This window comes from Rhinolophus hipposideros, assembly GCF_964194185.1.
Source record: "Rhinolophus hipposideros genome assembly, chromosome: 21".
NCBI lineage: Eukaryota > Metazoa > Chordata > Mammalia > Chiroptera > Rhinolophidae > Rhinolophus > Rhinolophus hipposideros.
In genome coordinates, this window is record NC_138067.1 from 6525099 (window position 1) to 6669277 (window position 144179).

Consider the following 144179-nt stretch of genomic DNA (forward strand, 5'->3'; position numbering starts at 1 on the left):
AAACATTTTAAACTCGCTCAGCTTTCCCCCTGTTGCCTCTGACCTGGTGCTCATACCAGTTAAATATGACTCACATGATCTTTCAATGGCAGGAACGTAAGAAACAAGAAAACAACCTGACAAAGAACAAGCAGCTGGAAAGCAGGAGCCATGCCTCGTTCATGCAGCACAACATCTTATTTGAGAGGGGATCCTGTAAGCAACATGGAATGTCAGAAGTGCATGTCCAAAACCACCATTCATTCACTCAGTCAGTAAATGTTTAACGACCATGTACTCTAGCTTACACTCCAGGTTGCCTTCCAACAGGTATTGTGATCCCCTTATCCATTCCCATGACAGATGCTACAAATGACCGATCCCTATTCGCCCAGGTTCCCTGGCAACGGGGCACGGTCATGTGATCTGGATCTGATGTGAAAGACATTAATTTTCCCCTCCTTTCCTTCTTTAAATATTCTCACGTGAGGTCTTGATGCTGAGGGTACAAAAGTCATATCAGGAATTTCAGGTGACAAGTCTGAGTGTGAAAGTCAAGAAACTGTAGACGGTGGGATGGATGAAGAGAAAGAGCTAGGGTTCTATAGGCACTGTTAAACAACATGGCCAACCGCGGAACCACTGACCTCCAAACCTCTTATTATGTGAGAGAAGTCAACGTCTTCATTTTTTAATCCAGTAGGAGTGGAATTTTCTCTACGTTTCAGATGCAATCATTTAGACACCATAGAGACTGCCAAGATGTCAAGTCAGACACTCCCACGAGCACCTTACAACAGGAAGCTAAGAAATGTATACAAATAGCAAAAAAAAAATTTAAATAAAGATTTTAAAAATGAATCACAGGTAAGAAATAAAATGTCTAGCTGGGTAAGTCTTGGAAATCTTAGCAAAATAAATAGACTTTAAGCTAGCGTTCTGGTTGAACCTCTAACATGATTCATGCAAAGCAGAACCTAATAAGTGAAGTGTCTTAGAGAAGTATAACTTACTCAGTTTAAAGTTGGAAAAGGGAAAATAATATCCTTGGCACTCTGGGACACAGGGAAAAAAATAAGATATGTCTCCGCCCTCAGGCAACTTCAAACCTTTTTCTGGTGGTTATCAATGTGAGTACATCTGAAAGATGAAAGCATGTTAGTTTTCAAAATAAGACTATAAAAGGCACTTTGCCTTGGACTTGAGATCTGAGAAGAAAGGACAAGAGGACCTTCTGGGCAGTTTCCAAGAAAGTTTTGCCGGCATCTGGGGGTCAGGGGGTTTCCTGACTTGGCCTGTGGTACCTCAAGGGACTTCTCTGCCATCCGGTGGGATAAGCCCCACCCTCTGTAGTGAGCTGTGAATCTCAAACTTGGGAGAGCTTTCTCCCAAACTTATTCCTTCAGTATTTTTTTTACTATATAATCCCATGTTCAGAAACAATGCTGAAGGATACCGGGGTAGTGGTTATTAACAGTGGGGAGATAGGTAGATTTCTGGGCTTATGGAAATAGTCCATTTCTTCGTCAGGATTTTAGTTACACCGGTGTGTTTGCTTTTCTAAAAAAAGTCATTGAGCTGAATAAACGTGGTTTGGGCAACTTTTCAATATGTACATTATACTTCAAATAAAAAGTTTTCTTAAAAAACAATGGTGTAAACTACGTAGGTAAACATAGACCCTCTAGAATAAGATTCCCTATCTTCTAGTCACTGAAAGGCTGAATGGTTTAAATGCCCTTCAATATTCTTTAGAAATCTCTTTATCCCTTGGTAGCCAGTCCCCCAAAAGTAGTTAATAATTATTTTACATTAAACCTTCCTAGTTCAAATTATTGGACAGCTTCTTTCTCCTGACTGGGCCCTGATACCCACACCAATATCCTGACTGGAGTATCGCATTGTTCACTAGGGTAATAAAAACGCTAAGAAATACCAATCCAGTTTTGTTTCATTAAGAGTTTCCTAGGTTCATTCAACCACAAGACCTTTGTATAGCTGCGTATCTATTACTCAAGTTCCTTACGGTACACCAGTATTCCACAGATCAGTGTGGGAAATGCTGCTTTGGGGACTCATCACTAATCTAATTAATGCCTCCTAAGAAGGTGAAAGTGCTCACAGCCTCCAAAGACACTAATTCAATTCAATACGTTATTGAGTATCTAAAGTGTTCAGGGCACAGCACCACTAGAAAGTTTACAACAAATGGAAATGTGAATGTGAAAAAGGCCATAGGGAATTTTAGGATGCTGTGGAAAAAGAGACAGGGGAGCAACTCATTTTGACAAGGGGAAGTATCTAGAAAACATTTTTGGAAGCAGGAGCATATGAATTCAATCTTAGAGGATAAGCAGATTTGAAAGAGATGCATGTAATGAAATGGGAAAGGGGAAGAAAAAAGCAGACAGAGGAATAAAAGAGGAGTATTAGTCAGGACTCACAGGCTACGAGTGACAAAAACCCAACTCAATGACTTCAGTAGAAAAGGGAATTTATTAGCATGAATACCTGACAAGTCCAAATTATGCTGCTGGCACAGCTGCCTCCAGAGGCCTAAGTCACGTCACCAGACTTAGATTTCCTCTTGAATCTGTTGGCTTCAAAAGTTAGTCTTGTTTACAAGTTCATAAGTGAAATCATTTTACACACGATAAGTAGCAAAGGTTTAATTAACTCTAAGGTACACGTCAAGACTAGCAACAGCACTGGGGTGGAGAAATCCATAAGCATGGATCTAAAGGTACAATCTCAACAGTAGAGGAGACTTCAAGGATTGAAGCGTTTCAGAATTCCTGGGGTTAATTCCACTCTGGGATTTTGTGAGCAACATTAATTGATGGCACTGCTATGGGGAGAAGCATAGAGGTGACTGGAGGACAAGATGGCCCTGCTTCCTAGAAGTGGGTTCATACAGCGGATATTAGACATCTGAGGTCTCATGCAAAGAGAGGGACATGTAACACTGCCCCACGCGAAAGGTCTTTCTCAATTTCTCTTTACCCAGGAGAGTTCATATGAGATCAACACACGAAAGCTGCCACAATGCCAATGGCCCCTGGTGAGGGACTGCTTACAAGACGCGCACATGCTTAATAACATGGCCGATTCTTGCTGATCTACAGCCAACTGATTACCTGCCAAATATCCAGGCTGTGTTCTCCCGGCTGGACCTGCTAGCAGGCTGTCAGTGTCAGAGGGGACACCAAGGCCGTCCAGGGTTGAGGAATAAGAAGAAAGGATTGATATACGTATTATAGTGGATACTGTTACTCTATAACACATTATCTTGGGTCACCTAGAGTCACACTATCAGGCAAGTGCAAGCTGGTATTTTTAAGGAGATGTAGAGTGGCTTAGAATCCCATCCACTACCAGATATTGGGGAGGGGTTGGTAAAAGCTATTTGTAAGGTTTGGCTCTCAGGAACAGAGAAGAAAGTACACCAGTGCTGTAGAACTCGATTCAAGAAACTGATGTCTTTTTGCAGCTATCCCTTATGCTGGGACTCTAAAACATGCATGCATACATCCCTCTTATAAAGAGATTCCTTCTTACAAAGAATGTCCATTTTGGAAACCTGTGCTTGTCTCATTGCTATTAATTTGGAGAGCACTGGGTTGTAAATCTCCCCATGCTGATGACTGACGTTTCGCTGGGGATTTCTGGTTAAGTAAAAAAACTAGCCAAGTAACATGACCATTACAGTTTGACCCTTTGGTAAGAATATCCATGGGCACTTAGCAGACTCGCCTCACTCAAGTAGGTAGAAGCTACCTACCAATGCCTGGGAATTAAGAGACTTTGAACAAAAACAGACCCGGCTCTCAAACAGAGGATCATAGTGCTTTTCCAATTCAGCCACATGTTTATCTCATATATCAATGTTACATGCAAAGATGAACATTTATTCTCACACAAAAGAGATATTGACAAAGAAAGCCTGGGTCAGCGACCACTTTCTGAAAGTAAAATGATAGAAAGCAAACTAAGACATCAGACATATAACAGGACACATGGGTCTGCAAAAGCAAAAGCTACAGTTTGTTCATTTGCTTAAGGTGTCAGAGTCCCTCATTTATTATGTTTTTCTCCTTTCTAGGGCAAATGAATGTAGGGCATACCATAGTATGGAATCTTATTCAACCAACTAATGGGCTTATTCCATTAGCTCAACTACTTCCATATCCATTGGTAGCTCCTCCCCTCGGCTGATTTCAACATGTAATACCCTTTGGCTGATTACTCAAGACATGGTATATTTCCAAATTAGTAACCTTTCATTGTAAATGATAAAAAACTAACTGGTCAATTTAAACACAAAAGAGCATGTATTGGGCTTATTTATGGAATGACAAGTTGCACACTCACAAGAACTTGGGAAGGAAAAACCAAGCTGACCATGGAGATCCCATAGTGAAATGCCTAGAACTTCTCTAACAAGTGTTTCCCAAATCAACCTGGTGTCAGGAATAATCTAACAGTGCTTGTTAAAACTCTGATGGCTGGGTCTAATCCAGACCTGCTAAATCTGAATTTTTCAGGGCATAGCCTGGATTCTACATACTTAACAGAAAAGACCAAGAAACATTGTAATGTGCTAACATTAATTACACTCCATGGGCCCTCAGGTTTGGCTCCAGTTGGCAAGTTCCAGGGAGGGATAATTTGATTGGTTCCCCCAGAGACAGGTGTCCGTGGGCCATCAGCTATGGCCAGAAGGGCTGCATCAGAGAACCCTGTCCAATGTATCAGCAGGCAGTGCCCAAGAAGGAGAAATCGTGGGGAGCAGGGCAACTACTGCTAAGCCATGCCTATTACCAATAAAATGAGCTGTGCACAATTCATTATCAGGTCGTTATGATTCATTTAGAATCCTGAAAGACTATATCAACATATTTTTTAATTGTGAAATATAACAGTGCTGGAAAATTGGAGGAAATATCCCACTGGCAAATTTGACCTGGATCAGGAGTTTGCACAGAACAAGTAGAAAGAAGTCAAAACCCTGCTGTACAGTGACCAGTGCAACATCTGGGACATCACTTATACGATGGAGGGCCAACCCTTCTCCCCAACCCTCAGTCCCCAAATTGGAGCCCATCCCTTGTGTGTTCTACATAAAGCATCGAGTCAGTGCACAAGCTTGGGAAAGCCCCAGCACCTCATTCTCAGCTGGCTTTGAAGTGTTACCTTCCACGTCTCCCGCTCTTCCCCCAGGAGGCTCCATCGGGACTGATTTTGCCCAATGATGGCATCTTTATAGACAGTCTTCTCTGTCCACAAGGTCTTAGTTACAGCAAACACTCAATAGGTGGTTTGCTGCAGGCACACTTTCAAATGCCGGAGAAGCATCTGACAGTGTTGGATGTTTGAAGGGCTATTGTTAGGAAGATTAAGTGTTGCCCCACATTCAATCACTTATTCAATAGCTATTCAATCATTTATTCATTAGCCACTCAGGGAACTAGTGGTTAGTTCCCTGAGGTCCAGGTATTTTGGTGGGTTTTGCAGAGAAGAAGTTCTCTCCTTATTTTATACATAAAACCAAGGACAGAGAATCTGAACAACAGGCAGGTTATGGCCTCCTTTTGAGGGACAGGCGTTGGAGTTGACGCTACGCAATGTCCTCACTTAAAAGGCAGGCCGAGAGCAAGAGTACACATTCCCAAAGCCACAAAACTGACTATGTTGGCACACACAAAAGGCAAGTTGCCTCTTTTCCCAGACTCATGGTGGATGCTTTATACCAGCCAACTCTGAGAATTTCCTTTGCAGAAAGTATTTTACATGTACTCTTAGTGCCACCCATCATGCGCTCACTGTTCTTCTGGCAACAGTACGCAGGTTTCCCGCAGGGAATCATCTCTCCCTGTTCTCAGTCCATGTACTTCTAATGGAGCTGAATCCATCCTCTCCAGGGATGAACAGATGACCTGAGCCTAGCCAATCAGAACAGGGCATTACGCTAGTCCACAGTGATTGGCTTATGCTTGGGCGCAAGACTCAGTCAGAACCAACTTAACACAAGGAGACTTCACTGGGATGGTGAGAGAGGAGTACGTTCTCTTTTCTGCTGGTAACGCCAGCAGTAGGATATAGTGAGCTGGTGCTTCCAAGAGTCAATGAGTAGAACCTGAAGATGCGCATGACACAGTAGACGGCGGAGCAAAGGCAGGGGAAAGGGGCCCTGATGACTTACTTGTTGGTGCTCTTGCAGCAGCTGGGCTGAGGCCAGTCCTGTCTCTAGACTTTTCAGTTCTATGAGCAAATAAATTCCCTTATTTTCCCTAAGCCAATTTGACTTGGGTTTTTATCTCCTGCAATTGAGAGTTCTAATTAAAACAGAAATGAACAGAATAATGTATTTTATTAATTTTATTTCTTTAAAAACTACATTTTGAACACCCGCTGTGCGCTTCGAAAGAAGCAGAAGACACTGTCCTTTCACCAAAAGTTGTTTGGTCACTAAAGGAAGAGACAATGTGCAGACATACACGAGGTAGTCGCTTCTACTTAAAGCAATAAAAAAAGTTAAGTTTTGGCAATCAAATGATATACAAAAGGGTTGAGGTGACGCAAAGAGAAAGATCAGTGTGGAAGGCAGAGGTTGGGTTTTTCTGGAGGTGAGATAAGCTGGGTCAGTGTTAAGTTTGGCATTTCTTTCCCCTTAGCCAGCTGGGCCTGGGCCAAAGGGTTTAAGCTTAAGACAACACTAAGGATACTAGTCAACTTTGCGATCTTTTTAGGGGCCCCTGGGAAACCCAACCAATTCAGCTTCCCCTTCTCATGTGCTGTTTGGTGAGTTGAGTTTGGGGAACTATCCCAATGCTCCCGAGGTCAGATCAGCTGGAGTCATTGCCATCCCCTGTGATAACTGTTAAAAACTGTACTACTCTTAAACCAAATGTCTTACCGACTTCACACGAAGATTATCTAGAAATGAGTCAATCAACTTCTTTAAGCGTCAGCTGTGGATCCAGCGCTTTCCTTGGTGGTGAGGGAATTCAAATGTTCATGTACAAGACATGGGCCCTAGATTTCATGAGCTTTCAAGTCAGTAGAGACCTATACAACAAATCAGATAATCGTTATGGGCTTATTTGTGTATTAACTGAAGAGCAGTGGTCCATTCAAGACCAGGGTGGCCAGAATGTCAAGTGATTCCAAAGGCAAGGTTTGCACTTTGGGCTATTAAAGTCCAATAGAGGGCCTTACAGAGGAACACTCAGTTTATAGTTGTGGATTAAGCAGGGTTTACTGAAGAAGGGGTCTGAAAGTAATATTTGGAAGATACAGGCCAGAAGGATGGCGGATGCTCTGCTTCTACTTGTAGGATCCCATCAGATGGGAAAACATGCCTGAAGTGTCATTGAAAGGGTTTGATTAGTTTGGCTGGCCTTCTCAAGTCTCATGGAAGATGGTTAATGAGATGTGAAGTCCCTGCATGTTGGACCCTGAACACATTTCTTCTTTCTAACCTTCCTAGCCTTGCCCTGCTCATTCAAAACCAGAAATCAGGGCAATGGTGGGACAAGCAACTGCAATGCAATTGCTTCAGGCACAGGAAGTCAAAAGTCTTAAAGGGCACGTGACTTTCCCCTTCTGTGGCAATTTCCCTGAGTCATCTTACTCGCTCACATCCGAATGTCCATCCAAGACTGGAAATGCCATTACCTCTTCATAGTGTCTCATCCTAGCAGATTGTGGAATGTCCTTCTTTGCCCAGGAGGAGTGGATGGAGTGAGGAAATGTATGTTCAGCCTACCTTTCAATGTGACCAACAGCCTACTACAACTGTCACCAAACTGTTTTGTCATTACTTTTGTCTATAATTTCCTAGATCTCCTTGCTTCTGCCCTTGCTGCTCTATAGCATATTTTCAACCCAGCAGCCAGAATGATTTGTTTCAATAGAAGGCAGATGGTGTCATTCTGTCTGCTGTTCAAAATTCTCACTCCCTTCCTCCAAGTAAAAACCCCAATCCTAATAATGGCCTAGAAGAGCCTAGACCAGTGGTTCTCACCTGGACAGGAAATTAACAAACTCTAGGGTGGCTTAAAACAAAAACAATGTCTGTGCCACACCCCAAACCAACTAAACCAATCACTGGAGCTGTTATTTATTTTTAATAGTTCCCCAAGTGACTCTTTTTTATGTTATTATTATTAGGGCAAATTTTGTACATAAAACTACACAAAATAGCACACTGACCTCCTTGTATCCGTAACCCAGCCCCCATATCTCTCAGCCCAGGGCCAACGCTACTCCCTCCACATCCCATCCTCTTCCCCCATCAGGCACTATTATGGAGCAAATCCCAGACATCACCGCATTCTATCCATAAATATTTCAGTATGTAGCTCAAAAGTGGACTCTTTTTTCTCCCAACATAACCACAATACTATCATCACACCTAATGAATGAACAGCTGCTGGGATCCACTGTGACTACCGAGAACCGCCACCCTGTACAGCCTGCCTCCCCCTTTCCCACTTGGATCTCCTCTGCCTTCTCTCACGTTCATCCCCCTCCCAGATGGACACACGGTTCCTCCCCTCAGCCACTGCCACTCTCTCAGGGAGGCTTTCCTTGACAACTCTCTTCAGACTTGTAGTCCAGCCTCTCCCTACCCGTCCAGACCCTTTCTACCCCCTTTCCTACTCCTTTTTACCCATTTCACTTTAGTAGATGCCCACATACTTGCTGAATTAATAAAACTATATCCCCCATCAGAACAGAACTCCATGACAGAAGGTACCACATAAATATTTGCTGAATAAATGCATAAGTGAATAACTCAGCATTATTATTAATATTATACTTACATGTGCGCCAATGAGAGGCTAGGCTAAAGCATACGAAGTCAAATAAATACTCTGTCTCATAAAGCTTAGAGAAAAACCATAAAACTTGCAAATGAAAAGGTGAGAGTGATTAAGAAGTAATGTATTCACAGTGAGCTATTAAGGGGAGCTAGGGTGTAAGAAATAAAATTCTAAGCTCTCCACATCAGAAAGGACAACTGTTCTCTTTTATGAAATGTGCCTTGGGCTGCTTGTACCATCGAATAAACCAGGTTGGTAAACAGTGGTACCATACAGTCATAAAGAAACAGTTGCAATATGTTGGTCAAGTTGAGCAGTACATATATTCATCTGCAGAGATTTCTATGTTCTACATAGAAGAAAAATAGTGTGACCGTCCAAGCCCAAGTAGGCAAGACCCTGTGTGTCCCTGCTCACTACGCATCATATTCTTTTGCAGAACCTGATCCTGGAGTTCACTGTACATACTGCTGCCATCATGGAGTCAGATGCATTCTCGGCCATGCCCCAGGCATAGGAAACAGCAGGAGAGTGGGGAGTCTCTGAAAGTCTGGGGCCGCACACTCAGGAGGAAGACGGGAAGGCACTAAAGCCGTACTTCACTGCCTTCGTCCTCCAGGGCCCGTGAGAGCCACTGGAAACAACCCCTCTGGAAACCATACCTAAAACACGCTTCAAACAGTAAGGATTGGCCTCTGACCTAACAAGGGAGTGAACTCCTCACTCTTCCTGGCTGCTGAGGTCCAGACACCACGCTTGTTACCTGGCAGATAAATATTCAAGGGCACCGTCATTCTAGCAACAGGGGCTGGGCTTGCACGAGTCATAGTCTCCAGCCTGGCACCCACTCCTCCGCATTAGGAATCATGGGAATTAGAGGTGTCCAGGCCGACAAGACGCTTCTCATTTCTCGGTGACACACAGTGCACATTGGACCCCCACCACCACTGTAACAGAGGCTCAGTCATCGAAGCGTAGCAATTACCTTTGAGAGCCACAGGTAACAGTGCCACCCACGAATGGAAGGAAGGGGGCCACAGGAGAGCTGCATTCATTCTAGGCCCATTATGTGTGTTTTAGAAAACAAGACTTCTGCTAAAGTCATTTGTTCTGAAATTTACATCCCATCCTCTGTTCCCTGCAAGAAGAGGTGCCAAGCCCATGAGCGCAGGCCTACTTTCTAAATGCAATTAAAAGGAAATGCAGTTTTGCTTAAAACTCTCAGAATTTTCTTGTGGGTTGCTTTGCGGCTCAGGGGGTGATGGGGACACAGGCCCATCTTTTCTTCCTGTTAGACGACATAAGCGTTTAGGTACATAACGATCAGAGGTCTACAGATTCACTAATTGCATGCAGAAACACTAAAATAAGCATTGTGTCCATGTGCCCATTGCCACAATTTGGCCCAACAGAACTCCTCTTTGCTGGCTTGCAGGAAGCTGAAAAATAATATGGGTCCCTTCCACAGAAGAGACACATTTTCTTCTCGTTAATTGCTAAAATATTGCTCTCCACACCCACCCCCTCACTTGGGTAGCCTAATGTAGCTGGCTCCTGAAGTGCCATGGGCACCTAGGAAGTAAGGGCAATTGGTTCTCCGAAGGATGCAAGAATTGGTGTTTTATCTTTGCAACGTTGCCAAACCTTGTATACGTTTGCAAACACTACAAAATATGTCCCGATGTTTACAGCATATGTCTCTTATTGTTAAGAACTATTGTGAAAGTATGAGCAGAGTCTATTTCTTAAAATATTTTTATATAATAGTTATGGCATCCAATTATACAATAGTAATTGTGAATAATTATACCAAACCCCAGTCTGTTTTATGACTACTTCTCACGCTGAGCTCATATACTCTATATAAACACCATCTGTATCAAACATAAAACTCTTAGTTGTTCTCAGAACACAGGCACACAGAATGCAGCTTATTAGTTCTGGGGCCAAGCAGTTTTGTGGCTGTTGCCCAATCCCCCACCTCATCCTCCCCAAACCACATGAACCCAGCGATTTCCTCCTTCTCTGGCTTCATTCTGTTTCTTTGACTTAAGGCCTGGTTACCTGGATGTGCAGGCTCATTGCAGGAATCACGGCCCACGTGCCCAGACCACTGCCTCACTTCTGCAGAGGTTTTGTGTAGTACTGAGTACATTTAATCACTCCGCAGAGTTCCATTCATTTCCTATATGTGCAGTTATGGTTTCAGCGCTTGAAGTCGGCCAACAGTGGTGCTTCTTGAATTTCTTTTGGGGAAGCACTGTCAAGGTGTTTGGGTACTAGGCTTTTCCTCTAGAAATCCCAAAATGAAGCTCTCCCCCTGAAGTGGCCCCTCCCTCTGTAGATGGTTTTAACAATGAAAGAGAAGAACAATTTAAAATGAGTCTGATGTCTGATCGATTTGGGGTTAAAAAATGTAAACCTCTATAGACAGTCACCTAACCTATTCAAGAGTCTGACCATCCATTGTGTTCAAAACGGGAACACAGTCCGTATTTTGTCCCTAACTGGCTAATGAATTGTTCTTTGGCAATAAACAAACTTCAGGCATACCCTACAAATAAACAAAAATTTCTTCACAGGAATGAAGCCCAACTCAAGAAAGATAATTTGTGCCCATTCTAAAAAGTTATTTGGCTTTGACCGATTGCTTATGTCCAGCAGCTGACTGAGCCCAAGAAAAGCACATTTCTGGGCTCTTGATGATGTATCTAGAAGCAAATACCATTGACACCTTTTTCGCATATTTAAATCTTGAAGAATTTCCCTGATAATAGTCCCGATTATGTTGCTCACAAAGATTTTAGGATTTAAGTGGTGAAAAGACACACTTTTTTGGGGGGTAAGAAATTTCTACCTCCAAATAGTATAAGCAACCATGATTATATTTTCTACGTGTGGAAGGACAGAGCATTTCCCTTATGGAAATAGGTTCTGCTCTGCAAAGAACTTGGACTGTCCTTGCATTTGTTGGCCAAAATATTCTGAACATTACATTAAAAAGCTGCATGCCAGGTATGCCAGCATTTGGACACAATTTATAAAAATGTTATTATGGAGAAAATGGGGTAAGTCCTTCCAGGTAACTGTCCATACATGCAAAGATGGATGTCTTAATTTGGCATCCAAAAAAGCACACAAAAGGTCAGACTATATGTAGGTAATTTCCTCAGATGCTATTATTTGTCCCCTGGGACTCCACATACTCAATACCAATTATAGAGGAAAGGCTTAAGAATGAGCAGAAAGGGTGAGGGTGGAACAGCAGGCCTGAATCATTTGGACCAAGATCCTGTATCAACTTTGTAAATTACCAATTAAGGCTGGTTTAGAACATGGCATCATTTTCGCTCATTGTGACAAACTGAAAATTAAGGCTCTCTCTGCATGTCACAGGGATGACATAGAACAAGGAATGTTACCAAAAGAATCTTACTTGGTAATAACCTATCCTTAGACACAAGACAAGCTGGCCAGAAAGAAAACATAGGCCAAAAATATGAAAATAAACTGAAGACCTGGAACTCCAAATAACCACAACTCTGTTGACTCTGGGTAAGTCACTCAAACACCCTGCAAATGACAGCCCCCAAATATTCATTCACCACAATGCTCGTGCCTGGTATTCTAGAGGAATATGGGAGAATTGTCATTCAGTTCTATTCAATCTTAGCAAGTGACTGTTTGCCAGGGAGCTTTAGAGCTTGGTTCATTTCACGTGAAGACAATAATCAAGTCTCAGGAAAAGATTAGAGGCCCTCACCTCTGTATTTCCTTTGCCAAGTGGAGGCCTGTGGTAGGACACACCCCACTTAGCAAGGAGTGGGGTCTAGGAAATGGAGCAGTGACTCGGGAAGCTGTACCAGGGTCACAACTGTGAGATCCCCAAGGAGATATGTTCCCTCTATTGTCACTGACTCCCCATGCTCAATATTGATTCACCGGATTCCTTAAATAATGCAAACAAGACACACCTACCTGATGTTCACCCACCTGAATCTTCCTTAAAACCTTTTCTTTTTTTTTTCCTTTTTAAACATGTAGAGCAATATTATGCTTTGGCACTTTTGTGGCACCTCCAGCCCTAGCAGTGAAACACCACAAGTCAAAGCTGTTTGCCTGAATACAAAATAATTAGAGAGACCTTGTTAGAGAAAACAACCAGACTGGTATGTATTCACACCGAAAAATGTGCCATGTGGCATTACGCCCCATTGAGGACATGGGCTAGGTGGCATTCTCTCTGGTTTACTGCCTGACTAGCCATGAAGAAAACGTGGATTATTCTCTTTGGTATTACGGTGGATTTCTGTCAGCTATATCACGTACTTAACCACACATATTTATTTACACATCCTATATACAAATATGATAAATATAAATATGTCAAGTATATATGCCATACGTATACAAATTTCAGAAGGTAAATGAAATAACAGGAGACCTAGAGTGAGAAAATTTCCATTCCACTTCTGACTGTGCCTCCTATAAGCAAAGAGATAGTAGTAGAATAAGTCACAAGTCTGTGCCTCAGTTTCCTAATTTGTTACACAAGGTTAACTCCTGCCCTATCTAGAGAAGTCACGGAATGAGGTAATCTACAGAAAACTGCTTTGAAAAGTACACAGCATCACACAGATGCTAGGGATAATGAGGCGCTCTACAAAAGAGCATTATTCCTTTGCTAAGAAGTGTACACCCACATTCACGTTTTCTATCTGTGAAGGTCCTTCTTTGAAATTAAATTGAGACCATAACCAACACCCCTCCCAATGCTGCCTGAGGTTTATACTCAGCAACAAAGCAAGGGCTTCTTTTCATCATTCATCACATTTGAGTTCAAGCACCGAGAGGTACTTTTTACCAGTGGTGAAAATAGCTTTCTTTTCACAGCAGAAACCCAGAAAATGATCTCCCTCTTGATGTTAATGTACGGATAAGGCTTATTCTACAGTTGGCACCAAAATGGCCTTGATTTGGCTTTGTCGACAGTGTGTTCTTGCACCAGGAAGATGGGAGCGATGAGAGCGAAGCATGCAGCTTCATTTATGCGTGAGAATAATTCAAATAGAGATACATTTTAAAACGGGAATCTTGTTCCACTTTTCTTTCAGCTTTTAGTGCCAGCTGGATCCTCCGTGCTCAAAAGTAAGTTAAAATCCTTCATGCATTCAGTCAACCCTGATCATACCTTCCTTCCTCAGATAGCTTCAGGGTTTTCTGAGTTAAGCACAAGTCCCCAGCCAGGCATATAAGACTCCAAACTTCCTTTCTAGCACTTTCTTCTGCTCACCTCCCCCGAAGCGCCGTCCATTTGCTGTTCTCTGCTGCTGTGGATGGTGTGTGTGCTTTCAGTATGGATGGGTTTTGTCCTGCTACCTTGTATGAAGATAGTCTCTACTTCTACGAGCATATGACTTGCATCTCAGCCTACTGCAATCCTACCCAAACTTCAAGGCACATCTTCAATGCTATTAATTCCACGCAGCTTTCCCTAACACCCCTATCCAATTCCAACCCCTTCCCTTTCCAAATAGATTTTAATTTCCTCAGATTATTTAAAAAAAAGAAAACCCACAACCACCACCCACATTTGTTTTGTATCTTTTGTTGGCACACTAATCATTCTGTCTGGTGGGTACATCTCCCCACTGCAATAAAAAAATGAAGACTCCTTAAGGGTGGCTTATTTTTTTGAGTATCCGTTATGGAAAATTTCAAAGATAAACAAAGTAAACAGAAGGCCTTGTTTATTTTTGCATCTCCTTTGGGACCTATCACAGTGTTTTGCATGTAGCAGAAGTAAATTTAAGTAATTAGGGCCTGAGGCAAATGGAGCTGTCTGTCTGCATATGTAACTCCATGTTTCCTGGATGGTTAAGCTTTTCCTTGGTTACACATTGGCACACACTTCCCACACACCTGTAGGATCAGTCAACATGGGTTAAATAAATCCTGTCACCAACTTTAAAATTCAGGGAACGTGTTTACCCTTAAGGTTACTTCAGACCGTCAGCAAGGCTAACTATATTTGAGGGGACGAGGTGAAAAAAAAAATGTATACAATTAAAAATATTTTCTAAGAGAATTCTAATCTGGTTGTATATCTCTGCAGGGTTCCTAGCTAGACACATTTCTTTCAAGTGTGCAAATTTTGATAGATAACCTACAAATCTGAGGGCTCTTTACACATATCAGAATTAGTTTCTCTTTATCTTATATTATTAACTGATACAAATATCATTGAGATGCCCTCCCCTTCCTGAAACCTCAACCTCAGACTCTTAAGTCTACTATTTTAGACACTTTTCAAATTTGAGATTAGTTAGACCATTTTTCACTCTGTGTGTGCATATGTGTGTGTGTGTGTGTGTGTGTGTGTGTGTGTGTGTGTATGTGTCTACTTTGGGGAGAAATGAAATCCTTAAAGCAAACCAGAATTCGAGAGTGAAAGATTACATGCCCAAGCTGTGTCATATCCAATTAACTCAAATTGACTGTACACTGCATTATTCGGTTAGTGCATGGAAGATCAATAAATATGGGGAAAATCCACCCAGCTCCCCACTTTCCCATCCGATTCCAGTCGGTCTGAGGCGGATCATGCCACTGTGATATGTGTACCGCAGCCCAGGCAGGCAGGTGGTGCATAGACACCATTCAAACTTGGCCTATTCAATCCCAACTCCTCTAACTCGCCATTCATGCATAGCAAAACACCATCTGGTCCTATTTTGCCTCCAGCAATCACAGCTGACCAAAAACGATAATAACAGCTGTTGCAAAACAAAAGCCAAACAAAGGAGGTGGGGGGAGAAGGAAAGGTTAGATTGAAGTCCAGTGCTGAAAAATGCTCCATGAAGTGAGAAATGGGAGAGACCATTCAGATGTCCGAAGCCCACTGAATGCACACAGCGGAGGACTTCTACTTAAACTTGAGATATTAATCCATCTGTCTCGAAAGCCTTCAAACCTCTGTCAGGTGGTAATATATTGCAGAAATTATGCTGCACGAAGGCATTTAAGCTTTTGTACTTGGTGTCGGGAACTAAGGACCCCATGTCAGCTAAAAAGGAAAACTCCTTATGTTCTTTCATCATAAGCCAGTACAGGTTAATGTAAACTAAGAGAACATATTTAGCCAGAGTAATAAAATAATGTGCACACGGCGGGGGGAAAGAAAAGGTATGTGTGATGGCAGTAGAGGGTGCGGAGAGCTTTCTTTATGACCGTAGACCACTTAAGAGGGAAGGCATTTAGGCCATTGAGGCGGCCCACTAATCAGATACTACATTTCTCACGAATTTTTCATTATCCTGATTTATTTCTGACCTGTAACAAAAAAGTACACCAAGCACTTACTATATCTCCACGATAGAAACCAGAGTCACACGTATAAGATGAAATACAAGTCGATCCCTAATATTCTTTAGCGAATCCTGCAAAAAATAATTTGGCACCAAGGTTGGGGGAATTCTTTTCATGATTCAAGCCTTTTGACATTTTATAGTTTTGCCTGATGATTAATTTTTGAAACTGTAGTAATTGAACTATTTTTTTCTCTTGAAATTGACCATCAGTGGCTTAGCAGCATTTAATCAAATGTGATAAAATGCAAGATTTATAAAATCATTTAAGAGATGTTACAACACCTGCTTCTAACTGCAAACAGTTGAAAACAGACTTCACTTGCAATTAAGCCTTATCACTAGTGACATTTTTTTCCCAAGCAATACTTCATGGGTTTTCAAAATGACAATTACAGAACTAATACACAATTACTGTCACATGTAGTTTAGCAATTAATTTTGAAGACATTTGTCTAAAGGTTTCACAACAGAATATAAAATGGTTCTTATTGTTATGTGATGTTAGTTTCAATTCACAGAAAATCTTTTACCATCAGCTCTGATTCTGATGGGTCTGATGCGAGCAGATCATTTCTTTGTGGACTACAATCGGCCCCTTGTAGATGTGATTAGGCATCATTCAATGGCTGTTTGAACACTGATAACTGTCAACTAATGCATTTTATGAAAAGCTTCAATTTAGACATACATTTTTCTACAGCAAGAAATCTATAAATTTATAATTAGAATCCCTTGCTGTTCAATATTTGTACATAATACAGAATACGAGAGGATTATGAAATATTGAAAGCTGAATTCATTATTCATAGCCCAGAACATACAGTAAATATTCTTTGCCATACAACTTTGAGGAATCCATATTCCATTGTTTTTGAATGTCTTACACATGGTAATTACGGACGCTACTATTCACACCCTCGTTTTGTCCAGATTAGGATTCTGGTCAGGGTTGACACTTGCTGTTTTTAATTTTCATTTTATCATAAGCAGTTTAAGACTGTTGCCAGTGGTAATTTGCAATTTTTATCAAGACCTCTTCATTATAGCTTCTGACACGACAGATGCTGTAATTAATCATGCAAGACAACTGGGGATAGTGGTCACACTGTCCTCAAAGACCAGCCACTAAGAGCAAGAAAAGGGGGGAAGACACGGGCACTGAAATAATTATTTTGGCTTGAGAATTAGCATTCACCCTCAGTTTTAACAGCAATAAGAACACAACTCCAGCTAGTCCTAGCCCCAAAGAGAAGACAATTGCTTTTCCCTCTATACTTACCGTGTCACTTGCATCTCAACAAAAAGCTAATTATAAAAATATTTCCAACAGCTCTGGGTTTTTTTTTGGTTTTTTTGTAAGGGCCCTGGTTTGGGGCCGTGCCATCCAAATTCTCAACTATGAATATCGTATGTCCCACTGAAGATGGAAGACAATCTTGGGCTCCAATGAAAGTTGGTATGTGGCATATTTCCCCACCTGATATGTATTCAAGGAACCAAAAGTGAAATGTGACATAGCATTTTATTTGAAAAGTGAACAGTTTCCTGGTTGTTGCATCAAAATACAGTCCACAGTTTGTACTGAAATGTGTTTATTCTATAGCAAGATAAAAGCATTTTTGTTTTAGTTAAGCAAAATACAAACAACTTAATTGCTGCTATCATAACTCATAAAAAAGTATAAAACAGCATAAAAACACAATAAGCAATGTAGCAATGAATGGTTCATGTCACCAGTGTTTACGTTAAAGCCTCGTTTATGAAAACTTTACATCACATGATATGAAAACTTACAACTTTGAAAGAAAATATTTACATTGATTATTCAGATGTGGTGCGCCTTTTAAATATTCTACGAGTATTACATCATAATAAAAACTCTTGCTTTTTTTAAATCTTAACTTTCGTAATAACCGTTTTCATTTAAGTTCATTTCCCTTTTAAAAATACAGTGTTTTTATTTTTCGAAACTTGTCACTCAAAACACAGAATATAATATTCACATTCTTTTCTTCTAATTGGAATGAATATAACGGGCTAACAGTGGTCATAGATATTGTTACGACAGATACGGTGGTTCGATTTGGAGAAGCCATGGGTAAAAAGTGGAAATGAGTCAATAATTGAATCTAATCACTTGCTTTTTTTTTTTTTTTTTTTCTGGAGAGATTTTGGGGAGAAAAAAAAATAAGACCTTTGGCAAAAGTCTGTGATTAACATTATTTTTTTTTCATGACAAAAAAATGCCATCAACTATTCATGTCATACAAATGTTTGTATGAAACTGGATCTTCATATTTCAGGTAGTTACAACTGTGCTTTTTATGTTTAGGGTTTCGGAAGTTCAAACAGGATCGAAGTGCGGTTTAGTCACTTCTGGAGAAATAAGGCCATTTTCTATGACTCAAGAGAGGCCAGTTTATAGTCATCAGTATGTCCCAGGATTCATGAAACAGTTTGATTCACATATTGTAGGTATAGCCTGAATAAATAAAAAAAGGCATCACATAAAAGAGCACAGCTTTTCTTGTTTAAAAACAAAGTGGTTTCGAGTCAGCTAGAAGATGATGCTCGGCTACTTGGTAGTTCTTATCGCCTATCTAATAGACACTCGAGAGGACCATGTGATCTGTCACACACGTCTGCATTACCAGCGCCAGCTCACATGTCTCAGCCCCAGAAGGCTGACCCTCCACTTGCCTCCATACACACCAATCCGTCTGCCACGCGCATCTTCAGAAAATACTGACCTGTGACAACACTTGAGTCTGTGTCTGAGGCTGTATTTGCGACTGGTGCTGCTGAGATGCTGGCTGGGGGCTCCTGATGGCGGGGATGGGAGACGTCATCTGTGGGGTGACGGGGGAGTGCTGCCGAGGAGAAGGCTGAGACGGACGCTGCATGTGCTGCAGCTGCTGCAGCTGGAGCTGTTGCTGCAGCTGCTGCTGCAGCTGCTGCTGGCTGATTTGCTGCTGCAGCTGCTGCTGCTGCTGCTGCAGGTGCTGCTGCATGTGGTGCTGAAAATGCTGCTGCTGCATCTGCAGCTGCATCTGCTGCATCTGCTGCTGCTGCAGCTGCTGCTGCTGGCTTTGCACGGAAGGGCTCACCTGGGTGGACGGCGGTGCACCGACCAGGGTCGTGCCCATGGAGCTGATAAGTGGAGTCCCAATGTTCGATGGCATGTTGGCTGCGATGGTGACCGACGTGACAATTTGGTTCATGGGCAGTCTCATTGTTAAAGGCTTGGGAGCGATTGACCGAGGGAGCGACTGTTGCAGAGTCTGAGGTGAGGCTGACACCGTTCCGTGTTGAGACAGAGGAGGGTTGAGAAGGAGGGAGGATGTCAGATTGGTGGACGCCAGGGTCTGCTGAACAGAACGAATGGTCTGGGCTTCTGCTGATTCTGCAGCAGCCTGAATTAGGGAGAGAAGAGTCCAGAATATTAAAATATACATGGATTTAAAATACTTAAGTATTTTTAAGTATCGTAAATTGCTTATGAAAATGGCCCCAGCTGTTCATGCTTCCCTGGACACAAGCCCTTTGTCATGTGACATCTTCGTTCTTCCCAGAGCCGAATCAAATTCCCCATCTCTGGAATCTGGGCTGGCCTTGTGCCGTTGCTCTGGTCAATAGAATACAGTGAAAGTGAGGTCTCAAGAGGTCTTGCACCCCACTTTCCCCCTTTCTGTCTCTCAACTTACCACTGCCACATGTGTGATGACAGACATGTGGCCCAGGTACTCCACTCAAGAGCCAGCTCACTACCACATATGTGAATGAATCCAGCCCCATGCCCCTACCCCCCATCTCCAGACTGACGGATGAGCAGAACTATTGATGCTGCCCCACTGGGCCGAGATGTGGAGTACCAGCCAGCTCATGGGCACTCTCTGAGATAAATCCTTATTTATTTATTTTAAGTCACTGGGCTTGGTAGCTGATTGTTACCCAGCACTACTGTAGCAAGATAACCAATACACATAGTAAAGCAACGATTTTTCAGCATTTAAGTCTAAACTAACCTCACCCCCAAGTATCAACAATAGAGAACAGACTGCCTGAGTTCAAATCTACCTCTGTGACTTGACTTTGTGACTTTGGGCACGTTCATTCACTCGCTTGTTCCTGTTTCCTTATCTATAAAATAGGGTTTTTATAGTATTTACCTGTGTAGAGTGTGTGAGTATTAAATTAACTCATTTGTGTGAGGCATTCAGAACAGTGCCTGGCCCATGGGAAGCCTTAATAGATGTTAGCTCATTTTATTCATGAAGTCCTACTACCAAAAGCTACTGCTACTACTAGAAAACTTCAAAGCCCTGTATTTGGGTGATTAGTTATAACAGTGCTCACTTGAATATAAGAAACACATAACTGAATTCCTTAGAGATAGTTTACTAAATATTTTCAAAGATTCCCAGAATTTATCAAAGCCGTCATAGATAAGTGGAGAATTCCAACACTCATTTGACTGAATAACCTATTATAAGATAAACAACATGGAGAAAAACTTCCTATTACATTTTGCACTAAAAACACACAATGACCTCCACAAGTATATATATTTACTAACACAATGGTGATTGGAATGATTCCTTTTAAAGACTATTTTTTCTTATTTTTCACAAAACTAGGCAGTTTAGGAGGGGGGTAATGGGCGCACACAGGGGCATCAAGCTGATATCCGCTCTCTTGAAAATTTTATTTCTAGATTTTTAGTACTCAGATTTATAAAATCTACTATTAGAAAGAACCTGAGAAGTGACCTTACATGGAGAGTCACTCCATGTAGGAAAAGCCATAGCTGACAGCTTCTGTTTAAACACATGCTACTACTGAAGATTCAGCTTCTGGTCATTGTTTTGGTGGCTGTGAAGATTAAAAGTGACAGGAGAGTCACATCACGAGAGACTGAATCCTCAGCTCTGAATAAGAGGTGTGAGTTATACGCACTTATGATGTAACCCCATTTGTTATTTCTACCGTGGAGGCTGTAATCCTGCTCCCTGCAGCCTCACTCCCGGGACGAAGTCTGGCACAGAGATGAAACTTAGGCGTCCCTCTTATGACGGCCTTCATAAGGGAGGACCGACATCCCATGCTTCCCAAATCCTTACTTCCCTCATTGTTTCAATTATGGGAACGTGATTTAATTTTCAGTCTTCCTTATCATGGAAGCAACAGTTGGTTACCATTCCTCTTTCAACTGTGGGCTCTCAAAACAGAACCAGTTCTTCAGATGTGGGCTAATCAGTGCGCTGCACAATTAGATGCAGCTTCTTGTGTGGTCGCCGTAGGAGCAGCTCTTTTAGACTTCCGGTTCAGGGTGAAATTATTCTAAACTTCTAGCTCCAGGGCTATTTTCATTGCCTGCCAGAGCTCTGAGTAGAAATTTAGGATACCCTCAAACTGCGCTGACTCAAAGAAAATGCAATAAAGAAACAAACACTATTTTAGATTTATTCTTTGAACATCCCATTCTGTTGATGTTTTGGAGTCACTGCATTCCATCCAGAAATATTTCTGAATCCTGTCTTTAGGCTGCAATGTATAACTTTCAAGTTTTCTCTTCCAAGTCGGTCATAGGCTTGCTGAGCCCAGGCATGGGGGCTGTTTCCTTAGTGCCTTCTGAGTTACCGGCTCTTGGCTTAAATCCACGGATGGTCAGTTATTCGTGTCGAATGCACAAAGACCACCTCCACCTGCTTCTGGGTAAATAAATGAATCAATGATCCACTTAGGAAGTACAGGCACATTGTTCCTGTATTCGCATCACTCTATTTAATTAGCTATCAACTACACCTCAATTCTTAATATCTGTAGTCCACACATTCAGTTGTTTTGTGACAGTGACAAATTTGAAGCCAGAATCAGGAGAGTATCTTTCAGTGTCTGCCTTGCAGAGTCTCAAAAAGAGGTTTTTCTATTGACCTGATGTTTTCTCTTTTTCACGCAGTGGAAAGTGTCCTACGAACTGTCAAAACCAGGAGGACCTCTCTTGATCTGATTCTGAGCAGCTGCCCATGGTAAATCTTAATGTAAAGAAGAAACAACGCAGGGGAAGAAAAGAAAAAGGGGTAAACCCATTTAAAATGGCTTTGCCAGCAACAGCGACCAATCCTGGGGGCTCTTTGTGGTACTTCAGGCAACAGCAATGACAGTGGAACGGAATCTCTGCTTGCCAGAGGAAATACATCAAGAGAAAACCATTAGTTCAAACTACCCTCCCCAAAGCCCCTCTAAATCATTGGAAAGCTAAAGACAAAGTTAATTAAACGTTAAAATAATACAATGTAATGGCTCAGGCTCCTTTGGATCAAGGTAATAATAATCTACAGTGACATTTGCTTTGGGATGCTGGTGTATTTTATAACACATCAGGGTCCGCTGTATACTCTATGTATAATACATATACATGTCTTTTTTCTTCAGTATTGGAGCATAATTTTATTTTAAATAATCATGAAGTTTATTTATTTATATGATGTGGAACCGTTTGGTCAAAAATGCAACATCCCCTATTGCAATAATGTAAATGTGGGAGAATTTATCGCAGGACATCCAAAAATGCCTGACAAACATGCCCTCAGTTTACACAGAGGAATGAACACACATCTCAGGCCCTGATGAAAAGAAAGACTAAGAGGCTATTTAAAATTTGCCCAGATAGCTTCAACACACCATCTCTAGAGATCAGTGAATCTTTTGGAAACCATTTTGATTTCGCAGCTTAAATGAACACATTTCTCACGCCATCATGCCAGAAATCTCGGATGGAAACCAATCAATGTATGAGTTGTTCAAGGTGCTTGTTTGGTCAATTCTAAGGGGCGTTGCATTTATGGGTTCAGTGCTGCGGGGCTGTTTTCAACATGGTGACTCTCAGCGACACTTCTGCCCCGACCCGGGTTTACCTTAGAAACAAGGCTGGCCCTGTACGCAGCCAGGGCTTTCAGGTACTCCTTCTTGGCAGCTTCTGTTTTCCTTTTATACACCTATTAAGAGACCACAATCAACACCACCTTTAGCATACAAATTCTGAGCCATAAAATAACTGTTGCACAATTTAGGTCACAACGTAACTCACATAAAACATACGGCTCCGAGGCTTTGATTTTTAAATGAAACACATACACACACACACACACCCCAAAACAAAACAACGAAACCCAGCCACCTCCACTGGAGCACAATTTTCACGTTTACTATTGCAAATGAGAGAAAGATTTGAGGTCCTAGCATAGGTTTCTTGAGAGTCACAGCTGAGGGCCTCATGCTAAGGCAGTAAACAAGGTAGCAAAAAGAATAAAATTTGCTGCAAATGGTTTCAATTATGGAAAGTAATGAGTTTTTCTCCATCAATGTCTTCTTTCCCTGACACACATTTCTAAACTGTACCCAATCAGAGAATTAAACCACCACCACCAATTGGTCGTGTGTGAAGACAGAAAAGATGGAGGCCTTTCGACCTTGGTTTTCTTTCAGAGAAGCAAAAAGTCAGAAACAGTAAAAGATGGGAGATTTCTGTTAGCGAGACCAATGAGTTACATAAATACTTCCCAGTATATTAAACATGATGTTGGCTTCTTTTTCTAACAGTGGTCTGATGGCTGGGTGTTAGACCGAGCACAGTTATCGTTCTCTCCAGAGTTTAAAAGTTAGATACAGCACTTAGTGTGCCCCTTAGGATTCCATCTCTGGGATAAGAAAATCAGTCTCTACATACGGCAACTCGCTCACTGCAATCAAACAAGCAAATTCTGTCATTGCACCATCCCAACAATAGCTGCTACCGCGTTTCCCCAAAAATAAGACCCAGTCAGGCAATCAGCTCTACTGCACCTTTTGGAGCAAAGATTCATACAAGACCCAGTCTTATTTTATTGTAATATAAGACTGGATATAACATATATAATATAATATAATATAATATAATATAATATAATATAATATAATATAATATAATATAATATAATACCAAGTCTTATATTAATTTTTGCTCCAAAGACACATTAGAGCTGATTGTCCAGCTAGGTCTTATTTTGGGGGAAACATGGTAGTAAAAATGAGTTTTTGGTTTGTTAAAAAAAAAAAAAATTCAAGGCTTTTCTTCTCTTCAATCGTGAAACAGTTATTCTGTTATTACTCATATGGGCCTATTCTTCTGAGTATACGTAAAGTTAACTCCTATTAATGGTCATTGGAGTTTCATTCAAGGAGCGAGGGGAGGACTGACCCCCAAGGAAGCCATTTTTTCTGCACTGTATGGAGTCACATGGGGAAGGAGAGGAGACCAGGCCCTAAGCAAGTATCTCTCACTAGCATGGCTCATCTCTCAATACCTCTCACACTGCCAAGCTTTCAAATGAACATGGAATAAAATTTCAAATGCCCGGTGACAATAATGAGACACGCAGAGGCGGCTTCAAAGTTTGGAAACCCACTAGGATAGCACAAGAGTTCAGAAAGATGATCAAAGAAAAGGCAAGCAGGATGGACCTAATCGCTTTGCAGTGCCTTTTTTGAACAAAAGGGGAAAGAATTCCACACTACTTAAAAAGTAAAGATGATCATGAAAAGTTTATGCTTGCAGGATACTGCCTGGATTTCTTCCAACTCTCCTCTGAATGGGTTGTGGACCCTTAAGGCGACTGAAAAACCATATAACCAGAGAGTGGTTTGAGTTTATATATTTGTGCTTTCTAATTCCATAGCTTACAAAGGCTTTCGTGAGAGGTGGTCATATTAAGTGAATGTATTCACTCAGAAAAGGTGTTAGGAACACTGATAACTTTTTAATATGTGTCCATGATGGATCGTTGCCTTACCTGCTTTTGTTCTTCTCCAAGGCTGTCCCACATAGATGCTACAATTTTTGAGACCTCTCCAAAGGTTGCATTGGGATTTTGACCTTTAATTGCAGCCTGTGTGTCTCTGAAAAATAGGGCATATGCTGACACTGGCTTCTGGGGCTCGTTGGGATCTTTCTTTTTCTTTTTCTTTGGAGTCTTGGGCTTCTTGCCAGAATCTGGAGCAGCTCTTTTCTCTCCAATGGCCTGCAAAGTACGAAGAAAAATTCACTGCCTGGAATGTATTTGCAGAGAATGCAGTAAGACTGACTCAGGTTCGCAATTGTTCTGCTAAGGTTTTGTGAAGCTTCATCAACAGATGAATCACCACCCAAAGTGGGGGAGGGGTGGATTTGCTTAGAGTTAACTGGACAGCAGAGATCAGCATTTAGAACATTGATTAATGAGACTCAGAAGTGTCTTCAATACATTCACAACATATGCTCTAAGTAGCAATTATGAGTAATGAAAAGCAGACCACTGTACCAGCAATGCTGTGTGTGTGTGTATGTGTGTGTGTGTGTGTGTGTGTGTATGCTAGGCTACACATATACACATAAACAAAACATTTTACATCTTCAGAGGTTTTAGAAATAAACTTAAATAATATTCAGGAGGTTGATCACATTCAGATATTTTAAATGAGGTCCCCTGCCACAGTCACATGCCCAATGTATGATTGGCCCAAACTGATTTTTCGAGGCTGATCTTTTATTTGACTAGAATATGACTTTGCTAATGGGTCTCCACAAACTCAAATGGAAATGACTGACAACCCCTACGCTTAAACAACAAGGGTGCAAGCTTCATTTTCTAAATAATAACGTTCTACAGACTAGAACAAGAAATGTAAAAATGGCAAAATTCCTTTAACTGGAGATAAAAAGGACGTTGATACCCTTCACAAAACTGAAAACCTGTAACGGAGCAATGGTTGATATTTAAGCTCACCAAGGCTGTAAACAAGACACTTATATATGGTAAGTAAGCCTACCCAGAAGAATACTACCAGAGAGACGCTCACTCATGTTCAGAATATGTGCTCGGCGAGATCACCACCACAGAAACGATATGAGGACCGTTCTCCCACCATATGTACAACGGAGCACCAGGCTCACGTTCTACCATCATCTGATTTCAATGATCACATAACATACTTATCAGAGAAGCAGGGGAGATGATTTATCAACCTTGTTTCACCCCCCCTAGGTTATAATATGACTACATTGAAGATAATTTTGCAGCTAACTTCACCAAGAACGTTGAAGTGTTTGACAAAATCTGTTTTAAAAGCCAGCCTTGAGCAAGATCCACAGAGATAGACTCGAGTTACTAACAGATTGGCTTTTAATGGCTTTGAGTCTTAAATCCTAATTCAAATTTTCTAAGAGTATCATTACTTTCTGAATGAGGGTCATTTGGAACTTAATCCAATTACTAAAATTCCTAGGGAGGAAATGGGTGAGTAACTTGTCTTTGAGAGCTCAGAACCCACAAGGTGTTGGGAAAACACTAGTCTACTTCGAAGTGGACTTATTTTTTGTATGATATGAGTGATAACAAGGTCCATACTTTATACGAATAGTTTACATACTTCAGAGGGTGTTAGGCCATATGCCACCTTTCCTCCAAAACGCCACTTTTCCTAACTCACACAATTAATTTAATTTTATAGACCGCATAGTCTTTTTTTCTAAATTCTCAGCAGAAGTGAGGCTTGTTTCATACTAATTAATGAATTTGAACTTGCAAGAGAGTCGGATGCCTTTCAGTTAGAGCTTCAACTGGAGTCAATCTTTTCTTTAATGAAAAAATATTAAACCACAAGGGAGAACGAACACACACACACACACACACACAAGGGTTCTTCTAATTAAGACAAACACCTATATTCTTTTCATGGAAGAAGAAAATTTGGTACTGTTTGCACCAGCAACAATAATCTGATCAATGACAACATGAAAGTAATTTCAGGGTAGCTTTTTTCCAAATGAGAGGAGTTCAATTTCATTCTCTGTAAAAAAACAAAACAGCAAAACAGAAAAAAACATTCCAATGTTGACAACCTTTGGCATCTTTCTTGGATAAACCTGACTTGCCCTAATCATCATTACCTTTTAAGAACAAACCCGAAATGAAGATGACCTCAGTTTAAACAAAAGCTTAGAATTAATTCTCCTAAAGAAACTTTTGTGTCGTTGACTCAAAAGGGTTGGGAAAGGTGGAGAAATTGCTTTTCCCAAAAGAGACCTGATCAACGATAAAGTGAACCTTCCTTTCTCAGCTAAGTTGCTTAAAAGATAACAAATTGAATTCCTTGTCTTTACATAAAACCTACACCCTCGCTCAACATGGAGCAGGCTCAGGAATTGCAGACAAGCTTCTGTGTAGAAGTGCCAACTTTCAGATTGGCACAGAGGTAAGTATTCAGATCAGTGGGAATGTGACTGAAACGGAAAGTGTCCCTCTGAATTGCGTAATGACCATCTATAACTTAGCTGCACCTTATTCATATCCCTTGAGTTTCTTTAGTCATTATTTCTCACTTCACCTCATGGAACTCCTTGTGAGATTGTTAGTGCCTTCGCCCAGGGGGTGCTACCATGATGCCACAGCCCAAACTGTCCTTGAAATCCCTACAACATGGTTCTAACCACCCTGGCTCCTCTCAGTCTTCTCTAGCTCCTCTTCTTCCATTTGCTACTTAAAAATAAATGATGCTCAGGGTTCTGGGCTTTACTTGCTCCTTGCACACTCTGAGAAATCCTGACTACTTCTCTGCCTTCATGTCTAAGTGCGATGGTCCCAAGTCTATAGTTTCACCTCCGATGAACTGAGTTTAGACTCAAGAATAAGCACTTCAAATCCAACCCATACCATGCCAAACTCTTATCGTCCTCCTGGGGAAACACAACACTCCTCTCTTCCTGGGTTGCCTCTCAGGTACTGATTTCCATACTGACTCTCAAACTAAAACCCAATTTATCTTCTACTTTCAAATTCCAGTGGATCACCAAACCTTAATGATTCTCCTTCTTAAATGTCTCACTAATCTGGTACCTCCTGTCCATTTCTTTGCTAAAGGGAAACACTTCATTTAAAAAAAAAAAAAAAAGTCTTCTAATTGCCTTCCTTTTCTCCAGTCTCTCCCTTTGTAATGCATTCTCTGTATAGCCAAGGTTCTCTATCCAAAGAACAGATTTGCTTACGCCATCCCTCTATGCAAATAATCAGCTATCAACTACCAACAGGAGAAATCACATTTCAGCCGTTTCTTTCTTCAACTCTTGTTCCTTTCCTTCCCCATATCAAACTATTCATGATATCCATAAATTGACATGCAGTTCCATCGCTCCCTGTACCAGAATGCCTCAGAAACTTTTATGTACCCTCTTAGACCGAATTCAAATATCACCTTCCCAATAGTCTTCCTCAGATCACTCTCCCAAACAGAATCGATTACAACCTCAGCAGAGCAGATACATCAATTACACCACTAATCACATCTGCCTCTAAGTTTTCAACATTGCTATTCATTCCCAGTGGGGAGCCCCATGGGTAGTAATTCTCTTATAAATCCTTGTATCACCAGAACCAAGGAAAATGCCAAGCACAGAATAGGGGTACAACACATAATTAACAAATAAGGAATGAGTAATTATGTACCCAGAGTAAAGAACTTTAATGAACAGAACGCTTTTCTTGGCATGCAGAAAAATCATGCCTGCAACTAAGTTTTTATTTCAAACTACGTGCATTTAAATAATATACATTTCCCAAGACAAAAGCGAAGGCATGAAACGATGAGAACTTAGGAAGTGACAAAATATCATCCAAGGTGCGAGGCTGTCAAAGTGGCCACAGTTCAGCCAAGTCACTGGATGACACTCACCCACGTGGACATTAACTTTGAACCAGAGCAGTTTAGGAATCCTGGAAAGTCAACTGCAAGCCTTCCCTTTCACAGATGAGGAAAACGAGGCATATACAAGAGTTAAAGGACTTACTCAGTGCCTTACAACTCGTCGGAGAATTTCCAGTTGAGTACACATTACGCAGAGAATAAATAAGTAAAAAGAGTGAAGAAAACAACTAAACCATCGTAAATTTAAATGCGACTCCAAAAAGGAGAAGAGATTACCAAAAAGGTAATGCCATAAATGAAGTTCAAAAACATGAGCAGGGGGTGACCCCGCATTCTCGGGATGGTGAACTTACTCTGCTGGATTCATCAGCATCTTCTTCATTGATGGAGCTAGAAGGGGAGGGGGTCGCCGATTTGCTCGCTGGAGGTGAAGGAGAAGTATGGGGCAGGCTGGCACCTCCCAAATTCAGCCCCAGTTGGGCACTGAGCTGAGACTGGTTGATGGTGGTGAGCTGGGCAGGAGGCATGACCCCGGAGCGAGCAGCATCGGTCATGTGGACAATGGACCTCATGATCAAGGACGGGTCCTGCCGGTACTGCGACACTTGTGCGTGGCTCTGATCCTAAAAAGGCAACAGGGAGGGGGGGAAACTCTTTTAATTTTCCCAAATATCAATGGACTTATGAGGACTATGGGGTGGGCGAAATGAGTGAAGGGGGTCAAAAGGTACCAACTTGCAGTTATAAATAAACATGTCACGGGGATGTAATGTACAGGCATGCTGGCTACAGTTAATAATACGGCAGAGTATATTTGAAAGTAGCTGAGAGAGTAGATCTTCAAAGTCTTCATCACAGAAAAAGCAATTTCTTTAAAACTATGTATGGGGACTGATGTTAACTAGACTTATTATGGTGATCATTTCACAATATATACAAATATCAAATCATTATGTTGTACACCTGAAGCTAATATAATGCCATATGCCAAGTATACTGCAATTTTTAAGAAATCAATGAAATTCTAATGTGAGCAGCTCCTTAGATGGGTTTGATCTGTTGCAATTTTGATAGGTCTGACCTATCCCAGGATGATGGTCTTTATTAATTTATTAACTATAAGGACTCATGATCACAAGTTGAGAGGTCAAAAGCACAAGGCCCAAATTATCCAGCCTAGTCGGTCTATTTCAGGATAGAACTGTCACTGCTGTATGTCAGTGAACGGTCATATGACTTTAAAATAATAAGCTTATTGGCAAAGGAAAGATAAACTTCCAACTCTTGCTTCTTACTCAGGACACTGATGAGAAGGAAAGCATTAAAGCAGAGGTCCAACCCTTTCAGGCTCCCCAGTTGGTTTGCCTTTCTCCTCACACAAACAGTTCTAGTTCCATTACCCTTCACCCAGCTCTTAGAGGAGGAGAACCAGTTCTCTATTTTATCCTTCCAGGAATGCATTATGACCTAAGCAGAGAGGATGGGCTGGGCAAGCACTGAGCAAACATCTGTTTGCTTCAGGGCACCTTTTCTGCAAACCCCCGCTGTGGTTAACCATTTAGTCATTCCCATTCTGAATTACAATGTCAATGGCGGCATCTGGAAGTCATTCAATGTCTTTAGGATTGGATATCCCTTTTTTCATCTTAAACCTGCTGTGTTTTCTTTTGTTCAACCCACCATGATTTAATGTACTAATGGATTTTTAAAAAATATGTATAAAGACGAGGTACAGATAATCAGAATTAGCTTCTCTGAAAGTTACTGCAGCCACTTCAAAAGTAGCCTTCTGTCTTTGGCAGTCATATGAAAGGCTTCAGATTTGTTGCTTCTTTTTTTCTAATTCCAAAAATAAAAAAATAAAAATGAAGACATGCTTTTCAAACGACTTACTTTAAGACTTGTCATTTAAAGTGAGTCTGTGATTTTATTGAAACCAAATTCTCTTGACTCACAGTGACCCAGAATCTAATTTTATACACAAGCCTATGAATTCTTAACTGTTCCACATTTGAGTCTTTCTGATAAGTCTTCTTTTTGCTCTTTAAAGATACGAATTATAAATAACTAAATTGGAACATTTGGTTTCATAATAGTAAGTATATAAATGCCACTAAATAAGAAGCCATAGCTAGCAAAAGGAAACTAGTTAAATAAATTACGATCTACCACCCTACAAAGTATTATGAAGCTTTTTCAAATAACGAATTAGATTTATGTGTATTGACCTAGAGCAGGGTTTCTCAATCTTTGGGTCTATCAACATTTTGGACCAGACAAGTCTTGTGGGGGAGGTTCTTTGCATTGTAGGTTGTTTATAGCAACCCTGGCCCCCACCTTCCTGATGCCAGTAGCAACCTCCCTCTCTCCACCAGTCATGACAATCAAAAATGTCTCCAGACAGTGCCCCAAAGGGGGCAAAATTGCTCTCGGTTGAGAACCACTGATTAGAGTCATATGCAAGACATAGTAAGTGAAAAAGCAAGTTGCAAAATAATTATAGAGTACAGCCTCTTTTTGTTTAAAGAGGAAAGTGTACATTCAAACTCTTAACAACGGTTATATTATAAGGGGTAAGATTGAAGGAGTAAGGAGGGGAGCATCTTAACTTTTTCCATGTACAAAACCACAAAAAAATAAAATAAATAAACTAAAACACTTCAGTCAGGAAAAACAAAAAGGATATACAAGTAGTTAAAACAGTCCATAGTTGCTAAAATTGAATACTAAATATATAAATTTTCCATTTCTTAATAATTTCTGAGTTTATCCATTTGCCTGTGGAATCCTGGAGAAATGTGTTATCAGAACAATCCCACTCTTCTTTGTCTTTCTGACAACAATCTCTTCCACTGTTCTTAAAATATTACATTCTATTGTCAGGCGTCTCTCGCATACTTGTATCACAAAAGTGGATTTTACATGATTATTTTTTATTAGCATTCTACTACACATCTAGCTATTTCTCTTAAAAAAGGTGAGCTGTCTGTCCACTCTTCCACGTTTTTTTAAAGTTCCACCATTGCTTACTTTCATCACTTCCATCCCCCAATTACTGGGAATTAAGCTATCTTATTCTTATATATACTATATGCCTGTCAGAACGCTTTCTAAAAGTCCTTTCAGATGTATTTAGATCTAAAGATTTTAAAATATCTGCAAGCAACTTCCAGATTACATTTAAATGAAGTGTTTTAATTCTGACTGCATAATGATAAATTAGTTAACTGGCATGGCCGTAAAATATGATTTACACAGCTTTCTCATTAAGTTATTTTGTTCTTTAACTCTAAGGAAGATCAGCACGTATAGATACTGGGTTGACTCATCCCACACCCAGGGCATTTCAGATGGATCTCACGGTCAAACAAGAAGCCAAGAACTTAGTTTTCTTGGCTTCACCAGCTCTTCCTGAATTTCACCTGCAATTGATGCCTGTATTATGGACCTGGTTGCTTGTGAGTTCCTGTTGACAAACAGCCAGGGTTCACTGTACTAAAAAGGAACATTTACGGTATGTTACTACTGTGCTTCCCCGAAAATAAGACCTAACTGGAAAATAAGCCCTAGCATGATTTTTAAGGATGACATCCCCTGAACATAAACCCTAGTGCGTCTTTTGGAGCAAAAATTAATATAAGACCCGGTCTTATTTTCGGGGAAACATGGTATGTGCCAGGATTGGTGCTAAGCTTAAGATAGATTTTCTAAGTCAATCTTCTAAATAGCTTCCAGAATTAGATGCTATTACACCCATTCTTAGGGGAGTGATCCTCAGGGGCCACATAGCTAGTGATATCAGTGGGAAAACGGTGCAGGAGGGAGCCCTAGGGGCTCAGTGGCCGGGCTCATATTCACGGAGAGAGATGAAGGCGTCTCTGGGCTCTCCACTGCCACCACTTACTTCCCTTTAACAAATGCAACTCCATTTTCACCTGTTTTATAAATTGAGATTCATCATTAACATTTCACTTTAAAAAGAAAGGAAGGAAGGGAGGACGGAAGGAAGGAAGGAAGGAAAGAAAGAAAAGACAGAAAGAAAATAGGGATCTTCTGCAGTGGGGACAGAGGGAAAACTACCCATGAAAAGTACCGGTGGTGGGGCCAAAGTCTTGCTAAAACTTAAGAGTCATCCACATAGTTTTCAAATCCAAAAAAATGCTGGCCCTATCTTTCTTCTCTCCCACAGGACAATATACCAAGGGACTCTAAAATATTTTCAAGTAACTGTTGAACTACATAATCGATGCATCAAAATGTGCTAGTATTTACCATGGTCCACAGTTATCTGAGAATAACTTCCTATGTGTAAGGATTACAGCATAAGAAGATTAATGGTGAAAACATCTCTTCCGAGATTCAAGTTCCTTTAGGGCCACCAATTATTAACAATAGCCCTGGGAAACTTGGCGATCCTTAAAGACTCCAGTCATTTTCCAGAAAAGAAAAAAAAAGTAACCCTTAAAAGATACTTCCTTTGATCTTAGGATTCCCACATAAAAAGAGAAAGATATCAGCTCAGTTTAAAGATATTTATTGAGAACCTACTATGTGCCAGGCCAGAGCAGCCAATATACCAATGCTCATATCTTTGAAATTAGAAAATCACTTTGTCATTCTTTTAAACATTAAACATAATTTAGACTGGATTAATAAATTTACTATGTGTAGATTTACACATAGTAAAATAAATTTACAAAGTATAGGTAAGAATAATTCATACACCCTCCTTCAAAATACCTCAATTTTTCCTAGTAGTAATGACATGATAAGGAAATGTATAACCACAGATACACATTTCTTATTCATTCTTGGGATATAACCTAAGAAATGTAATGCCTTTTTATAAATCATTCCCTCTCAGTTATTAAAGTCTTGAAAAATTCATCAGTGATCACTGAAAGGCAAAGCAACTAGTGGGTTATAAGACGTTGTCACCATCATATCCAACAGTGAGTTGAACGCTGGTACTTTTTTTGGTAAAATTCCATTTTATACGTAGGGTTTATTTGTATCCCTTTCTACATTGTTCATCATGTGAGAGAAACTCATTCTCTCTTCTTGGCCTCACTCTGTCCTCTAATTGATAATATTAGGTAAGAGTTTCTCAACCTTGATGGTATTGACAACTTGGTATGAATAATTCTTTGTTGGGGTGGGGCCATCCTGGGTGCTGCAAATGCTTAGCAGCACCTCTGGCTTCTACCCAGTAGATGCCAGGAGCCTCCCTACCCCCACCAGGTTGTCACAACCACATGGAATCCAGACACTGACAAGGGTCTCCTGGGGGGCAAAATGTCCCTCGTTTGAGAACTACTTTATTAGACAAATATAATGGAAATCATCTTGGGGGAGGGGAGGATCTAAAGTCTGTGTCCTGTCTGCATAAATAGAAAACGTGTATATAAACAAAATTCAAATTGTGATAAGTACTGTGAAGAAAATAAATAGGTTATACAAAAAAAAACACAAACAGTTTTGTGGGAGCGTGACTACCTTTGATTGGGTCGGTAGTAAAGCTCTCTCAGAGATGACATTTGAGCTGATATCTAAAGAATGAGGAAGAACCAACCACCCAACAAGGGGAAAGTATGTCCCAGGCAGAGGGAACAGCATGTGCAAAGTTTGGGGAGGGAGGGAGCTTGGCATGCTTGAGAAACGGAGAGGAGGTTAATACAGATGAGAGTGGGTACGCAAGGTGAGGAATGAAATGTAACGGGATTGCAGAGATGGGAGTGGGCCAGATCATGCGTAGGAAGGAAATCACTAGATGCTTTCTACTGAGCTGAGGTGTAAAGGGGAGTAGAAGCTAACAAAGCCAGAAAAGAGGAAATAGCATCCCAGGCAGAGCAAAAGAACATGCGCAAAGGCCCAGGGCATAAGGACATTATGGACCAGGAAAGCAGATCCAGTGTTACTGGGTCGGGAAGAGCAAGGCTGCCTATGACGCCAGAGAGGCAAATAACCATCAGAAAGCGACACGTAGTAGTTCGTTCTCGGAAGTCTGGATTTTGGTCAGTGTAGGATGCCTGCCATCAAGAGTTGAAAGGCTTGGTATATATCTAGTGGGGTTATTCATTACAATAAATATTAACTGATCATACCTCACAGGAAACCCATCTAAATCAATTGTGGACAATCTGATTAATGAGAAATAAATACAAATACAAATATAATATAGCCCAACATCTCAACCTGTGTTTTTTTAAGAGTACCCAAGGATTAGTTTTTACAATCAGGGAAGGGCACGGAATGGGAAGGATGGACTTCTAAAGGGAAGCGCCATGCCTTCTCTTTGCCAGCATGTACCCATCACCAAAGCGGAATAGCTTGTGGACGTCTTGGTGGGAGGAGTGTTCAGCTTCTGTCTCTACCTGGTGAAAGAGCCTGTTTGTCTTTTTTTAAAAAAAAAAAACAAAACAGGAAACCAAGGAATGGATATTTCTGGTAGTGGTCCTTCATTGCCTTAAATTGCTTTAAACTATCATTGAAGCTATTATTGAACATTAATCATTTGAGTGTACTGTGAAGATCCGCATCGCTTTATATTAATAAAGAAAACTTTAGATCACCAGAATAAATGAAAAACTGGGGTCACCCGTGATCAATGGAGGTCAAATAAATATCAAGGGGAAAAAAAAGAATACCATTAGAGCCGTGTACATGTGAGGCCCTGCCTGAGGCTCTGATTTAAAACGTACAAAAGAGACAGAGGTGTGAAGGACTTCTTAGGCCCAAACTGAGACTTCCTCCTTGACTTAATCAAGATGGAAAAAGAACTGAAAGGTGAGAAATGCCCTTACTGTGTGAATTGCTGTAGTACAGGACCACGCCCACACTCTATATAGATACAGTGGGGCCTTGGGGGGTGGGAAGGAGAATGGATAGAGTTTGGTCTTATTTCCTAAGCCAAGAAAACTCAATCTCCTGTATATATTTTAAGTATGTTTCACTCACTCTTTCAGGCCAGCTTCTCCATGGCCTCCTCTCGGAGGGTGAACGAGCCCCCTCTCTCTTCCACCCCTGGCGTTGATCTTTGAGCTGCCTACTTAGAAGTTCATAATTACACATCCTCTGTACCGTGGTGTGGTGGTGTTTCTTTTGCAAATACTAGCCTAGAAGCTTTCAAATTGATTTATTATTTTAAATATCACCCATTATCTTTCGCTCTTACCTATTTTTCTCATTATAATAGCGCTTACTTCCATCTGGGCTGATTTGTATCATAAAATTAAAAAAAAAAATCTAACATACAAATGGGTTTAATGTACCTTCCACCTACTTTTACAAATAAACATTCTCTATCACAATCCAATGTTAGGTTTTCATAATAGAAGATTATATCTAATTAAGGAACAACTAACCCAAACGTAGTAAAGAGTGTGACTAAGTACATTTCCACTGTGCTGTTTTTTAATCGATACTTCTTGAGAAATGGAGTAATTAAACAATTATCAGTAATAAAAATTGCTTTATTTAATAAATACCAGAGAACTACAAATATGAAATTCAGGCCAATAATTTTATGCTCAATTATTAAGTATGTTCAATAGCAATGTTCAGATTTTATTTCCAAATTAACAACAATCAATAGTTATGCCTAACCACTATATTCTAAACCCCAATAGACCTTGAAACAAATGTTGTTATGCCAAATGCATACCAATGATAATTACAGACCTACATACCACAAACTTTAACTTCATCAAAATATCTGCACCGAAATAGATAATTTTTACTTAATAACTACTCTCAGGGGTATAATCAAACATACCTACATGTGAACGTTTTGTGAAAAACAGTTTTCCCCAAAAGTTAATTAATAGTTTCTTAACAAAATAAAATTTTCAAGACTTTATAATGAAACACTTAATGGTATTTTACTCATATACCCTGTAACTCCTTTGTTCTATCAAGAAGTCAGCTCCATGCTTATTTTATTCAGTCCTAAATTAAAAATTTAAAGAGGACTTCCATTTTTACTGCTGTTTATACTTTAAACTCCCACTCCTCCATTTTTATTTAGTAGTCAAAGTATGCTCTTAATAACAAATATCCTTTCACTGTCCTTTCATTTATTCACATACTTAACAAATAAAATATTAATTGAAAGCCTAGTGTATTCCACCCCAGACTGTTCCAGACCGGCGAGAGAGAGACAGGCTAGGGGAGAGGATAAACCATTAAACAAGCAAAAGAGACCATTTCAAAGGCTACCAAGTGCTGTGAACAAGAGGGAACGGGGCAATGTTAAGATAAAGCTCATCCCTCTGAAGAAATGTGTGAGTTACCATGCCAGCTTTATTCGGGAATTTAAGTGATGTAAAATGGCGTCTCTACAGTCCTAGAACCACTGGCAAGTACTTACTGGTAATACTAGTGTAATAGGTAACTACTTACAGAATATACATGTTGAAAACAAGATCCAGGGGGGGAAAAAAATCACAGCATGATTTTCTAATAACACTTTGCCTTGTATGCTATAAATAAATCAAGCAAGTAATTACGCGTCGGTGGCACTTCACAATAGCTAATCAGGTTTAGTAGAAGTTTGGAACACACCTCTACTTTAATAGATGACCCTAAAGTTAACAACCTGAAAGACAACACTTATAGGATCAGGGTCAGTAGGTGTTTACAGGCCACGAATAAAGAATAGTTCTTTTAAGTTATGTATGGTACAAGGCTATTTGCTCTACAAAGAAAGGCAGCTCGTAAAAATGTCCATGGCTTGGGCATGTAGGGCACACAGTTATCAAGGTATAGTAACAGCTAAATTCAAGTTGACTTTTGATGATAAGCATCTTTAAAGCAATAATCAGACTGTGAATTTTTGTAGTACATGGAAGAGGTGATGGTAATCAAGAAATGACTTTATAAATAGGATAAGCAGTCTCTAATTATTAGGAACAATACATAGCACATAGTAGGTGCTCAGGTAATATTTGCTGAAAGTCAATACACTTTGAATTTTATAATTTGGACTTTGAACAGATAGGTCCCAGTCCATTCAGACTGAGGTTTCTGTTTACATAAGGCATGCTTTTTCAATTGTTAACTTACAATAACAATAGTTTTTGGCCATAACATGACCAAAGATAAGTATTACTGAAGTAATACTTCAATGTGTGTGAGAAGTTGTTAGTTCCCGCCCAACGGCTAATGGTAATCATACTAGGGAATTCAGCTCTGCAGACTCTATTGACAAGGGCAATGAACAAGTTCATAACAATAATAAGGGCTTGTTTTAATAGAACGTTCCATGCATTAAACACATTAATGACCCATGAAATAACTGTTTTATCTGCAACACATTAAGCAACATTACGAAAGCAATGCATTAATTGAAAGTCTGCTATTTCTCTTAATACAAGATTTTAAAAAGTATAAAAATGGGATGCCAGTCATTTTGTAAGAACAAAAATAATTCAACTTCAAAATTAGAGCCATACCAAGCAATTGTATGGAAAATAAAAACTTCTAACATAAGCCTGGTAATTTTAGATGTATTATTTTTACATAGTCCCATTTTTTTTTTTCTGGTTAAAAAATGCTATCTGCCTAGATGATGACTTAGGAATCTTAGGAGTATTTTAATACCTTGTAATTTTCTTCTCTGCATGCTTATTTTCTATGGGACTTTTTTCTCTTTTTTTCTTAACAAGTACTGAGACTACCATACCCAAACATACCTCTCTTACTTCCATCTTTTTCAATTTTCTAATACTATGTTTGATATTACTAGAGGACCAATGTAGCATTTTCTATAAATATGTGCTATCACAATTAAATCCAAAGTATATCAAACAGAAAATGTCAGTCCTCTAAACACGAACTATAATGTATGAAGAAAAAGTATGTGAATTATCAGTGTGTTTTATAAATTCTCTTTTGGGGGGCATACAAAATATCAGACTAGAGACAATTATTTTACTGTCTGTTTCTTGGCTATCAAAGGGAATTTTGAAATTCATCAAAGCTAACCTTCTGTTATGTACAACAGGCTAAGCTGAAAAGAATGTTAACAAGTTCAATTTTCATTCAATCAGCACTACTGCTCTCTGAAATGTTTCATTGCAGGAAAGAAATAAAAATAATCTATATGGTAATTATGAGGATGAATCCCCCAGTAACTTTCAGCTACATGAAAGGTCAGTTCTATTCAAGATATTTTATCAGTCCCCTGCACATACTCCTGTCCTGTCATTTTAAATCTGAACAGCATTTTATTTTCCCATTTACAGCTACCTACAGAATTAAGTACTTAAGCCAAATAAGAAAAAAAAAAAAAAAGAAAAGAAATGTTGAATGCTGGCAAAGGCTATAATAGCATAGAGATAAATCGTTCAGCTGCTCTCTCTCAAGCCTCTAGGGCTGCAGATTTTTCTTCTCCTGGTGCACTGTGGGTATTCAAAACTTGTTCAACATGATTTCATTTCATTTCAGGCACTGCCTGAGAAAACTAAATTACAGAATCAATCATACAGAAGGTCAGAGTGAGACTTCATTACAAGTATTGCATGCTTGCATGAATATCTTTCATTTATGACTGACCCAATATGTCACAATAGCTGTCTAGTAAAAATAATCCACTTTCTGAAATTGATGTACCACTAATGTCAATGCTACTTGGGCAGATTATAGAGAGGTGTTAAAAAAAAAACACACCTTTTGGTGCGCTCAATGTAGATTTTTCGGATTGCAGTCTTTTGTAGATTAAAATAATTTCCAGATGATCATGTACACTGACAATAAGGCTTCGAGGTAAGGAATTTTGAACCAATTTCTATTTGCCAACCAACCGCACACTGCTTTAAAAGACACGTACCCACAACAAGCAACTCAAGGTGGTTCTTTGAAGTCACAAATGCACCCACTTTCAATTTTTCAACAATTCGCTTTTGTATACTAGAGCATTATTTGCATATTTGGAAATGTGAATGCTAATCATTGGGCTCGTTTTTTAATCCCTTTTGGTTCCTGCTTTTTTGTTTTTAAATATAAGGGCATAAATGTAAGGAAGATAAACATGTCGCGCTGGTCACCAACAGAAATGCTGCTAATCAGTAATGTGACAAACTGTCACTCTTTCGAAAGGAAAACCAATGAAGCTCCGAAGAAAAGCTGGTTCAATACAACATAAACAAGCTGGCTTTTTTTCTTATATGATAGTCTTAATTCGCCATAGCCATCCTTAACAGACAGTCATATGCTTTTGGATACTAAAACTTCTCACTTGCATAAAGTATAAAACAGCCATGCAAACTAGGAAGCCGAATGCATGATGTATAAAGTATTATTTATTATTTTTCTGGTGACCTTCCTGAGGGAAATCTCCCAGGAGCTGCCGAGGAACATTACGATGTAGCCAGCCAACTCAGTCCCCACAGGGAGATATAGAAGAACCTTGACATAACCTATTTTTAACCATGCCTCTGGCGATTCTGAATTCAAGTTTATAGGTGAACATGTCAGGTAGTACATAGAACAAAGCCAACGACACATTGTATTCATCATAATTCTGTCCTAGTACATTTTATTTTTTCCAACATTTGTGATTTAAAATCCCATGACATTTCTTCAAGGTGAAATTCTACTAGAATTTTCAACAAGCTTAGTTTGTTTCAAGCCAAAACAAATATCATTCAGGTTCAGCAAAACTTCAGAAAGGCATCAATAAATGGGATGAGGTCCATGTAAATACCACAACAACAGTCTGCACTTAGCTAAAGTACTTATACTTTTAAAAATCAATGAAATAATTCAACTGCTTTAGTGATTAGCAATACATTATAAAAGCAGCATTAAAAATTGAGTCCTCTCTCCCAACGCCAGTCCGTGAAAGCATTGTTCCTTAAGTGTATGTGAATATCATAATTATTTTATGATTCCATCTTTAGTTCTTTCCAATATAGTAAATTCAATTGACCATGAAATGAAATTTCATAGTCAAAATGCCTCCTTTACACTTTTTTATAGCAGCAATAACAGTTTTATAGCTTTAAGGCAAGGTAATTCATCAGATGTTTAATTTAAAGGCAGATTCTTATATTATTAATAAATATTTACCAATTTAATAAAGTACACATTTTAGCATGCATTATATGGTCTTTTAACTATTTCCACAACTTTAATGAGCCTCGCTGAGTATCTATGAAAAATGGTGAACCCTGGCAAACTCCCTTGGTGACTAAACACCCTCTTTATTTTTATTGTTTTCCAGGCACAACATTGCAAGCCTGATTGTAGAGCAACAAGACAGAACCCTCCTCTCCAGTGTCAAAGGGACAAAAATGTAAGACAGTCCACAGGAAACAATTATTTGTGATGGTGGGGAACGTTTATGAATACTTAATGACCCTTTCCCGACTGTTGGCTGCATTCCTTACCTACAAAAAAGTAAAAATAAAAACCCTGATATTCAGCTCAAATACAAAAGATCACAGGCAAAGAGAATGATGTTTCCGCAATCCTATTTGGGAAAGTGATCTTATATTTCAGAGAGCACACAGAATCTCTGCACGCTAATCCACTACATATTTTGCAATCGTCTGTTGTTACCCTGGGAAATTGACAATGAAACCAGTAAACATCACTGGTGTGGTCCTAATATGCAGAGAAATATGTAAACAAGCAATAGGATTTATTTATTTTTTTATACCAACACATCTGTTTTATTTTATCAGGGTTAAAAAAAAAAGCCCTATAAACTATTAATCTTGTTTTAAAACATCTGCTTAGTACCTCACCTAGGTAAACGCAAATCCTTTATATACAATGGGAAGAAAAAAAAAAAACAGAACAAAACCATCCCAGCAGAAGAGTTTAAAATACTTAAGTAGATTTACTCTGGTGATTGCTGACTATAATTGCACACTAAGAAAAATAGAACCAAAATTATTGCATTAGTAATCTTGGCTCTCTGGAGTCCCTTAGTCGATGTTTACAACAATAAATAAGACAATTAGGTATATTTCACACAATCACCCACTCTATATTTTCCTCTGCTGGTTATAAGCAATTATTCGTTTTTCCTTTCTCTGTATCACAGTTTGATATTTCATTTGAGGTAGGAACAGATTATGTATCATAAACATTACGTTATAATCCAACAAATGCAAAAGACCTACACACCTGATAAGGGCTCCCATTTCTAAAATCTCATCTGGGCAAACTTTCAACTCAAGGACACTACACTTCCTTGTTAAATCAAAGGCAAGGGAAGAATGGCTAGTTCCAAACCAATGAATCAGACTCCTTAAAAATCATTTCAAATCAGGAAGGTCTTCCTGGATTATCCTATTTCATGTGACTGTCAACCAACCCAACACTCTCTTGTCCAATATCAGGGGGCGACCAGGGGGCGACCTGGGTTCACAGGGCACTGGAAAGAACAACCACATGTCCACAGGTAGACAGGCATGAGCGTGTTTCAGAACTCGGACTCTCAGACCTTTACCGTCAGAAGTGCAAAGGATAAAGAAAACTTTCAAGCAATCAGTTTGCTGCCTACCATATGCAACCCACTGCTATGGAGCACGCCATCTTGTTCCACGAGATTCCTTGAGATTGTAATGGAAGGAAGATCCAGGCTCTGAGGGGGGAACTGGGGTGTGAATTCACTTCCCTGGGAAGGCACCGGATCGCTGAGGCCTTGGAAGGGTAGAAGTACATCCGGCATGCCCAGGGCGGGGTCTGACTCCGGAGGAGGCGTGATGGGGGGTATTTCAAACTCTTCATCCCCGAGGCTTGGTGTATGGAATGTCTGCTAAAAGGAAACAAAATACAGATATCTTCATATTCTGTTTCTATATCTTATTTCTCCCTGGAGGGAAAAAGAAAGATTTTGCATGAAACCACTACATAGCGAGGCCAAATATTTATTTCTCAAAGGAAAACATCTTAAACACAGATTTCCATATATAAAGTTTTGCTGATCATTCTGATTAAAGATTTAAGTCTCATTATCATATGGTTTTAATGGAGTATCAGTATTAACAGTTTTTTAATGCGTACTTAATTAGCAACATCTGTCTTTGTGGTTCGTTGGCGCATTGGTGACATGAGATTTGGCTCCATAACAAACTGCCACTTTATTGATATGTTAGTGAAACAGCTCAAACCGCTCACGTTATGCACATGCTTCATGAAATGCTGGCGATTTTGTGGTGCACACACGCGACATTAATCCAGAAGTGAGCACTGCACATATTTACTTTCTGTCACAACATATAAAACAAGTCATATTAAATTTGTGGCTTGCTTTTTAAATTTCCTTATTGGTGTATTCCCAAGTACAATGAATGCTTCTGTGGAAAGTGTTACTGTTTGTAATACAACATTTTACATAAGGCCTAATATCACAGCAAGACATTAAAAGGTTCCAGTGCTTTTATTTAAACTATAAGGAGAGTGATTTTTCTTTGATATGATTTTAATATTTATCAGAATACTGTCTGCCACTCTTCAACTTTGAAAGACTATCTATAGAACGAGCATAGAGATACACTGATATAAACTGATTCCACTCATGTTCCCTTATGAGTTATTTCTCAAGACCTAAGAGTAAATAACGCACTGCTTTCTTCACTGCTACTTAGATTCTTAAAGACAGTGTTTTAAAATATAGCCTTTTGATGTAAATCAGGGCTGCCTTCTTCAACCCCACTATCCATTTGTCTTAAACTAGATTTTTTTTTTGGGGGGGGGCGGGGGGTGAAGGGTGTTGAGGCCAAGGATATTCTCTTTGGTAGGGTGAAGGGGTTGGGGGCCACTCAGATATTTTTTCATTCCTAGCTCAGAGGTTCAAAGTTATAGTTCACTGATTACTAATAATATTTTTTGAAGAATGAATTGGTAAGATAATTTGAATCTGCTATAATTGGTTAGGATAACTAATTTAGAGCTCAAAATCATCCTTCAAACTATTAATTGATGATATAATTTAACAACCACTTGAGAGAAAAGAGAAACAAACTGAAGGGAAAAAAAAGAAAGCAACATTTCTTGCATACATAACCTGTCAACTGCTATTTTTATCTGACCAAAAATAAAGAGGTCACCAACTCTGGGAGTCCAAGCTATGGGACTCAAGATGACTGAGTATCTTGAGGGTCTTAGCAGATTGAATATACGCAAAACGTTACAGCACATTTGAAAGCTATAATGAAATATTAGATTTTCTGACATATTTATTCTAATAACGACCCCTCAAAAGATATGGATTTCTTACAATGGTACCCCGAGTTCTCAAACACAAAGGGATGAATTGGCTGCAAACATGGTTGGCTAATGAACATAACCCTATGGCTGCATTTGCCGTTATTTTGGCACTAATGTGGTCTAGTAACAGATGCAACTGTAATTTGTGACTCATTTGCTACCCCATTACTGCTTAATGAAATCTAACATATCACATTAACAATACGGGTAAACACTCATTCTTGATATGTGGCATTTGGCTGTTTTCATTACCACTGTAATTAACACTTGAAATATTATTTCAATAAATATTTAAAGTACTTTAAAAATGGTCAGGGTAATCATGACACAGACAGAAAACACAAAGCAAATGTGTGAATTTCAAACTCAGAGTATCCTCATCCCCGTAGTGTTATCTATCGTGCAATATCTGTGTGAAGGGAATTGGTTTCAGGCACAATTTCGACTTTACGGCATCGAACCTAAACTCTTCCTGAATTAGTTTGCACTCATTAAAATGTTAAAAAACCAAATAAATTTAATTTTAATGCAGTGACTGGGAAATTAGGCACATGCTATAATGTAGTACATTAACATACTTGGGCTTTATTTTTCGTTCCAGAAAAGATGTACAGTGAAATCATTACACAAGGTTACCTCTTAAACTCTTAACAAAAACACATCTTATGCTAGACAGTCAAAATTAAGGAGGTTTTCATTTTTATTTTTGTTAAGGAATAGAGGAGACATCTTACATATAATAAGTCCCTATGGTATAATTTTTTAGAAGATTTAATTTTAGGTTAGAATTTCGTATATTATTATATCAGAACCTGATAAAACAATACAAATGTATTACAATATATAACCAAAGGAATGCTAAAATCTTAAACCACTTTCAAAGAGCGATAATATGTTAAAGACCAACTTAAACATTTCTTAGAGAAAAAAGTAACCAAAACACTGGTTATCTGAGATTATAAAAATAAACATGTATGGCATCAACGACAACAAAAATATTGACTTTTGCACACTATGCCATATGACCATCAGATTAATCATTTAGAGTTTCTACGATTACTTCTTACAGATATTGACTTTTCAGTGTTTACCCTGAACATGTTAAAGTAGTATGTACATGGTTAAATACCATCTGTACTGCAATGTTCAAAACATTTGTTCCTTTTGATAAAAATGCAAATCTAGAGAACTGTTGTATCAACATATAACAGCCAATGTCTGACACGGTGAATTATCACAGCTGGAATTAAATTGTCTCTGAGCAGCTGCTGGCAGTAGAGCTTTCATCAATGTTTGATTCAAATGTAGGGAAAAAAATCCTACAGAATAAAACATCATGTTGTCCGTACAGATGGGGTTTGTGTTCATTATCACAAACAACACAGCAGCCAGTGCCAAACAGTTTTCCCTTATCGAGGCTGTCTTGGTTAGAGAGAGGATGGTCACTGTAAAAATGATTCATCCACGACCACCACCCTTCATTCTGGGTTCCCCATTTTTTCTAAAAATTTCTCAAAGTTAATTTCTTTCATACCACTTGCTTCCGTATACCAAGATCATGCAGGAAGCCAGTATGATTTTCATTCTCTGGGGTCAAGCTAGCTACTTCGGTTTCCTGTATTTGAATGTATTTGGAAAATGAAGACTTTTTATTACAAGAACGGCCAAGAGGAAATGTTCCATTTGGACCAATTTCACTTCTGTTTGTTCTTGTTTTAAAATCTTAAATCTCACACAGTCTTACCATTTTTAGGAGACCATTTTTTGATCTAATCAAGATTGAGGTTTTTCTGGCGGGCAGGCCAATGAGACGTAAGTCAGTAAGTACGGAATTCAGTAAAAACAGCAGCAAGAAGGTGTTTGTTCCATTTGCACTGGTAAACTAGACAAACACAGAGCCCACGTGGTGCTGCCTTTATAAACATTCCATCACCCAGATTTCCTGGCTATGACCAGATCTCGGAGAATGTCCATTCACTCATTCATTCAACACTAATTGAGCACCTACTATGTGCAAGGCATTCTACTAGGCTGTGGGGATCTAACAAAAAACAACACTCCTTTTACATCACTCCCACTGAAGACCCGAGAAACTATGTAATATTGCTCTGCCACTTTTGTTTCCCAAACATGGCAACCTAATGAAATTATTCCCCAGAGCTATTTGAAGCTGAAATATTTTCTATTAAGTCACTTCCATCTTACTTTCCAAGATAGCCACTTACCTGCTTGGATAGCAATATAGTTTGGATAGATAGAATTGATATACTTTCTTATATATTTACTTTTGTTTGTATATATATTTCTTTTCATCAAGGGATGTGTGCAAATTACTAACGTTCATAAACAGCCTATGGACAAGTGATAAAGATGTATCAAGTTATTTTCTTTTCCAATGGGTTTTTGTTCTCATTTCTCCTCCAAAGTCGTTACCTTGTGCCGCATGAGAGATAAATTTGATACTCTGCTTTTCCCGACAAGCCTTTTAAATGATCTAAATAACACATGGAACATGAGCAGACACCTCAAGACAGACACCTACCTCGCTGGCTGCAAAGAAAGCGTTGTTTGCCTCAGCCATATTCATGTAGTTATTATTATTTCCAAACTGAAAGAAAACAGATTGTTTTAGGTTAATATGCAGCATGATAAAGAGTTTTGGTGGTTTACTAAATACTTGATGGGATGTGGAAAGAATGCTGGTGTTGAGATAAAAAGAGTGGTTTTACTCAGACCAAATGTGAACTGTGACAGAGGTTTCCAAGCACCATGCTAGCCTACACTGTCGGCTGGTGCCCTGAGAAAAATAAAGCACAAAGTTAAGCTACCTTGATAATTCTAGAAAATGGTGTTGTTTCTCATCAAGACTAATAGCAAAGGGAGACAATCACAAACATTTGGCCAATTGGTCACTAGTGGGTGTTGTTTATTGAACTGGCATTTGTCAGAGGTTAGAAGAAAAAGAGTTTCCCCCCAAAATCACCTTGACACATTTTTAGAGCACGCTGGGATCTCATAGCTTACTTTTCAAGAACAGATGTCACAAGTATAGGTAGGTTAAAATGTGAATTAAAGGGAATAGAATGCAATTCCCAGGACTCAAATTCTATTTTCTGGTGAATGGGGTGTGGCATGAATATAAATAAATAAGACTAAAGAATATTTTTTAAATCTCCAGAGTTTCAAATGATATCTATATCCATCAGAGCTGTTGAAAATAGTGATATTTAATCTCTCAATGTAACATTAAGTGCAAAGAGGTTTAAAAAATAAGCGAGATCCTATGAACACAGCAATTTTTATTTAATTCCCTAACACAATAGCCCATTCATGCTATCACAAATAAGACTGTATCAGCATTTCAGACATAAGCTCTTTACTTCTGGAGACCTGTTATCAAAATGTAAAACTTGGATTTGGGCAGAAATGTATTTTCAGTTTCGGATGGTATAAGTAGGAACGTTTTGTTGCTTTAAACATTCAGTTATCCGTCTGGCAATATGAAAAGGCTCTGTGAACATAACGATCTGGGGCTATATTATTTTCATGATTTTTAAAATGGTAAAAGAATGCCCTCCTTTTTATAAAGTGTATGATTTCCTTCCTTTAATGCATCAAATAACACCTAGGTTTGGTCTCCAACAGGTGAAATGTATATATCCATTCGCTAATATAAAAAGAGCTAGTAATTATTTCAAGTACAAGGCACAATTTTCCCAAGGAGATACGTACAACTATAGGCTAGAATGTAGATACAGACACATTGATATGGAAGACCCATGTAAATCCTCTCAGTAAACCCGCCAACACTTTTCCGGGGGGCTCTGAGCCCTGTAGGACTCCTGCAGGATTGACATGCTACACGTTATCATGTCAAGGATCCAAGAAATAAGCAGGATTTATACGAAAGACTCTAATGGTTCCAGAGAGCTGCTGTGGTCCACAGAAGGAAAATCCCACCGTGCAAAGCGACACCTCAATACACAACCACACAATGAGCCCTCAGATTCATTTGGATAAATATCTTTATAAGGATTTCTGAAAGATGTATTTGTTAGCGCTTAAGAAAGACCTTTATCTGGTTTCTCTGAAGGCATGTGATATCAAAAGCAAGTGGTGATGGTTTCACAAACGTATACTTATCTCCAAACTATCAAGTTGTGTACATTAAGCACGTACAGTTCTTTCTATGTCCATCATACCTCAATAAAGTGGTTTAAAAATCATTTTAAAACTTAAAGAAAAAACACGTAAGCAGGTGCACATGCACACACATGGGAAAACATACACAAACGTATTTTCCCCATGTTTCTACAATGTTAAATATATGCAAGAAAAAGTATAGGTGTCTGTCTTGGAATTTTTGATGAATTAATGATCCTAGAATTAAAATCTCAGACCTCCATTCCGAATGCTCTTTATAAATATTTATGAGAACTTGGGTCACGATGTGTGTTTCATGCACCAGTCCTGGCTCCCCAAACCATCCGACAGCCTGTATCACAACTTTAACGTTATTTAAATGCAGGTTTTGTTGGGGAATTAGAAATCCATTTAAGGCAAACAGCTCATTATCACAGAGTATTTTTTTTTAAAGATTAAACTCACTTATTATCTAATAGCACCTAAAACAACAAAGAAAAATAAAATGGCTATTAAACTAAGGGCCTAAACAATTCAAAAAACAAATTAAGCTTAGAGTGAAATAGGAACTGGGTTAGAAATCCTCTTCTGAACAGTTAGCATGCGAATGTAATTACTGAAGAAACTACAGCTAATCAGCTGTGAATTGTATCCATTAATTAGTATTTGCCCTGGAGAAATGAGAAAAATCAGTAACACTGGCACTGCGAGGATGAGCCACACCACAGCGGCACAGCGTTTCATCAGGCAGGTGGCTCCAGTGGTCCACGTAATTTGAAAAGCTCTCACCTGAAGTCCTGAGTAGGCATCGCAAAGCACTCCTTGCCGATTTTTTGTATCTACCTAAGGTCTTAATTAATGGCTTTTAATTTGGAAACACTTGACGAACAGACAGGAACAGTTATAAATCAGTTCAATGAGAAGCAAAGGTTTCTATTCTGTTTTAGGTAAAATATCTCCTCTACAAAGATGGCTTCAAGTGTTGACGTTTGCAGGCAACCGTCTCCCTCCTGCACAGGTGGCCGGGCCCCTGGTTTAAGGCAGGAGGGCAGTCACATAAAATACAGGACGCCCAGTTAAATCTGACTATCAAGTAAACAACTTTTTTTTTTTTTTAGCATAAGTATATCCCATGCCCTATTTCGGATATACTTATACAAAAAAAGAAAGAAAGAAAGAAAAGTATTCTTTATTTATCTGTGATTCAAATTTCATTGGGCGTTGCGTATTTTTATTTGATAAATCTGGCCACACTACTGTGGTGGTTATCCTGATCCAGATGAAAGAGTTGCCACTTTCCATTTGATGTACCTTGTCTAGGAATGCTAGCTTTTTAAATTTTATTGTACTTACTTTAAAATCTGACCTATGCATCCTATTTTACTTGTGTGTGTAAGAACAGATCTAATTCTGAGAGAAAAAGGGATCCTTTGGGGGTAGGTCTCTAATATAATGACCTCAGAACAATTAACTTTAACCGAATTGTGTACAATTAAATTTACTTTATGTTCTAAGAGACAGTGACATTGGTAAACACATTATATTACCAAAAAAAAAAAAAACAACACAAAAACCCTTGGTCCTCGAGGTCCACAAGGGAAGAAGCCTTTGCTGGGTTCCGCACTGTCTCCCCCAGAACTAACAATGCCTGGCGTATCATAAGCAGGAGGGAGAGAGAAATCCCATTTTAACCGCAGTGTTTCATAATCACCCATCCTAACTGGAGTAATTTTATCACCTACGTTTTTATGAGAGTTATGATGACGATGATGTTTATTCAGTGAAGCCCTCTACATACATTAACTTTCTAAAGTGTGACTGAATGTAATTTATTTTCCCAACAACCAGCTATATAAACATAATTATAATACTATCCCCATTTTATAGATTAACAGACTGACGCTTCTAAAGGTCAAGCTACTTGCCCCAAATCAGATACAAACATGGACGTCTAATGTCTCTCCTGCTTCACAATCTTTATCATGTATATTCCAATAGCCACAAAAACTCGAATATTTCACTCAGTGATCAATGCAATTTTTATAACTTTATGTTTATCAATCTTAATGCAAAGCTAGAATTTCCCAGAGGGTATCTCAAGGTACCGAGGTCTAGTGAAGTGCTACTCAAGGAAACGGCTCCACAACCCAGTAAGTTTATCAAAGGCTGCCCACGAATGCCCTCTCTGAGCAGTCACAATGACTGCTGCAAAGTTAAAGGCTCTGAGAAGTCCTGCAGTGCATTCTTCAGCAAATATTTATGTGCCTACTATGTGCAAGGCATTATGCTAGACACTGGAGACAAAAGAGTGAAACAGATGACAAGGTTGCTACTTAGATGGAGCTTACATTTTTCTTTAAGTGTAAGACAGCAACATACTCCCCACCACACACCCCGCAAGGAAAAATTGCTGTGGAATACTTCCTTTTGTTTCTCCCACAACTTTGGGAAACTTCATACCAAACTCTTTATTGACAATATTCTTTTCCCTGCATCCTTGTAAAAGCTGGTAACCTAATTTTGTACCATGGTGAAGTTTAGGCATTTTCTGAATCAGTTAAATAAGAATTTCTAAATTATGCATTCTAAGTCACCTTAACTCGGCCTATTTCCAAACTCTCTAGCTGGTAACTCTTCCACTAATGTTCCTTCAAATACTATCTAGTCAACCATACAAGGTTCTTTTATGCAATTTGAAGAGTCAAAACAAAATTTTTCAAATAAACTAAATGAAGATCAGGTGAAACAAAGAGTCAACTATCCTGAAGAGCATAGAAAAACATTATGAAAGAAATAGGACAATTCCAACTGTTCTAAAGACCATATACATATATGGGGACATGGTCAGAGAGAGACAGGGCTATTTATGAGGTGCACTGATGGTGATCGGTCCTTTCCACTTTGATAGGCTCTAACAGATGCGATGCTTAAAGATATAATCCCAAGAGATAGCATTATCAGGCAGACTGAAATTACTCTGTGTGGCAAACTTCTGTGTCTTAATAATTTCACAAAAGAACATCTTCACTGCATTTGGAGGTAGATTTACTTTGGCTACTTGATGAGTAATTATAGCTTTGGCAAATACAATTTATGAAGGACATCAATTAAAAAGCAGTGCAGGATTAAAAAAAAAATTATTAAAGACCATCGTGTCTGTGGCCTGTCTAACTGTGTGAAGTGCCAAAGCAAATTAATGGAGATTGTTAAGTCCAGCTCGTCCAGCAAAAGGCTTGGAAGAAAGTGGAACAGCACAGACAATAACCCATCTGTAATCACAAGACGAATACTTCAGCTTCATGAGTCCACCAAACATCATTTTCACTGAAATTATTTTGACACCCATGTGAAGAATTGTATAGGCTTCCGATAAAGCAGCATTAACTACAGGGTATCAAACAGCTAAATGGCATAAATGTAATCCTTAAAAAAAAAAAAAAAAGAAGATAATCTTTCGAATTCTCTTCTCTTTTTTCCCCATTAGATTTGTTAGCAGACACCATCCAATTTGATGCCTCAGTAAGGACATCTGTCAAGTTGCTTACATAAATGAACTGTGCCATCATGGACCGGGTGTGCCAAGCACGGTCACGTGACGGAGACGATGGCACTGCAGAGTTCACACACTCTCAAAGGCTCTGGGAACAGCCTCGTGGAAAAGAACTTACCCGAGATGATCAAGTTTTAATCATTGTCAGCAGTGGTAATCCGTTCCAAGGTGTAAGGCCCAAAAGAGTGAACATAAGCCCAATATGCCATATGATAATAATACTGATTATCAGGGTGGGTCTGTGAGTTAGTGAATAAAGACAGTCTATGCCAGAGTTAGCAGTTCAGCCATAGTCTGGACACAAAAAACTGCCAACAATGGACTCTGTGGTATAATTAGCAGAACACAACACACACACAAATTTTGCTAATTATGTGTATACAATGATATAGGGAGAATTACACACACACATGCAATTATATACATACACATATATACATAGGCACGCATGCATAACAGATTCAAATACAAGATTTAAAAAAAAAAAAATAAACCTTCCAAAATATTATTTGCCTTCCCACATGCTAAGAACTCCTAGATAATTATTCTGTGAGCACCAGACTCATATACAACTGCCCACAGCACTTTCCCTTGAGTGTCAGGGAGGCAACTCAGTCATAGGAGCAAAACTAAGCTCATCATCTCCCCCAAACCCGCCGGAGTCACAGCCTTCCTGTTCCCCAGCTCCTCTGATGGGGAACTCACTCGGTTCCGCTGACTCAGGCCAAAACTCATGCTTGGATCCACTTTTTCTCTCTCCCTTCCTCCATCAAATCATCAGGAGGCTGTTAGCTCACCTTTCCAATTATACCCAAAGCTGACCACTTGTCACCACCTTCACTGGACTCACCCAGGACCAAGGCCTGCATCTCCTGCTGGATTGCTGCTGCAGGCTCCCAGCAAGTCACAGCTCCACCACGCTCCCCACACCATAATCGATTTTCAGCACAGAGCCAAAGCGATCCTTTGAAAATCTACATCAGATCACATCGCTCCTGCTCAGAGCTTTCCAACGGCTTCCTATTCACTCAGGGAACAAGCCCAAATCCTTGCAATGGCTCTGTTTTTTCTGACTCTTGGCCAACATTCTCCCTCCTGCTCATGTTACTCTAACCTGCTGGCCTCCTAACTATTCTTCGAATACCCCAGACACATCCCCACCTCAGGACATCTGCACTAGCTGTTTCCTGTGCCCGGACTGTCGTCCCTCCAAATGTCCCTGTGGCTTGCTCACTCCCTTCCTTTTGAGTCTTTCCTCAACTGTCACCTTCTGACAACCCCATAAAATTTCTTTGCAGCCCTCCGACACCTTGAATACTTCCTCTCCCTCTTCCCCTACTCAATTTTTTCCACAACATTTTCCAACATAACATTTGTCTTTCTCCCCTACCCCACCCACAAACTAGAATGTACATTGAATGAAGATAAAAACATGCTGTCTGTTGTTTACACTGATGTCCCAGTGTCAAAAAAGAGTGTTTAATAAATAGTAACGTTCAGTAACTCTCCACTGAATGAACAAATGAATTAAATTTCAAATGTGAAATGATGGTATGCAGAATTGTCCTCCAAATCAAGCAGGACAAAGTATAAGCACTTGAAATTCAAGTGAAAAGGAGAAACCAAGCATTCATCACCTTGGGTCCCTCCACAAACCACACCTATGGGGGAAAAATGGTAACAGGAAGAGTAATACATTCTAATAAAATTAATATTTTAAAGCTAGAGATACTTAGCTTTAAAAAAATGCTTTATTCTAGAAAATGCACTAACTCTTTTATAGAAAAGAGAGAGGCCTACACAGGCAGGGCTGGGGTATTCAGGGTGGGGGCCTTACGTGGTTGAAAACAAGCTTCTCGATGAACTCCGATTCGGGCCTGCAGGCAAAGAGCTGAGAGAAGAGAACACCAACAACCTCACATCAATGGGGCAAGAATTCGAGTATTACATTTCACAACTGTGTTTCTTTTGTCTAACTTAAAATATTCTGTCTTTAAAATTGTTTTGCTTTTTAGTCTAGGCCAGAGCTTCTCAGAGTATAGCGCTGAGAACACTACACTTCTCAGAATAACCAGATGCCCACTAAAAATGCAGATTACCCGATTCCCATCCTGGATTTACTAAGTCAGAATCTCTAGGCAGGAGGGCCGAAAAATCTGTATGTTTTTAACCAGCTTCTCAGGAACTCTAAAACACACTAATATTTGAAAAGTAGTAGCCTAGTTCATTTCAGACTAATGTGTTGGAAAACTTTTTAAAACTTCAACCTCTCCATATACCTGATGATGATCTGGCTGAAGGCTGAGGTAGCACCAGGTGCCATAGGAAAACGTGACTGCTCATTTGTGAGGTGACCGTCAGGCCCCTGTCCTCCCCTCACGACCAGGAGGGAGGACGGGACCGTCCTAAGCTGGACCACGTAGTTCCACTGTTAGATTTTTCAACAAGTTCTGTGGACCCACAGAAGGAACAACAATGCCTAAACATATGGATTCTACCCAAACAGGGAGGCCTTTGGATTTTCATGATCTGGACACATTCAAGTCTGTGAATTGCATAACCATCTGGACTAGTCAGAAGTGGCAAGAAAAAAAAAAAAAACCAACTGCACTTGTTTAATATCAGAAAACAAATATAAGTAGAGGAGAGGACTGAGCTTCCCAAATCAGGTTTTCTTTTCAGCAAAAAATGGAGCCAACTTTGGGTTTGGCCCAGCCACCAAGCATGACCAGTGTTCTGAGAACGGGGAGAGGAAGTCCTGGTTTTCCTTAAACACACACACTGAAGAGGCCAATGGTAACACACATGCTGTGAAGTGGTCACACCTTCTGTCTAATTCCGGTTTAGCTCCCCCCTCCCAGCCAAAAGCCTTCCTGGCACTTCAGTGAGTAATTATTAGATGCTAATTAATAGAATATATTGGGGGGATATATCTCCCTTCCTGAAGACAACAAGAAATAGTGGTGGAAGATATGATTATTGCTTTTAAGAGATGACAACTCAATCAGGGTGATGGGGCACAAACATTTATCAACCTAAGGGCCAAGTCAGTGAGTAACATGCACACATGGTCTGCACGTTTAGGAGAAGGAATCAAAAGGAATGGCCATTCTAAGTAACAAGTCTTGAACCAAGGAAGAAGGCAGGAGGAGCAGACATCCCAGGCAGGACTAAGTATGCACAGGCTTTGCTCACAGAACAGAGAGCAATGTGACTACAGGAGAGGGAGCCAGGTGTCGAGAGAAGGGAGGTAAGCTGGGAGAAGGGTAGGTAGCCAGGCTCCTGAGTGACCTGAAGTCCAATCTGAATATTTTGAAATGCACTCAATGGGAAGGTCCTTGAGGGATTTTGTTGGAGGGATGAGGGAGAGAGGGAGAGGGAGAGAGAGAGGGAAGAGAGGGAAGAGAGAGAGAGAGAGAGACAGAGAGAGAGAGACAGAGAGAGAGAGACAGAGAGAGAGAAATGCACACTTGAGCACATTGATAGTCTGAGGTGTACAAGGTCAGTATTGAAAAGACTGGAAGCAAAGAGACCAGTTAAGAACACGTCAAGGCTGGCCCAAGGTTGCAGGTGTCTAGATGGGGCAGAGGCAACAGTAGGAAGAGAGAAATACAGAGAGGAATTCATCACGAGTCAAACTAAACTGGCTTTGAACTCCAATCTCACCAAACTGGTTGTGGATGGTAGCCAAGTTACCTCACTTGCCTAAAGGACAAGTTCCAGTTCCACCTGAGCTACTGGCTAGCCATATAATTGTGCACGAGCTGTTCACCTCTCTGCTTCAGTTCCCCCATCCAGAACACGGGGATAAGAAGAGCATTTGCCTCATCCTGGGGGTTTTGAGGACTAAATGGGTTAGTGCATAGAAAGCCACCATTTCTATCTGCCCCAATGGCCAAGGTAACATTTCCAAGTGAGTCTTGTAGAAAGCAAAACAGACCAAGCCTATCCTTTTTATAAACTGCTGTGGCTTACATGACAGCATAGGAGAGTTTTACTACTTAAAGAACTCTGATGGCTTCCCAATGATATTTATGCATAGAGTAAAACCCAAACTCCTGTCCATGAGCTACAAGTTCCCACGGGATCTGGCTGCCGGTTCCTAATCCAAGTCCCTCCTAAGGGGGCTGTCCTCACCCGCTAAGCTGCAGGCACACAGCTGCGGCTATTTCGCATTCCCTTCTCTGTGCCATGGCACCCACTGTCCTTCCTGCCTGGACCACTCTGCCCTCCATCCTTCGTTTATGTAGGTCTCTACTTTCCACGTCCTCCTCAGAGAGGCCTCCCAGATCATCTAGCTCACTTGACAGGCACACTCCACTCTCAGTCTTTTGTCCGTTTCCCTGCTTTATATTCCTACAGAGGACTTGTCACTGTCCAACTTCACTGCATTTAGCTGTCTATCCCTTTACTGTCTCTGGTGTCACTAGAATGGAAAGTCTACCATGACCAGAAATGTTGTCGGGTTCAGTGTGGTTTCCTCTGGCCCTCGGACAATGGCTGACCATGGTAGGTAGGTGCACAGTATACAGCCAATAAATGCCTCTGAGTGAATGAGCCGGAGCTCCAAGTTCAAATCCCAGCTCTGCCACTTACAAGCTGAGTATCATCAGGGAAGTTGCTTCATGTGACCTCTCAGAACTTCTGTTTCCTCAGTTCTAAGGAGGAAAGGGGAGAACTGTGTGGGATTGGACTGTGGAAGGTGAAGAAACACAACACCAAGTCCCCAGGAAAGAGTGTCACACGAAAGAGGCACTTGATAAGTGTCAGACACATTGAGAGCGCAGAACCTGACAAGGTAGGAATTTGATAATCTGGGAAAAATAAACGGGCCATTGAAACATTTCATGTCATATTTACTCTGGTAGAAAAAACTACTTGGGCAAAGGCCTAATGTCATAAATTGGGCCGGGCAGACCAGCAGACCAAGAGATGGGGACACACACTTTCTTGGCAGAAAGAAGGGAGGGAGGGCTGAAATGAGAGCCAGCAAGTACAGCCGAAATTTTGGAGAGGTTTAGCGCCAACACGCTGTGTGGATAAAAGGCGATTTACATTTACACATGTGTTTAAGTGGAGGAAAGGCTCAACACAGAAAAGAAGATCAGCTGACAATAAGCAGAAGATTGAGAGTATATCTTCCAGACGGTAAGAATATTGCCTACTCTGTATGTCTAGTGCATTTGGCAAAGTGTAGGCATCTTTTATAATGACAGCAACTTGTAAAATAGATGTGATTGGTCTGTTTTGGTTTCTTGAAGATCAGTGAAATGATCGCTAAGAGTAGCCATTAGCCTGGATGGAAACAGTGGCTCCTTTCTTTGATGTCACTGTAAGAACCAGAAGGACCCAAAAGATCAGACACTGACGTGCAACTTTCCATTACTAGCAGTACAGCACTTGGGTTTAGAAAGGACTGCATCTCATGATAAATTCTAATACCGCCGGGAAGAACAACTTGCTCTCACTGGTCATGGGCACTTTAGTGTGAATTCCTTTATAGTGGGAAGATCTACTGAGGCACACAGTAGGTATCATCTGCAAGGGTGCTCAGAAACAACTCTTTGGAAACGCCGTCTTTGGCATCACCTTGACCACCCCTGACTGGACTCGATTCTCCTCCTCCAAGCTCCAAGGCAACTTGTCCGTCACTCTACACTGTGCTGGCACGACCTGCTTCCATGTCTGTCTCCCTTGAGAGCAGAGGCTGTATGTGCCTCATTGGCCATGGTAGCACTGTGGCCTGACACACAGTAGGTACCCAACTGATAAGGCAATGGCCTCAGATCAGTCGCAGGGGTACCTGCCATTGGCAGCTTCACTGTGGTTAAAGGCATTTATTTTTCTGTGCACATGACTCGGTCCAAATCAAATTCAGATGAACCACTGTGATGGTTTGTCAAAGTAGGCCAAGCCTTAACACAACATAGAAATGGAAAGTCATAGAAGATAAAAGCTGAGTTATTTTCCTCGTACTGCCAGACTTTGCAGTTCATGCTGCAATCAAATGACTAAGGACCTTAGAGACTTTCTGCTGAAAAGAAACTTTCGGGACTCTAATGATGTGACATTCTTTATAGCAAGTCCCCTTCGTAAGTCTCCTGGGCCTTACTTCTTGCACAACCATATGAAATTTCAAATGTAAAGAAGGAATAACAAATGAAGAGAAAATGCACCTCAGTATTTGTAAATGAAAACATTTAAGCGAATTAAAACATTTCTGTAGTTCAGTAACCAAACTCTACAAACCAAGAGTAAAATACATGTTCTCCAATTTCAATCAATCCCTCTATGATTTAGAATGAATTCCATCCAAACATCAATGACCTCCGATATTGTCTCCTATTCTTTGGTCTCTAACGTATAACATTTAATGCTGTCAAACCACATTGTGCTCAGGTGCCCAAAACAAATATACTACTATATACATGCAGGTAAAGTTATAGATATACATATATAACTATAGAGGTATATAGATCAGTGATTCTCAACTAGGGGCAAGTTTGCTCCCCCGGGGGACATTTGAAAATGTCTAGAGAGATTTCATGGTTGTGACTAGTAGGTGCTTCTGGCACCTAGTAAGTAAAGGTCAGGGATGTTGCTAAACATCCCACAATGCACAGAGCAGCTCCCACAACAAAGAACTATGCTGTCCAAAATGTCAGTCGCGCCGACACTGAGGAACTCTAATACACTCAGCATAAACAAAAGATAAAGTATTTTCAAATAAATATTACAGGATTACTGCTTCTACATGATCCAAATACAGTCGGTGCTCTTTCACGAAGGGAGCATTATGCTGACTTTGGTTATAGCTACTTATAAAATTGCTGTTTGCAATCAGGGATTATCTTAAATGTGTTTCAAATATGTATCAACTAGTTGGTTATGGGCTATGAAGCTTTCCATTTATATAACTACTCAATTGCTCTTTTCCTGCTGAGAATAAGTCAAGAAATAGAAACAGTGTAACATGTTTTTCTATGGTGAACATTTTAAAAAGATCAACAAACTTGTAAATTCTTCCTGAAAAATCATAAGTGACTTAATGTTTATTTTCCAATCTCAGTCATAATTGGTAAACCCAATACTGAAAGCCTGCTTAACTCACAAATCAGCAATGATAAGAAGTTCCCAAGAGTATAGAATATATAATCAGTTCAATCAAACAGGATTACATTATGAGGTCTATTCATGTCTATTAATTCACATCTATCAATTCTAAAAGTATCCAAACTAGTCTCAGATAACTTGATAAGAAATTATAAAGAAGATGCAAAACCACTGGTATTGTTCTGGCTATCGAAACATGCCAGGGCTGTGTTTTACAGCCTACTGGTAGGGAGCTTTTGCTCACACTGCAAGAATATCTTGATTACATACATTTTTCTATGATTTTAATGATTGCCCGAATTCTGTCGAGACAAGTTTTTACCAGATGGGTGACCGGACAGCTTTCATCAGTTCTCTGCACCTTACCAATTATGTTCATTTATCTAATTTCTTTTACTATGTAGGAAAGGGCTCACAGGAGAGTCTAAATCCCTTTTTTGATAAGGTCTTGGGGCAAGAGGGAGGGAAATTACATTCCTCCCAACCAACTATTCTGAAATTTGCAACTTAAGAGTTTTATATCTTACACTTACTTTGAAAAGAAGGTTCCCTGCCCCCAGACCTATATTTTAATTAGTTCGAGTATGAGACTAACGGTTTCTTAAACATAACCATAAAATACAATCCCTTCAAAGTAGGGGCTGTTGGCTTTCATCTTGAAGACAAATAATGGAATTCACTCAAGATGTCACTGTTAATCTGGTGTATAACTCAAATTTATTTTAGCATTTTATATAAAATAACCATGAATTTAAGTAGTCCTAAATAAGGGAGGCATTTTATTCTTAGAATCCGAAACAGCCATTGTATACTAATACATTCAAGATTACCTTAACATTTCCTTGCATGAATTTTAAAAGATGTGATTATACAGCAATTTGTAAGCAGCTCTTCTTAAATCACATATCAAATTTTACGCACTTCAGCAAAAACCAAATTCTGTTCCAGAAGAGTGACTCAACAATAGGAAGGCAAATTCTATCAAGTTGTAAATGCAAAAGTGACCAAAAAGAAGATAAAACAGATGCAAAAAAAATCTTAAAACAATCACAAAAGGATATTAATGAGGCTACCTTTTATGCTAACGACAGACAGTATGTGAATACAATCTAAAAACTTACTAACCTTCTCGATATGCTGCAGATAAAATGCAACTCATTGGGGGAGAAAATGTTGGCTTAGGAACTTAAAAAGAAAAAAGCAAACTACTGGCTTTAAAGTAAGATGTTAGCACCTTATTTACAGAGACTCTTACACAAACTGCACATATTACCAACCTATACTGCCTCCATCCATTCCTCGATTTTTTTTTTCTCATAGCTACTGGTGGAAGAATATATATGGCACAAAGGAAAAATTACTCTACATTCCACAGTGCTGGTTAATAACAGAGGGAAAAGTAAGATCCATCATAAAGCCTATCTATAAATTACGTTGGCTATAATAAAAATAAGTTAGAGGTATGATTTTTTTTTTAAAGAACTGCAGCTGCCTTCCCATGAAGATTAATATTGAAAATAAACCCTGGATAATAGGGCCCCTGGGAGAAGTAACAGATTCCATGAGGGATGTCCATCTGGTACAGGACATAAGCTGCTCCCTTCTTCAGTCTCTTCTAAATACGTCATTTCCAAACTAAGTGCTCAGAGACAGACCACATCCTCAGAAACTACGCATGTCACCCAAACTATTTCTCCTTCATGTTTCATTATTATCACAATCATTAATCTTATTAATCATTAATCAATTATCTTATTACAATCATTAATAAGATTGTAAAGAGGTGAAACTATCCTAATGCACAACTGGAAAAAAAATGCATATAGAAGAAAAACTGTCAACACAAAAGATCGAATTTCTCCATGAGAAAATAAACCCTCCAGAGATAACAGGAAATATATGAAGTCCAACTTCTTGACCCTGGCATTGACCAGAAGAGAGGAGCTGAGAAAACACCACGTGCTCACCTCATTTCAGTACTGAACAATCATGAACTCCCTTTCATGTGCCTTTTGAAAGCAAGAGCTAAAAGGAAACCCTCGTGTGCCTAACCATTAACAGACAGACGCTTCTAAGGGTCAAGCTACTTACCCCAATTCAGATACATGGAAGTCTGACGTCCCTCCTGCTTCACAATTTTTATCACTTATATTCCAATAGCCACAAAAACTTGAATATTTCACTCAGTGATCAATTCAATTTTATACCTGTATGTTTATCAATCTTACGCAAAGCTAGAATTTCACTGTTGGGCAAAAGTTTTAAAAGTTGCTTCCCTTACCAGGCAGGGCAGTTTTTAATATAAGAAAAGTAACTGTACCAAAGAGACAAGAGATCATTTCTGATGACAGAACCTGAGGTTGATGCTTGACATGGTCATCTGGAACTGGATCAAGTATTGCTTTGTGACAAATACTGACCAAAGAATCCTCACCCTGGTCCTGAAAATCTGAATGATGGAAGGTCCAGATAAAAACATGGAGTTTTACAAAGTAGTAAGGGCAGAAAACAGAACTTGGACACTATACACAATGTAATAAACATATTTTTAATGGATCCTAAAGTTCATCAAAACTTATGGACTCCAAGAGTAGAGAGAAGCTTCATTAAATAAACAACGTCTTTCCAAGAGTTTTAGTACATCAAATATAAATATTCGAGAAAGCTGGGATGTCTCAAATTTGTTGGTTTTATTGTAAACAATTCTGAAGTGGTTTTAATGACATAGGAAAATGGTCATGGCATAATAGAAAACCATGATTCAAAACCAGATACACCATGATATAATTTTTTTCTTTTGTTTTTCTATGCTTTCAAAATTAGCACCTACTTGTTCTGTAATCAGAAAAAAAAATTAAATGGAACTCTTCAAGAAGTGTTTCCTTAATCTCTCTCAGCATGTAAGTAAATAAAAATCCGGGAAATAAAAAAACAGCAATAATCAATTTTTACTGTCCATTCATTTACTCATGAATACAACAAATATATTCTGACAGCATCTCTGTACCAGGCAGTGTGCTCAAGTCGTGAGAATATAACCACGAGCCAAAAAAGATGGTCTCTGCCTTCATGGAGCACATAGCCCTGAGCAGGGAAATAAGATAGCAATCGAACGACTACAAAAATATGTAAAACGTCACCTGTGACGCATACCGCGAAAAAGGACACGCAATGCAGAATGGATTAGAATAGATGCGGGTAGACCACAAGGAAAATACTGTAACAGACCAGATGAGAGATGATAGCAACATGTGGGTGGGGGAGTGAAGATGGAGACAGATTCCAGGGATGTTTCCCCCCCAGCATGTGATGTTGAGTTTAGAGAATTAAGTGAGAGGGGACTGCCAAGGAAGATGGCTAGGAGGTTTGGAGCACTGTGTAACTGGATGGGTAGCAACAGTCTTCACTGAATCAGGGGAAGCTGAACAGAAGTGGAGTTGGGGATGGGTGGTGGGCTAAATCATGGGGACCTTTCAAATGTGTTGGGACTGAGGTACTGAGAGATGTCTATAGTTTATGGGATGGTCTGGAATAGAACGCCCTTTTTTGTAAGAATCATGGGTGAAGATGTGCAATAAAATCATTCAGGTGAAGGAGATTTGGGAAAGGAGAACCGACAGGGGAGGACTTACAGCAGAATCTTGAGAAACTCCAGTATTTAATCACCAGGTTGGTGACCCAGCCACGGAGCCTACAAAGAGTGGCATTCCTGATGTCAAGAGAAGGAAGGCTTCATCAAGAGACAGAGCAGTCATTCTAAAGACAGCAAACACTTGGAAGTTGAGGTATCTCTGGGGTTTAGGGACTCCAAGACACTTTGCCATTCACAAAAGGCACAGACTAGAAATACGAGGGAGGGTGATACCAGCTGACCTCAAGGAGTTGCTAAGACAAGACAGACAGACATGCAACGACATGGAACCACATCCATAGATTCTCAACTACTCAGCTCCAGTTTCGGTGGGAGGACAGAAAAGTAGAGGAGCAAAAGGGAAGGCTGCAGCTAAGGAAGAATTACATACACAAAGAAAATGTGGTGAACACTCATCATATGAACTTGATTTATTATGAGAGAAAACAATAATACGCATATAAATTATCCCTCATAATAGATAAGCAGAGTCTAAAAACGTCTGCAAAGGAAACTTCTTCAGAACAAATGACACACAAAAAAAACTTTTCTTATAGCAAAGCAGAAGATGCATCTTTTGGGATTAGTGCAAAGGCTTCCTTTGCCAAAGAACTGTAAGAGCTGTACGTGCCCACTTCTCTACCTCACACCCCTCCCCCTCACATCTGCTCAAGGGCCACCAGAGCAGCTGAGTCATAGATGACCAAAAAGAGAAAAGAGAAACCCCTTTTGTCACAAGTGGAGACAAAAGGGGGGGGGGGAATTAGCTTTCCCTGCTACGAAATGTGGCATATTAAAAGGTATTTATAGATTAACTTCACCTTAAGGCTTAATTTTAACATGGGGATAGTTCAAAATTAAATATACATGTATTGAATAAGAAATACCTCCTGTCTCCAAATTTTATTCCCTCACACCCTGTAAGTAGGAGGAATTATCCAGGTGTGTTCAGAAGAAAATGACACCTACTAGAAGAAACAGGGGTAAAAAGATTGCTTCTGTCTCTGGGACGCAACAGATTTGTAAGCCTGAAACTGCCATTGTTACATGTCTTCTCAATATTGCTTTAAATACAAGAGAATCAGACTAAGTTTTTATACTTGAAGTTAATGCATGAAATAGTAACTGGAAATTTCTAATAAAATTTGAAACCATTTCTCATAAAGCAATTTGGTTTTGGTAAATATTGATGTTGGGGCACTTTGAAACCGACAGATTTGTCTACAAAGCAATGTGAAGTCTGCAATTTTGGGAATAATCAAAAATGTAATGACTAATCAGGAAAAGTGAATTTTTCCCTCTGATTTTGATATGTATAAAGACTGAAATTCACACCCACATGGAATCTTTGCCCTTTCGTGTGAGGTCTTGTCAGCTCTATTCAGCAAGCCAAAGATAAACTTCCAGACCTCCAAACTTGAAAACGAGTAACTAACTGATTATACTTTCTCTCTCTCTATGGCCTTCTGGTACACATTTTGTTTCTTGAATATGGGCATCCCACATTTTCCCAGCTATCTCCTCCAACTGAAATGCTGCTTCTTTCTACCTCCATTCCAACACACCCCTGCCCCCAGCTAGGGGCCTCCAGTTGAAATTCCATGCATTCATCAACAAGCAATGCAAACCCTCCTCTCCTGCAGAAACCTCTTCTCAGCCACCAGAGTTGCTGTCTCCTTCTCTGGGATCTTCAAAGCCCTTCCTTCCTATCTCTTTTATGGCTGTCAGCATGTGCTGATAATAATGAATTATTCCTATGCTTTATCCTACCACCCACATCCCCACCCCCACCCAATCGGAAGTTTCCAGGCAAGGATCATCCTGTCCCCTATGACTCCCTCGCAGGACTAGCTCCATACAATGCTTTATCCATAGAAGGAACACATAGGTATTTGGATTTAATTTTTCATTCTCATATGAACTTTTTTTTTTAGTGCAAGAGGAAATACCAACTGAAGAGAAAGGAAATAAAGGTAATAAAAGTAAGACATAAGGAAAAGGGATTCAAATCTTGACATTATATGACTTGGGTTCCAGGAAATTGACCCCCCCCCCCAAAATTGCCTGCAAATCTACAATTGATTCATTTATTCAATTAACGCATATGAACCTTTATTATGAAATAAACACACACACACACACACACACACACTCACAGAGGATTGATAAGCCTTGGAGACATCACACCAAAAATATGTATCTCCATATGCATGAACTCTTTTTTTTAATTGAAGTATAATTGACACACAATATCCTATTAGTTTCAAGTGTACATCATAGTGATTCAATATTTATATACCACAAAATGTTGACCACAATAAGTCTAGTTACCGTCTGTCATCATACAAAGTTATTACATTATTATTGACTATATTCCCAATGCTCCACATTACATCCCCCTGACTTATTTACGTTATAACTGGAAGTTTGTACCTCTTAATCCCCTTCACCTATCTTGTTTGCCCTTTACCAATAGGTATGATCTCTTTATTATTAGGTTTTGGATCTCAGCAGAGCCGCTGCGAGACCTGCAATCCCTTATAACTCTTCCTACCCACTTCCCACAGCAGTTCTGCTGAACCCCTCCCTTTCCCCTCCAGCTATCTGCTCCAATCCTCACCCACTCCTCCACTAAAGAAGTTTGTCCCTCACCAAGAAGTGGAATTCAACTGTTACCCCCAAACCAGCACCTTAAATCACTCCTTCCCTTCCTGTGCCAGAAAATGTTCTTCCACCTCTACTTGAAATCTTACTCCTGTCTAGACTTGGTTCTATCATTTTACCTCTCATTTGATTCTTCAACTCTTCCCACTCCACTGCTTCCTTCCTCAACTTAAACATGTCCAAATCCCATCCGCCCTTGTGGAGAGGAGAGAGCATGACCATTGAGGTCCTCTCAGATTAATCTCACCCCTCTCCCCCATCCCACTAACCAAGTTGCCATTTCCAAACCTGAGCGTTCCATCGACGGCTAACCCTTCTGCAATCTGTCTCCCTCTAGTAAGTGAACTGCTGTCAGGTCTACTGTAGACTCCTAATTTCCAAATCCAACAGACACTTAACTGTAGTGTCTCTGTTTGTCTGAAATGATCACTTTTCCTCCTGTGACACTTTCAACCATTCTTTTCTTGAAGGAGTATTTTCATTTGGAAACGGTTACTCTCAGCCAGTTTTCTTATCCCTCAGAAGATGTCTGTTTCTTTTTTAACACGTGCTCTGATAATTTATTGTGTCAGATGCATCAGCCACCAACACTCTCCAGTCTAAATATCTGTCCTTGCACTGAGTTGCAAATTTGCATCTCCTTCTGCGTATTAGCAGGGACACCTTTCCAACAGCTCAAATTCAATGAATCCATCGCAGAGCTTATCTTTCCCAATCTCTAACATGTTCCTCTCAAGTAACCCATCACAGTCTGTTAAACTTCCCACACAAAACATCACCTTTGATCCTCTCTCATCCTCCACATAAGGTCGTTCAGCTCTGCCAACTTCACACGCACGTTTCTCACACTTCTAATGGCACTGCCAATCCTACCAACCCTTAGGATCCAGGTTCTCCTCTCTAATCCATCTTCTAAACCGGGGCTAGTTATCTTTCCATATACCTGTTAAATAACATTTTTATTATACTGCCAAAAAAATTTGGAAAATACTAAAATGCATGACTAACAGAAAAAGCATTTCACACCTCACCCCCCAGTATGATTGTACAATACTTTGGCACTTTTTCCCATCTTTTTTTGGTTTGTTTGTTTGTTTTTCTTCTCTGCAGTGTATATAATCTTTAAAACAAAATTGAGATCAAAGTGTATACAATTAACACACCCTTTAAACGCAAAGATCTCCCCACCACCATTTTCCTCACCGTTACCTTCTAAGATGTGATTTTTAATAAAGGCACAGTATGCTAAGGCATGGCTACAGCATAATTTATTTCATCAGTTCTCAGTAGGGTTAGCCTTCCAAAATGAAGGCTTAACATCTTCAAGGCTGACCACAGCTTACTGATTACCAACTCCTTTACTCAGCAGGGGAAAAAGGCCATTCACAAGTTGACACCCTCTTATCTATCCAGCCTCATTCCTTTCCTTTCCCCTCTAGGCTGTCAACCTCTCTCCTTCTGCTCCCATGATCCTTCATTTCTTGATGCCTCCAGTCCCTTTCCTAGAAGTGTCCTTTCTTTTTACTGTCCAGTGGTGACAGGCCTTGCTGCTGAAATGCGCAGGCTGTCTTTCACACTGAACCTAATTGCTTTCTTCATCCTTCTCCCTAATTAGACTGCCAGCCCCTCCAGGAGACACATCTCAAGACTCATAGCCACCTCTCAACTTTGTGTTCAATAACTAGAAACAATGATTTTTCATTTGGGTGTGTCCCCAGATTAGGATTTACTGTGTATTACCAATAACAAGGGCTCAGATCTATTGTGCACTCAGTATGCGTCATATATGATATTTGTGCTTCAGAGGTGCAATTTTACATGGATTGGGGTAATCGTTGGAAGTACATGTCCTGCCCATTGCCTGTAAATGTCTCCAAGGAATTGCATTTCTTTTGGCTCACTGTTTTGTTCTGAGTATTGAAACACACCACGTGGGGCACAGTAGGTACTAAATAAATGCTTCCTGCATAGATGAATAAATGACTCCGTGTAGTTATTAACAGTGTCATCCTACCCTTTGAGAGTGGAAACGAGTCCAAGCACTTTGGCGGGGAAAATGTTCACATCAAAAACCAGAAGACGACGTTGTCAGTATTTTTCAATGTCCTGTAATCATTTTCCTGGAGGTTGACCCACTCTCATAGAAGGCACCCACATGTCAAACCATGCCTGGGGCCACGGGCCATGATGCCAGGAGCGTGAGGAAGGTTGGGTTCTGAAGGACCCCCATCTGAACGGTTCCGTTAGGCCCCCCTGACATGACAAAGGCTGACGTTGAAATATTACTCCTTAATTGTTCCTAGCTTTCTAAATTAGATTTACTTCTCAAAATGGATCAAATTCACTTTGGCAATATTTTGAAAACATTTTAATGGAGATATTTTTGTCAGTCGCTTTGAAAACTACAAAAAGAAAATCCTGAACGTTCTATGTAGAACGTTCGTGAGAAACTGAATTTTCATGTGCTGTATCTGGGACCCAAGACAGATGGCCAATCAAAATTAAGTCATTCTTCCCCTTTGCAATGGAGTCAGGGCTCCCAATGTTACCAGGTGTTGTCGGAGATGATAAGAAAAACAAAAGGCCATATCTTTGCTTCTGATTTGCAAGATGATGAAAAGCATCTTCGCTTTTTTCCTCCTCAAGAGTAGATTCTTTCAACTCCCAATTTTGTTTCCATGAGACACAAGGTAGATCAGACAAACCAAATGGAAAAAAAAAAAAAAGTCCACCCCAGTTTTCGTTCTGAGAACAGTCAGATGAAAAGAGTATTTCTGAAGTCAAAACAGGTGGGCTTTTCCGCTTTATACTTACCAGTGAAAACAAACATGTACTTTGTACTTTCACTGAACACAGAACAAGTGGACAGAGCAGAGCAACCCTCTGCTTTGTTCATACACCTGCGAAGGACTCCCATCCTACAAAAGGAACAGGCATCTGAAACCTGTGACTTGTAACTGAGCAAAGGGACCAGGATCTCGGGAACAGCATTCCAAACGACTTGTGCAGAATAATGTACAATAGAGAAACCGATGTAAGGTCACGTTACAAAATACTTGCCTTTGGACTCACAGTCACACACCCAGTCACCCACACCCTCCCTCCCACATGGCCTCCAGCCTTCTTCTCGGAAGCCAGGTCTTTGGAAAAGTGAGAGCTAACCCTTTTATTCAAGTTCAGTATATCCCTAAAGTGGACCATGAAATAAAGCAGTAATGATGAGTTCCCAGGAAAGGTTAAAAAAGAAATGTATAAATAAACTACTGGGGGATGAAAAGAAATAAAGCCCACTTTATGCCAAATATCATCTGAAAAGAATGACTTACCGGCAAGAACAAAGACAGATGATTGATTATAAATATTTGACAACCCTAAACACGCTCTTTTGTCCTCCCCAACCCCTCTTTTTCTTACGAGAAAAGTTCCTCTGTGTCTTCTTTATGTTCATCCCAGTTTATCTCAGAATCCCCTTAAACACCGTGCCTCGTTTAGAGTATGTGCCTTAGTCATCCAAACACCCATGGCTTTTGCTTCCACCTCTTGAAACCTCACCATTCCTACAAAATCTCCCTCTTTAATTGGAAGAAAGGTAATTATTTCCCAAACTCCTATCTGTTTAAGCGCATAATTACCCAGACAGCTCTTCCGTCATTGCCACACTCCTTACATTCAACGTCAACACTTCAGATGCTTTTTCAGTGTTTATAGCTCTCCCTGTGGGCCAACGCTCTTTAAACATTTATCTTCACCAATATTGAAAGGCTTGAATTTTCTATCTTAGGAAAGCAGATATTTTCTGACTGGTGATCCAAAACTCCCCTATAACCCTTCCACCCACAGTTTTAAGAATAATTTTATAATCTCTTCTTCCAACTCCCAAAAGAATCCTCTAATACTGGCAAACAAATCTGCTTGTCATTTGTGGCAGCTACAGCTAATTACTTTCTAAAAGTCACACTCCTCTTTCCATGGCTGAGAATGACTGGCTGTTTCTTCTAATCCCCTTGCATTTTGGTGGGGCCATGCAACTAGCTCTCACCAATGCAATGTGAGCAGAAAAGATGCGTTGCTCTGGGACCAAAGCAGCTGAGATGCAAGTGTGGTTTCTCCACCTCCTATTTCCCTTTCTACCCCCACTGATCGCTGGCACTTACAAGACAGCAGAGAACCTCCGCCAGCCCAGGTTCACTGTCAACCAGACCAACCTTGAGCCGTACAGGTGAACAAGAAATACACATCTATTATGTTTACTTCATTCTACATTTGGGGTCTATTTGTTACAGCTGTCAGGCCATTCTAATTGGGCCACCATGTTCCATTGACTCATTTCTATTTCTCATAGCTTTTGGAGCCATCTCAATAGTTCCACATTACTTGGGTCATACTGTGTCCTGTTGTCCTTCCAATCTCTGATCAAATCCATCTCTCTAATAAATCATCTTCTCAACACACATTGTTTTTGTTACGTTCACTTGGTTACATCACTCTTTCAATCCCTCTATCAATAAATACTCTTGCATCAGAAGCAAAGTTATTTTGCCAACCTGATTATATGGCTCTTTGTTGTTTTAGGGTTTTTTTGTGTTTTTTTTAGTTTGCTTGCTTTCCTGTGACAAACCATCCACCTGTGTCATACGTATTCAGTGGGTACAGGAGTTTATGCCAAATGGCCAACAGGGTTTAATTAGTTCATTTATGACAACACCCTCCTCAGCACCACACAGGGAGGGGTGGTTAATAGATCTTCCAGGAAGAAGTCATTCTCCTAAAAATAGGAATACTGCCTGCTGTGGCTGAAAAGGGCATGGGTTTGCAGTATGGGGGACCTGGGTTCAAATCCCACCCCCCAGCTGGGGTTATGTAAGCTCTTTATAAATTCCTTAAATCCTCTAAGCTCTAATTTCCTCATCTGGAGAACAGCGATAATACCAAGGCTGACCTTGTGAAGTTCTGTTGTTCATCAGCTCAAAAGACAGGAGAAGAAACCCCTTTTACTTTAAGACATCATATGGTCTTCAAAGGAGTCGGGAGTCCGGGAAGTACTTTTGGAAACAGATCTTCCTTTCTCCTCAAAATGCAATTCCCTGAAGCCTTATTTTGTCCTCAAAATTCTTTTCTTCAGAAGATATGGCGAACAGCCATGTGACCGTCAACTAATAATCAAGTAATTTGCTAGTGAGAGGAAAGTGAATACTAAAGTTACAACTCTGGACCAGCATTTCCAGGTCTCATTATCTCTAAAGCAGCTAAACAGATAGGCCATATTAATAGTAACACTGATTGATATTTGGGGTACCCTCCCCCTCGATCATAACTCAATGAGGCAAGTATTATTTTCTCCCCAGGAGCCGATTCTCAGAGGAGTTTAGCATCTTATGCAAAAGTCACACACACACACACACACACACACACACACACACACACACACAAACACAGTGGGCAGAGGATTTGAAGCCAGTCTGTCTAATGCCAGATGGTTGCTCTTAACGACCACTGCAGTATATACACGCCCCTGCCCCTCCAGAGCACAGCTGGCACACATCTCATCTTTAGATTCTTGCAGCAAGGCACTTGATCCTCAAATTTCTCCCCAAAAGTCATCTAGAAATTCTCCAAATTTTCGTGAAGGGGAGGGCACAAGATTCTCTATATACATCTCTATTTCGGTGCAACTTGAGTATTACATTTTCTTCCACTGACTCTCACTAGAATTTTGATAAGAGAAACTCTGAAAACAACTGCCATTCCATCATCAACAATGACCAAATATCACCGTCATGAATTCCAGGCCGAAGAAAAGAGGCGCTGTATCCAGTTTTACTAAATGCTGTTCACAAAAGAGTATCAAATTCTACCTATGACTTTCTCTCATTCTTTTCTGACTAAAGACTTAGAAGCCCACATAGCATAGGAACTGGGAGCTTTAAAAGAACGTAAAATACCATATAATCAAGATTGTTTAAATGTATAAAACTGTCAAGTAGATTATCCTTTCTGCAATTCAAATGAGCCTTTGGGAGACAGAATGAACTCAGGGCAAACAAGAGCTTAACTTTCGAAGACAAAGAGTTGGCTTATATCAAGTTGACACTTCCAGATAAGATACTGCATTATACCAGGTTATACTCGCAATAATAATTTTTGATTGGCATATAACTTGCCGCTTACTGCTGCTCGGCTTCCACGGAGCACACGCAACATACTATCAACTGTTATGAAAGATGTCTTTGTATTGTTCAATATTTACGGGGTGCGTCATTTTAGAAATGCTCGAGTTGGCATAAGTTAAAAAAAAAAAGCATTAAAACATTTCAGATCAAAAACGATCCCCTTTGCCTCACAAAAGAAGTACTTTCTAAAGACAGGTGACAATTCTGTTCAGAAATTTTCACACCAAGGCTAAGTAAATATTCAGCGGTAAAAAACGGAATTGCTTTGTTCAGCTGCACAAACAGATTTCTACATCGCCTCTATTTGCGTATTCCTGAATATCCTCTTTCAGATCCCACTTTTATGGGGAGCAAAATCAATTTTCTTTTGGACAAAAAAGTGAGATCTGGTCTAATGATTTTAATCTTTTAAATAAACATGAACTGAACTTGGAGCACAAGCTTTTCCCTTAAGAAAAGATCTTTGTTGTTCAGAAAGATCTCTTTCAACCTATGAACATTCATGCCAGCAACAAACTAACCTGGAAAACGAAATGAAAAATACGCATCTATACCCATGTTCTTTGAAAAGAAACAGCAAATGTTAAAAAAAACAAAAACCTTACAACCAAATGATCCTGCCCCAAATGTAGACTGATGTTACGTTTAATTTTTGAAGCAAATTAGGTTCCCCAATTCAATTTTAAACAAATAGAAAATGAGAAACAGAAAAGTATAACATAAAACTTTTATTGCTACTTTGCTAAAAAAAGCACACTCATGTTTATGAAATAGAGTCTCCCTTAGCTTCAAAAGGGGAATTATTCTGAAATTCGGCAATACTACAGAATCCCCACAAACACCAGCCCAGTGCAGCTTTTTCCAGGCCTGTTTCAGCCCTGCTAATAGTTATTGTTTGTACAACTGTAACTAAGTACATTACCAACCAGTTGTTCAATCTATATAAATTTAAGAAACACACATTGCCAAGGAGTGACTCATATATCAGTCTATTATATGCTACAGGGCTGACTGTATTAAACAAATCACTCTGCCTACAGCTGAAGAATAGAAGCTATATACAGAGCAGAGGTTATTGTCTAATTTAAATCTTGGCTCGCTTCCCAGTGCTGTACAAGATTCCAATTTGTGGAAATGTTGCTCTTTGCTACTGCCAGAAAGGCTGCAGAAAATGGTATTGGGAGCCTTCCAGAAATATGTCTGCAAAATGCCAATCAACAAGTCACTAAAGATTAACAGTATGACTGTACCAAATTAATTTAAATTATAGAAACATATGGCTAGGATGTTTGCTTTGCACTTAAGACAACACCTACCTCACAAAGAGCTAGGTTTGTTCCACAGCATAAAATAATGTCCCAGGGTTCAGATTCCTGCAAAATGTGAACATCAGCTAATAAATCGGAGCTAGATACCCTTGCAGAGCCAATCTTTTTGCCTGTTTAGGGTCTTATCTTTAATATATTCAAAACATATGGGAAAACACTTTTTATAACAAGGTATTTTTCTCCCACAAAGACATAAAGAAAAAAAACCAACATTATTCAGCGACTGAAAACAATTTGCTCTATAATGTGAAGAAAATTCTAGCTTTATTGAGATTCACCGTAGAACTCAGAGGATGATGCAATCTACTGCACATTATTCCCAATTCTAAAATATGATATTGGGCTACGAATTTAATATATAGCCAAGAGAAATTCACCAATTATGTGGCCAAATCATGAAAATCAAAAGACAACACAATTTATACCCTGCCAGCTGCTCTCAATACATATTATATTCATGCTGCCTCCCCATTATTTTCATGGGAATCTTTAATATATACAATCATGTCATCAGCCAAAAGGGGGGAAATCAATGGCACTTCAAGCTGTAGTTATACTTTAGTGTATGCTGTATTTCAACTGAGTAGGAAAGGAACTGTTTTATGTTTCTCTCCACTGCTTTTCTATTATTGCCTAGCTAATGGAAATACATCAAACAAATGTTCTACAAGAGCAATAAATATTAAAGTTGACCTATCCATCTGGGAGAAATGAGAACAATACTGCTCACTTTTAGCCCAAATATGACACTGATAAATGAAGCGATGAGATTCCATCACACTTTCAACAACCTGGGCTGGGAGCCCCCGCGTGATCCTGGTACCAACAATTTTCTTCATTCATCTTCATTAAGCAGTCACTTGACCTGCCTCCCAACATCCCTGTCAAATCAGCACCTTTGGGGGGCTTGTACTTTGTAACAATGTAGCCTCAATATGCTCTTTATGGTTTATTTCATTTAATTTTTTTTAGATTTTTAAAAAGCGAGAAGCCCTTGATGAGCATGAAAGAGGGTGCCAACAATTCCCCCAGTAGTAGCAAAGAGACATCAAATGTTACTCGTTATTAAAAAGGAAACCATAGTATAAAACTGGTCCACACAGCCTCCTGCTCCCATCACTCCGGTGGCAGGGAAGGCCTTCCAGTGTGCCAACAAGCACGCACCCCGAGCCCTACAATGACAATTATGTATTCAAATGAAGGATAGACAGTGGGGGGGCGGGGGGGCTTATCACAGATGTAGGAATGCTTTCCATTTCCGTTCTCAATCACAGTTTCAAGTGAGCTGGAACAAGAAAGGACATTCTTACCCTAGCACAATGAGCGAGTTTCATCACACTAGCAGCTTTACATTACAGCCCCATTATTTTCTATTTCAACAGCATAATAAGAGAGGTGCTGATTTGATTATTCCATAATAGTGAAAATGAATACCAGTGCAATATAAAATTGCTATTATAACACAAAGCTACTAATATGATTCACAAGACCCCCTGGAAATTAGGTTTTATAACTATGATCACAGGGGGAAAATTAGAAAGCCAGCAGGCAAGAAAGGAACTAGGTGCCGCCACGCCAGTCTTAGTGACACAGACAGCTGTTCAGACGAAGCAGGCAGCATTAACTTTGGACACTCAGAACCCAGTCCTTGGGAATTATCTGAGGGGTATTCCTTTCGTTTTACTTCACGGCATGTGTTCCAAATAGTGATAATGTTAAATAAAGTCACGTGTGAGTGAAGTATTAACGCAAGTTTTTTGATGAGAGAGAGAGTCAGAGAGAGACAGAGAGAGAAATATGCAAGGGGAAGTATGAAGAACCCGTAACTTCTGGAACCAGATTTTTAGGACCAGACTGACTCTAAAAATCCACAAAAAACAAACTAATGAAGTAAAACTGCTGAGAGTTTTAGTCAAAGTCCCTCTTCTATCCCCATCCTCCACCCCAAATAAAAAGGATGTAAGCCTCGTTGCGATTATTTCTAAACCAATCTCCTCCCCAGGAGTCTTAAAGGGTCTAAGACCCACCTCAGGATACTCTCCGCTGGCAGAGTACACACCTTGACTAGTGGTTCTACTGAGCTGAACATATGCTTTCCCTATGGCTTCAAACACAGACCTGTCCAGACAGGTAGAAGGTAAGCAGAGAAATGGCTGAACAACTCTAGGGTCAGCCGAGGTAGGAGGTATGAATGCAGGGCCCTTCACGAAAGCTCTGCCCAAGTCAGTTCTGTCGGGTTCTGACAGTGGACAAGATGTCTGAGACAGGCAGAAAACCAAGGGAGCATCAATCTTTGGCCTAAACACAAGTGTCACTGGCTCCAATGTGACCACTGTGAATTTCTGCTCTGATCCAAAGTAAAAAGGGACACTTTATGTAGGCCAGAGAAGTTTTCCATCTCTTCAAAGACACAGAAAAGGGTTTGCTGATCAGTGTCCCTCTCCAAAGAAAAGCGATCATGCTATATTTAAGAGATTAAAAAACTTCCTAATGTTTAGCTGGCAAAGGAAGCCACATCGCATCCAATTTTATCCTATATCTGCACTTTTCCTATTCCGTGTTTAAACATCTCAGGAATGTTTAAGGAAGCGACTCTATGGCTCGAACACTAGCGAAGGAGTATATCCCACGCACATCACCTCCTGGCAGAGCCTAACAATCAACAAATACCCTGCTAACTGACCAGTGTTGGTACTACCTCATCAGCATTTGGTCATACGAACCGACAGTATCACACAGGGATGTTTCACAAAGATGTTTGGAGAACACTAAACTGCGGCCATGTTTCTTAAGCTGCGTCCCATAGGAGCACTTGCAAGAGTTGTGAAGGCTACAACCTATGCTCTTACTGGATACCAAGGGCTGATCTCCAAAACCTCCAACCACTGTCACAGCATTCTGCTTTCTCACTTCCCTTGTATGTCAACGTGTCTTAATAACAACAGGTGCTATTTATTGAGCACCTTCTGTATGCTAATTATGCTAATCACATCCAAATATCTAATGTGTCCTTACAAGGTAGGAACTGTCACATTTCATAAAATCTAAGACGCCACTGATTGTAAGATACAATCTAACTACATGTTAAAATATGAAAAAATGTGGGCCTTAGTCAGTGAAATGTGACATTATTGCAATCCCCATTTACTGCTAAAGCAGCAAAGTTCAGACCAGTTAAGTAACTTGTTCACAATCACACAGCAAGAAAGTCCAGACTCAAACAAAAAATGATTTAGCTCTGAAATCTTAAATTTTAAGTAAGTAGTTTCTAATTATTTTTTTATTACATGCCTCTAGTAAAGGTGCTCATGTAAATAATCAGTTAATACTTTCATATTACTTACCATTGCATCAAGCAGTTCAGAACCCTTTCCATATGCTAACTCATTAATTCTTCACCACAACCAATGAAACAGGTGCCATTTTCCAGGGGACTTTGGCCCTGGACATGTGGTGACACACACAGGTGAGCTCCTGAGTACACTCTGGAGCCAGTGTACTCGCTCTAAAAACATAGGCGCCCAGCTCCAACATAGGCAGATTTACTGATTTATGAATTGTATACATAATTACCCCCATTCTGATATATTATGCATATTTCAGAAACATATCAAAAATTATACTAAGAAAGGATGATAGAAAACAGGGAATTACTAATATTTTCTTCTCCAATCCCAAAGGCTACCGTCGTGGACCATCCTGGGGAAAACAACTGCCCTCGGCCACTCAACTAAACATATTCTTTGGACAACCCTCCCTATCTAGAAGGATCTATATGAGACAACCTTGCCACCAACTAAGGCCCCCTCTGTCTTCCTTCCTGGCGGAGCATGGCCTCTTATCACCATCCTGCAATTACTCGACAGAAGAAAGCAACAGAAAAGGGAGGAAGGATGGATATCATAGTTTCCTGTAATTGGAATACCTACCAAATAAAAGTTGGGCTGTTATCAGTAAGGGAGAAAATGGCCACACCTCTCCAGGTGGCTTATCAATGCATGGCTTCAGGGACACTGCAACTCTGTTTTTCCTGAAAGTTCCTTTCAACCCTACAACAAACAGTTCAGCATTCCCAGAGTGCTTCCTGTTCGCCAGCCTGCGTACAGTACCAGGAACACAAAAATAAAAGCTACGACCATTCAGGAATAAGATTGCAAAGTAAAATACAGCAGGACAATCTCACATGGGTGAGGAAAGCCACACTCTTCCATGCTTCAAGTTTAATTCGCATTTCTAAAATGGCTTCCATTATATTAGCCGGAAAAAGCCAGTTTCCAGCAAGATAAGCAGCAATAAATATTATGCAAGTCAAACCTACTAGAAAAGGAAACAATCTGCAGTCAAAATGTAAAAGTCTGCTCTCAACAAAATGCACAGATTGAGAAAATATTTCAACAGCAAAGGGAAATTACCATTGATCCAGGCTGCCATGTCCAACGAAAAGCAGTCAAGCTTTTACAAAAATCTTTAGTATTGAGGTTGAAACAAAAAAATTAATTACACTGTACTGAAAATGAAGAATTCCAGAAAGATCTCTCAAATATAACTTTTGACAAAACTAAGAGCAGAGGAAGTATTTTACAGTTATGACAAAAATTTGAGGGACCAGAAACAATTCCTAAATGATATTCTAAAGACTGAACCTCATTAACTCAGTTTCTGGAAATTTCAAAACATTGTCCAATAATATTGCTTCTTGCATTAAGGATAACACCGGCTTGCTGGTAAGTATAACCCTACTACTACCACTAATGATGGCATTTTCACGTGTTACTTTAAATCAGGGGTTGGCAAATTTTTTCTTAATAGACCAGAGAGTAAATATTTTAGGCTCTGTGGGCCATCTGGTCTCTGTTGCCAACTACTCGGCTTTGTCTGCTATAGTAAGAGGCAACCATAGAAGATAGGCAGTACGTAAATGAATGAGCATGGCTGTATGCCAATAAAACTTTATTTACAAAAACAGGTAACTGACCCATGGGCCATAGTTCACTGATCCTTGATATAAATTAATATTTGTATCTACTTAATTTTTTTTGAAAAGACTCATGTTTATTGGAGCCTTTCCACCATAAAAATTATATTTGTTCATTAATGCAATTTAGTAAATTTTAAAATGCAGAATGAAGAGCCTTGGGCTATGAAGTCAAACAGGGCTGGGTCCCAGAACTCTGGGCAAGCGACCTACCGTTTCTAGATTTCAGTTTTGTCACCTGTAAAATGGAGAAGATGACCTCATGGGGTCATTCATTGTGAGGCCCAGACAAGGGAATGGACATAAAGCACAAGCCTACCACACACCCTATCACAACTACTTCTGTCAACTTCCTTCTGCCTGATCTCTAACGGTATTACCAAAATACCCAGCACAGCGGCAATACAAGTAGGTACTCATATTAAATGAAAGAGCCAATTAAAGAATGAAAGGAGAGAGGGAGATGGCAAAATTTTGCCTTAGTTTCCAAAGTAAATTATAACCTGAATCTTCTAAGGTTTTATTACCAAAAAAAAAAGGCAGCAGAAAGTAATAGCAAATATTTAAACTGTATTGATAAGTTTTCTAGAGAAAATTCTAGAGAATTTGTTTTTCAACAACTCCCACAGAATAATAGAAACTTAACAAAAAGAGCTGTTATTTTACAGCATTACTTGAAGCAAAGGATGTGCTTCTGGGAACAACACACATATTGTAAATTAACCAGTTTCAATACAATAAAACAGTACTCTAAGAACAAACGTGTCAGATAATTACACATCACTCCAAAGCCTGCTTTATTGCTGTTTTTAAAATCAAGTAGTCGTACTCTGGTATTTGTTCTCCAACAGAATCAACACTTTCATATTCACTACAGCATGAGATGAGATATTTAATAAATAATAGGTCATGAAAATCCAGGGATTAAGTAGTTTCTTTCAGCAAAATTGAAAATGAGGGCAACATATGCCACCCGCTTCTAGTTGTGCAACCATTTTTCTTGCTGGGAAAAGATGAAAAGGCACAGTATAAAGAAACTCAGGCTCGAAAATGAAGAGAAATGAGAAATGTGTGTGTGCATGAGGCCCCACATCCACACGAATGGAGAGTCCAGTCCTGTCGACAAGCTCTCCTGCTCACCTGACATTCCAGAGCACAGGTGAGATTCAAAAGCATGGCAGAGATGGGGTTTGTTTCACTGATAGGATAAAGAAGGCTCTTAAACACTCACTGGGATGGACAAGAAAAGGACCAAGCAGGAGAGATGGCAAATCGAGGTGAGGGACTCGATCTAGGGAAATGGAGAGTGGAGAGGAGACGAGTGCCCTAGAACAGCAGTCTCTGGTGATACAGTAAAAGAAGACCAACTTTTAAAGAGGCAACGTAGTCCAAACCAGGTAAGGAGAACAAAATGTGGAAAAGGAAAAAGCCAGGCTAGGATACCTGCATCTTCCCATCTCACTACTCTCATTTTGGTCATCGGTGCAATGAAGATATAATGATTAATTTATGCCACCAGTAGTTCTGCTGTTGATTAACCCTTCATTCATATAACAATAGTCCTGTGGCTAATCCATTTCTTAGGAGGGATTACGTGGTTGCCTGTTTCTTTAGTTATAATAACCACTGAATACCAGGGTCTCCAAAGTAAGCATTAAAGAAGTTCAGTGACAATTTGGAAGTATAGGAATAACTGCAGATTATGCTAGACACTGTATGTAACTAGATTGGCTTTCATGAAGCTGATGACTGAATTTTGCCACAAACAATTACTAACGTCTTTGGCATCCAGAGAATAGTCTCACGGATAAGCCCCAAGTTCTTCCTGGAGAATGCAAACCAGTCAGAATCACATTCAATGAGCTAATCATTTTATATCACAAGAATTAAGAATCTCTAGGGATGTAAAGTGCAGTATAGGGAATATATTCAATAATATTGGAATAACTATGTATAGTGCCAGGTGGGTACTAGTCAGGGGAATCACTTCATAAATTATATAAATGTCTAACTGTGATGCTGTTCACCTGAAACTAATATAATACTAAATGTCAACTATAATTGAAAATTTTTAAAAATTAAAGAAAAATCTCTAGGAAAAGTCTTGAGTTTTACCTAAACCTATGTGAAATCTCAATGAAGAATTTTACTAATGTAGCTCTTAATTGATACTCCTAGTCAAAATTACAATCACTGTGGAAGAAGGGTCTTGATATCAAACTGTAAACTTATTTTATCTACATCCAAGAATTTTGGGAATGGCTCAATAAAAACTCTTCTCAGGCTAAAAACAATGCACAATGTCCTTCTCGGTTTCGAGTCTTACTAGGCACATGCCTGAAACACACAAAATGCTCCAGCACCATTCCCCAAGAGTTACCAAAGGTCTAGCTCCCAAAAGACAAGAACCAATAGGAAAGTCCAAGGGGAAAAAAGAGTGAACAAGAAGGTAAGAATTCAAAACACAGTCATCATTGCCTTCATCTCAACCCAACCCACCAAGTAAGGTATCTAACTAGATTGCAGACAGATTAGAGACATTATGAAAAGGCTGCCGTGCACAGTGCAAAGGCCTTACGGGTTCTTGGTCCTTGGAGGTGAAGAGTTGGGGAGACCTCCAACGAGATATCACTTACAATCATTTTAAAGATTCAAAAACATGATTAGATCACACATTACCATTCTCCGTAGAACTCTGACCCTCCTCTTTAGAACGTCCTTCTAAATGTACTTCATCTAAGAAGAGCTCGCATTTATAATGTAGTATTGTTTGTGCCAAATTCTCAAAGGAGGTTATCATGGAGGCTAATGGATTTAAGTAGCTGGACACCTTGGTCAGAATCACCCAGAGATCTGAATTCTGTTCAAAGTGGTCCAAGCTTCCGACAAAGCAGTCATGGACTGTCAAGGTGATAGACTCATACAATTGAATGATATTTTAGGTTAAAATGTGTGATACCTCATTTTGTTAACTGGGGTACACAGACACCTAAGAAATACATTACAATTTTTCAAAGTTACAGAATGAAATAGATAGAAAATCAATTTTATTCAAAGAATGAGGGAAAAGAGGAAGGGATGACTTTTGTATGATCACAAACATGGAGATAACAGGTAAAGGAATGCAAAATCTGCATTAAAAAAAATAAAACCAGAGGCACTAAGGAACTGCAGAAAGTCAAGTAGCTTTGAAGATGCGTTTTCTGCCTTCTTGGACATCAGGTCTGCGATCATTTAGAAAGGTGAACCTTAAATCACTGAAGTCTTCATTTCAACTTGTTTGTACATATTTGAGTAAGCAAAATAAGCCACAAATAAGAAAAGAAATCTTTAGAAAAATACGTCAAAAACCATTTTTAGGGAAAATGATATATCCTCAATTACTTCCGTACTAATAGAGCAAATGAGACCTTGTTGCAACCGAGAGAGCTAGATGGGTCACCAGCAGCTCTGCTGGAGTCATCCAAGAAAATTCAGCCAGGTTCTCGTTCTTGCTGCAGCTGCTCAAACCAGCATGGTTTGATCTGGAAATACAGCCTCAATATGTGTCACCAGTATTTCTGTCAGTACAAGGAGGATATAGGCTTCATTAAGTTGGACTAAGTGAACTTCCATGAATGAATCATTCAAGATGTCTACCTTACTACAGAAACAATGTCAGCTCTTTGTACATAAAATTAAAAAAAAGACTTCAGTTGAAAAAAAAATAGAGCATAAATGCCCTGGATAAACCAAAATATCGCTTAGTGCACAACTGGTACTAACGGCCAGAAGTTATATACAGAGAAATGAAATACATTAGATAATTTTTACAGTTTACCTATGATCTCGGTAACACTTTACTAGGGCTAATACTGTCTTTTTCTTTTCTTTTCTTTTTGGTATCTACATTGTATCATTTGAAAATAATGACTTCCAATCATGTTAGGTGGCAGTAGAAAGCCCAAGAAGGAATGAACGTCAACCAGATAACTCAGCTATGTCACAAGGAAGCTCTGGACTTTGCATAACTCTAACAATCTGATGAAAGAGTTTCAGGTTTGATTCGTTACTGAACATGTTTAATATTTGATTAAAAATATTGAGCACTTTTGACTAAGCACTGTAAGATAAGACATATGCTATCGTAGCAGAACTATAAGTCTCCATTATAAGAGATAAGTTGTCCTTTGATTTAATCAGAGAATGAATTCGCCACACAAATATCTAGAAACTTTATGATGAAGGCCGATTTGAAGGCAATGTCAAACCCAGATGCATTCTGGGTGCAAGTATATGGTAGCACAACCATTCTGGAAACCAGTTCAGCATTACCTAACCAAGCACATGCCCTACCCTAAACCCATGACCTCCATTTGTATGAGAACACATGAGAGGGACTCTTGCATGTAGCACTGGGGTACAAACACAGGATGTCTGCAGGATTCTATTAGCAAACTGTTGGTGACAAATGTCCACCGACAGAAATGGTACTTTCATACAATGGAGTAGCAGACAGCAGTGAAAACAAAAGAAGTACAGCCACGTGCATCAACTCAGACGAACAGCAGAATAATATTGAGGGAAAGCAAGTCAGGAAAGCAAGTGTACACTGCAATTCCATTTACTAAAGACATCAGAAGTATGCAAAATTGAACTATATGTTGTTGAAGGGGAGGTAGCTGTGTGGGAAAACTGTTAAAAAGCAAGAGAATGATAAATATAAAATTCATGCAAGTGACTCCTTCTGGTGATGGGGATGGAGGGAGTTGGAATTGAGAAGGACAATGGGGGCCTTCAACATTACTGATAACTTTCAATTTAGTTGTTGGGTCTGTAGGTGATTGTTCTATCATTATTCTTTAAGCGTTCTCACTACTTATACAATTGTATGTAAAATACATTTCATAATTCAAATTCACCTGTAGAGCTATATAAGTAACAATTAAGAGGTGTAAAATGCAAGAAGAGTGATTGACACTATCAAAAATGACTGCTATTGTGTCAGACGGTTGCTGGACTTACCATGGTGATCACTTCTTTAGGTGTATAAATGTTGAAAACTATTATGCATACCTGAAACTAATATAACATTGTATGTTAGCTTTATTTTAATAAAAATCTTTTTAAAAAATGACTGCTATTGATAAAGTAATTGTAAAAGAAGCATTGGAGTATTTTCCAAAAATCCTGGGTTTTGTGATGTTCTTTCAACCCAGGATAATAAAGTTTAGAAAAGTTCCACTTTGTGTATCTTTCTCCTAAGCAGCAAACATGAATAAATGTTTACTTGGAACTATCTCTATAACTATGCTTGAAGCTAATTTTGCAAGTAAAGCTATTTATATAGCGTTATCATGGGGTTTGAATGCTTATTGTTGCAGTTTTATTACAAAGAACATCCAAAAGATTTCTTTTCAAGCTAGAAAAAAACAGTACTATAATAAGGTATTTTAGATTAGTGGGTAAAAATACTCCTTTTACAGAACATAATATAATTAGTTTCTATTCCAAGTATGTCAGTGTGCACTGTTAACCTCTGAAACTATACATGAACCTTTTAATTAGCATGTTATCTTTGGTGCAATTAATGGCTTGTACCTCATGTTATAGGCAAATTAAAGTTTTCCCACTAAAACTAAATTCTTCACTGTAGTTCTAAAAGGGTTTTGCCATTTAAATGAAATTTTAACATGCAGACCTCTTGCTCCCAAAACACATTAAGCCATTTTTTTCCCAAGCTAGACAGGATTTTGCTATCAACAGTCTTTCAAATATTTTACCTAAGACAGAGAATCTCATATTAAATTCAATTTCACACTTGCCAATCACACGCACTTACAATTCCTCCAGATAATGCAATGTGGCCTCGCGAAGGTGCGCGTACGTGTGCACACACAAATACTCATAATGCTTAAGTACATACAAGCACATTAACTGCTAAGTATTGGTCAAAACAAACAGACTTAGTGCACCATCTTATTATATATTGAATATAATGTTTGACATTAGCAGTTGTACTAATATAATTAACCTTTACACTTGAATTGGCAAGTCCCAGATCTAAGATCCACAGTAGTAGTTCTCAGGCCAGTGTATGATGTCGAGTCATGGTATTTGCAAGATAAAATCTAAAAGGACCCCCTCCATCCCAAGCCTCTCAAAAACCAGAGAGATTTTCTGGGAGGGGTGGGAAGGGTAGGGGTGAGGCCGGAACTTCCAAGAACAAAATCAGCTGTATCCCTCCAATTCCTTCCCCTGTACCTCAAAAAATATGTTTCATTTCCAAGAAATATAAGCCTTGCTAAAAGATGATGCCACTTAGGAGTTAAAATGCTAGGTCCTTTTTTACCTGCCTTTCCTTCTTCTCTTATGACAAGTGTGGATAATCTCAAAATATTTGTGTCCATGAAACAATCACATTAAAGTGATGGGTGAGACATAAAATATTAAAGAAGACAAAGGAATACATAGGACAGGGGCCTTAGAAAATTAGAGTAGGTGTGTGGAGCAGAAACACCTATAAAAAATGTAGGTTAGAAAATAAAAAATAGATTTAGTAATGCTGGCCTTAAATGAGAAATAACTATTTGAACTCAGGACCTTACCCCCCCCCCAATTTTTTTTTCAGTTCTCTCCCTAAAATGACCAAACAAGGGAGTCATATCTTTTTTCCGGAGGCATTTGAATGGAACAGCATTCAAATTTTAGACTCTAATGGTATTCTCTAGTAAAAGAACTCAGAGCTCCGTGGAGAAGAACAGATCCATGTCTTGGGACAGAAGAACACGGAGTCGACTGGAACCTCTTGGGGTTCTCAGAAAATACAAGTATTTGCTTTAAGGGATGTCTGGGGGTGATGCCGAGAGTACCAAGAAGGAAGTTTAAGGAGACTCCCACTGGTCACGCTGTGACCCTCCAAGCAACAACAGGAGAATATGAATCATAATTAATTAGAACAAGTGCATCCTATAAAAAGCTCTGAATTCAGGCCACTGAAATAGAGAAGGGAATGTAAAGGACACCGAAAAAAAGGTATCTGTAATACCAAAGAACCATGAGTCTAAGAAGGTATTTGAAAGTAAAGCTGAAGAGGTGACATGTTCACAGACTTGGAGGCCTTGCTTCTCCTCTGGTCACGCACGGGCTTCTTTATAAAGCACAGATCTGCATTTTTCAGTACAGATGGAAAGAATGGAGGAAAGAATGGACATGGGAACTCCGAGCAGCTCAAAGAGTTCCAGAGAAGTAAGAACTATTCCAAGAAAACATGGAACAGTGGGAGCCCAGCAACAGTGGGACAAGTGAGCCGTAAGGCCGTAAGGCCTTGAGAAATTCGAAAACTGTTAGTCTATTCCAATTAAACTATTCCAATGACTAAAAAAGTTTAGCGTGCTTAAAAAATTTTTCAGCATAAAATGGTCTTTGACTTTATAATTTCAAAGAACACTTAAACCCAAACAAGATAGCTACTGTCAAACATTTTTAAAATGTTACACCTGTCATCCCTCCCTCCCACAGTATATGTAGAGGATGAAATGGGAGATAACATACGGAAACTGACAAGCCCTATGGCTTGTATTTGACTGTATGTGGTGGTTCACTTTTAAGATAGTTTGACCATGAAAAGATATTTTTTATTACCATACCCCAGAAATCAGGACACATTCTGGGAAAGACACAGAACTATTAGCTCAAATCGATTTTCTTTCAACTGAATTACAGGGATAACAATGTGCCTCAGAAATAGTTGCCCAAGTGCCAGGGAGGTTTTTTTAAGGGAAAACTACAAAGCTGACACATGATGTGCAACTCCCTCAAAATAATTATTATCCAAAATGTTTTATAACCCAGAACTTTACTCAGGGGTATTTCAACCAACACGAGCCTCTGTTTCTCCTATGTACAGAGGATAGTTACTGCTCTATATGTTGATTTATACAACAAATGTCATATTCATTATTATACGAGTATGCCAGGTACTATTGTTCTGTTTAAAATGCAGATGGCAACAAAAGAGACCAAGGTCCCTGACGCATGGGGAGAGGCAAAGACAGAGGACAATAAATAATTTCACATGAAAATAAAGTAAGATCATGTGACTTCAAATAACTTGAGTGGAAAGGATACTTCTGAGTGGGTGAACAGAAAGGCTTCTCAGAGGAGGTGACATTTGGAACCGAGACATAAACGATGAGAAGGACCTGGCCTTACCAAGAGCTGGGAAAAGCATTCCTTGCAGAAGAAAAGGACAAGTGGAAAAGCCCTGGGTTAGGAATGTGCCTGACATTTAAAAGAAAAACGCAAAACAAAGCTGAGACAACGTAAGCAATGTGAATGCCGGGAGCATCACGACTTGAGCTTCAACAGGAAGGAACGTTGAGAACCTGGTGTGAGCAAGGTAAGTAAAAATAATCATATCACTTCCCATTCAATTGTGTATCAATTTTCTTTTTGCGATTCCAAAAACTATATATGTATGTAATACTGTGTTTCCCTGAAAATAAGACCTAGCCGGACAATCGACTCTAATGCATCTTTGGAGCAAAAATTAATATAAGACCCGGTCTTATTTTACTATAATTTACTTATATTACATAAGACCCAGTCTTATATTATTTTTGCTCCAAAGATGCATTAGAGCTGATTGTCCGGCTAGGTCTTATTTTCAGGGAAACACGGTATCATATTGTGTACCATAGCACTGGGTCACAAGGAAAAAATGGCCAATATGCAAACAGATAGCAACCAAGTCTTTTAGGGGCTTAAGAAAAAAGAGGTGGAGACACCAACACACAAGGCTGAATAAATCAGAGCCTTACCCAAAGAACAGTATGTTGTCGAAAAGGCAACTAGTTCTCCATTTTCACTCATGCCCAAGAGAGCCATCACAATCGGTAGCACCATCTTTCAAACAACAGGAAATACAATGTTACCTCTGTGTTCTAGAAACATTTCGTGTTATGATAACTGGAGATGTATGGCATATTCATCACAAAGATGATAACTGTTTCTTCAGAAATATCTAGGACCAGGCCCATACTTCCCAAACATTCATATAATTAAAATGGTTGCAAGGGTAAAGGCACAAATGAAAATTACAAAGGATGAGACAGAAATTGAAAATACACTGAAAACTATTTCTCTTGTAGTTAAAATGGGATAACACATGCAAAGCTCCAAGCAGAGTGCCTGAAATCCTATAAGGGTTCAGGAAATGTTAGTTCTTTTCCAAAATAAAAGTGGCATGACTTTTCTGTGATGCTTCTAGTCTGGTTCTAAAACTAACTCTACTGAGTAAAAGCAGAATGACCCAGAATTGGGATGGAAAAGCCAATCTAAAATTGAAAAATCTAAAATTCAGAACTTTTAAAATAAGTGGAATTTCACTACTTATTTGATTCATTAAGTACTTAAAAGGAGGGCAGAGACTGCACATGTTTTCCTAGATAGTTTATGTACATTAAATCTTATAATGGACCTGAGGTGGTATTACTACAAGTAGCTCCTTATTTCTGAAGAAATCATGGTTCAGAGATATTAAATAAAGTAAACAAAGGCACAAAGCTAATAAATGGCAATTGCAGGAGTCAAACTGAGGGTTTTTTTAGGCTCCAAACCCATGTTTTCCACTAAATGCAACTGCCTCTCAAATATATACGTTTAACAAATTTCAAATTAGGGGGGCCTAAATAGATACCTTTTTTTATTAAACACTATATGTCACCCCCTGTGTTTCTAGGTGTCCTCTCAGTCATAAATCAAGAACCAATGCTTACCAATTTACCTCCACATGACTGGCTTTGTCCAAGAAGCCGACTGGTACTTAACCACTAAACTACTCATAGCACACTTCATTCATCTTTCAGGCAGCCATTTAAAACAAGGAAAATAGGTATTGTTTTCTCAATATCAGTGTAACAGCTGAGATAAGAACAGTTCGAGCAAGTTCAATAGAGCCAGAAATAGACAGAAGGCTTGCAAAGACTGTCATGGGATTAGTATATTGGAAGAAGACCAGTCGGTTATGAATCTAAGAAGAGGTATTTATATGGGAAATGGGAATTACCTTGGAGGAGAAAGCAAGCCCTAGAAAAAGGGAAAGACCATATAACTTTATAAAAGAGCTAACTTTATTTTTTTTAAAAAAAAAGAAAACCCAAGAGGATACAAGTCCCATGAGAGCAAATCTCTGGTCTGTCGTGTTTTGTCCCCTGGTAGACACTCAACAGGTAATACACAAGTGGATAACTGAATAGCATAGCTATAAAGAGTTCACACACACAAAAATATGTTTTAAGTGGGGAGAGGCATGTGTCTCTGTCCTTGGTCCTGAATAACTGCATTGGTCCCGCTTTGATATGGTTTCCTAATCCTAGTTCGCCAGTATCCAAATTATACCAGTTTTTCTCTCAATTTTCATCGTTTTGAAATAAAAGGAGTGATTTTTCTTTCAAGCTGTAGAACAAGCCACTCCGTGATTTCTGTTCTGAGTTTGCAAAGTGGTTGCATATACTTTCGACCGTTCTATCGTGCTTGACATTTGTAAATATTTTCCCTCCTCCCTTTGGAAAGTTGGGAGTTAGGTGTCTCTCATCCTCCCCTGATGTCATCCTTTAGTTTAAAAATAACCGTCATCATCACTCCATTATTCAGCGATCAAGTATAACACTAGGTGCAAACGAAAGTTCTGACATTAAAACATGCCCTTGTTGCAGTAAAGGATTTAAGAGTGTGGCATTTATGGAGTGAGTGGCTCATGCTACTCTCTAAATTTGAAGGGGGTAGAACAGAAGAATAGAATAAGCTGCGGGTTTTTTTCTTACTGCCCTTATTTTGGTATTTTTTCTTGGTATTAAGGAGAGCTAGCAAAATATGTTCCTTAGCTTTCCATTTTCTTCACTGTTCACCCTGGTATAATTAAAATCTAGACTGTTCTCTGAATTCGTTTACAATCAGTCTTCTGAACCAATAAGTCTAAAACATCGATAGCATGACCACTTTGGGTTTTTCCTCTTTTCTTTCCTACTTATAATTCGTATGGGCGTGAACCTGCATACAAACACCACAAATCATACACACACGTATCTTTTAACTCAAAGAATTATATATTTCAAAATTAAGGGGACAACTGAGCTAACCTGCTCCAAATCTTGACATTGCAGATGACCTCAAATGTAAAATTACTTTCCAATTTCACAGATACCCAACATGATCATAAATATAATACTTAAGAAAAATCAACCAAAAATTAACATTCACATGTTTAGATTAAAAAATCATCTTGTTTAATATTTTTTAGCAATTTGCAAATTTCAGGAACTAGGTCTATATAGCCCTGTGGTTTTAACTAACACTATAAAAGCTGTATTACACCACTTTCCCCATATAAAAATAGAATGAAATAAAAATGAAAATTTTTAATTGCAGGAGAGACCTGAATGCATTACTTGCATGCTTCTAGAATAGTCTTCCTCGTTCATCAACAACAACAAAGGAGAAAAGTTGACTATAGAACAAATTATACTTATTTTCAAAATAACAAATCATTTGCGGCATTTAGAAGTCTTTTTCACTACTTGATATAAACTTTTTACTCAAATTTTTAACATTTCCTCGTTCTTTTTTCCAACATTACCAATATGCATCTAGATTGAAAAAAAAGAAAACATATGTGCTAATCATGAAGGTTTACCAATATGGATATGTTTATATATCCATATAAACATTTACATATTTATTGGTTTAACTTAGTTGCCTAAACATGAATGCATGTCATAAACATCATGTAGACACAGAGCAGACCAGTGGTTGAGGGTGAGCTGTGCAAAGAGGCACGAGGAAATTTCCTGAGGTGATGGAAATGATAGGTATCGTGGAGGTAGTTGTCACACAACTGTACATATTTGTCAGAAATTAAAATTAGCAAATTTTATTATATGTAAATCATATCCAAGAACTCTGACCACACACACACACACACACACACACACGCAAAATGCTGATGTACCATGACACCTAAGAATAATTTCTATAGAGAACCTATCTAGAACATCATGTACATATAATTACATATGACCCAACATAACATTACAAAGAATGTATAAACAGTGATTCTCTTATAAAACTACACATGCATGTGTGTGCCCAACACATACACACACATACTATGTGTTAAGGCATAAAAAGTTACAAAAATTAGGTTAGACACCCGAATACAGAGCAGAAAACAGATTTCCTACCCCTGCCCTAACAACTCCTTACCAATGCTCAGTCTAATTTAGGACAGAATCAGGGAATTTCCAGGAGTGTCTTAACTCACTGACTCTAAATACTACCACTCAAAGATGCCCCTGGTTCTGGACACTTTGGTCTAGTCTCACTTGACACTCCAAGGCTTTTACCAGGAAAGATGAGTGGCTCACCTCCACTTATTTTTCTAAATCTACACTGGAAAGAATTAGCAGAGAAAGAAATTCAAATACTGGGAGGAGAAGAGTGGAGTGGCAAAAAGCCAAGATGGTTTGCTGTGGCAAAACCTCCTCTCGTGGCACTAATAGCTAGCTCCCTTCTCCTTGGTCGTGCCCTGGTCAGCCCCTAGGAGTATCTATGAATAGAGAGAAGAGAAAAACTAATAATGACAAATGCAACCTGTGAAATAATTTATGAAGGATAAAATAGTAGCGCCAGGGGAGCTGTGAAAGTACAGATAGGCTTACATGTATCTTACCTACACATTCAGTATTTAAAATTCCAACTGTCCTCTACTCTGCCATCACACCAACAAAATGAATAAATGCGGAATACTGCGATCTTTTCAGTCAAGTTAAACATACCAAGACCACTTTGAAAACACACAGGAAAACACAAAATTAGGAATAAAACAATATTTTAAAAATATAAACTATAACGAGTGTGAAAAAGTTTCTATTTAGTCCATCTCCCAAACCCCCAAGCAAAGCAGACACAAATTTCTGCTTCCAAAAAAATGTTTTGGCAACTGTGTAATACATGTACTTTCAATTTTATTTAATAAAATGTAGGGCAAAGGGAAAAACAAGTGCCTATACAGATGGAGGGGGCTAAAGACATGTAACACCTCTGACAATGCCGAATTTCCCCCACCCTTTTGGAATCTACAGCATCCCTAAAGCCCTGCATTTTAAATATTGCTAAATATTTGGAGTCTAAAAGGATGCGGTTTGTTACTTTGCACAGTAACACGTCCTCAAATACTATTTCAGGCTAGTTTTGAAGAACTGCAATTGATATCTTTTCCATATATACTTAACCTCCTACGGATTTATTTGATTCTCAATAATTACTATTCTCTGGTAAAAGGCATATGTTATTACAGTGCATTGCACCCCCACAAGCTGTCGGTTCGGTGTATTTTAATAAATCTCTGCCAGAGGTGTATAAATTTGATCCTGTTTAAATTTAATAAGGATCAGAATATATCAAAGCACAAATACCCATGGGAGAAATAGATATTTTGCATAGTTATTGAATGGCCTATTCAGGGATATAATATGTAAGACCCAGACCATCAACCTTGAATTAAAAAGAGAGATTAATGTGTTCAAAGCTGGCTACTTGTTAAATAACATATGAAATTAGTATTTAATAAAACATCTTCTCTATACTGCTACTAATAGTATCAATCCTAACACAGCTTTACCATCAATAGTCCCATACAGAATTCTAATATTTACAAGAATTGTTAGCAACATATTTCTCAAAGCTCTACATTTACTTTGATAATAAGCGATACTTTACGTCACAGAGATGAAAAGTTGCTTATAGTAATTTAGAATTGGGTGCTTAATGTCCATCTGAATAATATAAATAAAGCAGAACATCTACTTTACTTGATGTATTTCTCATAGATTTCAAGATGATGAACAAGGAACTGCTTTACCAAACGTTTTCATCCATAACAGGCTGTTTCTGATTTGATTCGTATTTCAACGATCATTAATTGTCTGTGGTTAAGTAAATCATTTCAAATTTTTTTCTGCCAAAATTTGCACATGCTTGTAAACACCAAGGACAATGACTAATGAGCCTGGATTTAGAAGCTGGAAGAAAATACAAAAGGGCAAAATGTCAGTTATCAGGAAATCCTCCCTTGTAAGTGAGGAGGACTTTGGGGACGACGGATTGTCAGGAAGATCAAAGAGAAACAGTATCACTCAAGGCATGTAAAACCAACCTTTTCTAGCACTAAACGTCCTTGGCAGATGGATGGACCAAACTGTCTTGAGTTAGCTACAAATATTCTGAAGGCTACAAATTGGTTAAGGCCCATGAAATCTTCATTAGCTCAGGCATGTTATACTGAAATCTACATCTCCTTATTCCCAACCGCTTTCATTTTATTTAAAGTAGAAATGTAAGGGCTCGTTTGTTCACCACACAAACTGATAAAATACAGGATCAGTTGGCCCACCAAGACCCATGAGTGAACCTTACCGGAAGGTTAGGTCCTATTATCAGATATGTGGTTATTACAGAACCAAGGCTCCCTGAGGGGCGTTGCCCCCAATCACCCCTCACTATACCCTCTGTGAGCGTGGCGTCTTTCTTCTCTTCCTTTTCTGTCTCTTCTGCCCCTCTGCGGTATCAAACTGGGTGAAAGAAATGAATCCTACCTGAGCAAAATAAGGAATGGATGTGAGGATTGGGGCAGTCAGCCATTTTTCACACTCGAGAAGACAAGCTCTAGCACCAGCAGTCACTTAGTAAAATGACCTACAAATATAATACAATGCTCCAATGGCCACCAGAAAACTGGAATATAAATGCAGATATCGCACGTCAGATAGGCCCAATCTTATGAAGCAGATCTGTAAGAGTAATTAGTGCATTTTAAAAAATCCCAAGACAGTATCTCTAAATCCATTTGAAACCTGGCTCTGGGTGGAATGTCTTCAGTTTTCCAATAAATGTAGTGTAATTTATTATACTATAACTGTTGTGAGGAGCTTTTATTTTCAAAGATCAGGTTTAGCAACAGCACTAGCACCTTAACTTATGCAAGACACAGTTATACCAAATAGAGAGGCAACCACTGCCAACTGTTTATAGCAAGCGAAAGCTGAAAAACTCCATTAGATGTGATGTGTGTTCTCTTCATGTCAATGTACTTGCCTCAAATTACAGCTCTTCTCCCTAGATCAGTGTCTGGCAAATGTCAATGATTTGTATACCACCTTGATAAAATTTGCCATTTAAAGCTGGCCCACATTCTTCCTTAGCCAAAATCTTGGGGCCAGGTGTGTTTTACAATCGAGTTTTTAAGATTTAGACAAGTAATACCGTGCATGTTCCATCTATTACATAATACCTATAGTGGACTGGGACAGCACCCCATCATCAAACACACGAATATTTCTGCAGCAAAATATCTGAATATCACACAAAGGGACATAGATACAGAACAAAAACAGGCTGGTGTGAGTTCAGTTCAGGTTTTGCTACAAATGTGTTGCCATAAACTTACCGTGTTTTTAAAACTGTTTTTCAGAACTTTTAGAATTTGGGAATTATGGATAACGTATTGTGAACTTTTGATTCTCTTTTAATTCAGTCATTTGAATAAAAAGAAATTGTGGGGTTTTTTTCATGAACAAAACCTTATATCATAAGTAGAAAATCAGTATTCCTTGCCATAAATAGGATATAACCACCAAAAGAAATACAACAACAGCAGAACAATCTATTTAATTCTAGCAAACTGCTATCTACAGAAGGGTTTGTAACTGAGACCTGCATTCTTTCCCCCTCTCTTTTTCTCTCCACCTCTCTCTCTTCCTCCCTCCCTTCTCCCTGTTTCTCTCCCTCTGCCTTTCCATCTCCCTCTCAACCTCTCTGTTGAAAAAAAGAGCTAAGCAAACATTAGGTGTTAAAGATATACTGGCACCAATCAAGCTGAGATTTTTCTCATTGATATAATAAGAGACTGAAAGGGAAAAAGAAATGCAATGCTTTCTATGTAATTCAGTATGGTTTAATGACCTATTCTTTGTAGCTTAAAATCAAATCACATCGCACCAATGGGAAAAGCTCACCCCCACCACGTAGCTTCCTCTAGTCCTACACCAACTCAGAGAGTTGGCTTGAGTCTCTGGCCAGCCCACGCTTCCTGTTAGACATTTGAAAACACAGAGGCCTTCGGTATCCAGCTGAAACGTATAAGACTACAGGGGTCCAGGAAGTGCTTCATTCATTTTACATACAACTCATTTTATGCCTATTAAATAAGTTTTGCATTTGCCTGTGGCTGTCTGTGCAGAAGACACTAATCACCAGAGTACGGAAGTATGACAGCAGAGACCCAGCTCCAGTGGACGCAAGGACACCCTCTCCGATGGTCCCAGTTCCCTTCAGAAGTCTTGGGCTGGTTCAGAGCAGTGGTGCTCAAATGGAGCTCTCCAGACAGCAGCAGCAGCACACCTGGAAGTGTGTTAAGACTGCAAATCTTTGGGCCCCACCCTGGCTCAACTGAATCAGAAACTTTGGGTGTGTGGCCCAGCAATCTGGATTTTAACAAGCCTTCCAGGTGATTCTGATGCTACTCATTAAAATCTGAGAAGCACAGGGGGTCAGGAGCAAAGGCTCTGGAACCAGCCTATCGGATCTCAATCCCAGATCTATCACCTCCTAGACTGTGACCCTAAATGAATTATTTAATCTAGACATGCCTCTATTTCATCCTCTGTAAATCGGGATATTGATAGTACTTACCTTTTAGAGTTGTTGAGGATTAAACTTATTAATACATGCACAGTGCTTAGTGCGGTTCTTGAAAATAATCCACAAGTATTAATATTATTCTATGTATGTTACATGAAACATTCACCCACACAGCTAACAATGATATTTGTTTTCTCCAAACAATGAAGACAGTAACTGGGTTCTTCATTTAGCACTTCAGATTAAGGTTCATAGGCCTATCCCATACTGAACTGGAAGCCCAGGTCTACTTCAGCAGAGGCAGCCAAGTGACAGCCCCCAGGCCACATGCAATCCTTAGACAGTTTCAAATCAGTTGCCAACATTTAAAAACTGAAAAATATCAGAGTCACAATTTCTGGTTCCCCCTGAAAAATATGGAGCTCAGACAACACTGGGCTACATTTCCCTGGAGCTACTGTTGCCCAAAGTGCAGTTGCAGCCACTCTTTACAGGGACCCAAGTTCTGTTCACCATGGCCCCCGGTCAGCTGCAGTTGTGCGTCATCTTCCCCATGTCTATGACACGTGGATTTGTCAACTCTGTCTTCCTGCAAACTCCAAGCGCCTCAAGTGAGGGCTCTGCTCATACGATGACCAACCATCCAGGTCTGCCCGAGTCTGAGGGGGTTCCCAGGACATGGGTTTTTCATGCTAAAACTAGAAGAGTCCCAGGGAACCCAGAATGAGTTGGTCACCTTATTCTATCCATGCAGATGGCTCCCAAATTCCAGGTGTGTCTCCTGATATTCCATTCTCCGACTACCATGGGGAATACTTCCCTTGCAACTCCCACTTTTGCCTCAAAACAACCACTTTCCTTCATTCATGTATTCTGCAAATGCTTCCTGAATGCCACCTCTAATAGATGGCACACTTCTGGACAACAGGGATAAAACAATGAAGAAAAGAGACAAAAACATCTGCTCTCACAAGGTTATGTTCTAGCCTGGCAGAGACGGGCCATTGATAAAATAAATATAGCATATGTTTTAAGACCAAGCACCTGGAGGAAAAAACGAAGGAGAAGGGGGATGGAAAAGATTGGGAAAAGAGTAGAGGGTCCAATTTAAGACATGGTGGTCATAAGAGTCCTTCCTAAGAAAAGGACATTGTGAAGAAAAGACCTTAAGAAAAAATGAGGCATGAAAATCCCTGAAGACATAGGGTTTAGGGCAGAGAGAAGTAAACCAAAGGCCAAGAGGTGGCAGTGTGCCTGAACTCGCCCAGTGATAACAAGGACGCAGGTGTGTGGCGACAGTGGAGTGAATCAAGCCTAGGAGATGAGATCAAAGATCAGGGCAGCCACCGAGGTAAGGCTGTGCAGGCTTCCGTAGGGACATGGACTTTCACTGTGAATGAATCAGAGCCACTGGAGAGCTACGGCAGCAGCGCTAGTGGGACCGAGCTCATTTATTTTTCTAGAATCGTCACCAACATATACTTTTTCCTTTGTAAAAAAAGTCGTCAGTTCGAGGAAACTGGATCCCACTCCTATCATTTTAGCACCCTTCCCCTTAAGGACAGGAACCACGTTTACACCACTGGGTCCTTTGGCAACAAAGACTGACATAGAATCCAACAGTAAAACAAGAAAGACTTAACTTTAGTTCATCTACTGGGATTTACGTACTGCAGGCTAATACGCTATTTCACTGGAATATTTGTGTTTATGAAGACATTCTGATGAACGAGACTATTTTTTTCCGTTCATGAAATTTTCAACATAAAAGAGCTCTGAATTCCTATTTTGAAATCCATTGTGCCATTTTTATTCTGCCTGTATTTTAATATAGCATCAATATTTAACTACTCATTAAATGAAGTGTGACTTTTATAGTGAAAATGTCAGTCTTTGCAGTTCATTAAATTCATTTAAAGTATAGCTGCTTGATATTTTTTCTTTCCTGGAAGAATAAAAGGACTCGGAATTGAAGGCATAAACTTTAAATTTAAGCATGTGTTTTCTTCAGAATTAACATTCAGGATCTGTAACATTATTCATGAGACAGAGGGGCTGCTTGCGTCTTCCTGTATTTCACTTAGTGACTGTCACCCTTACCGAGTATAGAGCTGTTTATCACAGTTGGTTATGACCAGGGGAATGTCACTGTGGACATTAAGATGTCATAAGCTATTATGAATCTCTGGAATTCTGTATGTAGTATTAAAAAAACATTATCTTGAACTACGGCATCAGAAAAAAAATAAGCCCTGGAAGATGTGAAACTTAATAACTAGCTGAATCCGACAGGGCCTAAAGGTGGTCTCTTTCAGTTTTTAAAACTAATTCTGATAAGACTGCCTGAAAGAAAAAGGATATATTAAAGATGGAATTTGAGAAATGAATTCAAATGAATTTTTTAGATGTTTGCAATTCTTTCTTCCTAAAATTACCATGATTTACATACATGGAGCAGTAAATGCAAATGATTTCCAATCACCTCAGGGACACGCGTCCATGATTACAATGTCTCGTAGTGAGATTTCAGAAGATGTCACTGAACAAGATATAAAGGGAATAAACATTTGCATGCCCTTCCTCTTCCCAGAGGGACTCAACTCCTGTGACAAGAACAGGCCACTCCTCTTTCTCCTCTCTCCCCACTCACCCCTCACACCAGTTCCAGCCACCTTCACCTTCCAAAACAGAAACTCAAGCATGACCCAGGGTGCAGGCTGAGCTTAAGTGCTTAAAAGATAAAGCCCAAACTCTGAAGCATGATGGCCTCACTCTCCTCTGAGCACCCCCATTTTCTGCCTTTTCATGACTCCATGCCCTTGCGATGCTGTTTCCTTACCCTGTTAAGTTAAAATCCCACCCAAGTTTCTACAGCTGGAGTGATCACTGTAAGAAGACACTTCTACTTTGCTCAATGCTGGGTTCAAAAATCTAAAAAGCAAGATATTTGAGGAAAACAAGGTTTGGGGGTTTGTTGTTTGTTAATAAAGTCACAGGACCTGACAATCCCATGCTTTATATGGGCTGATCATACTGTACCTAATCAGATACAGTAAATGAAATAACTCGAGAATCTTTCTGATGAATGTAAAGGTGGATGATGGGGAGAGGGGACAGGGAGAGGTAGTATCTACGTATGTGTAATGATGAAATGATTTACTTGAATAAGTTTGTGTGGCTGATTCTCTTTTTCTTTTGTCCTTTTCCCTAAAGCCTGCCTCCTGGAAAGGGAACAGAAGGAAAACTTACCTGGAGTCCAGAGCACTTACCTAAATTACTAAGACAGCAGAGCACGTGTAAAATAAAGTAATAAATCAAATCCTACTTCCGGCATCTGGCCACTTGCTTAGAGGCGTGTATCTTGCCACTGGTAACTTTACCAGCTACACCTACCTGGTAAACACTAATTTCAAATCAGTGGCTGCTGCCAAACATTTATGAATTTATCTCATTGTTTCTATGCTATCAGAGATAGTAGAGGGATGAACTACAAAGGCAGTAACTAAAGGAGGACCTCTTGTTATGCCTCAGCTCCTTTCCAATACTAGGAAGTCCATCTGAGTCTCATGGGGCAGGTGTGTGTGTGCACACGTGCGTGCGTGCACACACACACACACACACACACACACACCCCTCCAACATTCCCAATATTTTTGTATTTTGCCCACTCACTCCCTTCCCTGTTATAGGTTAAGGGCAGTAATACAGTAATACAAACCTGCCAAGTAAACCCAAAAGAGAAACAAAAAATATGCATTACATTCCATTGAAAGATAGCCACAATTGAATTATTTGTTCCTTTCTTTAAATAGTAAAATTATGGGTCTGCCCATAAAGAACTAACTGTTCATTTGTTTTCCTTTAGATCTTCCAGAATTGGCTCTACAGAAACTGCCCTTGCTGTCCAAAGTAGCTACATTTTACAAGAATTTCCCACTACCTCTCATTTCCCACATTCCCTAACATTCCCATTGGCTTAAGTATTTCTCATACTTTTCTGCCTAAATTTGTAGCTCTCAAGTTTAATTACCCCAGAACAATCCAGCCATCGACAACCAACTAAAAGAGTATGGAATTTTTCCTCCATAAATCTATTCATTGAGATTCTACCGAGCCTGGACCGTCCAGGGAAAGATTCAATAATCAGGGGAGAAATGAGTTGCAGAAACTCAAAGAGAACAGAATAGCCAAGGCAGGAGATTACAAAGCCAGGAGATGAGGGCTCACTGAATTAAACATTCTTAAGCAGACTTACATACATAATGAATTGGTCAATTCTGTCCAATGTTTCTGAAAGAGATTACCCTTCCAACAAGCCAAATGAGTGTTCAAGGATGGTAGCGCGGATGGATTCCCGAACAAAATAAGTGTTAATCACTTTATCTCCCCCAATCTTTTTTGTGAAGAAGAGCAACTTTTCATTTCCATAAAGCCTTGAAATCGTTGGCTGGCTGGGGGGGTGAAGGGGATGGGGGAGGGCTGGTTAGAGGATGCAGACAATGAAGTCTCTGAAAAGGGAGTTTCCTGACAATAAAACCCTGATCAGAGCCAGAGAGGGGACACTGTTGTCTGCAGCTCTCCCCTTTCCCTTTGGGAATTCCAGGCATGGTAGACAGGGGAGGGACAGAGTGACAACTGCTTTGGGAAGGAGCCAGCAGGTAAGCTTTGAGATTTACTGCTTGGGAAATGCTGGACCACAGCAATACATTTTCTTGGAATTTGTTCTTTTAAACACATTGCCACAGGCTTCCTTAAGATGTCCTGTGAACTGTTCAAAACAAATTTGTCAAGTAATCAGCCTATAACATCTTTCAGCAAAGGACACTGAATATTAGCATAAAGTCTCAAAACTAGTTATGTATGGAGATGTTCCTACACTCCAGGCTCAGGGCTGGGTCCCGAGCAGCGAGGAAAACAGACATGGCGGCTGCTGTCTGCAAGTCACGGTGTGGAAGGCCAAAACGATTTCCTAAACTTCTACGGACGCCCCCCCCACACACACACACAGTAGCCATTCTATAAATATTTGAGGAATGAATGAATAAAACACTTCTGAGCTTGGGATTCATGTGACTCAAGACGCAAAAAATAATAATAATTAGCAAATATACTGCGAAGAACCAAACACATGGAAGAATCAACTTGAGTGTGCCCCTACAAAATCAGAAGAAATGGGACAAGACACAGAAATCCTTGACATCTAGACCCTACCTATTACTCTAATACAATCACGGCACAGCTCCAGTCATTGGTGGTGTTTTCACAATTCATCCCAAGTAGCTTGTGACTTAGTTCAGGCACCTAGAGACATAGGTGGGCCCTAATTGAGCCAATTCCCCAGTTCAGGGACAATTACTCCCTCTAATGAACAAAGATCTTTTCTTCTCAGTCCACACAACCACACAGCTTTAGTAAATTCAAAAGATATTTTACTAACCAGAGAGATGGCCAAAGAGAAAGAAGGAACAAAGAAAAACAATTGGCAGGTGACAAAGCAGGCTCCTCCTTCCCTGGCGACCATCTATACTACTCAAAATGGACGCTGGCCTTCTTAGCTATTCTGAGGAACACACAGGAATAGAGGCTCCTTTTAGCTCCATCGGGCCCTAGAGAAATAACTGCCCTATATTTAGGTAGATGCCCTTTGTAACAAAGAAGTAACTCATCCCTGTTAGCACTTTCTAAATGACAAAACCAGAAAGTTTTCCAAAATATTCCTCCAACTCAGTGGCTCTCAATTGAGGGCAATTCTGCCGCCAAGGGGATATTTGTCAATGTCTAGAGACACTTTGGGTTGTTATAAGTAGGGGTGCTACTGGCATCTAGCGGGTAGAGCCAAAGATGCTGCTAAACATCTTACAACGAACAGGACAGCCTACAACAAAGATTGATCCAGCCCAAAATATCAATAGTGCCAAGGTTGAGAAACCCTGCTCGAGTTATACATTAAAACAGAGGGTCCATCCATCAATGCTCAGTGTGAAGTCCTCCTAAAGTTCTGTTAAAATATCAGGATATTGTGAGGTGAGGGCCTTCACTTATAGCCTGTGTTCAGCAGTCTATCCATATGTTAAGAAATTTATCTGAGCTTAGGATAATAACAATATCTTGGAATAAAAAATGATGACCATCGCTAACAACCAATCTTGAAGTGCTTAGTATACAAAGAGAGAGTCAATACTAACGTTGTAAATACTATTATTATTCTCTACACGGTGAGCTTACTTATCACACACGATAATCCAATGGAGTGGGTGGGTTTATAAGCCCTTAGAATGTAAGTGCTATGGAACAGGACTTTATCCGCTTTGTTCACCATTGTCTACGCAGAAGCCAGGAGAGTAGAATCCCCATTGAGAGCTGAGGACACTGAGAAGTACAGGAACATGTTGGAGATTGCGGAGCTCGTAATGGTGGAAACTGGTTCACAGGTACTTCTACCCTCATACCCTGCCAGCCTGCCAACTGCTGAATATCTGGAGTCACTGAAATCCTTTAGACTGCTTGGGTCTAATCTTAGTTAAACAGACCAACAACCACCGAAGTTGGAATGAGTCAGGCTGCTTTCCAAAGTTACCAAAATAAAGTTTTCTGCTTTTCAGGAAGCTGATTAAACAAAAAAGTGTCCCCAGGACTATGGTAAAAGACGTCTGCATTGCCATGAGTCACTTGAAAGCAATCTAAGAAGGTGACTGGTTTTACAAGAGGTTATCTGCTTCTCTTAATTTGGGTAGGGCTCATGCTGGTCCCACGCAGGCTTCCCCAAGCCAAGATGGCAGTGGTTTCTCGAAGGACAAAGTTCCTGGGCAAGCGTAAAAACTCTTTCCAACCACAAGGGAACCAGATCATTGGGACCAGTCAGCACTGGACAACTGGTCCAAAGGACCCCCAATGCCAGCTTAATCTTAGCACAGTCTTCAGGTGAAATTAAAACCACACCTACTCAACTAAGATGGATGCCAATTATGGCATAACATGAATTTTCAGGAATCCATACTTCTTAAATGGTCAGAGAGTTAAACCACTGACGTAAAGGCTTGGGGGTGTACCAATTCCCCTATTTTCATCATTTCAATAGATTCCACAATTCTGAGGGAAATATCCTATATAATTTACACAAACTCTAGTAAGTGCTTTGAATTGAGAATTATATTCATCCCTATGAAAAGACCAAAAGGGAGAGGGATAAGAGTTTGTTTTTAAGTTTTACAATATTGACACAACATGCAGACTTTTACAGTGGAAACTTCTTTTGTAGAAAGATATGAAAAGTATCCTTGACACTATACAAACACACTCATTGCCCTTGTAAGTACTTTGAGTGTTTATTCATAACCTGCATTTCTCCACAAAAGAATTGGGGTTGACTTTTAAAAGTATATTTGATTCTAAAAAGAGGGGTATACGTATAAGAATCAAGGTGAAGAAAAAATAATATTAAGAATGAAACAAAGCCAAGGGGACCAGCATATATAACCTACTGTGTTGGACAATTACCAAATGGGTTTCACGTTGGATTCCAAGCTTCTTGGCAGACAACACGAAGAACGAAAAACAAGAATAAGAAGATAAGTAATACCTATAAAAGAAAGTGAATTTTTTTTTCCAGCTCTCCCTGATACAGTAACCTAAGATTTTCTGGTAAATCCTCATAAAAAGGACACTATGATATGTAATGAGCTATATGCTAAACAGAACCTCAAGAAAAGACATCCGCAAAATTTACTCATGATTGCCCTCAACGCAAAGTAACGCCCTAAGAGTGTGCAAATTCTGGAAATGAGACACACCCCATGAAGGTAACTGTGGAGTAAGGTGCAAACAATGCGTAACCCTGAGCATTCACATTCCGTTAGGTTATCAGGATAAAGGCAAGTACTACATCTTCTTCAGGCCATTTTCCATAAATACATCATTTCTTACAACAGAGTTTTTAATCAGGACTGAGCAACTGACTTCAGGATCCTAATTTCTGATAAGAAACTAAAGGAAAAAAATTCTGTGTCAACAGTTAAGCAAGATGGCAAAATTTATCATCAGAAAGCAATTCCCCAGAAAGCTGAATATATGGATTGTATTACGATGGGAAATGTTAGTTAGCAACTGTGACCAAGCAGAGGTGTTATCTGTTGTCTCAAGTATCGGTTAACTTAGGTTTGAATTGGCCACATTTGAAAAACTACATACCTTTCTCTTTTTCCTCTCCATAACTGGACAGTGTTTTTGTCTCTCTCCCTTATGTAAGAACCTTCTAGATAACTCTCATCCATTGTCACTCTTCTTATCTCCTGTTATCAGTATTCTTACTCTTCTTATTAGTCTGTCAGAATTCCTTTAACTTGATTTGTTTCTCCTTCACTTGGTTTCTGCCTTGAACTACCACAAGTGTCTCCCTAATAAGCATGAAATGTGGAGAGACGGGGCAACTGCTAACTGCAACCCACCATCTTACACTTGCTTGGGCGCCAGTATTCTCAGAGTTTAACTATGAAGAGGTCAAATAATCAAAGTGGTATATATCATACCTAGTGCTTTCTGGGAATCTAGAATTGAGATAAGCCATAAAAAACGAATATGGAGTATGTGATTTTAGCCAGTTCACAATTAGAAACCTGTTCAGCCAAAGCCAGATTAGAGAGGATATTAGAAAAATTATTAATGCAGACAGAGCAAGACTATTATGCCACCAAGAGAGTTATTTATTATGAACAAACTGGGCTTTGAGGGACAGGGGAAATAGCTATTTCAAATTAATATTTTCAAAACAACTATATTCAGGCAATTGTACAAAAATATTAAGACAGGCAATCCTACTTCGTGGCACTGATCTATAACCACCACAATGACCCAGGGCAGAAGCTCTAATGTTTAAGAAAACTTACCAGCTTTTTTCTAAGGAATTTCGTTTTGGCTCAATGTGGTAACATTGATACTAGATAGAGAGGGTCTTCAATGTCAAGTTGAGGACAGCAATTTATCCTAGAAGCCAGTGCTCCCACTAGCTACTACGCATATACATTAACTTAAGTGGTACATAAACTTAAAAATTGTTTAATTATGCATTTATTATATGGGTAATTTGTATATATTGCAAGTGAGAAGGTTCCCTTATGCAATAGTGATACAAATTATAAAGTGGGTCAATGTAAAAAAAAATTAAATAATAATACCAGTGATAGGTGTTTAAGGCCAACATGAAGATGGCCAGTGTGAGAAAGCATTGCTATGAATAAAGAGGAACCGTTGGAAGTGGTTTTAGAGGACAATGTCGGCTTACACTGATACTCTTTTGAGGATTAAACCAGAAGTGAAGCCTAGATTAGCTGGAAGTGGGAGAAATTTAAAGTTAGAGTCAATGAGGAATCTGACTGGCAGAGGCCTAGGCTAGGACACTGGCAGTGGAAAGAAGACAGAATCAAGAGAGATGATTAGAAGGAAAAATGAAGATGACGTGAAGACTCATTGCCTTAAGGGAATGAAAAAGGCCAACTAATCAAAACCAATTTTTTGCATCTGGAAATGATGGAGGCCCTGAGATAAATGGTGAAAGCGTGATGAAACTTTTGGGGTAGAAAGGATGCAGGTTGCCACATGGCTTATGTTGGACTTGAACTGATGGCAGACAGTGAAGTGGTGATATCCCATAGAGGACTACAATCTAGAAGATAAGAGATCAAGGCACAGTTGAAGATTTGAGTCTTGGGTAGATTACAAAAATGGCCACAATTCTTCATACCTCCCTGTACTCTACTCATGCTTCTTTGTAATGTGGTGTTGCAGCTCTTCCCTTCAAGAAATGGAATCTATTTCCTCTGCCCTTGAACTTGGGCTGGTCTTGTGACTTGCTCTGGGCAACAGAACGTGAACAGTGTGACCTCTTAGCCTGTGCTCAAGGGCTTTTGTGTACTTCTCAGAATGCTGCCATCATGAGGGCTCTGTGGCACATCGCAGCATGCTAGAGGTGAAAGGTGACAGCTAGCCAACCTCCAGAAGCAAAGCCTCCTAGCCAACCTGCAGTAGGCTGGAAACACATCAGAGAATCCAGTGAAGAGAAGGATAACTTGTCCACTGACTCCAGCCTAAATTGTTGGCTGGCCGAATCATGAGCAAAATATGTGTTTTTGTTTTAAGCCACAAAGTTTAACTTGTTACACAGCAATAGATAACTGACACAAACAACATCAGCATGGGAACAGCTAAAGGCAGGAAACAAGATCCACATACAAAGTGGGGAAAAAATACAGAGGCAAAAGAGCAAGGAGCCAAGCTTTGGGAGGATATTCCCCATGGTTGGGAAGAAGAGGGAAAGCAGCAGACACGACCACAGAGCAAAAGTAATCAAAGTATTCAAATATTTGTATACAATATTAGGGAACCAAGGACATGGGCGACTGGGAAGACAGAGGGATGAGATAGGGATAGGAGATTTGAAGGAGTCATCAGAGAAGCATAACCCCAGGGCTCAGAGCAGTAGCTGGCCTAATGTGGACAACTCCATATTCTTGCACGAGTGAATGAAGTCTGATCTGGCAAGGCAGTGCTCACTGGAGAAGAGTGAAGATGTTAGGTTGGTGCAAACGTAGCTGCAATTTTTGTAATTTTTTTAACTAAACCACAATTACTTTTGCACCACCCTAATAATTTCGGTAATCCAACGAGGAATGGAAGTAGACAACAGGGTGTTAAGGAGGGCCTGACCGGGGAAGACGTGGAACCCTCAGCAAAGACTTCTTGTTTGAGGAGTTGTTCAGAGAGATGTTAAGGGGTCCACGGAGTAGACTGAAGTGTAAATATAGACAGTCCTCTCTCTCCACTCGCAACTGCCAGTGTGGCCAGCAACCAGAAGTATCAGCATCACCTGGGGGGAACGTGTTAGCAGTGCCACCTGTAGGGCGCACCCCAGACCTGCCCATCTGCCTTTTATCCAGAGCCCCAGCTGACCTGTATGCACATCCAAGTTTGAGAAGCACTGCTCTGTGAGGTACAGAGACTTGGAACAAAAGACCATTTAATTCCATCTTGAGAAAGTCTTTCTGTTTTGAATTCCCTCTCAAGCCACCAGATAAAATCAGAGACAAAGTCTCCGTTTGGTACTAACCCATCTTCGACACTTCCCTAACACTTGCAACCCCCCCTTTTTCAATAGAGAGCAGAGCTTGGGCAAGCAAGGTTCCCAGTGAGTTTTCAATAAGACTGTTTCCCCCTGGTGTTTATTTTCAGAGTGTTTTTCCTATGGATGGAAAGTGATAGAATTTCCCATCTGAGGTCATCTTAATTACACATTACGTAAGGGCAAAAAGTGAGTCAAACAAAAATATGAAGCATATTACGTGGATAAAATGAGATAGTAAAAGCTGTGACCAGTGACATGGCACTCAACAAACTTAAGATTGGAAAATCTGTGGGAGAGTTCAGAAGACATCTACACATACAGAAAGTAGAAAGGAACCTAGCAGGCAAGATGGGAGTTGTCTGAATACTCAGAAAGGGATAAACACTGTTGGAAGGATTTATGCCAGATTAAAACTACTCTCTCTGTGTCTGGACATAAAGAGAGAACTCATTCCTAGACAAGTGAGGAAGAGAAATGAGTGATTCGGAACAGATGATACCATCATTCCTCATGAAGTAAAAGATCCGAGTTCCCTTCTAAGCATGAGAGTAGGGCTGGTTTGACTGCAACTTGAAAAGACGGAAGAGTTGGACTATCCATCGTGGAGAATGACCAAGAGAAAAAAACAGGTGAATTAAAGGATTGTGCAGCAAGGGCCCAGATATGTTCAGACAGCATTCATGTTTAGTAAGGAAAATGGACAGTTTTCAGTTATCCTAATGTTGAGAAATGAGGCTGACTTGAAAAGCTGACCCAAAATATGCAGCCAAAGGAAAGGGGCAGCCAAAGGAAAGGGGCCTGAGGATGTCGGGTGGTGGTGAGGACAACTGACATGGCTTTGCAGCCTGAGACTACACACAGAGTCGAGGGTTAACGAAAGGGGCCAGCGGATCAAGTGAGGGGAAAAGGCCTAAAGGATTGAAGGTTTCTGAATGAAAATTTAGTGGATATAGGGATATGAGGAATGAGACGTAAGTTGGGTTTGATCGAAAAAGGATCAATTAAAAAAAAAAAATCCAGTTTAGAAAATGTTGACTAGTGCTCAAAACTTTGTTACCAACACTTAAGACATGAGAAACGATAATATAAAAATTCAAGAGGTATTTTGAAAAGAAGAGAAATTTGGGTCTAAAATATAAGTACGCAATTAAAATTAGGGCATAGGATTTGCAGCTCTTGCAAGGAAGAATATAAATCATTGGTATTTTAAGCACGCCCCAAATAAAACCCCAAAACTGAAGAGAGGGCTGAAAAGACATCACAGTATACCACCAAAAGAGGGCCCTCCAAGGAGTAAATGAAGGCTAAAATATTTTTTATTTATCAATTACAGTTGACATTCAATATTATTTTATATTAGTTTCAGGTGTACAGCATAGTAGTTAGACATATATGTAATTTACAAAGTGGTCCCCTGTTAAGTCTAGTACCCACCAGGCTCTGTACGCAGTTATTACAATATTATTGACTATATTCCCTGTGCTGTACTTCACATCCCGTGACTATGTTGTAACTACCAATTTGTACTTCGTCATATCTTCACCTTTTTCACCCAGCCCCCCAACCTACCTCCTATCTGGCAACCATCAGTTTGTTCCCTGTATCTCTGAGTCTGTTTCTGGAAAACTAAAATACTGAATGAAGTTTATCAAAATATAACACTATAGTTTGTAGACAAAATTTCAAACCTAGAGATACCCAAGAAGGGCTTCTCACCCACATGCACCTGCTAAACTACTTGCTGTCCCTGCCTATCCACTCACCCCTTTTTCCACAGTACCTGAGTGTTTCCCTGGGCACATGGCCAGCCATAATAGAGTCTACACTTCCTGAGTATCTTACAGTCACAGAATTGGCCCTGTGTCTCAGTTCTGGCCAGTGAGAAATAAGCAAGCATCACGTGGTAGCTTCTGGAAAGCTCCCTTTACAACTGACCACCTTTCCTCCTTCCTTCCTCCTGGCTGGACCATGGATGATGACCCATGCCCTACCCTGGACCACAAGCGCAAGAGGCACATGAAAGCTGGAGTGAGCTTTGCTCCCAGATGTCTATGCAGCTACAATAGCAGCCCTAGACAACTTACATCTAGGCATTGTTAGGGAAAAGACAGGTGAACACCTACCTCACTTAAGCCATTACTAATCAAGTTATTGTTTTCTGTCACTTATAAGTGAACCCTAACTGACACACTCTTTGCCTGCATCTAATAAACAGTCTTGCCTTTTTTGACCATTTCTTCGCCGACCTGAACACTTGAATTGAGAACAGTCACTTCAATATCTCCTTCATTGGTTTCCCTCAACCCCCATTCTTCTCCCACTCCTGCCTAGGCAAGACCCACCACCAACCTGAATGCTGAGAAAAAGATCTTTGGAGAAAGAGTTCCAAATAGAGGGAACAGCAAGTGCAAAAGGATGGGATGAAAGCTGGTGTAATAAGACATACAAAGCAAGGGTGGGAGAGAGTAGTGGCAAGAAATAAGGTGGAAGTAGGCAAGGACAGATAGACCTTGAGCTTGTCAATCAACGGCCACACCCATTCTATTCTCTTTCTCTCTCTCTTTCCCTCCCTTTCTCCTTCCCTCTCCTTCCCTCTCTCCCTCATCCCCTTTACCCCCACCATCTTTTCCACTGAATCTTCAGCCATCCTCTCTTTCTGCCCTATCATCTCAAAGAAAGGGTTAGCAAGGTTTCACTTCAAGTCCAATTCCCCATTATCTACAGCCATCATTCCAACACCAACTGACCAGCCTATCTATCATTCCATCACTCTCTTCTTGTGCCTCTAATCTTTCCTTCAAACATTCTCAAGTACTGTCTTGATAATATCTTCTCATTAGCAGCCCCGACATTCAAACTGTCATCCACACACACATACCTGTATGGACACACATATACACAAGCACACACAAATGTATATACACACACATACATACACACACTTTACTCGTACCTACTAAATAAAACTTCAGATCTTTCACCAGATGTTCTAGTGCCTTCACAATTGGGTCTCAACCAACCACATCTCCCACCAGATAAAACTACGCAGAGGAAAACTCATCTCGACACATTGTCCCATTGGGACCATCCTGCATAGGTGTCTAACGGGAACTTTGCTAGGGTGTTATGCTCATGCAGAACCCCTGCCTGGAATTCCCTCTCCCTTTCTCTCTTCTCTAAAATCCCATTCGAACTCGTTCCAAGAGTTCTTTTACCTGATCACACCATCTCTCAGGGACTTTCTCCCTCAACCAATCTGCTCCTGGAGCACTTTCACCTCCAACGGTCGCTAGCTTCAGCCCAGAACATCTCTCTTACGTACACATGACACCCACATGCACACGTGTATACATGCACACATGTGCACACACTTCAGGAACACTCACGTATGCCCATCTGCTCCCCTACCAAACTAGAGGTCCCATAAGTCAGACCACAGGTAATGCCAGCCCCTAACAAAAAGTACATTCCTAATAAGTAATAAATAATGATTAGGATATCTGCATTTAATAAGCAAAGGCTACTTCTGGTTTCCACCAGGCAGTAGCATGGACAACTCAGATCCTCAGAATCTTCAAAACTGCCAAGCTTCACTTCATTTAGCCGTTTAAATAGACTTTTTTCCCTACCCCCTACCCACTTTCCCTCACCGTGACATCAGCATTTCACTCTTCCTCTGAGGAACCACTGCTCTCGACAATCAGCCAACGTGGTTTTGCTAAGGATGACAGTACCCGCTCTGACTCCTGACATGGGTATGTGACTTCAGGCCTGGGTGTGCCACCTGAGTTTGTCCAATGGGACTAGATCCAGAGAAGGTACTAGAACAAGTGGCAAAGCAAATCTCTCCCTTTTGGGGAGGCTGAGCTGTGGGGCCGTGACTTGGAGCTGCTACTAGACATCTTCCTGCCACCTGAATTGCATCTGACTGATAAAAAAAAAAGCCAGACAGAAGAAAGCAGAGTTAATGTAAGAAAGTCTTGATAACCCCCTGAAACTCTGGATCCAGCTACCATGTTTCCCGGAAAATAAGACCTAGCCAGACAATCAGCTCTCATGCGTCTTTTGGAACAAAAATTAATATCAGACCCGGTCTAATTTTACCATAAGACCCGGTCTTACATAATATAAAATAATTAATATAATATAATATAATATAATATAATACTAGGTCTTATATTAATTTTTGGTCCAAAAGATGCATTAGAGCTCATTGTCTGGCTAGGTCTTATTTTCGGGGCAAACAGGGTATGCCTGAAACATAAGTCACAATCTCTTTTTATATTTAACTCAGTTTGAAGATGTTTTACCACTTGCAGTGAAAAGGATTTTCATTAATAACAGCAGTTTTAACCACTTCTCCATTGAACATTTTTATTAGAATTTTTTAAATAAGCCAAATGATAAGAGCTGAGTTTCTCATTAAAGATACAGGCATAAAGGAGTAGCAAAACAGACCTCCTGAGTATGCTTTTTAAGGGCTCGATATTTCTAGACTTAGCTCATGCTTTTGACAAGAAAATCAACTTCCAACCAATCATATATATGTCATAAGAGTTTTCTAGTCAGGGTAGCATTTGGGACTTCTACTTCCTATATGTAGAAGATTTTTCCAAAAAAGCATAAAACTTTGATTATTCTACAGTACATCAAAATCGTTTGCTCATTACAATTAGCTACAGAAATTGCTGGAAAATTTCACAATATGGTACAGTTACTTCCACTGCATCAATTTAAAATATTAAAAAACTTGCTCCCATCACCAAAATTAATATAATTTTATATAGACAATTTAGTCAATGTAGAAAAGGCGATATTGAATTCTAGCTCCTCCAAAAGAATGAGTCTATATCATTCAAATATGTATTTAGAATGAAATCCAAAATACTTCTTGGCATTGGCTAATCTGTTTAACTCATGGATTATCAAAGACATTCAAATTATTCTTTTATAAACAAAGTAAAATTAAATTGAGATTAAAGACAGAATGTTAGGCATTTAAGGGGCATTTTCCAATGGCTGGTACATTTTGCACAAACATAGAACATATTTAAGAAAACATGGTCTCCCTGAGGAAGGGATTAAGGGCACAAACCTAGGAAACAAAGAAAATAAAATGACCTGCTACAAAGGAAGGAGATAAAACCTGTCAGAAGCTCATGCAGACCGTGAAGAAAGCTTCTATTTATACTTTAAGCAGGTTTTTTTGTTTTGGCTTTTAAAAAAATAATAATAATAATTGGATCCACCTTCAAAATATATTAAACTTATAAGCATACTTAACAAAAACCCTGTCCTTTATTAACCACACTCAAACCAGATTCTCCAAGATAGTTATGACATCACTAACATGTCACAAAATCCAATTTGAAACTGTACCTCTTACACAAACAAAAAGCATGAAATGTTTTAATTCATAAATGGCTGACACGGTTTTAAATTACATTATTGCCAATTTTGCGTCATTCCTATTTAATAACAACCATTCAAGAATGTCTTTCCAAAAAACTATTAAGACAAAAGGATATATCACCACATACACATACACACACACACACAAACACACACACACCCTTATAATGAATGGTACAGTAGGATTTCCAAATTTCTGAGTTCTATGTATTATTTCCTAACTAGCAAACACCAACCAAACCTCAAGACTAAGAGTGTATATCCTTTGCAACTTCTGCCTGCTCACTCTTGGAAGAGTCACGTCCATTTTCACTACTTTACTGCATACAAACAGGAAGACTCTGACTTTGGTCCTTCAGCCTTGAGCTCTCTCAAGTTCACGGGCACTGGTGCACGTGCCTACTTGATGTCTCTGTGGGACTATTCCACCAAAACAGTCAAAATCAGCTTATCTTTTCTTCAAAACCTGCTTCTCCTCTGACATCTCTGATTTTGTTCAAGGTCCTACCATTCATCCAGCGCCCACGTTCAACCGAGTCATCTCTGCCTCCACTTTCTCCCTCCCTAAGCGACAGAGATTCTCTGTTTCCTAGCCTTCCTCTTTCACGTTCACATTCACGTCTCCTTGGTTCAAATCATTCTCACACCTTCAGTTCGATTGGGTAATGGCATCCTTCTTGGTCCCCGACCTCCTTTTGGGACCTACACTATTCCCGTCAAATGTTCAGAGCCACCTTCACAAAGTACAGCCCCAGCCAAACCACTGGCCCACTCAAAATTCTGAAAATATGGGGTGGCCTATTGGCTCAGTTGGTTAGAGCGTGGTGCTGATAACACCAAGGTTGTCGGTTCAATCCCGGCATGGACCACTCTGAGCTGTGCTCTCCTTAAACAAACAAAAAAAAAAATCTTCAAATGTGCTCAGTAGTAGACACTGTTGGTTTTCTTTCCAACAGTCTTCTGCCTTGCTACCAGAGCATAACATGCATCAGTTATGCTCTTGCGCCATTATGCCCAGCCCCAGCAGATGATAGAAGGTTGGTCTAAGTAGATGACAGCAATCTCCTCCTTCTTTGTCAGTGATTGTCCGAGGGTGAACATGTGATTCATTTCTGATCAATATGATAAAGTCTAGTGGAAATGTTTCCAAGGAAGCTTTCCTTTCTCGATAAGAGAGGTACAGAGAAGAAAGTACTCTGTTGCTGTCATTGCCATCCCCACCACTCCCTTGCTTCCCGTTTTACATGCCATCATGGGAGGACGTGACGCCTAGATCTACAGTCGCCACCTGTGACGGTGAGACTGCTGAAATGCCAAGAATGGCAGAATAAAAAGAGAAGCACAGAGGGTCCTTGAAGACAAAACTGAATCATCCAAAATATCCCGAGACTGCCGACTGAAAGGCTTGTCAGTCAACAAATGTCCTTCCAGTTCATGCCACTGTTTGTTGGGCAGTCTGTTACCTGCAGCCCAAATCATTCTGATAAACTTACAAAGAACAAACTCTTGTCCTTACCCCTGACAGCCCTCTCTGACGTGCTACTCACAGCATATTATCAGCACCACCTGGGAGAGCCACCTGTCCTACGCTGCAGTCTCCTTTAGGGGTAACAACACTGCCACAGAAAGCGCTCCAGGTGATCCGTGTGCGTGCTCGAGTTTGAGAAACACAGCTCTTTAACACGATCACAAATTACTTTGTTTTTCCATTTCATCCACTAACTTACATACCATGAGGAACACTTGGTCTACATTTCTCCAATAACCGTGACCTATTTTCACTAGGTTTGAGCATCTGTTGCTCGTTTAATTTCATCTCTTCTTAATCAATGTTTTCAAACTTGGAGCCTTCAGGGACCTGAGAGGAATACAGAGGGCTCAATATGAGAAACAGGAAATGAAGACGACACGGTAGAGCGTGGCGTACACGGCCATCTGAAGGGCAGCCAGCAGAGGTTGTCATGTGGGGGACAGGGCCAGTACTACCAAATACATGATTATTTCTAAAGAAAAGCTGGAAACCCAGATGTATGTGCAAAGATGTGTAGATACAGATGACTAATTGAATTTTGTAAAATACTGTGACAATTAAGTCCTCAGGTGGATTCAGCATCCCCCTGAGAGTTTGTGACCTCACGTAGATTAGTTCTTGAAATACCTACACATACTTTGAGTGGTGTAGCCACATACATGCACTGGCTTCATCAGCAATGACTAGAATTAACTTTCTTTGGCTAACTGTATGCTAGTCTCCACTGCGCACAAGATTTTCGTAAATATTCCACTGGTCTGGAATATAGACCTCCAGTCTGAATGTAGACCTCAAGTTAATGGCAGCAGGAATCTTTCATCCATGTCATTATACACCAGACCCTTAGAACCACAACCTTCTCAAGGCCCTACAAAAATGTTTAAAATGTGAGAAAAAATTAGCTGGCCACACAACACACACACTACAAAATGAAAATCAATAGATGTTTAATTCCAGTTCTATCAAAGGCAAACGGAAGTCAACTAATCAACATCACCTCAGAGATGGATCATATCGTGATTGTTAAATGCAGGGTGTATTTAATGCATATTTAATGCCAGATACGATGTGGAGGGGAGCCCCCAGTCAACACTGCTTCCTGAGAACCTGCCAAAGTCCTCCAAAGGCCCTACGTGCCAAGCTGGCACCAACCTTTCTGTCACAAGTCTTGGTTACAGCATCACAAACTTCCTTCCCTACTCTCCAGCTCCTTGAGGTTGCTCACTCCAAAACAGGATCCTCAGCTTCAAACAAGCTTTCCAACGATGGCTGCACAGTGAAATCACCTGGGGAGCTTCTAAAATCACTGCTGCCTGGGTCTCATCCCCAAAGAATCTGACGAAAGTGGTCTGGGGAAAGGCAGCTCACGAGTATCCTTAACAAGCTTCCTCCCACACGGCCAGGGCGAAAGAGTAGCCAGAGATGAGAACCCCCCATTCTAGAAGCATCTTTGCAAAACACTCTGAAACAGTAATCTCTCCCATTATTCTATCTTGTTAACTAGATTTTCCTTCTATTGCCGGAGCTTGCAACAAAGGACGATCATCATGTGGTCTGATTATCTAGAACAGTAGTCAGCCAACTTTTCTTGTAAAGGGGCAAATAGCGAATGGTTTAAGGCTTTGCAGGCCATTCAGTCGCCACACTGGCATGAAAGCAACCACAGAAACACATAAACCAATGAGTGGGGCCAGGTTCCAATAGATTTTATTTATGGGCACAAATGTGAGTTTCACATATTCTTCACAATCAGGCAATATTCTTCTTCTTCTGACTTATTTCCACCATTTGAAAAACTGTAAAAAACATTCTTAACTCACAGACCATATAAGAACTGGAAGCAGGCCTGACATGACCCATGGGCTGCAGTCTGCCAGCGCCTAACCTAGAACTGTGACACTGAGACTATAAAATTAACCCATGATGGAATCCAAATTATCCTATTAGAACTACATTGAAAGTGGTCAAATGCTACTTCCTCCACTCACCCAACTTAACTGTCCACACAGTTGCACATGGCAGTGGGACTGTGTGTATAGTTGAACAGACACCATTAATGACTTATTAAAAAATGATTCTGAGGGGCGGCCGGATGGCTCAGTGGGTTAGAGCACGAGCTCTCAACAGCAAGGTTGCCGGATCAATTCCCGCATGGGATGGTGGGCTGCGCCCCCTGCAACTAAAGATTGAAAACGGCAACTGGACTTGGAGCTGAGCTGTGCCCTCCACAACTAGATTGAAGGACAATGACTTGGAGCTGACGGGCCCTGGAGAAACACACTGTTCCCCAATAAAGTTTCATTCCCCAATAAAATTTTTTTAAAAAAGAATCACACCATTGTATCCTAGACATTTAAAAAAATGTTTGTGAATCCTCGCCTGCATATGAGTTTTTCTAAGACAAAGGTGGCAAACATGCCGCATACAAGCATGTTTTGAGGGGCCTACATAATGATTTCAACTATTTGGTAGTTTGCTGCGAACATTTAAAACTCAGACTATTTCAACTAAAAATCCAGATTATCATTCTCTTGAAAAAATAATTGCAAAATGTGGGCCCAAATGTTGGATGGCAACCACCAACCAGTGCTGGACAAGACTCCCCACTGCAAACCAGGCACGCTACCCTCTAGGCCACACACCCTATCTCCATGTAGGTTAACTAGCTGTCCCTACAGACTTTGGAGTTTATAACCCCTGGTCTAAAGTCCGTAGAAAAATCTCATTTCTCTTTCACAATATGGCTTCAATGTCTTCTTTGAAGACCTGACATGGGAACGTATTGAAATCTCTCAGTCTGCCCTCAAAATTCAACACCCCCATACTCCAGACCCTAGAAGTGAAATCATTAGTTATCATGTGTCAAGTTTGCAAGGTATCCACCTAAGAAGAGTTTCAATCAAATCCCCTTCTCAATATGGTCTCAATTTGAACCACAGTCTCCAAGAATAGACAAATGACAAAGGATCCTTCAGGTTCTCTTACCCTTGAAGCCGGCCAAGACAGAGGCTCAATGCGGTGGGGTAACAGAACTCACAGCAGAATGTCTTAATTAAGCAGAGTCATCAATAATACACAATAACTACAAAGCAAGGTTTGGGACTAATGGGTAACAACACCACAGGACTATTCTACATAGAGGAAGAAGTCTATAGCCGTATTCTGAAAAAGGAGGAAAAACATGAGCGTATGCAGGAAAAGCCAGTAACTAGTGTTTAGTCCAAGTTCATTATTAACCCACTGTGTAATTTCACCTTACACCCACATTAAATACAATAGTTTATCTTAGGATGGCAGACTTCTGACTACATGCCTATTAATATGCTGCATATTATCTTCTTACTAGTGAAAAGACAAATTGAACCCAGGAAAAGAAAAATTCCAGCTATATGGGTAATGGCACCAATTCACTAGAGTGACACAAGCCTTTTTGTAAAAAAATATTTAAAATGAGAATATGTTAGTTTAATTTGTTATCCACATCACAAAAAGAACTGTTCAAACAGCAGATTTTCCATTTGAAAATAAAATGGAAATTAGCCCTTGGAAAACAGAGATGACATTAAGTTTATACATCAGTGGCTGGTTCATGAATTATTAACTGATTTTAATGATCTTGGCTATATTTTATTTGAAGTTATTCTCCTACTTGCAAGGACTTTTGAACCCTCAAAAGTCTCTCATCCATTCTCCATAGACACTTTCATGAGCACTGACATTTAAAAAGAATCCATATACTCACGAATGTAAAGATAATACACAAGCAAATAATTTACACAAAGGACGCTGGTCATTTGTTAAAGAGAGAAATGAATGAAACCCTATTATTCACGGTTTGTAAATAAATTTAAAGATAAGCGCTAACTTTTCACTTGTTAAACCTGGAGCGGAGGGTTCTGTATTTCTTCTAAAGTTTCCCAGATGGTCATTAAAACAAGAAAGGGCAGAAACTCACTGTCTTTGAAATCCATCATTTCCCATCCAGAAAGATAATACATATTGTCAAGTTAAGTCTTAAAGAGGTTAACAATCACAGGTACTTTCAAATAACATAAAGGCATGTCTTTGTATGCTAGTTTTTACATTTTCAATATAAACCTATACTGAATAGCACCACTTCAGACACACAAGTTAGCTGTGGAAAAAAAAAATGCTATAAGCCTTTAATTAGCACTTGCCGTTTTATACCCATAAAGTTAATACTTCCTCTTCTACTCCATTCTCCCTATAAAGAAAAATTACAGGGAATAAAATTCAGTTTTTCATTCCTGAAATTAAGAGTAGGAAAATATAGTTTTGTGGCTCCATTTAAAGATCTTTTTTTTTTTATTTGCAAGGAAGTAAATGCAAACATCCCTTAAAATTAATGCAATCTGATTTCTACCAATATTGAGCGTTGTGCCTAACTTTTATAAGTTGGGTACAGACAGCACTTATGACGACCAGAGTGCTGAATTACTAAGAAATCAAGTTATTTCAGGCAAATAGCTGCATTCAGAAGATATGACAGCTAACTAACTTCCTTCCTTACTGAAGTTGAATAAACAATGTGTTTTCTAGCTTTCTATACCCTCCCTGAAATAAATGTTCTGAGTTTAAATGGACTCAAATAGCCTTTCTCAAAAAATAAAAAGAGACACACACAAAACACCCACAATTTCCTCTGGTCCCTTGAAGTACCCTCGGGATCCTAGAGAACAGAGATTTGCCACGCATTGCAGTGACTGGATTAGTACAAAAGGTTTCTATTTTGGTGTCATTCTAGTGCCGCTGATCTTAAATCAGAAAAAGTAGTTACATTAGGTAAGGTAATGGCTTCCAAAAATAAGAGCCTGCCCAGTTATACAAGGCTTGCACCCACAAGGCTAAGTTGTAAGGAGATACATAATACCCCACTGGAACAATTAGATGGAGTCTCAGGAACACTACATACTTAATTAGGCTGCCTGAGTCCCTAACGGAGCACACATGGGGGACTTTTTAAAGCATTTAATAACCCGAGTAAATCCAAAATCAGAGGACAGACACTAAACGTTAACTCTGGCTACAGGGCCCTCTCTCCCTTCTCTTTCAGTGCTTAACGTATCACTCCTGGAATTCTGAGAGCATGATCACCCCCCCACCACCAAAGGGTTAAAACACACTGAATAAGGCCCCTTCCTTCTACACTTGTGGGGAGGCCCCTCTATGCCCGGCACCGAGCCGGTGGATGACGACACAGGGGTGAGGAAGACAGACCCTGATGGTCTTTCACAAACTTTAGCTCTGGAGTTGGGAACGGAGTATAAAAACAGGCAGACAGGAACACACGCCTCTGCTAAGCCACGGGGCACAGCAAACGGCTCCTCACTCCCCATACAATTCCTCCTCTTCCTGTTATTTATGCATTAGTTTTGCACGGCACCTTTCTTTCAGGAGGCTCCTAATTTCCTCCTCAGCCATCCAAGCAATCATCAACAAACTACGCTTTGAAAGAAAAACGGGGGGAAGGAGGAGCAGAGGGTGGGAAGGAGAAAGAAAAGCCCCATTGGAAAGGCACAAGCCATCCGGCCCACCGCTCTTTCTATCGCCCTCAGGGGGATGTGTCTTCCCAAGCCTGGCCCCGGGGGCTTCGGAAAGGATAGTGCACGCGAGTCAGCGCCGCCCTGGCCCCGTGGCTGCGGCTCCCGCACCGACTCGCCGCTCCCCGCTGCGCCGGCCACCCTTCCGAGATTCACCTTCCGCCACCTGAAACGTTCGGGCCTCCGAGTCGCGCAGAGACTGGTGGAAGCGGTGGGGTGACCAGGGCGTGGCGTGGAGGTCTCCAACCCTGATCTTCCCCAAAGGAAAAACTTACCCCTTTCCCCCAAAAATGAAAGAAGCCACTTGTGCTAACAGGGAGGGGTGGGTACCTCCGTCCCGCGATCCAAAGCGCCTTTGCTGCGAGAGGGCAGCAAAGGCCACCTGAGGGGGTCCCACCACTCCCCGCGCCCCCATCCAGGGCACACTCAAAAGTTCGTTCATTTCCTTCCCTAAGCGGCCGGGGATCCAGTTCTCGAATCCGTGGGGTGAGTGGGGTGAGGTAAGACGGACTTGCGAGTGGGGCGGCGAGGTCACCGGACCACGACAGCTGGGACTCCCGCGCACCCCCCAAGGGGCTGCAAGCGTGTTTACTAATAACAACAAAGAATCACACGCAAGTCCCCTCTTCCAGTCTCGGGCTGCTCTTCACTTCTTTGGGGCAGCGAAGGAGAGTCGGCGGGGTGGGGGTGGGGGGCAGTGGGAGGAGAGGCGGAGGGCTGAGGACCGGAGGGGAGCGCCCGCCGAGGGACAAAAGGGGGGTGGGGAGGGGGCAGAAGAGTAGAGGACGAGAGTTGGTCCGAAACGGAGGCGCCAAGGGAGAAAGGAGTGGAGAGGGGAGGAAAGAGGGGAAAGAAAAGTGCAGGGGGCGGTGAGCTGGAGTGCGGGGCGCGCCCGGGATGGGGAGGTGGCCCCCGCCCCGCCGCCCCCGGCCCCAGCCCGGCCCGGTCACCTTGCTGTAGCCGTAGTACCCCAGGCACTGCGCGAAGTCCAGGCCGGCGGGGTCCCCGGCCGCCGCGGGGTAGAACCTCACATCCATGCCGGAGCCGGGCCCGGGGCCGGACGCCGAGGCTGGGGCTCGCCGGGGCGGGTGCCCGCCTCCTCGCCGCCGCTAGATCCACCGTCGGGGGAGCCTGGCTGGGGTGGCCCGGGGGCGGCGCGCGGGAGTCCGGGCCGGAGGGGCGCCGCGATGCGAGCCCGAGGAGCCCGGGAGCTGCGGCCGCTGCACACAAAGGCGCGGCCACGCGAGCCGCGGGAGAGCGGGAGGCGGCCCGGGGGACGCGCCCCGCCGGGGCTCCGAGGCAGCGCTGCGCGCGGGCCGGGCGCCTGTGCGCGGGGCGCGGCGCGGGGAGCCGGGGCGGCGTGGAGAGCTCAGGTGCGCCGGGCGAGGCTGGGACGGCGGCGGCGGCGGCTGGCCCCGCTCCTCCTCCTCCTCCCGGGGCGAACTGAGGCGAGGAGCCGCGGAGACAAGGGGCCCGGCCCCTCCCCTCTCCCCCCTCCTGCCTCCGCCGCCGGCCCCCTCCCCGCGCCGCCGCCGCTCCGCCCCTCCCACCGCGGGCAGCTGGCGCGCCGCCCGCCCCGCCGGTGCGCTCCACGGCCGGGACCGCCTCCGGGCGCGCCCGCCCCGCCCCGCGCGGCCCCTCGCCGCTCACCGCGCGCCTCCCGCAGCCCGCGCCTCCCCCCTCCCGGGCCCCTCTCCTTCCCACGTCGCCCCCCTTCCCTCTCCGGTCCCCTTTGTCCCCGCTGCCTCGGAGCGCTCCTCGCTCCCCTCCTTTCCTCGGCCGCTTCGGCCGCTGCCAGCCCCGTGCCCCGTGTGGCCCTCCCTCCGCCTTTGCGACCACCGCTTCTCTCGGCCCCCAGCTCCTGCCTCCCGCATCCGCACGCCGTCCGCTCCCATCCCGTCCCTTTCCAGCGGTTTCCTTTCCTCGTCCCCACCGCGTTCCTCGTGGGTCCCGTCTCCGGTTCCCTCCACCCTACTCCCCGCCTAACCCCACGAATGTCCCGCGTTCGGAGGCATCTAACCCAGCAGCCAACCTGCACGCGCGTGTCCCGGCAGCCGGGACCCCATGTACACCTGTAGTGTTTTCCAGAAGGGGTGTTGGGGCCTGACCTTTCACAGGTAGGCAGACTTGAAGCTTCCCGGGTTAAGCCTCGTGTCGTTTCCCTTCGTATTTTCTTTGCTCTTGTTTGTATTCGAAAGGCATTTGAGTAACTGGATCTAGGCGGATCATTCACTGCTCTCAGAGAAAATGTCCCCGTTTTCCTAAAAGCTTCTGGGTGATTAACTTCCTCACACTGCACGCACCCACCCCTCTTTATTTCTTTCTGTTTCTTTAAGCTACATCTTCCCCCTCCCCTCGGATTTATTGCCTCGGGTTAATTTGAGAGTTTGGCCCTCAGCCTTGGCGGAGGAAGGGACTTCCATACTAACCGAGGACGTTAGGAAGAGGCTTTGAGATTGCCCTGTTAGGGTCTTAGCCAGTCTCCCCTGAATGTGCAAATTATTTTGAGCTGAAAACAATTAAAGCCCAACAAACTCAAGAAGAGTTTTTTTTTTTCCTTATCCTCACCTCCCTAAAGAGATTCAGATGGGAAAAGAAAAACATGCTTCAGGATGGGAACCTTAGCATAACCACCTTAGCACATATGAATTAAGTGGGGCAGACAGGGAAGACCCTAGCAAAAATCTGTTCTTATGTCCCATTGTTTCTGGGTGGCCCTGCAGGAACTGACCAAATGTTTGCCTACTTCCCCCTCCTTAGTCCAAAATGACATACATATATACCCCATTTTGCCTCACTGTCTTTGGAATGTTCATGTCTGTGTGAATTCCCCCTGTGCATGTATTAAAATTTGATTTCCTCCTGTTATTCTGCAGTATGTTTGAATTATTCGACCAGCCAGAAGAACTAAAGGAGTTAGGGGAAAGTGTCCCCCGCCACAGCCCCCTCCCCAATTCCATGATCTAGGAGCTACTGGAACTGGAAGGGTGAAATTCAAAAAAATTTTAGCGACACTAACACTTTTGTCCCTGATCACATTTTGCTACTCCTGGGCCTGAACTTTTTCACACAGGCATCACCTGGGTTTCTTTTCATTTCTTCTGTTCTTCAAAGTAGGCACTTCTGCTTGGTGACACCTGTGTATGTATGTACCTTCTCCCAACATTATTTCTGGAACCAAGCAGGAAAAAATAAACTTCAATTAGGTGAAAGTTTGTGTATTTGCTTTTCTTGTAGCAGGAGACGGCATGAGAGAGCAGTGTGTATTCAGGAAAGGAACAACTACGTGCATTGTCCCTGGGTTGACACTGATCCACCCCCCCTCCCGAAAAAGCTTTGGTCTCCTCTCCTGAGCCTCCATTTAACGCTGACAACCCAGCGGTGCTCCCTAATGGCCCAGCGGGTTGCACAAATTGGCAGTGAGCTGAGATATTATCAGGACAACACCCCATTGAGCAGGTTCTTGAAACACAGAAGTGGAGGCCCTTTCTCTGGGCCACTGGGCGCCTGTGGCCTTTCCACCAATCAGAGCTGGAGGTTGCAGTGGCCACCTGTTGTCTCGCAAGAGAACATCTTTTAAGTTTCACTATTAGTATTTAACAATGGCGTATAGTGCGGCATCTGGCCACAGGAGAGGAGCAGCCTGCTGATCTGAGGTACCAGAAAACAAACTCAGTTTTTCCAGAGAGGAGCCCCAAGGACTGGGAAGCGGAGTTCTTCCTTGCACACTCACATTCCTCACCTTCTGCTCGGTCTGTCACGCATCTGGAACGATCTGGGCTTGATTACAGAGGATGAAGGAAAGGATAATCAAAGTTACGGAGAGACTAAACCTGACGTTGTAATCAGACCGCGAGGATCAGGAATACAAATATTCGCAGTGGAAACCCCACTAGCTGCAAGATCGGGAATTGCATGTAGGTTTCTGTGTTGCATGGAGCGCTGTGCTGTGGAGCCCAGAAACTGACGGGAGACTCCAGGAAGCTCCCAGGAGTTAGGAATACTGGGTCGGAGCCAGTACCACCTCCTGGCCATTGTTTTGGAAAAGCCTTACTCTAAAACCTCCCTCCCTGTTCAGATGTAAATACCTTTAGGAAGAAACAGTTTTCATCAGTGAACATTTGCTGGTGATGATGATGATGATGATGATTTAGGAGGTGAGCAAAAAATCAGAGTAGACCTTCAATAAGGAGACAAGAGACAGGAAACTTCTTTCATCCGAAGATGGACGTATATGTTAAGGCATTTAGAATGCAAAAATCACTAGAACAGAAGCGGGTCATTTGGGAAGGCTGCTGACTTGTCCCACAGTCACTCTGCAGCTATTTTGGGGGTGTCTGGCTTGTGCCAGACACTGCCTTGTGCCAGCACACACACACACACACACACACACACACACACAGTCACCGGGAGATCCTGCCATGACACAGCGACTGCTGCTATCCAGAGAAACAATCCTGATAAACAAATTCACTTATATGCAGGGATGCTGGGCTCTGTGCCTCCCTGGTTATTTGTAAAATAAAGCTCAAGGCGGGGGCAGGACATGCTGCTCCAAAGCTTGAGCTGGATCACGGCTGGATCCAAAGAACTTTGGACCATGCTTGGTACTGAAGTGGTTTGCAGTAAATAACTATTAATTTAAGACAGGAAAACATGGGAATGAAGAACAGAAAGAAGAGAGGGAGGGAAAAAGGGAAAGGGGCAGGGGAGAGACAATGTTTTAATAGATAATATCTTCCTGGGGGACCTGGTTATGGTAAAATTGGAGAAGAGTCAGCCCAGGACGGCTGATTCAGGTATGCACAAATGAACCCAGGAGGGGGAAGGGGGGAAGGGGGCCTGTTGCACTCGCTGTTTTAGATTCTTTGTAGGCATTAAAACCAGAATTATATGTTGTTTCATTTACAGCTAATCTGATGAAACTCCCTATTGCGTTCATAATACCGTCTCATTTTAAGGGTTCCAGTGGATTTGAAGCCCATCCATTACAAACTTCAGAATGATGCTTTCAAAACTTGAATGCAATTGTAACTGTCATGCTATTTGTCATCTTAAGGATGTCACCTTTTTCAGTCTGTCAGCAGTTTTGTTTCTGACATGCCACAGACAGAGGTTTCCTTTGTCCAAGGTTAGCCTTGAATTTGAAGAAACTTCCCCAAGAACATATCTTAAACATGCTTTGAATTTATGTTGAACTGTGCTAACCGTTATTGGTTTAGAAGCACAGTACAAGAATCAGTCATGCAGCTAAAGTACAACTTCTGCGCATAAGAAAACTCCTGTAGGGTTTTTATATGATTTGGGTCAAAACCCTCAGTCTTATTAGCTTGATGTTTCTAATGGAATCCTCAGTGTCATCCAAGAATGTCTTAAAAAACGAGAAAAAAAATACACAAGCCATAATGGGGAAACTATTTTATATCTTGACAGAACTCTGAAAACTTTATTTCTTTACTTGACCTGGCTCCAAATTAAACAAGAAAGTCCCATGAGGACTGCATTAAACCTGCTGAGTTATATAACCAAAGATCTGACTGGGACCCCCACTTTTAGGGGTCTGGGAACAGTAATTTAACCCCTCTCTGCTCTGCTTTCCCAGACAAGTTGAGGATACTATTCAACATTATATGCGGTTTAATTTTCTTACGTTTTGGTGATGAAAAGTCCTATCCAAATATTATGATCCTCGTTTGCAATATGTAGTGTAGCCAAATTAACAGCAGCTCCGAATGGAATTTAACAAGGCCAGAGCTACTCAAGTTTCTTCTCATCTATTCCCATACTAACAACTAATGCATTATATTGGTAAACGTCTTATATTTGGTTTTACATCTGAATTTGGTTTCATGTCATAAAGCATAGCGTTTCTATCCAGTACGGAATCTTAGTATCTGTAGAACTCATCTCCTATATAACTCAGTGCAAGAGTTTCGTGTCAGAGAATCACCACTTCGCATTCATAGTCTAAATCATATGCAGATAAAATCAAGTTGAGACCTAGCAAGGCTCTCACAGTAGTGAATGGATACATGGTATAGAGAAAGCATTCTGACCTTGGGGTCCTCATTACAAGTCTCCGGCACAGGTGTGAAAACTAATCACCAGGAAAGAGTTCCACACAGGAATTATAGTGTGTGGGGGGGGAAAGTCCCCAAGCATCGTCATCGTAAATTTCAGTTTTTTCCATGAATGCAAACTTTTCTGGTCTGGAAACGTAGACTATTTTGATATTTTGACTTAGGTGAGAAAATACAGAAACATGAGCAAATGGGGGAAACGACAAGCAAACTTTTCATACATGATAATAAACATATATTCAGTTACACGTATGAGGTGGATTCTCATATTACTACAACCAGTTTGGACCATATTGGTCTTTATGCTACCAGACACACACAAGAAGAGCTCTAGAAAATGAATCATTTGCCCAGTTGACTATTACTTTTACTAAGAATAGATACAGTCTTAGGTTCTGACAGATATATAGTAATTATGGACTGGTAACCCCCAAAACCCTAGCAGCAAGGAAGTCCTAAGCTGAGAATTCTTCCCCAGAAATAGGAAATGCAGCATTTGCTTGTAACCTAAGTAGCTCTTCAATAAAGCTATTTTAAAAACCAATACACTCAACACAATCATGAGGTGTGCAATTTTCAGTGTGTTTACACCCTGCCTTAAAAAAATATATCCTGTATTCACAGAAATCCTAAACTGTGGTCCTGCCTATTTGCTGAAATATATTCTATTTCTTTTAAAGTGAAAGAATGACCTCTTTTGCAGGAACAATTTTCAGAGACAGCATGTTTATCAAATGGTTTCTCTGCTTTCATAAAAACAATTTATTTTCACTGAACTCTTCAAGATAAGCATCAAAGCCAGGAAGAATATACAATGAAGTTTATAATTACACTCCAGAAACAAATACTGGGTAGTCTTTATTTTGCTCAAGTGAAAAAGATTTTTTTTTTCTCCAAAAGAGACAAAGGTAGTGATGGGGGAGGAGGTTAATACTGGAATGAAAATCAGGAAGCTCAGAGGGTTTCCAGCAAGAGGGGCCCTGCAGTGTTGCCCACAAAGACCACTAGCTGAAGAATGAAAGCTGAGGACCCAGTACTCTGAACGTTGGATGAGGGTCAGTCCATTTTTCAGTCTTCACCAAGGGACAGCAATGGGGCATTCAGGAGAGAAAATCATTAGATATTAATTAAACACTTCCACGACAGATCTATCAACCCTTGCACGTGAATATCTCTCATAGTTAGAGCCTCTGATGACATCCTTTCTTTGATAAGCACCCATGTTCCTAGCTTAATTTATATGGCATGCTATTTTTAAGAACAGTAGAATAAAATTGTAAAAATAAGAGAAAAGAACTGAGTCTAATAAAGAGTGTGTTTCTTAAACAGAAAACAATTGCCTTTGATCAGACAACTGCCAAGGACTAGCAGCAAAACCATCTCCCCTACTTTACATAGATCCGTGCGTGCCAAACAGATGAGTGTTTGCTTTTCGAGTAATAGGGCAGGTGTGCCTCCTGCAGTGGGGAAATCTCTAACTCATCAAACTGTTTCGCCAGAGTGGGACATGCCCTCTTTTCTGGAACAGTTTCAAGCTTTTTCCCCAGCATCCCAGCCACCTGTTTATTGAGTTCATCCTCAGGAGTAGATGCATGCAATTAGAAACAAGAAAATGAAAATAAATGACCTTGTTTGTTATTTATAACAAAGAAACTCAGCAAAATTATTGCTGTGGGGATTGACCTCTTGACCTGGGAGAACGAGCCACCTCATGGCTTTGTGGCCCACGAACAATAGTCCAGCGGTTCGCATTGTGCATCCGGCCTGACTTTTGGATGGGCATTAAAGATGCCCATCCAAAATATTAAATGTTTTACAAGTTAGATTAGAGGATTTGTGCTTTTCTAAAATAGCATGTTTAAAGAAGTGAGACTGCTTAGCAAAAGAGCTTTTCTTTTTAGGGCCAGCAGGTAAAATCATTTCATTTTATCTACGCAGTGTGTCCTGTGTCAACATGTTGAAGAAAAGGAGAGTATTAAAAATTTCGAACTAGGGCTCTGGGAATTGAAGAATGGTTAAATATATCATAGAAATCAAATAGAAAGGTGGTCTTGACAAGTAGTTCAGGGAAACCACGTTTCCTGCTTGTCACAGCTACCGGTAGGAAGGGAAAATACAACCACCTTCTGTTACATATATGCAGTGGGGATGGTGCCCCCTAGAGTTGTGCAATGAAATAACACTGCCATTCCCTTCCTCCACTTACCTCATCCCACCTACCCCAGAAACCCAGTGAAGGGAGGAAATGAAGATCACCATGGTGAAAGGCTCTTCAAAATTGATGCCTGGTTGAAACATCTTGAGGTAAAATCTAGTAAAAAGTGACAACGTCCTGATTTGTATGGCTGGTCCTAAAGCTGGCCTCTGCTACTGGCTACTGCCTTCTTTTCTGCCTGGTGGTTCCCTTTCTTGTTCACCCATGACATATTTCACGAGGGTCCAAGAGACTTCTAGATCTTAAATTAAAATCCAAATTTGATCCTCCCTCCCCCATAAGGTTGCTTATTTATTGTCCTGTCTGTCCAGGGCCACAATGTCTCAATGTCTTTAACTGTTTTTGTTTTTCCCCAGGAGTAAGCAACTTTGTGTTTGTTTTTTTCAAGAAGGACTTGCTACTGTTCTTCAAAATATCTTTTCCACTATGAGATGAAGCCAATTTCCCAAGGTATGCGGATGCCTTGGAAACACTCACTCAGGCATGGTAGACCTTCTGTTCTCACCTTTCCTTTCCTTCTCAACCCATGGACCACTTCATCGTGTGCCTGTCCGCACTCTTCACTGGGGATGCTACAGTCATAAATCTGGACAGATCCCTACAAACCCTCATTGCTCTCTCACATACTGACAGTGAGAATGGCAACAACAAAATTATAGCCATTGAAGGTCCATCTTTCTGGTTAACATCAGTTGGACTGAACAATTCTCAGGCCCAAGGGAGAGGAGCTTCAGAAGTTTTTGCAGTTGACTGGTGTTAAGAAACCCACTCTGCAGTTCAAAGCACACATCAGCTATTGTTTTGCTGAAAGACCAAGTTCTCTTTATCTAGAAATGTCACCAAACGAGTTCCCACAGGCTGTCGCCGCATTCAGTGAGAGAGACAGAATGGATGATTGCTCCATGTTACCCAGAATGGAAACTACATTATTTGTTGTTCAAAAAAATTTTACTGTGTCTTTCTAGGTATGTGATGCTAAGGTTCCAGAAATGCAAGAAAGCATGATCTCTGTCCACACCAAAGATTATAAGACATGGAGAAAGTATTATAATATAGAAATATTGTAATCAGTGCCACTGGGGAAACATTTCCTCCCTAGTGTAGTCAGCAAACACTGGTTTATAAATATGAGTGCAGATAACATGTTGGGGTGTTGCTTAGAGAAGGGAGAGACCGTTTATGATCAGGATAATCAGAGGAAACATTGTTGGGAAGACACAGAAAGCATCTGGAGAGGCAAGTGGGATGAAAAAAATGTTCTAGGCATGGAGACTTTGAACACAGTTTTAGAAAAGAAGAGGTCAGATGTGTGGGGTTGGGGGCTGTATCAGCCACCTCTTGGATAGATTATGCTGCAGTAACAAATAACCCCAATTGTCTTAGCAGCTTACCACTACGAAGAGCTGTTTCTCATCCACGTTCCTGTCTACCTCCAGCCAGCTGCTGCTCTATTCCCTATTTCCAGTTTGAGACCAATGGCAAAGGGAAAAGAGATGGTGGAAGCATGCTATGGGTCTCAAAATTTCTGCTCACGGCACTTCCACTCACCAGTCAAAGCAAGTCAGATGGCCAAGTCAGATAGCAATAGGGCAGGAAGGATGATCCTCTTGTAGGGAATGGTCTGGTGGGGAGGGATCCCTGCTCTTTTGAAATAATGCAATGAGTGACATGGGAAGAGATTTTTAGAGACTTATCAAAAGTCTCAGACAGCAAGTACAATTGTTTAGGTGGATACTGAGCAAGTGCTGAAGAGAAGAACTTGGTGGGATAAGATGCTGGGAGTTGTGGGGGTCGGGGGAGAAGGAGGAGACAGGATAAGAAGTGAAACATAATGGAGTTTTGAAGGCCAGGCAACTGAGTTCGATTTGCTGCAAGAAGCTACACAGAGGATGACATAAAAAACATGGCTGGACAATCGATCTAAAATTTGCTTTGACTCATCTATAGCAGACTCATTTAACATTTAATGAGTTTATACTGTGTGCCAGTTGCAGGGCAATGTAGACATCTCTCTGAGGTAGATATTCCCTTGTTTTAAATTGAAGAAGTGAGCTCTCAGAGGTTAAAGAACTCACTTAAAGACACAAAAGTAGCACAGAGGAGAGCAGCAATGCAAATTGAGGTCTTTCCTCTCTACTGCATCACTGCAGGGCAAAGAAATAAAAATGTCACCTTTCTTTAGTATTGACTTGTTATTCTTTACCTTTTCCTTATACTCACAGTCTGAAAGCAAGGTTAATACGATACTTTTTCTCCTCAAGTGGAAGTTGTCACGAAAATGATGTTTATATAATACTCCTTGTATAGTACAACTTTATAAGTGAATCAAGAAGAAACGAATCTTTATCTGAGGTATTAATTATAAACTCCTGTAGCAGAGACAGTTTCTGATTGCTAAGTGTTTATGTGCTGTGCCCCGACACTATGTATGTCCCAAACTTGAGGGGCCATGTGATCAGTTCTGGCCAATGGACTGTGAGCAGACACGTGTCACTTCCAGTCTGAGACAATTAAGAGCTGCTATTCATCCTCCATATATAGCACTCTTGCCCTACTGGGGTGTCCTTGGAACCCAAGTGTTCCACATGCCATAGGTATGACATGCAAGAGGGCCAGTCACGCCTCCGAAGTTACATGAACATAAAGATATTTTGATGGTGGTGAGCCACGAGATATCAGTGTTTGTTACGGCAGCATAACTAGTCGATCCTGATCAATACAGATCTTCCTGACTTTAAGTGACTCAAAGATAGGCACCCTGTCTGTCTGGCTCATTCCCTGATCCCCACAGCTGAATAAAGGGCCTCCCTGTATTTATATGCTCAATAAACATTGGTTGGAAGAAAACAAATGAATCCAAAATTGACTCTGGTCTTTACATGCTATTTAGTTAAGCCATCTATGAACTGTTTTGGGAAAACAGTGGCTGACCAATCTTCCTGAAATATCACTGCATTATATGACTCCTCAAACTAAGATTTTACTATATATCTAATCAATTTCAAACTCCTCCTCCTGACATTCAAGGTCCTCATAATTTGACCTAGATTCCTATGATTGTAATACTTTATATTTCTAATCTAATCAATCACTACTCACTGCCATGTGCCCCCTAATCATTTTTCCACTGTTCTACGAGTATTATGTGTTCTTGAGTAAATAATTCCAAGTCTCTGAACCTCGCTTTCTCATGTTTCTCATTGTTATCTGTAGTAAATGAGAGAACGCATATAAAATTTGTAAATTATGTAAAATTATGAAAATCCAAACGTGCTTTGTTTTTGTTCATATATAGTATTAATTGATTAGAAGAGTGATATTAAAGACAGTATCTCTATTTCAGGAATACCTCTGTCAAACTTTTCCATGATAATCTTGTACATACAATTGCTATCTAGGGAGCACTGGTAAAAGGATCTGTTGGTTACCTACTCCAACTTCATTCCCCCTTCTTTTTGCTTAACCCTACCTTCATTTTAAGTGGCCCCACCTTCCTTAACAGGGTCACATTAATCTAGGGTAGATCCTAGAATGATGGCTCCATTTTCACTGCCAGTGATTAGTTTAGTCTTTGGCTGTGATGCATTTCAGATCAATGAGACATAGTCAAAAGAGTCCAGCAGGGCTTCTAAAGGTTTTTCTTGCTCTTAAAAATAAACACTCAAGAATATATAATAATTTCATCTTCTGGATAATGTCATGTCTGAAAATGTGGCAATCATCTTGTCAACATGAAAGGATCTATGTAGCCTGAGGTCAGAGTTGACATACCAAGAGGAGAATGATGGAGCAGAAACATGGAAAGAATACACGGATAGACCCTTGACAATTTCAGGAGTCACTGAATTAACCAACCCTGGAACTTTTTCCCTCCTGGTTTCTAGTTATGGTTTCTAGCTATGTGAATAACCTATATTCTTATCCTTTGATCCAATTAAGTCTAAGTGTCCTGTTACATGCAACAGAAAGCACTGAAACCCCCTTAACCTTGCTGTATTAGTTTACCTGGAGTACCATACAAAATACCACGGATTGGGTGGCTTAGACAACAGAAATATATTTTCTCACAGTTCTGGAGGCTAAAAGCCTCAGATCAAGGTTCTGGCAGAGTTGGCTTCTCCTGAGACCTCTCTCCTTGGCTTGCAGATGACATGGAAGACGTACCTACTGAATTTTCAGTTAACAAAATTATGGAAATGTCAACTAATATAGTTGGAGACAAAATTCAGACTCAAACTGATCATAAAAGACTAGAAACCTGGGTGGAATGAATAAAATGAAAATTAGCTCAGGTAAGTATTAACTTCCAAATTTGGATTTCAGTATTCACTTGCAAAACAATGGAATTTTCAAATTGAGCCCTTATATAAATTGTAGCACCCTACGAGTCTGTGGCTGTCTTTCTAAGAACTTCTTGTTCTTTTTAGTTAGTTGCATGCTAAAGTTAATTTGACTAAGTAAATGTTTTCTTGAAGCTGGAACATTTCTGTAATTTTGGTTTCCCTTTTGTTTACAGATCAAGTAGATAGCGAAAAACAGTAAGTAATTTTGGGTCACTACAGGTAGCTCACCAGTCTGGAAAAACCCCAATCTAAGAGGTCCCTCCATAATGCAGCTTGGTAAGGGGAAGCTATTGTAATATACAGCATAAATCTAACCAAAATACTCTCTCTCCTTGTAAAGCTGGATATTGTGTAAGCTTGGCTTTCCCAAAGCAGGAAACAGGGATAAAGACAAAGAAAGCTCACTTTCTAGCTGCTGTGTCTCTTATGCCATTTTTCTGGAATCACCTTATTATTTTCCCCTTATATGTGAATAGATCCTCACTGAAAACTGAAGTCCAAACATTACAAAAATGTGTAGTGTAGAAAGTGAAATACCTGCCTAATGGGTAACCACGTAAATGTTAGGTGACTCCTTTTTCGGGACTATATTTCTATATGTATTCTAACAAAATATTAACATGTTCATTTTAATGAATACAGGCTCATACTACACATATTATTTTGTAACTCCCTTTTGTCATGTAACAGTATATCCCAGAGCTTGTAATGGCAGAATTGTTTGCTGTACACCAATCCATCAGCCAAGGACAACTAGAAAAGCCAGACAAAATATTTTGATTGATTTGCTTTGAAGGAATCAAAAAGCTACCAAAACTTCAAGGACTTGAGGGGCTAAAATCCTTGAGAAAAGGTAAGTGCAAAGAGTTGAGCTCAACATTCAGTCTGTTCCCTCTCCCCATCCCTGCCCTCCAAGGCCCTAATCTGATTCACAAGCAGTAGCTAGCTGAGAGCACCGAAGCTGAGCAATGCTTCTGGCAGTCTTACCTTACTGAGGGTGGAAATGGGAGTTCAGAACCCAGTAAGGAAAAGGAGCCATGACAAGCAACCCAGGTTTTCAGTGGCATCAATAAAAGCCCAGAAGTAGGGGTGAACCAGCCCTCCCAAAGAGTGAAGTTCAGTTTTAATAAACACAATTCCTGATTGGATTAGGTAATTTGCCTCTATTCTGTTTGTTAGAAGTAACAGCAAATTTTCTTTGTAAGCAAAGAAAATTTTCTTTGTAACAAAGTTATCCAGAGTCTCAGATTATTTTATTTTATTTTATTTTATTTTTTTATATACAACACCTGGCATCTACTTTTAAATTACCATCCATTTCAAGAGATGAAACCACATGACTGAAGAAATAGATGATAGAGTGTCCTGATACTGGAGTTATTAGACATGGATTTTAAAACAATCATGATTAATACTTTAAAGAAATTAGATTATAATATGTGGAAGTTCAGCATAAATACTATAGCTTTGTGGTATAGTTTGAATTTAGGAAGCGTAATGCCTCCAATTTTGTTCTTCTCAAGATTACTTTGGCAATTTGGGATCTTTAGTCGTTCCACATAAATTTTAGAATTATTTGTTCTAGTTTTGTGAAAAATGCCATTAGTATTTTGGTAAGAATTACATTGAATCTATAGGTTGCTTTGGGTAATATGGATACGTGAATGATGTTTCCCTCCTAATCCACGAGCACAGTGTATCTTTTCTTTTATTTGTATCATCTTCAATTTCTTTCACCCATGTCTTACAGTTTTCAGAGTACAGGTCCTTTACCTCATGGTTAAATTTATTCCTAGGTATTTTATTATATTTGATGCAATTGTAAATGGGATTGTTTTCTTAATTTCTCTTTCTGATAGTTCATTATTAACGTGTAGGAAATACAAATTTTTTTATTAATTTTGTATCCTGCGACTTTACTGAATTCATTTATTAGTTCTAATAGATTTTTGGTGGGGTCTTTAAGGTTTTCTATACATATAGTCTCATGCCATCTGCAAATAGCGGTAATTTTACTTCTTCCCAATTTGGATGCCTTTTCTTTCTTTTTCGTGTCTGATTGCTGTGACTAGGACTTACTTTTGATATTATAGTGAATAAAAATGGTGATCGTGGCCTCCTTGTCTTGTTCCTGACCTTGGATCTTTCAGTTTTCACTGTTGAGTGTGTTAGCAGTGGGTTTGTCATATATAGTCTTTATTATGTTGAAGTATGTTTTCTCTATGCCCACTTTGTTCAGAGTTTTTATCATAAATAGATGTTGAATTTAATCAAATGCTTTTTCTGCATCTATTGACATGATCAGATGATTTTTATCCTTCGTTTTGTTTATGAGGTGTATCACGTTGATTGATTTGTGGATATTAAATCATCTTTGTATCCTTGGAATAAATGCCACTAACTCATGGTGTATGATCCTTTTTTTCTTTTTAATTTATTTATTGAGGTGACAATTGTTAATGAAATTACATAATTTCAGGTGTACAATTCTGTATTACATCATCTATAAATCCCATTGTGTGTTCACCACCCAGAGTCAGTTCTCCTTCCATCACCATATATTTGATCCCCCTTACCCTCATCTCCCACCTCCCACCCCCCTTACCTGGTAACCACTAAACTATTGTCTGTGTCTATGAGTTTTTGTTTCTCATTTGTTTGTCTTGTTTTTGGTTTATATACCACATATCAGTGAAATCATAGGGTTCTCTGCTTTTTCTGTCTGACTTATTTCGCTTAGCATTATACTCTCAAGATCCATCCATGTTGTCACAAATGTTCCTATATAATCTTTCCTTAACGCCGAATAGTACTCCATTGTGTATATATACCACAACTTCTTTATCCATTCACCTATCAAAGGACATTTTGGTTGTTTCCATGTCTTGGCCACCGTAAACAAAGCTGCAATGAACATTGGAGCACACGTGTCTTTATGTATAAATGATTTCAAATATGAATTTGACTCCAAAGGCAATGGAAGTAAAAGCTAAAATAAACAAATGGGACTATATGAAACTTAAAAGTTTCTGCACAGCAAAAGAAACCATTGACAAAATAAAGAGGCAACCGACTGAATGGGAGAAGATTTTTGCAAACAGTTCCTCCGATAAGGGTCTAATATCCAAAATATACAAGGAACTCATGAAACTCAACAACAAAAAAACAAACAACCCAATTGAAAAATGGGCAGAGGACCTGAAGAGACATTTCTCCAAAGAGGACTTACAAATGACAAATAGACATATGAAAAAATGCTCAACATCGCTAATCATCAGAGAAATGCAAATGAAAACCACAATGAGATATCACCTCACCCCAGTCAGAATGGCTATCATCAACAAGACAAATAGCAACAAGTGTTGGAGAGGATGTGGAGAAAAAGGAACCCTCATACACTGTTGGTGGGAATGCAGACTGGTGCAGCCGCTATGGAAGGCAGTGTGGAGGTTCCTCAAAAAATTACAAATAGAATTACCATATGACCCAGCAATCCCTCTCCTGGGTATAATCCTTTTAATGTAGCATTAAATTTAATTTGCTAAAATTTTTTTTGGAGAATTTCTGCATCTATGTTCATCAGGGATGTTGGCCTGTAATTTTCTTTTTCTTTCTTTCCTTGTGTGTGTGTGTGTGTGTGTGTGTGTGTGTGTGTGTGTGCTGTTGTGCCTTTGTCTGGTTTTGATGTCAGGGAAACACTGTCCTTGTAGAATGAGTTATGAAAGTGTTCCTTCTTTGATTTTTTCAAATAGTTTGGAAAGGATAGTCATTAATTCTTTTTAAAATGTTTGCTAGAATTAACTTGGATAGCCATGTGGTCCTGGCCTTTTGTTTGTTGGAAGTTTTTCATTACTGATTCAATTTTTTTACAAGTAATTGCTCTGTTCAGATTTTCGCTTCTTCCTATTTCAGTCTTGGGTGGTTGTATGTTTCTGAAAATTCACCCATTTCTTCTAAGTTGTCCAATTTATTGACATATAATTGTTCATAGTATTCTTTTATGATCCTTTGTATTTCTGTGGTATTGATTGTAACTTCTCTTTCATTTCTGATTTTATTTATTTGGGCTTTTCTCTTGTTTTCTTGATGAGTCTGGCTTAAAGTTTATCAGCTTTATCTTTTCAAAGAACCAGTCCTTAGTTTCATTAAGTTTGCTTTTTTAGTCTCTCATTTATTTCTTCTCTGATCTTTATTATTTCCTTCCTTCTCTTTACTTTGTTTGTGTGCTCTTTTTCTAGTTCCTTTAGGTATAAAGTTAGCTGATTTCTTTGGGATTTTTCTTGTTTCTTGCATAGGCCTGTATCACTAGCAACTTCCCTCTTAGAACTACTTTGACTGTTCCCATAGATTTGGGAAAGTTGTGTTTCTATTTTCATTTGTCTCAAGATTTTTTAAAATTTCCTTTTTGATTTCTTTGTTGACCCATTTGTTGTTTCGTAGCATGTTGTTTAGTCTCTACATGTTAGTGTTTTTTCCAGTTTTCTTCTTGTAATTGATTTCTAGTTTCAAACCATTGTGGTTGGATAAGATGCTTGATGTGATTTCAGTCTTCCTGAATTTATTGAGGTGTGTTTTGTGACCTAAAATGTGCTCTATCCTGGAAAATGCTCCATGTGCACTTGAAAAGAATGTGTATTCTGCCATTTGGGGATGAAATGTTCTCTATGTATCTATTAAGTACATCTCATCTAATGGGTTGGTTAAAGCCAGTATTTCCTAATTGATTTTTTGTCTGGATGATGTATTTATTGCTGTAAGTAGGGCATTAAAATCTCCTACTATAATTGTCTGTTCTATATGTGTCCCTTTATAGGTACATAAATACTTACAAATGCTATGTCTTCCTCTTGAATTGACCCCTTTACCATTATGTAATACCCTTCTTTTTCTCTGTTTACAGTCTTTGTTTTAAAGTCTACTTATCTGATATGAGCATTGCTACTACAGCTTTCATTTCATTTCTATTTGCATTAAATGTCTTTTTCCATCTCTTCACTTTTAGTGTGTGTGTGTGTGTGTGTGTGTGTGTGTGTGTGTGTCTTTCAATCTAAAATGAGTCTCTTGTAATACAGATATAGATGGTCATGTTTTTCATCTATTCAGCCACTTATGTCTTTTGATTGGAGAATTTAGTCCATTTACATTTAAAGTAATTATTGATAAGTATGTAATTATCACCATTTCATTCGTTGTTTTTTGTAGTTCTTATCTGTTTCTTTCTTCTTCTTTTGGTTTCTTCCTTTGTGGTTTGCTGGTTTTCTTTAGTGTTATGTTTGGGTTCCTTTTTCTTTATTTTGTGTGAATATTTCATAGATTTTTGGTTTGTGGTTATCATGACGTATATATGTGTATATATATTTCAACTTATATATATGTATATATAGCTGTCTATTTTAAGCTTATAGGCACTTAAGTCCTAATGCATTCTTAAAGTGCTACAGTTTTACTTCCCCTCTTCCATGCTTTATGTTTTTGGTGTTATATTGTAGATCTTCTTGTTTTGTATTGCCCCTAACTACTTATTGTAGTTATAGTTGATTTTGCTACTTTGGTCTTTTAACCTTTATGCTAGCTTTTGAAGTTGTTGGTCCACTGTCTTTACTATATATTTGACCTACCAGTGATATTTTTTTCTTTAATATATTTTCTTATATTTGGCCTTTCTTTTCCTCTTAAAGAAGATCCTTTAACATTTCTTGTAAAGCTGGTTTCATTGTGATGAACTTTAGTTTCTGCCTGTCTGGAAAATGCTTTATCTCTCCTTTAATTCTGAATAACGTTGCCATGTAGAGTATTCTAGATTGTAAGTTCTTTTCTTTCAATACTTTAAATATATGTTGCCACTCCTTCTGGCCTGCAAAATTTCTGCTGATAAGTCAGCTGGTAGCCCTATGGGGTTTCCCTTGAATGTGACCAGTTGTTTCTAGGGTTCTTAAGGAAGATGCCACTTCCTTTGGAAGTCTGGTGAAGCCTATGTACTCTATATCAAAATAAAACTTGCAAATGCATACAGTAAGATACCTAGTATTATGAAGAAAAAAATATTTTGAAATAGAATTTCATCCACGGTTTCCTTGGCACTAAGGTTTGTGATCATTGTATTTGTTTTTGTGGTTACTTTCTAATTAAAGAAAGTGACATTGATTTCCATTTGCAGTCATGACATTCGATGTGTTTTTAAAATAAATTTATTTAAATTAAAGAGGAGAGAGAAATTAAAACATATATATTAAGTTAATAAGAATAGGAGATATGACAAAAACTATGAAAGTAGTTAAGTTGTGATTGAATGAAGAATGTTGATTTATCCTGAATAGGTGACTTTAGTGGTTGGAATTTCAGGCACCACTTCAGGCTATTAACTGCACTAGACCAGACTTTGAGTAAATCTCTCTTGTCCATTCAATCAACATCTATTTACTGAAGTTGGGGGGAAGGCATTGAACAAGACAAGTGACCAACTCTCAAGGTGTTTCTGTTCTAGTGGAAGGATACAGACAGTAAGCAGGCAAAAACAGTCAATAGAAGATACCTTTGGGTGCTGATATTTGCCCTGAAGGCTCACTAGAGAATGAGTGACTTGGGGTACGACCAGGAAGAGTGAGAGTAGAAGTCTTGCCTGGCCACAGGTGGGTCAGAAAAGAACCGGGCTCCCACTCTGGCAGTGTCTGAAAAATCGTGGAGAGACAAGCTGGGATTTCTGGATCACTACCGTGACGAAAGGAATAAATGTGTATTCTCTCTCAGTTGCTCCTCTTAACACCTGGGCAAATGGTTGTGTACACAGGACATCACCCAGCCGCTCCCTCAGAGGTAAACAGCTGCTTCCTGCTTTCCTTGTCAGCACAGATTGGGGCCCTGAAACACTGTGTACCCAGCAAGAAGAAGAGATATCCTTCATTCATGTTTTCATCAACTCATTCCAGCAGGACTTACTGAGAGCCTCTTACGTACGCAGCACTGTGGTAGATACTGGGGATACAGTAAAGAACAAGAAAGAGGACACTCCTCCCTTGACCTCTGTCCACTCCACGTAGAATCCAGGGTTGTCCAAGCTAGAAGTGCCTCAGAGTCCCCAGGCCACCGCTTTCATTGTGCAGATGAGAACACCAAAATTTGAAGAGGGGAAGTGTCTTGCCCAAGATGGTGATCTAGGTTACTATAGACTTCTGCTACTCAGGTCTTAAAACTCCTCTGTCAACTGCTTTCATTGCCTACTATAATACTTCTGAGGTTGTTCATCACCCACAGTATTTTAATTGACTCTTCTTGTCTGTTCACTGTGTTCTCTATTACCAAAATATCATGGGTGAGGGAAAGGAAAAATCAGAGGTCCCTCCAAGTACACTAAAATGTCATCCAATTTTAAGTCCCTAAATCACAACATAGACTACTCAGACTGCCCAAATTTGTCTTGTGTTTATTTACCTTCTTCTCCAGAGAACACTCCCCAATTTCAGTTTTCCATTTTGAAATTAGTATACCCTATAGTTAGGACAAGTATACATTGCATGTAACAGCACCTTCCGTTTTCATGACACATCGTATTTTAAATTGTTTCATTCGTCTGTTAAATCAGCAGGTGTTTCCTGAGTACCTACTGTGTGCCAGGCCTTGTGGGCGATGCTGGGGTTGAATGGTAAGCCACAGACAAATATATCCCTGAACTGATCCTGCTGTCATAGTCTAATCTGAGAGTTAAGCATTTGTCAATCGCACATATGAATATAAATTTACTGCCATAATAGACTCTTGGGTTAGTTCAAGCCCTCTAAGAAACAGACACCAAGACAAGACCAAACATGCAAGAGATTTCTTTGTGAGGACAAATAGGAAGGGGGTTGGATAAGACGGGGAGAGACGTTAGATGGTGAAGCACATCTTGAAGGAGAGAGATGGGCAGTCTTAGACAGCAGGGTTGTTCTAAGTCCTGCCAAAGCCCAAGTTGTCCATCGGAAGAGTCTCGCGTTCTCAAGAATGGACCTGTCTTAGTGGTCCCATCGTGCTCATTATGGGAAGTGTGGTCCCAGAAGAGAGGTGGTGATGGCCTCAGTGGACAGCAGCTTGGGGTGTCAGGCACTGAGGCTCCCCTCAGCAAGAGTGCTAAGAAGCGCACTTTTGCGGCCTCCACAATACTACAAAAAGGCAAAATGTGGTAATAACAGAGGATAAATTAGAGGAGCTTGATCTGGTCTAGGAAAATGGAGATTCCCTGAGCAAATCATCTTTGTGTTGCATTAATGAGGTGAAAGTGCCGAGTTCCAGGCAGTCGGAATAGCAAGGACAAAGGGCCTGCGGCAGAAAGCAGCATGGGCTGTTCTAGAAACTCAGAAAAAGGCCAGTGCAGCTTAGTGGAGAATGGAATGTGAGGCTGGAGAAGTGAGCATCACTATAAAGCCTCAAAAGGTCTTTCAGCGAAGGATACACGTCTAAACTTACCATGCTAGATAGCGACTAGAGAGACGGTAGAGTACCGTGTGTGTGCCTGGATTTCCAGGTGGTTTAATTGCAGCATGATGGCTGGGACCAAAGAGTGGGTAGGCTGGGGCCTTGATGTCATACACCAGTGTTAGGTTCAGAAGAGAGATTACAAACTGGTGGCTCCCGTGACACATATAACTTAAAGATGTGCTTAGTGTGGCCCAGACAATCACTTTTAAAATTTGTGGATTTGCTGTCCACATTTAAAAATTGGGCCATTCTGGGCCGGCCTGGTGGCGCAGTCAGTTAGAGCTCCATGCTCCTCACTCCAAAGGCTGCTGGTTCAATTCCCACATGGGCCAGTGGGCTCTCAACCACAAGGTTGCCGTTCAATTCCTTGACTCCCGCAAGGGATGGTGGGCTCCGACCCCTGCAACTAAGATTGAACTTGGCACGTTGAGCTGAGCTGGGGCTGAGCTCCTGGATGGCTGTTTGTTGGAGCGCGGGCTCTCAACCACAAGGTTGCCGGTTTGACTCCCGCAAGGGATGGTGGGCTGTGCCCCCTGCAACTAGCAATGGCAACTGGACCTGGAGCTGAGCTGCGCCCTCCACAACTAAGACTAAAAGGACAACAACTTGAAGCTGAACAGCACCCTCCACAACTAAGATTGAAAGGACAACAACTTGACTTGGAAAAATGTCCTGGAAGTGCACACTGTTCCCCAATGAAGTCCTGTTCCCTTTCCCCAATAAAATCTTTAAAAAAAGAAAATTGGGCCATTCTACACAAAAGATCTGAATTACTTGCTTCTCTTAAAAAATCATTGATAGCAACGCTGGGCCCACATTCCTGCCTGCAAAAAAAAAAAGATCATGTAAAGAGTAGGAACTGCCTCCTTTAGACAGGGCCTGTGACATGGCTGTAGATCAATAAATATTTACTGAATGAGAGAATAAATGAATGAAAATACAGAGACCTATCGTCAGCACAGAATCCCTCTGAAGAGAATGTGACTGAAGACTAAGCCCAGTATGTACTGGTAAATGTTTAACAACCACCTCTTTTGGAGACTAAAAAAAGTCCTGATGATAGTGTTTGCCAATTTTTGTGCTATAAATATTCCCACCCTGGCTGATTTCAAGCTACCAATGTGATGTCACTGAATGTGGAGTCGGAGATAAGCACAAACAGGTTCATGAGATGTTTCAAGTCAGCTCCAACACTCTACTCATGTATGTGAGGCTAGAATTATTACATTACTGAAATAATGACCTTCTGGAACATAGCAGGTGCTCAGTAAATATTTGTTTAACCAGCAACTAAATAGGTTGAAGCCCACACATGGGAAATCAGTAGGAAACAGGAAAGGATAAGACAAGGTATAAAGAACTGGCGTGCTGCCCCTGGGACCATGTGTCAGGGGAATGTTATAATTTCTTGGACCATTAACCTTTCAGATTTTCAGATCTCTCTTGGTCAAATGATGAAGGGGAAGGGTTGGAAGCTCTCTCTAAATCCTCTTAAAACTCCATGATGTAAATTAGTGATTTTCGGCCATTATTTAAAAGTGTGATTATCTTTGCAAACAAAATATCACAAATCTGATAAAAGGGGATATACATCTGTTGGGTGCCCTGATCCTTTAACTAGTTAGTTTCTCCTGAAGACCCTTGCAGTAGTCTATCAGATTGGTGAAACCAATGAACCACATCTTCCTGTATCTATACCCTTATGACGTCACTTCCTCTTGACTCTGGACTGAGCCTGTGAAACGGTCCAATCAGTGGAATACAGCAGAGGTGAGGATAGGCCAGTCAGTTTCGGGCCTAAGCTCTAAGGAGGGTCAATGGCTTCCAGAGCCCTGCGTTGCTGCCTAAGAAGTCCAGTTACCCTGCTGGGGAGAGTCCGTGGCAGACTCATGGGGAACGTGAGAGGCCCTGAGACTGCATGGAGTGCAAGCTAGGAACCCAGCCATCCCAGTGTGCCAACTGAGCCCAGCCCCAAATTGACCTGCCAGCTAAATACCGGAATGACCGCTGCTCGCAAGACCAGTAGCATTGCCCAGACAAACCCAGTTCAGATTGCAGAGTTGTGACCAAACAAAACCGTTGTTGTTTTAAGGATTTAGATTATGTTACAGTTTAGACTCTGTTAAAGAAGAGATATTACCTAAATAGCCATCGACACAAAATTGATCCACACAACTGTACAGCTGTTGAAAGAACAAGGCAAGTCTAGGTTTGCTGATGGGAAATGATCTCCAAGGTTTACTCTCACATGTGAAAGCAACATTCAGAAGAGTGTGTAGAGCACAGGATCCTACCTGTACTATAGGAAGATAAGCACATGTGCTTGTGTAGTAGGTGTGTGTGTGTGACTATAAATGCGTAGAATATAGACTATTTCTGGAAAGATACTTAAGACACTTGTAACAGAGTGGTAGACTTGGGACGGGGAGACTTACTTTCACTACCTAACCTTTACCTTTTCCACATCTTCTTTACCATGTTCCCATTTATAACTTACTCAAATCATAGAAACAACGTTTTGATAAAAACTAGACAAAAAAGTGAGCTCTCCGAACATTACGCTGCCGATAATGAGCTGTAACACTGTGGTAACACACTATTATACTCACCTTGATGATTTAGGTCTTTGATTAAATTTTACTCAGAAGTAGCATACAAGAATAAAGAATTAAAAATGAACAAGGCAATTACTAAGACCCAATATGGGTTCTCCAAGAACAGATCATATTATACCAGCCAATTTCCATTTCTGATTGAGTTACCTAGGCAAGGCCTCTGGCCATGTCACAGATAATATTCTTGTGGACAACCTACCAAAATGCAGAGAGAGTGACTGTACAGGTAAAAACTTATTTATTGCTGCTTTCAACCCACCATACTCATATTCAGCCCAGAAGTCTCTAGAGGTAGGCCATAACATTCTTATCATTACCTCTGTTGTGTTCAGTAGTCTTTCTTTAGTGATTTGGACGAAGACATAGCAGGCATACTAACCAAATTTACAGAGACCATAAATAGGGAAGGAATAGTTGGTATGTTTGATGGCAGAAGAAGGATTCAGATTGTACTGACTATCCAGATTAGTAGGCCAACACCAACCGTATACAATTTAAATGCCATCGAGTCTGTATTTAACACCAAAAAAAAAAAACGTCAGCTATGCAAGTACAGGGTCAGGGAGCTGGTGTGATGGCAATTGAGCCAGAAAAGATGGGAGGGTTTTAATTAACCCAAAGCTCAATGTGATCCAACAATGGAACAGCTTTCTTTATTTAAAGACATTTTAAGCCACGTAATACAGTATTCTTTTCAGTTGAAGGGCTGTAATAATCTTGATAGATTCTGTGAGGGGCATATTACCTCTGGAGGACTGTGTACTCAGTTCTGGGTGAAAGAATAAGCAATTATACACAGGAGGGGTTTGGAATGCATGTTGCTGGGGATAAGTGAGAACAAAATGATAATATTTCGGGAAATAATAGTGACCGCCATCTATCTAAAGAGCACTCAGGTGTAAAAGGGAGTGAACCTATTCTTGTTGCTGTATGTTTTAGTCAGCTAGTGCCCCATTAATGCTGTGTTGGCTTATAACCACCTCTATTTACTTCTTATCTGCCAGTGAACTGCAGTTGGTCTGATCTGATGTAGGTTTGGCTGGGCCTGGTTCCAGGCCATGGTTGGGGCTCAGTTTTGCTCCATATGTTTCTTTTCCCTTTGGGAATCAGTAGGTGCTCCTGGGAGTATTTTTCTCGTCACGATGGAAGAAGCACAAAAGGGCATTCCTAAAGGGGCACATACATTAAAAGCCTCTGCGGGCATCACAGCCACCAACATCCCAATTGCCCAAATCAAGCCATCCCAAAGTCAAGGGTCAGGGATGTATATTTCATCTGCTATGAGACCATGGGAAGGGAATTGGATGCATTAGCATTATAGAGTAGTGGATCCATCAACTTATCCTATCCAGCCAGCCCAGCAGGGTAAAACTAGGGTCCATGGGCTAAAGTTATAAGAAGTTTGATTCTGGTATAATAAATTAAAAAAAAAAAAAACTTATCATTGAAACTGCCCAATGACATATGTAAACTAGTGAAATCCTTGTCCCAGAAGCGGTCACACAGAGTCCAACAGCTCATTTCCCAAGAATGTCATAAATGGAATTCCAGTAGCACTTCGACAGTCAGATACTGAGCCAACTGGTATCTTGCTACCTCTAACACCCTACAATTCCATGATCCTGTCCTACCCCACACTCTTGTCTCGTGACTCTGACATCTTAAGGCTATTTCTCCCAATATGCCCTGGGAAACTTACTTATATATGGCTTATTTGTGTCCCTGAGAGTTTCACATGAGCATTGCTTGTCTTCACAATTGCTTTGGGAGCATTTCAGTGGTACAGGCTGGATCTGAAACTTCTCTTTCATTATCTGTAGCTGCTAGCTCAGTGTCACGCAACTAGTTTACAGCATGGCATTAAACCACCACCCAACACCCCGTCCGGCCCCTAATCATCTTTCCAGCCTCATCTCCTGCTTTTCCCACCCTATGGACAAGCCAAATAGAGCTACTTGCCTTTCCCCATATACAACCTCTGCTTCTGAGGGCTTTGATCACTCAAACACCACTTTCTTACCCTCACAGGCCCAGATCCTACCCATGCCACCCAAGGAAAAGCAAATGCTATCTTCTCCAGATGCTTTCATTGATACTCCATCCAGAAAGAAGTCTCTTTTTCTTCTGAATTGCCCTAACACTTCTAATAATGCTTAAGATTTTCATGGGGTGGAAAAGTTAACCCTATTCACATGGCTTGAGAAATATTTAAAACATATATACCCAGTCCCCATTTCACGATAGGCTCATATTATTGATCTGGCAGCAGAAACCAAGTAACAGTGGCTTAAGAATAAAAACGTTTAGTTACCTGACCTAGTAAGGTATATGAAAGTAAGTGGTTCCAGGATTGGTACAGCAGTTTAATTATGTCACCCAAATCTTAGTCTCTTTCTGTCTCCCTGAACTGCCATCATCAATGTATCAGCAACGTCTCCCCTCATGGTTGCAAGACAGCTGTTACGGCTCCACGCATCACACCCTCACACCA

General features: G+C 40.3%; 1 protein-coding gene across 4 annotated transcripts; it reads right to left on the minus strand.

The window, feature by feature from the left end:
• Positions 1–17454: 17454 nt before the first annotated feature.
• Positions 17455–119424, minus strand: TOX3 (TOX high mobility group box family member 3). 4 transcript variants are annotated; one of them, XM_081030970.1, is made up of 8 exons: positions 118935–119414; positions 46659–46724; positions 42408–42659; positions 29248–29517; positions 25009–25236; positions 23095–23175; positions 18928–19590; positions 17455–18659 (listed from the first exon to the last, which is right to left on the minus strand). In XM_081030970.1, exons 1-8 carry the CDS (start codon positions 119019–119021, stop codon positions 18606–18608), a joined length of 1701 nt encoding a protein of 566 aa, XP_080887096.1. In that variant the 5' UTR covers positions 119022–119414; the 3' UTR covers positions 17455–18605. The 4 variants fall into 4 exon arrangements, with proteins under 4 accessions (XP_080887096.1, XP_080887095.1, XP_080887098.1 ...); XM_081030969.1 differs by having other exon boundaries at positions 17456–18659; positions 42408–42662; positions 118935–119424; XM_081030972.1 differs by having other exon boundaries at positions 17456–19590.
• Between the last annotated feature and the right edge of the window lie 24755 nt (positions 119425–144179).

Excerpts from the sequence above, each read along its gene's own strand:
- TOX3 (XM_081030969.1), bottom strand. The coding sequence starts at position 119,021 with ATGGATGTGAGGTTCTACCCCGCGGCGGCCGGGGACCCCGCCGGCCTG. Across the intron at positions 46,725-118,934 it reads GGTACTACGGCTACAGCAAG|TTTGGAAATAATAATAACTA; the intron begins GTGACCGGGCCG and ends GTTTTCTTTCAG. Across the intron at positions 42,663-46,658 it reads CTTTCTTTGCAGCCAGCGAG|CAGACATTCCATACACCAAG; the intron begins GTAGGTGTCTGT and ends GTTTCCTTTTAG.